Source organism: Hermetia illucens, chromosome 1, assembly GCF_905115235.1.
Source record: "Hermetia illucens chromosome 1, iHerIll2.2.curated.20191125, whole genome shotgun sequence".
NCBI lineage: Eukaryota > Metazoa > Arthropoda > Insecta > Diptera > Stratiomyidae > Hermetia > Hermetia illucens.
In genome coordinates, this window is record NC_051849.1 from 6395574 (window position 1) to 6539752 (window position 144179).

At 46.4% G+C, this 144179-nt stretch overlaps 3 protein-coding genes across 3 annotated transcripts; 2 read left to right on the forward strand and 1 right to left on the reverse strand.

The window, feature by feature from the left end:
* Positions 1-14486: 14486 nt before the first annotated feature.
* Positions 14487-17621, reverse strand: LOC119646294 (uncharacterized protein K02A2.6-like). Its single transcript, XM_038046709.1, has one exon. The coding sequence runs from the start codon at positions 17619-17621 to the stop codon at positions 14487-14489; it is 3135 nt and encodes a 1044-aa protein (XP_037902637.1).
* A 1342-nt stretch (positions 17622-18963) lies between these two features.
* LOC119661485 (exocyst complex component 3) lies at positions 18964-28430 on the forward strand. Its single transcript, XM_038070849.1, has 3 exons — positions 18964-20018; positions 20115-20882; positions 27912-28430. The coding sequence occupies exons 1-3, from the start codon at positions 19047-19049 to the stop codon at positions 28389-28391; spliced, it is 2220 nt and encodes a 739-aa protein (XP_037926777.1). The 5' UTR covers positions 18964-19046; the 3' UTR covers positions 28392-28430.
* Positions 28431-41679: 13249 nt separating this feature from the next.
* On the forward strand, positions 41680-91467 carry LOC119661456 (CCR4-NOT transcription complex subunit 1). Its single transcript, XM_038070812.1, has 8 exons — positions 41680-42519; positions 63624-63812; positions 63899-68145; positions 68238-68424; positions 68486-69214; positions 89289-90457; positions 90527-90886; positions 90953-91467. Exons 1-8 carry the CDS (start codon positions 42418-42420, stop codon positions 91041-91043), a joined length of 7074 nt encoding a protein of 2357 aa, XP_037926740.1. The 5' UTR covers positions 41680-42417; the 3' UTR covers positions 91044-91467.
* Positions 91468-144179: the final 52712 nt, after the last annotated feature.

Consider the following 144179-nt stretch of genomic DNA (forward strand, 5'->3'; position numbering starts at 1 on the left):
GACAACGAGGCCCCAGCGAATAAAAACCGATTCCATCTTCTCTCTGACAACGAGCATCGCCCCGAAGCGACGCACGCACGTCCCGGAACTTCGAAATCCGCTGACTCGGCCATTTCACCGTTAGTTAAGAATAAAATTAGCTTTCTCCCCCCGATTTTCCTGACTGCACTGGGCCTCGTAATCAAAAACATAAACAAAAATGCCACATTTGAAATCACCAACCTACCGGCAGACAGGCTCAAAGTCCGGCTCACTTGTCCTATTATACACAGGAAACTAATACATTTAATTAAGATCATCAAATTGGAAGGACATTCCTTCACGCTGAAAGAGGAGAGGAAGCCAACCCTCATCCTCAGAGGAATCTCCCCCCATGAGTTCACTCCCGAAGACGTGGCTTCGGAAATCAAGGAGCTAACGCAGATCACACCTGTCCGAGTAACTAGGCTTTCCACCCCGTGGTCACGAGTCAATAACACTAATCTGAGCCTCTTCCGTATGACTTTCAACTCTGACGCAGATGCCAATATAGTCACAAAAAAAAAATGCCCTCCTGCATCAACGGATTAGCTGGGAGAAGCCCCGAAAAGTGGAAGTCACCCAATGTTTCAATCGCCAACAATTTGGCCACGTATCCGCAAACTGCGGATACAACCCCAAATGTGTGAAGTGCGCGGGCCCACACGCCTCCAGGGATTGCCCCCGTTCCAATGTAGAAGACAACGCTGAAAAGGAGTCGGCGGCAACACTAAAATGTGCAAATTGTGGCCAACTGGGTCACCCTGCCAACTTCTCTAAGTGCCCCCGCAAACTGGAATCTATCCAGCACAAAGAAAGAACAAAAAGCATCTCGCACTCTCGATCTGCTTCGTTCTTCCCCCACCTTGACAGACACTCGCCTGCTCGTGTCTCGCAGCCTAACACTCTGCCTCATACCAACTGGACCGCCCCTCCCTCACTGACCCCTTCTTTTGCCGCAGTGACCCGAAACCCTTAGCCCTTTATCGCCTGCACATTCTTCCATTCCAAGGGGCTTCTTCATGGAAGCCAGGTCTCTATTCAATATGTCTTTCTCCTCGCTGTGGAGCACAATTTCCGACTTCTGTCACAACTATCTCCGTCTCCCCCCCTGAAGACAAACCCGAAGCGTACCTACAATTCCTCTTCAAATTGCTAGACAACCAAAATGAAGGTGCTCCCACGCAACACTAATTCGCTCATTTCTAACGACAAACGTTTCGCTCTCCACAAGCTCTAAGAGGATTCCAATCCTAATCTCGCTCTCCTAAACGAAACCAGACTGGGGGAAGCCCCCAACGTAAAATTACATCCTCCCGGTTACAGTACTTTCCGCAACGACGCGGGCAGAGGCACAGCCATACTAGTCAAAGCGGGACTAAGGGCAAATAGTATCCCATCGGCTGCACTGGCGTCAAACTGCCTGTTAGCAGTAGTCAGACTTCCTGTCAGAGGTGGTGGCGCCCTCCGAGTCCTAATCGGCCCTCTCTACTTCCCGGGCGGCACAGGTCGTCACCTCACTCCCACTCTGGACGAACTCTGGGAAGTCGCGAACAGTTTCGACGCCTTCATCCTCGGCGGCGACCTCAACGCGAGGCACGTATCTTGGGGCGACTCAGTCAACAACGAAAACGGCAAAGTGCTCTTCGATTGGTTCCAATCGATTGGATCCAGACATCATTAACGCGGGAGTGCCATCCTTTCCTCGTGGATCCTCTTTCCTAGACGGCTTTATAATGCCCTCAGCATTATAAATGCCCTCAGCCTCTCTCTACATCTGCAGCAAATTCTCCCTTCACTCCACCATCCGCACAAATGCAGATCTTTCAATCTGACAAACTGGGACGATTTCCAACGCGACTTAGACAGCGTGCTGGACCCTCCCCTGGACAAATCGCGCATCCACTCTAATGTTGAGTTAGATACATACGTCCGGAAAGTGAACTCTGCCTTCGAAACTACAATCGACAAACACGCCCCAGTTAAAGAACCTGGTTACTACAAATACGGGTGCCTTTCCCCCTCAACCCTCCCCTTAGTCCGCGATAGAAACAGACTACTGCAACGCAGGAACCGTTTATTTCACCGGTCAAGGAACAGATCATCAATGACCTGTCCAACAAAATCAATGGAGCTATTCGATCCGAACTGAATGCTTCTTACAAGAAACTCCTCAAATTCCTCAAACCCGACCCACAAGTTTTCTCAGTAATTAATCAATTGGCCGGAAGAAAAAAATATACTAACTTCCACCAAACCCCGATAAAAATAGGTAATCTTCAGTGTCACTCCCCCGAGGAAAAAAATATCCGCCTGCGTAGACTATTTCAGCCACTTATTCAGAGCAAAACCACCAGTGGACCCCATCTGGAACTCGGTGGTCGCCAATGCTGTCAGCGATAAAAGGTTGAGTTTGGAAGTGTCTTACCTTTGCCCCTTTTCTCCCAGATGCCCGGCTGATGCAATCAGAACAGGCCCGTTCGCCTGCTTCTTTACCTCCCTAGAAGAAGTCGAACTTGCAATCTCCCGGTGCAACAATAAAAAATCTTCGGACCCCGATGGCATCTCGAACTTTGTTCTGTGGAAGTGTGCGCCTACCATCAGTGAACGGCTCGCCATCCTCTTCAACAACTGCCTGAACAACGGCCACTTCCCGGTATCTTGGAAATCCGCCCTCCTCATACCTATCCTTAAAAATGGGTGCTCGGCCGATCTCAAAGATATGAGGCCCATCTCTCTTCTTTCCAATATTGGAAAAATCTTCGAACGTATCCTACTAAGTCACCTTAATAGAAACTACTCCGCCGTCATTCCACTTAACCAATTCGGCTTCGGAAACCTCAGATCCACTGAGCAGGTAATCCTCTATCTGCAAGGCCATATTCTCAATCACCTGCAAAATAGACATTGCACCGTAACTTGCGCCTTAGACCTTGAAAAGGCATTTGATTCAGTGTGGAAAGAGGACTTGCTCTACAAACTAATTCAGACCAATTGCCCCTCACCTTATTTAGAATCCTCCGAGACTTCATCTTCAACAGAACTTTCCACGTGCGCTTCAATGGACTTCGCTCCATCTACTTGCTGGTAAACTCGGGAGTCCCTCAGAGATCTATTCTAGGCCCCAAACTTTTTAACATTTTCTTCCACGATATTCCCCCCCCCCCCCTCCCGTAAACTTATTCTCCACGCGAACGGCAACTCAGACAGCCCCTCACCCGCCCTTTTCTCTCAACGACAATGGTACTTCCGCATCAGGAGGGATCCTTTTCGCTGATGACACCATCCTATATGCGAGCGGTCTCAGGCCCTCACTAGCCTCTCTCTCTCAAACTCCTAATCAATAAGGTTATCGCTTATTTCAATCGGTGGCCCCTCACCGTTAATTCCCTTAAGTTTGAGGTTATTTGCTTCAGAAACCAGAGCAGGAAGTGCCACTGGCGCACAGTGCCAGAAAGTAAAAACCTGCATTTACGCAGGTTTTTGGTTTCAGGCCGAAACCAAACAACAACAAACTTAAATCCAACCCTCACGTCAGATCTGCTATTGTCAATGCCTCTAAGGGCTCAGCTGCCCTAAAAAACCTCCTCTCATCCCGGGCCCTGTTCTCAGTCACCAAAACCCTTTTATACTAAACTTTCATTCGTCCAATCCTGACCTATGGGCTACCATGTCACTCAAAATAGCAGAAGCCCTCGAACGTTTCGAAAGGACAATACTCAGGAAATTCACGGCCAAATACCGAAGGCTAAACCTAAAATTTCACAAAAGCTATCTCCTGTACGACCTCTCCCGGGTTTGCCCCATAATTCCGCATATGATCAAGCTGTCGCGCGTCATACTGAAAAAGTGGTTGTCCTTCCATAACCCGCTGATAAAACATCGCGCTAAGCGCAATGCATTGCTACGCGAGCAGAGGTACTATGTGTTAGGGTTGGCTCTCCTCTTGGACAGTAATTTTCCTCTCAACCATCACGCCTCCCCCCCCCCCCCTCCTTCATCCCCTCCTTTTATCAAAGTTCCTCCCCGGACTTTCACAGAGGCTAACCGCCTAGGGTCAATGTTCCGGGAGTTAATCCCCGCGTAGGTTTAGGCCACTTTTCATTATTTTTCTTTACCCAGTCTAGATTAAGACAATCAACATTAATTAGCCTGTACAATATGTGGGTCTCTCTTTCTAACAATTAGGCTCCACAATACGTGCCCCGCAATTCCACAGTCCTCTTCATCCCTTCCGCTTTGGGCCATTGTCCTTGCACAGGTTCAAACCGCGTAAAAGGTAGCCATTTTTCAGTTCACCATCACCATTGAGAAAGGACTGCGCTTTACTCCAAATCTGTCGATCAATCCTGTCCACCGGTGCCTGAAACTCCCATTTTCTTGTTTTCCAATATGGAGTACTATTTTGCGTCTCCCCCTTGGACACCACGTTGTCGTGGTGGGGGAGCCTGTAGTAGTTTACTACTACACTAAGGGTGTCCAAAATATGAATACGGAAACGAAGGATATAAACCCTCCAAGTGGTAAGAAGTCACAGACTTCGAATCCACCCGCGACCATGAGCAATCATGTCGCGGCCGATGCGCCGATTTTGGAGGCCTCACCACATTCATACTCGGCTATAGATAAATCTGTAGAAGGCATGCTTTCCGACTCAGTGGATAGCTTGCATTTAGTGCCTACGGCGAAGTTAGCCAAAAAGGAAAGTACGGAAACTCTCAAACTGGGAGAAACTGGAAATCCGACTATGGCCGGCCCGTCCGCGGTACTACAGCCCAAATCTACCCGCAAACGGAAGAGGAAGGCTCGGCAGAAGGGAACTTCGGCCATTAAGGAGGGGGGACTACAGGCTGAATCCTGCCTGTCAGAACCTTCTCCTTCATCCTTACCGGGAAGAGCGGAAGAACGGGAAGCTGGTGACGTAAACGCTACTGATTTAACGCCGGTGTGTGAAAATGGATCCAAGCAGCCCGGACACCGTGAACCTGGAAAGGCCCCACGCCGACGGCAGAAGAGAGCACTGCGAAGGAAGATGAAGCACCTTGGGAATGAGGACATGGACATGGCTGTACCGCTAGGCGCGTTAACGTCCAGAGAAATCGGACACAAGGAAGCGGAATCTCCGGCGGAAGGTGGGGATAAACGGGAAACCCCGGTAAGATCCACACTGGACGCACCAGAGTCTTCTGTCAACGGTAATGAGCGCAAGAAGCGTAAGACCAACACATCTGCTGTGGCCAATGCTTTATTGTGCTCCGCACCAGGGTTTATATTCACGCGTCTCGCGGGGATTAGGACCGGTGTGCCGGGAGGTGATCAAATCAGCGAGAGAGATCTCAATGAAGCAGGTCCCTCCCACAGGAATACGAACACGAAGGCGGGAAAGAAGAGGACGTATGCGCAAGCTGCAGCCTCTGTTCTGACTGCTGCCGTGGGAGTTTCCTCCAAGGATGGCAAAATGTCAGAGGGACAATTTACCATCCTCCGGGAATGCCTGTGGAAAAAAATGCTGGAGCCTGGAACGAAGCCACGATTTAACAAACAAGGTTTTCGTGATGGGCTTCTCCATTTGGAATGCATTGACGAGGCTGCCTTAAAGTGGCTCCAGCAGGTAATCCCAACTTTGAGTTCCGGCGCTCGGCCCAAGTTCACTATTGTGAACACTGAGCTACGCAGGACAGAACATGTCGGATGTTGGCTACTGGGCCCTCGAAGGAAGGCAGAGGACATCGTCCGCATGCTAGGTGAACAGAACCCGGACATGGACTTTGGACACTGGAGGGTAAAGTTCATGAATGCCAGGAAGGACAAATCTACAAACGTGGAGGGTTTCAACTTGGTATTTGAACTGGACGGAAAGAGTCTGAATGTGCTCAGGGGAAGTCACCATATGGTGTTCCACTTTTTCCTATATAGACTGAAATTCAATCATATCAGGAAACTGTAGGGCATCATCTCCATTTTGAGAGCGAAGAACAATGATGATCTTCGACTCACACAACATAGAGCAAATTGCAGCACCTTCGGTGCGCTCTCCCACAATGGAGCTGCGCGCGGAGGATAGTGCATACAGGGGCGGAACCCCCGTATGGTGGCTCACACTGGGGAAGGTACTACAGAGTGAATCCTACCTGCTTGTAACTTCTCCTACATCTTCCAAGGAACAGGCGGAAGGACGGGGAGCCAGAGACGCGAACGGAGCTGACTTGATGCCAGTTCGAGTGATCGAATTTATGCAACTCGGACACCGCAAACCAATTAAGGTGCTAAGTGGGAAACAGACGAATGCTCTGCGGGGTGAGATGAGATCTTCCATGGATGAGAACATGGGAACTGCGGTACTTCCAAGTACTCTGAACTGCACACTTTGAGAGTGCTATGAAGAGGCTTGTCCTATTTCCCGAGGCCAAAGCGGTAAAACGGTTCCTTGGTGGAACCGCGAACTGCAAAAACTCAGGAAATCAACCAGGCGACTTCTAAACCGTGCTTGCAAAAGTAACAAGAACAAAGACTGGTTAAATTTCAGGAACTCACAGCGTGAATATAAGAGGCTCGTGAGGTGCTTGAAACGAGACTCCTTTAGAGCGTACTGTGAGGAACTGAAAGGCGAAAGGGAGACTTGAAGGCTGTGCAGAGTCCTCAAAAGGGATGAGTCGGCCAAGTTGGATTCGCTTAGAAAACCCGACGGTACTTTCACGAGCTCCAGACTGGACTCAGTACAGACCCTCCTGGAAGTACACCACCCGGGAGAACGGGTGAGAGAAGTGGTAGGAGGAGAGTTGACGGTTCTTGCAACCCCTTCAACACGCAAGTGTTGCAAGAGGAACTGGAACACTGCGAAAGCGGTTGTTACCCATGAAAAGATGAGACCTGCCATAATGTCCTTTGAACATTTCATCTATCCGGCAATGCTAAAGGAGGGTATGGAGCATTTAGAGCGACCTCTAAGAAATATTTTTCGAGGATGTCTTCCTCTGGGCTACGTGCCTTCTTCTTGGCAACAGGTTAAGGTAGTTTTCATACCGAAACCTGGGAAAGATGACTATTCTAATCCAAAGAACTTCAGACAGATCAGCTTGACGTCATTCTTGCTGAAAGGTTTGGAGAGACTTGTGGAGCGTCACATTCGTGGAAACGCACTTAGGTCACACCCACTTAGTGAAAACCAACATGCTTACCAACGTGGAAAGTCCTGTGAGTCTGCTCTTCATTCTTTGGTCACAAAGATAGAGGATGCAACTTTGAATGGTGAGTACGCGATGGGGGTGTTCATGGACATTGAAGGGGCTTTTGACTGTGCGCCTTTTCAAAAACTTTGTGATGCCACCAGAGCGCATGGTGTTGATGATGCTTTAATTAAGTGGATCCATGCTATGCTAACGCAAAGATTATTGTGCGCTGAGGTAGGGGTCGATCGCTACCTGACTACGGAAGCAACAAAGGGCTGCCCCCGAGGAGGTGTGCTTTCGCTGCTTCTGTGGAGTATGCTGATCGACTCACTGCTATGCGAACTGCAAAATTTGCCAATACACGCTCAAGCTTATGCTGATGACGTGGCTGTACTTGCTGTTGATTGGGATCTTGGAACGGTGTGTAGGAATATACAGCGTGCCGTTAATTTGATAGACAGCTGGTGCCTTAAACATGATCTGTCAGTTAATCCAAATAATACCACAATCGTTTTATTCACAAATAGAACGCCGAATTTACTTTGGCCAGGACCTTTGAGATGTGGGGAACGTTGGAGAGCCTTGAATTTATTACGACACCGAGGTATGTCACGTTATTGGTGCTTGGGATTGTGGAGCCGTTAACCCGGAGAGATAGGTTTTTAAGCCTTAAGTAATTCTTCACATATATGTATTTTTGAAATTCTAAGTTTAATTCTTATAAATATTTAAGATATTTTTAAATTAACAATTCATATGTTATTTTCATTAATATACAATTAACATTACTTTTTAATTCAACGAACTCAAAAGACTTCTGTGTTCAATTCCCAACTTGATATCTTTTATTTGTGACAGGTCTCCTAAAACAAAATTATTCATCGCACACTTTTTTGAGATCTTCCACTCCCTTGGCGTGCCACGCAAAGTGGATAGATCCGCGCCATCTATTTGCTCGCACTCGCAACATTCGAAATAAATTTCGAATGCTGCGAATCCTGCCGCGCCACATCACTCCGCCCCCAGATGAAACCTAGGGGTTTCAGCGACTGATCCCCGAACTTCGTTCGCCGTTAATCCACAAAGCGGACACGACGTTGCTTCGGGGCGCACGCGGGTTTCAGTCTGGACAAAGAGACCGCCTTTTTGTGACCACCGATCTCGAGCTGGAAGAAATGTTCTCCCCGCTCGAGAACGCGGTACGGGCCCTCATATGGAGGCTGCAGCGGCTTCCGGACGGCATCCGTCCTGATCAGCACGTGCGTGCAAGTGTCCAGCTCCTTGGGCGAACAGGCAGGTATGGACGAGTGTCGAGTGGGTGGCGGCGCTTTGATGCGTCGGAGATTGTCTCTCAGCAGACGCACCAACCCCGACTCCGTGAGACCCGATCTCTTGTCGAAGACCGGATCGCTTGGGAGTCTCGGGTTCTCCCCGTAAACCAGCTCCGCGGGGCTGGCAGCAAACTCCTCTCGGCGGGTTGTTCGAAGGCCGAGTAGGACGAGAGGCAAGACTTGCGTCCAGGACGGGTCGTCGCGTGCCATAATGGCGGCTTTCAGCGTCCGGTGCCAACGTTCCAACATCCCATTGGATTGTGGGTGGTATGCCGTAGTCCGCTGGCGTTTAAAACCAAGGAGTTTGCCTAACTCGGAGAAAAGGGTGGACTCAAATTGCATTCCCTGGTCAGTGATGACCACTGCAGGGACGCCAAAGCGAGGTATCCACTCTCGACAGAGGGCTTCAGCACATGATTGCGCCGTGATGTCTTTCAGAGGTATTGCCTCAGGCCACCGCGTGAACCTGTCGATGATTGTGAGGCAATACTTATAACCGTGCGAGTCTCGCAAAGGCCCTATTATGTCGAGGTGTATGGTGTGGAAACGCTTGGTAGTGCGGGGGAATGAGCCCACTTCTTTCCTAACATGCCTGGAGACCTTACATTTTTGGCATGCGATGCACTCTCTGGCCCAGGAATTAATATCCTTATTCATGGAGGGCCAGAAGTATTTTCCGGTGACTAACCGGTTTGTTGTCCTGATGCCGGGGTGCGCCAAGTCGTGAACTGCGTGGAACACTTCCTTGCGAAATGTGGCCGGAATGTATGGCCGAGGTCCCTTTTCCGAGTCTTCGCAGCAGAGCGAGAGGTTTGAGCCGAAGATGGGCAACTCCCGAAATTTGTATTTGGGGTTGGACTTGAGGCTCTGAAGTGCTGCGTCATCCACTTGCGCCTTGGCAATAGCCGAGAAATCGAGTGAGGCGGGGATGTTAACTTCGGAGACACGAGACAAAGCGTCAGCAACAATGTTGTCCTTCCCGGACACGTGCTGGATGTCCGACGTAAACTGGCTTATGAAGCTCAGGTGTCGAAGCTGACGAGGGGACGCTTTGTCGGGCTTCTGTTTCAAAGCGAACGTGAGAGGCTTATGATCCGTGAACACTGTGAACGGCCGGCCCTCTAAGGAGAAACGGAAGTATTTGATGGACAGGTATGCGGCGAGCAGTTCGCGATCGTAGGTGCTGTAGTTCCGTTGAGCGGGATTCAACTGCTTCGAGAAGAAGCTCAACGGCTGCCAAACTTGGTCCACCTTTTGGTGAAGGGCAGCACCTACTGCGTTGTCAGAGGCATCAACAAAAACGGCTAGGGGTGCATCTTGCAGAGGGAATGCCAAGAGCGTAGCGTCAGCCAGTTGTTGACGAGATTTGTCAAACGCGCAGATAGCCTCTTCAGACCACACGATCTCTCGTGTGTCCTTAGTTTTGGGGCCAGACAAGTACGCGTTCAAAATGGACTGGAGATGGGCGGCCTTGGGCAGGAAACGACGGTAGAAGTTCAGCATGCCCAAGAACCTCCTCAACTCCCTCACTGTCTTTGGACGCGGGAAGCTTGTTATCGCTTGCACCTTGTCTGGGTCGGGCTGTATTCCTTCAGGGGAAATGAAATGGCCGAGGAATCTCACCTGTTGTTGAAGGAATTTGCATTTCTCAACGTTTAGGACTAAACCGGCCTCAAGGAGACGTTGAAAAATGCACTCGAGATGGGCTAAGTGCTCAGACTCAGTGGTAGAAGCGACCAAAACATCATCCAAATATACGAAACAGAATTCGAGGTTTCGCAGGACTGAGTGAATGAACCTTTGAAAGGTTTGCGCCGCATTGCACAATCCGAAAGTCATTCGGGTGAACTCGAAGAGTCCAAAGGGTGTGCATATTGCCGTCTTTGGAATGTCTTCAGGAGCTACTGGAATTTGGTGATAAGCCTTGGTTAAGTCCAAGGTCGAAAAGATGCGGCAATTCGCGAGGTGATGCGCAAAGTCATGGATGAGTGGAATTGGATATCGGTCAGGAACAGTCTGTGCATTTAGTCTTCTGTAATCCCCACATGGGCGCCATTCGCCGTTTGGCTTAGGGACCATATGCAGTGGGGAAGACCAACAGCTGTTTGAGGGCCTGCAGATACCCTGTTGAACGAGTTGTTCAAACTCTTTCCGTGCAATTGCCAGTTTCTGAGATGGTAGAGGACGCACCTTCGAGAAGATCGGGGAACCAGTAGTGATAATGTGGTGCTGCACATTGTGCTTCACTGGTTTGGAGAGACTACAGTTGGTAGTAATCTGGCTGAACTTTTGGAGAAGTGCCCGAACACGAGAGTCGGTAATGTCTTCTAAAAGAACGGAAAGATTATTGCCTGGGTGAGATACCATATGTCCCGACGAATTAAGTTTGGTCGTGGAATCTATAAGAGACTTGTTTTGCAAGTCCACCAGCAATCCATAGTGACACAGGAAGTCCGCGCCTAGTATGGGGAAGCTGACATCCGCCAGGATGAAACGCCACGAAAACGTCCTACGCAAGCCAAGACTCACGTCCACTTGCCTATACCCGTACGTGTTTATGCGGGAGGAATTTGCTGCCGCAAGTTTGAGCGGTTGAGGGAAAAGTTGATGATGCTGGGGTACGGGAAGAACCGAAACCTCCGCACCCGTGTCGACGAGGTAGTTGCGCCTGCTGAGGGGGTCAAAAATAGTTAGGCGACGTGGTGCTGCGTTCTGGGTGGCCGCCGCCAAAACCCCCCGCGGACCTAGTTTTTTGCGGTAGAAGAGAATCTACACGGTAGCGTACATCTTGTCGCTTTATCCCCGAATCTGCGGTGGTACCAGCAAATCCCTGGGTCCGTGGACTGTCTTGACGACCTGCTACCTGATCGCCCTTTTCGGATGGCAGACCGCGAGCGTGCTCGCGATCTGGCGCCCGAACGCTGAGCGTCCAACGTCGCCCGCATCTCGGCCATACTGGCTGTTAATGCAGCAATCTCGCGCCTCAATTCACCCACCTCATCCGACGGTGGTTGAACGGCCGCCAAGGTTGGGCGTACGTACACCTCCTGAACCTGGTCGGCCGTCGCTGCCAGTTCCTCCAAGGAACCGGAGCCGCAAGCGAGGATCGCCTGGGTGCCCTCCGGGAGCCGACGCAGCCAGAGCGACTTGATCAGGTCTTCGCCGATTTTACTCCCACCCAATTGCCTCATTTCACGAAGCAATTGGCTGGGAGTTCGATCACCTAAGGTTAAACCTGCCAGCAAGTGGTCTAATTTTGCCGACTCGCTTGCCGACAGGCGCCTGATCAACTCGCTCTTGAGCTGCACATACGATGTCGACTTCACCACGTCGGACACCAGAAGTATGGACTCTTCGTCCAGGCCGATCACCGCGTAGTTGAAACGGGTCGCGTCCGATGTGATGCCGGACATTTGGAACTGTGCTTCCAGATGCACGAACCACAGTTCGGGGTTCCGCCGCCAAAACGGAGGAACGCGTACGGCGAGGGCGGTCACTTGCGGGTTCGATGGGCCTGCTGCGTCTTTATTGTCAAAAGACATCTTGTTTCACGAAAAGTACGAGATTGAAATGCAAACGCGGTGAGTTTATTCTGAAACGCGGTGGACTTTACACCGACACGGCAGGCCGCACCCACAAATGCACGCACGAAACGAGAAAAAACGAAGCGGACGCTATCCAGCGCAGACCAAAAACACCGCCAATGAGAATGGAGGACTCGCGATGTTAAACACCTGCACGCCGTCTCTTGCAGCGATTTCAATTTTTTTATTATTATTTATACAAAAAGTTGGGACAAACTCATTACGCTTAAAGAAGAGTGAAAAATACATGCGTGCCACGCGAGCATTTTAAAGTAAAACTAAAGAGAATTTCCTCAGGTCGTTAAGTTGCAGCGGTTACATTTGGTATGTATTTCGTCGTGGGGTCTTCTTATTCCGATAGCCGAGTAATCTGATGGTGATGAGTCTAGATCTTGCGACGGGCGCTCCCCGCAAGCGGTGGGGCTGCCGTTTTAATGGTAGCGAAAGTAGAAAAGGGTGTTGTGCAGGAGGACGTGCGTACGGGAAGTCGCGTGAAAATCCACTTCTGGTGATGGTCCGACGTGTGTCGCGCAGTACACTGTGTAGAGAAGGTTTGTTGATGGGGATGATGATGTGCTTGAGTTTTTCAATTATATGACACCTCGTGCACAGCATTGAGGAATTGAGACTTCTGCATTTGGAGCATATCGATCTTCTCGATTTGTTCTTGGACGTAATCCACTTTCCGTTTGAAGTAGTCTTTGGAGTCTTCGAGGTTCTTTTCTACGTAGTTGATGTTTTGGTGCGAGTTCCGGGGTCACCAATAAATAATAAGGTCGTCTGCGTATTGTAGGATCCGGGTAGGTTGTGGGTGTGCTGGTGGTTTTGGGAAGTTCGCAGTGAAGAGTGAGAAAAGGGTGGCTGATAGGACCGACCCTTGTGGGATGCCTGCTGGGCATGAGAATGCCGAAGATGTAGCTTCAGGTATTGCTACTTTTGCCGAGCGATTTTCTAAGAAGCTCAGTATGAGCCTGCATAGATGAGGATGGAAAGACAGAGAGTGGTAAAGCTTATGGACTAGTCCGTGCTGCCAGACAAAGTCGAAAGCCTTCTTTAGATTGAGAAGGCAAGCGATTGTGGGAGTCTTGTTATTGAGTCCCGTAAGGATATCCGTTATCCGGGGGGAATATTTTGGGGGAGAATTGGGGCTGGGGCGGAAGATTTTCCGAACCCAGGGCAGGATTTCCTTAATTCGTGGAAAGTTTCCGAATTTAGGATAGTGTTTGCAAGGCGAGAATTGGTGTTTTCGAGGTACAGAGAGCGAATTCTGTTTCGAATTAATAGGTCGAGGTTGTATTACTCGGCCTTCATGGTGGCGAAGTTTGGCGAGAATCTGTTTCTGAAGAATCTGCGCTCCTATCCACCAGTATATCATTGGGAAGAGAAATAAGGTTTTTATACCTTAGGGTGCGCTGTGGGATAAGCTCATCGTATGAATTCTGCATAAGTTGGGTAAGTCGGTCGACAGCTTGGTCGATTGCGGAGTTAGAAATTTGGTGGGAGGTTGGGAGCTCAATGTTGCTGAGTTCTCTTCAAATGTGCTGATTTATATGGCTCCAGTTCGCTCTACTGAATTCAGGTACTGAGCGAGGAGGGGGGTTTTTTACCCTTCCTGGCAGTTTGCAGTCGAGGATGATTGCGTCATGGTCACTGAGTCCAGATGTGGTCTCTAAGAAAGGAAAGGTGTTTGGATTTGGGACGATGGTGATGTTGGATGTAGTAAGGAAATGGTCAAGGTAGGAGTGGTAATTGGAACGAAAGAAGGTTGGTAGTGCGGGACTAAGGTGGGATATATTACGTGAAGATGATGGCCCATCTTTTTGTATTTATACCTGTGTTCGAATTTATAAGGCTCAGGTAAAAAACTAACAGGTAAAAAAAGATTCGATGCTCTTTCTCATCGAGTACTCTAGCCGCGGCTTCAAACTCCTTACCTGTAATTTCTGAAAGACTCGGAATATCGGAAAATCCCTTTGCTCACATATTCTCCACTATATATAGATACAATTCATGTAAAAAAAATTAGTCACGCTTGAGCTTTAAGTTATCATTCGTTTTGTACCGCGCATGTATTTCTTTTCTTTGCTCAATAAATAAATCTGAATCTTTTACCTAGGACCAATTTGAAAACTTTAACCTTTAATATTTCGAAAATGAAACGAGATTTCTAATTTTTTTACACTTTTTGTTTTAGTCTCATTTTGGGCCATTGTAACAGAATCGATCATTAAATCGCGCGGCCACAGAAACCATAATCCCCTTGAATCTGTGTTGTGGAATCATATTTATTTGAAAAAATATTTGACAGTTGAATGTTAATTCACACTATGTATTACATTTAATGGTTAGTTCACACTGTTACATTTCTCCTTCCTTCAGTAATTTTACATCTCTTCGACTAGTCTCTTGGGTCGATTTCTTAGCCGTTGGCTTCGCCGTACTGGCTGTTCAATTTGTTGTGCTTCGGTGTGTTGTCCTTGTTCACTCATGTTTCCGTTTTCATGCGACGGTATAGCGGGCTGCATAGACTGCTGATGTTCCTGTTCATCATTTGCTGTCGGGCTTGCAGATTGGTAATGGAAACTGTTTCGCTTAAAATCTGAAACATCCCGGAAGTCGATTAATGGTGGTATTACCCTCCGTTCTCGGATATGATCTGCATGTCGTCTTCTTTCTACACCGTCCTTTGTTCGAACACGGTAGGAATATCGATTTGTTCTTTCGACTATGTTGGCTGGTTCCCACATTTTCTCGATGTCTGTCTTTACGAATACTGGTTGTGCTGGTTGGAACTCTCTGTTAGACTGCTCTGCTTGAAGATTTTGTTTTACATGTTTAAAATGCATCTCTCGCCGTACATTAGGCTTCAGATTGTCAAATAAAGTTCGCAGGCGTCGACCTAGCAAAAATTCAGATGGTGCCTTCCCTGTAAAGGAGCGTGGTGTGTTTCGATATGTAAATAGAAATGTGCGCAAGCGCTGACGTTGTGATAAACCATCATATTCACTGGCTTTCATGCGCTCCTTGAATGTTCGTACGAATCGTTCGGCTAGTCCGTTGGTTTTCGGATGGTACGGTGAAGACGTTACATGTTTTATTCCATGACTTTGACAATAATTTCGAAACTCTTCTGACGTAAATTGACTACCATTATCCGACACGATAATTTCCGGATAACCAAATGTTATAAACTTCTCCTCTAGGAATTCGCACAAAGTTCTTGTGGTGGCAGCATAAAGTACATCTGCTTCTACCCACTTTGATAAAGCATCAACAAGCACAATCCACATTTTTCCTTCGAAGGGACCTGCAAAGTCCACATGCAGTCGTTGCCAACAATGCTCTGGCAGGGACCAAAAGTAGATTGGCAGTTCAGATTGTTTTGGGCGTTGCCGTTGACATGCCATGCATGATTTCACTGTATGTTCCACGTCCTTGTCGATGTTCGGCCACCATACATAGTACCTCGCTAACGCACGCATAGAGCCAATGCCTGGATGCCCTCTATGAAGATGCCTCAATGTTACTTCTTGAAGATTATCGGGCACGATAATTCGTCCTTGCCACATCAAAATACCGTTTTCGTATGATAGTTCCTCCCGTTTGTCGTAGTATGATTTCAGCTCGTTGTTGATACACTTCGTGTCTGGCCAGTGACGCTCAATTAACTCAATTACTCGTCGTAATATTAGGTTATGTTTCGTCTGCTTCCTAAGTTCCTGTTCTGTTAGTACAATATCATCAAGCTTCCGTGTTTGAATTACCGCATAAATTTTATGAATCTTCTGCGCTTCCTCCGAAATTGCTTCATGTGCGTTTGGTAAGCGTGATAAGCAATCAGCTAGAATATTGTATTTGCCTAGACGATACTGTATATCGTAATTGTATGCACCTAACATTAGTGCCCATCTCGTCAGACGGTTGTTTACGATTTTTTGCAAATTTCGTTTGTCTCCCAACAGGTGTTGAAGCGGCTTGTGATCCGTAATTAATGTAAACTTTGTCCCACGTAAATATGGATCAAATTTCTTCACGGCAAAAAATATTGCTAATGCCTCCTTGTCAATGGTAGCGTATTTTTGTTCCGCTTCGTTCAATTTTCGTGACGCGTAGGCGATAGGTAACTCGTTGTTAGCCTCGTCCTGATGATATAAAACAGCACCAAGGCCTACATCGGATGCGTCTGTTGCCAAATAAAGCGGTTTTGTGTGATCGTAAGGAGTTAGATGACGGGCGCTAGCTATCATATGTCTAACATTATCAAATTGTTTCTGTTCGTTTATTGACCATCGCCATTGCGACTTTGTACCAGTTAATGAGTGCAGTTCGGAACATGCTCCATGTAAATTGGGTATGAATTTCTCGTAAAAATTGACCAATCCCAGAAAAGATCGTAACTCCTTCTTGTTAGTGGGTATTGCAGCATTTTTGATTGCTATCAGCTTGTCTTCCACTGGATAGATCCCTTTTCGGTTGAATTGATGGCCCAAATAGTCGATATTGTCTTGAAAAAAGCTACATTTGTTCTTTTCGATACGAAAACCAGCTTCACGCAGACGTTTAAAAACTTCTCTCAATGATCTTAGATGGCTATCTTCATCTGGACCTGTAATGCCTATGTCGTCGAAATAGATTGCAACGTTGGGTATGCCAGCAAGTAGGTTTTCCATATAATTTTGAAATGTTCCGGGTGCACTCGATATACCAGGAGTCATACGGTTATACTGAAAATAACCTTTGTGTGTGGATATGATTAGGTATTTTCTTGACTCTGGACTAATCTCGAATTGTAGATAGGCATCGCGTAGATCTAATTTCGTGTACTTTTCACCCTTGGCAAGCTGCTGACAGATGTTTTCGAATGTTGGTACTGGATGTCGTATTGTTATTAGGGCTGGATTCAGTGTAACACGAAAATCACCACAAATACGTATATTTCCGTTCCGTTTAACCACGTTGACAGTGGGTGTTGCCCATTCGATGGGTGTTTCGTTGGGGTCAACAGGTGAGATAATTTCAAGCTGCTGTAACCTTTCAAGTTCGAATTCCACGCTTTTTTGAATTCCGAATCGGACTGGCCTGGCTGGAATATGTATTGGTGTTGCTGTTTCCTTTACGTGAATTTTAACTTGGTAGTTATTTATTTTTCCCAGTCCTTCTTCGAATAGCTGCTTGTTCTCTTCCAATATGTCATTTAACTTCTGATGCAGTGGTTTCGTTGTCGGCTGCACGTGGTTGTTGACACGATCTACGTTGTACACTGGTTCGGGCAGTGGCAAATTGAAGGCTTCATTCCACTCTAAGCCAAATAACATTGGATTCGCGTTGTCCACCACGACTACTTTCAAAGATCGCGTTCGCTTGTTCAGCGTCACTGTCACTGTAGCTTCCCCTTGGCAAGGTAAATCGAAATTGCCATAAGCCCGTAGTTTTGGCTTCCCTTTAAGCGTTGGTGATCCGATCTGTTTCCAAAAATCTGTACTTATAATGGAAACTGACGCGCCCGGATCCCAGTCCATCGTACACGTGACACCGTTTATCTTAACGTCAATGTTTCTTTACTTGGCAATGGCACTCATTACTTTAAAAACTTGCTCACAACTCGAAATAGATGTATCACTATTTTTTACGTTGTAAATACGCTGTTGTTTCTTTTTGTCTCTCGCGATCAATTTAGCTCTGCCTTTTCTTATACAGCACGACCCGTAATGTCCACGTTTGCCACACGCTTCACAATTGTGATTCGCCGCCTTGCAGTTGTCTTTTGAATGTCTTTCACGCGCACCACATCTTAAACATTGTTCTTCCGACAAAATTCGGATTCGCTTACCGATTTTCGAACGACGTTTTACTATCTTTTTCACTTCCGCGCATTCACTTTCTACAATGTCTTTTTCCGCCAACTCTCTTGATAGCGCTATTTTGAAAACTTCCGCGAACGACACTTCGTTTTCTATGCCTTCAATATCATCGAATGTTTTTAGCTCTGGCCACCTTTGTTTCAATTTCACTTCAAGTCGGGGATGGTTGAGACCCGTTGCAAACCGATCACGTAACTGACGTTCTAGCATGTCGCCGTCGTAGCCACAATCGCGACTTATGTCTTTTAGCTTGTTCGCGTAAGATTCGAATGACTCATCTTTTTTCCTCACACAATTCCAAAAGTTCGTTAGAGCTTTGAAGCGCGTGGTTTTTCGTTCAAAAAGCTTCATGAATTTTTCCGCAATTTCCGTGTAAGTCAGGTTTTCAAATTTTTTCTTTGCGTCCGCAAATGCAATTTTTAGTTCACGATAGGTTTCCGGCTTTAGACATGATACGAATAATTCTCTTTTCGAACTTATATCATCCGCGATTCCCCACATGTGACACTGGGCTTCAAAATAATCTACGAAAACACTAGCCGTTGTAACGCCATCATATTTCTCACATTTAAAGTTTTTTAGGATGTTTTGTTTTTTTACCTCTGTAGAGATGTTTTCTCTACCAACCGTCACGGTAGCGAAATTTTCAAGAGTTTTTAGAATGGCGGTTTGTTGCTCCGCCTGCACACGTAAAAATTCGGCAAACTGTGTGGCGTCCATATTTAACTCGCGCTCGGAGAAACGAAAAACACGCCCGTCCTCGTCGCCAGTATGTTGTGGAATCATATTTATTTGAAAAAATATTTGACAGTTGAATGTTAATTCACACTATGTATTACATTAAATGGTTAGTTCACACTGTTACAATCTGTCATCAAATCACGGAAATTTTCAAATGCGCCATCTTTTTTACGCGTGATGTGGGGCTTCAAATCCACCACGAATTGCCGTGCAGTCCTGTCCGATTGACAGTTGGTAATTCACCACTTGCATTCACTTGCCCATTGTTGACATCACTGTCAGCTGGCGGAGTATACTCATCGGGGAATTTAAGGGCGCAGTTGTCTCTAAAGAAATAAAATAATGGAGCTGCAGCAAATGGAAGCAGAGGCCCGGGCTGCAGCCCTAAAAGACGTGAAGAACATGCTTCAGCGCCCTGGCCAACTGGAGAAAGTGGAACAGTACAAACATCGAATCGCCCGGAAAAAGGCTTCTGCGGAGGCCCTACTCAAGACAGGTCTTCAGAACCAATTAGACGGCGTCCGGGTTGGCTTAAAGCAGCTTGAGACGTGCTTGGAGGATGTGAAAGATGTGAATATCCGTGTGAAGGACGTCGAAACTTTACTCGCCAACGTCCCTGAGATTTACGACGCCCTCGAGCCTGTGCGGGAGGAGAACACTCGCCATTCCCAGTATGCCACGGCCATGGAAAATCTGAAGCATATTTTCAACGTTCAGTCCAGCGTAAGCAAAACAATGCAATGGATCGAAGAAGATAAGTTACTTCATGCGCATCAAAGCCTTTGTGATCTGGAGAACTCTCGTGACGATTTGCTCTACGAACTGCACAAGCAACCCAAGCAGTACGCCCACGATAAAATTACGTTGAAGCGGCATTTCGAGAAGGTGGAGACCGTGTCTCAGGCCTTGGAACGGAAAATTCGCCTGATATTGAACAGGACATTGAACACAGTGCGCAAGAAGCCAACAGTGATTGTGACCGCGCTGAGAATCATAGAACGTGAGGAAAAGGCTGATCAGTTTGCCCTGCAGCAGCAGAAAAGCACTGGCTTCCTGCCACCCGGACGACCGAAAGAGTGGCGTAAAATGGCTATGGCTGTTCTGAACGAGGCTGTGATTCAAAGAATTGAAGGTTCGAAGCTTGAGGAGCGGGCGGACAGCAAAATGTGGCTGGTCCGTGACTTGGAAATCACAAGACAGTTCATCCTTGAGGATTTACGTGTAGTTAAATCGCTTTGTGTTCCGTGCTTTCCACCGCAATATGATATCTTTAACGAGTACGTCCGCATGTATCACCGAGCACTGTCGACTTATGTGAGTAGCGAGCTCCTCACTTTACACTTTTACATCCTTGATTTCACTCAATTATACGAAACAAAGATTATATTTGGGGGAAAATTCTCTTTTCAGCTTGAAGATCTTGCGCGTTCTGGTCTCGAAGGTAACGAGTACGTCTCACTTCTTTCCTGGGTCAACAACACCTACCCAGGACTCGAATTGATGGCCCATCCCGACCTCAATGTCGATATAATGGCGGTAGCGGGACCGTTGATCAAGCACGAACTGCTGAAATCTCTGGAATCACAATACCTCCGGGACATGGCTAACAATTATCAAGAGTGGATGACAAAGACTGTGGAGACGGAGAAACAAGATTGGCTGAGCGAGACACCGCCCGAACAAGACGATCAGTACTACCACACTTCAGCGCCAGTGATCATCTTCCAGATGATCGATCAGCACTTGCAAGTGACCAACACCATCCACGCAGAGTTAACGTTCAACGCGTTGGTGCTGAGCATACAACAAGTTGAGCGGTTCGGGCAAAATTACAGAGCAGCCGTTGCAGATATCAAGGAACGCCACTTCAAAAACCGCGATCAAGTCAAATTCTTTACGCAACACATCATTACGATTGTGAATAATTGCCAACAAATGATTGAGCTGGCCCAGCAGATGAAACAGCTCTACTGGCCCAAATCAAAGACGGAGCATTACGAGGACTTCGAGCGATTGATTAGTACATTCCACACGATCCGATCTGATTCCATCACGTACTTGCTGGAAGAGGCGTTCCTTGATCTTGACGGTCAATTCAACGATTTGTTTACGGTCAAGTGGCTGACAAGCAGCATGTCAGTGGACACGATTTGCGTCACACTTGAAGACTATTTTCAGGTAAGACACAAGCGATACTTTTCTTTCAGTTGTTTCGGACAGACTTCTCTGGTACGAGACGGACGACAGGCCGAAGAAGTACATTGTGACAGCAAGTGTGCCCCAAGGTTCAGTATTGGGACCACTGCTGTGGAACATAATGTACGACGGAGTGCTTGGCCTACGCGGAGGCAACGCTGATTGGTTTCGCGGACGACCTGGCGGTAGTTGCAATTGCAAAGCATCCCGAGGATGTGGAGCTTTATGCAAATGAAGCCATTCCTACCATAAAGTCATGGTTACGAATGGTCAAGCTAGACCTGCCGGACGAAAAGATGAAGGCGGTCCTCATTACCAACCGCAGGAAGAACAACACGGTTAATATCCCGGTTGGTAATCGTGAGGTCGTCTCAAAATCAATTGTCAAATTCCTGTGGGGGTGATGATCGATGCCAAGCTGAGTTTCAAGGGACACTTGGATTATCCGCGGGAGAAGGCAGCAAATGCTGCTAGCTAGCCTTGCAAGGATGATGCCTAACGTGGAAGGGCCGAAGTATAGTCGCAGGCTACTCATCGCGGAAGTGATGAAAGTCAATCCTGCTATACGCGGCCCCTGTCTGGACGGGAGCGCTGAACTACGCTGTAAACCGGAGGAAGATAAGTTCGGCATACCGGCCAATTGTGCTAAGGGTGTGCAGCGCATTTAGGACGGCGTCGACAGGAGGAGGCAGTGTGTTTCATCGCGGGAATGATCCCTATAGATCTTCTAGCGAGCGAGGCACACTGGCTCTATGAAAAACGGAAGGCAAATCTAGCCGAGGTGAATGCGGATTTCCGAAAAGTCATCAGGAGAGAATTGTGTGGCAAGGGGGTGGGATAACTCCAACAAGGGCCGGTGGACCCATACAGTCTGTTACATAAGAGCGTGGTCACTGTTAAATAATAACAACAATTGATTTTTCGAAAATTCGCAAACTTATTGATAATTTGGTCGTCAATACTCAATGCAAATACCTCAGTAGCAAGTCCAATCTCCTGCATTGTCAATTATGGCCTGGCACCATCGGGGCATACTTTCCACTAGTTTTTCTGCATATTCTACCGGAAAAGACCTCCAAATTTCCCGAATTTGTCGAGAAAGTTGATCAAAATTACATGGCTTGCGTCTGCGAAGCTGCATTTTCATCAGAGCCCACACATTTTCTATGGGATTTGCATCCTGTGACTAAGATGGCCAATCTAAAGTGACAACTTCGTTTTGCGCCTTCCACTCGCTACACGCTCGACTCCGATGTTTCAGATCGTTGTCCTCTTGAAGGATCCAGCTTTCATTTTTCTTGATATATCATTGCTTAGCAGATGGTAACAAAGCCTTTTGATATATTTTATTAATTTTTGCGGCATTTGAATTCTCGGTAAATAAGAACAAAGTACCGAAACCTTTGTTTGAGAAGCACCCCCAAACATGGACCTTGACGGGGTGTTTAACAGTCCGTTGAAGCATCCTACTGGTGGAGGTTGTCCAGGCGTGTTTGATGCTCGGAAATGCCCAGAAGGGGGATTCATCAGAAAAAATTACGTTGCTCCAATCGCGGTCCAAGTTTTCCTTCGCTCATTCCACTCGTTTTTCAACGTGTTTTGCACTCAACATTGGTTTTTCCAAACTACTGCGATATTTCAGTTTATTGGCAAGCAAGTGCCTGCGAATCGTTCCGTAAGATATGTCAACACCTTTTGCTTTCAATTTCACAGCAGCTCCACGTAAAGTCAAAGTTGGATCGTTCGAGAACAATGCGAGAATTTTTTTTTCGCCTTTTTTTGAGACTTTGCTTGCACTTCCGCGATCAGGAAAATCATCAACGTTACTGACCTTTTTATAGCGATTTATCCACTTGCTAACGAACTGCTTCGACTTTCCCATATATTTCGCAGCAGCAGTTTGCGTTAATTTGGGTCCTTTTTCATGCAAATATGGAAAAATTGCCTCAAAGCGAGAGGCGTAAACAGCACTCATTTCGAAAAACCACTCAATTGAAGACTAAATTTGACAGAGAGCTGACTTTTTACAAAAAGCATGAAGGACTGAGGTGCCCTCTATGTCATAAAAAAAGAAACAGGACGCTCTGATTTTGTATCTACGTGTAACAGTGACCACGCTCTTATGTAACAGACTGTACATTGGTTCCGTGTATCGAGAAATGGGTCGACCGAAAGCACGGAGAATTGAATTACCACCTGACATAGTTCCTTACGGGACACGGTGGCTATAGGAAGTACTTGCATCGGTTCGAATTGGACGAGTCTCCCAACTGTCCTGAGTGCGGTGCTACACCCGAGGACCCGGAGTACGTTATGTTCCATTGTCCCAGATTTCTGCAGCAGAAAAGGAGGTTGAACAGCATCTTAGGGGCGGACATCGAGCCTTCCAACCTGGTGGAAGAGATGCTGAAGTCGGAGGAAAGCTGGATGGCGGTAAATGAGGCAGTAGCCGTGGTGCAGACAAAAACTCCTGGAGTTGGATCGAGCTCGGAAGGCGGCGCGACGGAGACGCGACATGGGAGTAGCAAACTAGAGCCTCCTCTGCGAAGAAATACTTCACGGTGGTCCCGCGGGGAGGGGTGGAAGAGTGGGGGTGGTTTTAGCGGGTGCGAATCCCACACACTGACGCAGCTGCGTTTTTCTAAGATTTCCACCTCCATCCATAAAAAAAAAGATCATCAGTATCTATCAGTAGCTCTTATACTACCCTAAAGTTGTCTTGAATATGTCCCAAAAGAAGAAACGCACGCAAAGAGATGGATCAGTATTCCCGACTGCAATGCGCGCCTCCAAGATGTCGAAGTCCATAGCCTCTGCTATAAAGGTTCCCTAAAACGGTAGGGGCGGTCAAAGGGTAGTATAGGTCCCAGGGCGAAATGTGAATTGTTACCTATGATCGAGCATAAAACCTGGGAAACGCCTGCTGAACCAAAAGCAAGAGCTCTACTACCAAAGCCTATCTCCACCTCCATGTGATGATCGCTGCTAGTTCTTTCTTAATGGAAAACTGCAGACGGAGAAGGGTGAAGGCGAGTCTTCTGCGTCTAAAAATGGGACAAATTATATCAACTGGTTCTCCAGGTTGGGGATTGAGTAGGGCTGCCAACTCTACACGGAAAACAAACCGTTGCGAAGCCACAAAAGGAGCCTCGGACTGGATTGGCTATACAGCGACGAACCCGGCAACGACAACGGAATAACGATTTATGCATTTTCTCGTAGAACGTGCGCTCTCTGTAGAGATATGAAGCTGCCAAGCAACTCCGTAAATGTTCAACTCTCTGATACTCTCCCGCGAACCCCGCGAAAATCTTATCGAAAAAGGCGTTCTCCACTAGAATGGTCTGGGATGCCAAGGCAGAGAGGGAGCATCGAAGGCCGAGCCTGACTATATATCTGAGGCTGGGGAAATATCGATAAAGGATGTAACCCCCCCCCCCCCCACCGCAGTGGAGCCGATATTTTTTTTATTTTCATTTCAGTATCAGCTCGCGTGTTGGTCATCCGGTAGGCTGGCGCGTATCCTCTGATTGTTTAATTTTTCAGGATTCAGTGTAGACCCGGGCATCGGAAAGGGCACGTGAATTTTGAAACAATGACACGTGAGAGATCGAAATGCTCAAAGGACCGCCTCCCATATTCCCATGTCGACGGAGTTTCGATATTTGCGGGCGGACTTTCATGATCAATTTGGCCATCTTTTTAGGTTTATGGGCTAGCTTTCCCCTCTTGGTCGTTTTCGGGAACTTAGGATGGTCTTCGGACCACCGCCAATTTTATTTTTGCCATTATGGTTTTCTACTATACAATGCCGGCCTTACATGTGTCAGCCTACTTGTTTTTTAATCGAATACCTTTCTCTTTATTTTCGCGTCGAACAATTTCTGTGTTAGGCCGGACTGCTGGACCTTCTAAAGTTTATTTATATTGAAAAAACTGGCTTCAACGAAAATATTGTAAACCCTCTAGATTTGCCATTTATCTCCAGTTCGCCGTTCAACGCCTGTTTTTCTGCCTCTTTGTCTTATGGCCAACGGTGTTAATCTGAGAAAGACGCTGCTGGACCCGGTGCATTCGATGTGATACAGATTCAGACTACCCTTGCTCTCTCCCACCTATTTTCGCACGCAATAGGCTCGAAACATATCCGCTCTATCGACAAGGTATTAATTGCCGCCTTTTCGTTGGTATAATCTAGATGTCATAGTCAGGTATTTGATAATCGATTTCAGAGTAAAGGTTTAGCTTGAAGAAGAGCCACTACATACATTATAGCGGTCATCCAGTAAACCATGTACTCGAAGTAGGTTTCTTTGTCAGCCAAAAAATGAAACCTGCTATTATCGGCTTTGAAAATATAAGCGAAAGGCTATGCACTCTGTGCTTGCGAGGCAAATTTCGAAATATAAGCCTCAGAGACTGCAGAGTCGGAGAATGATACCTTCTTCAATGCAGTTGAGCGGACCCTGGAAGCCTGTCCCAAGTATGATATCAAAATCATACTTGAAGATTTCAAAAGTCAAGTAGGGATGGAACCCGTATTCAGGCGATACGTTGGCTCCCATAGCTTACATAGGTATACCAATGATAACAGAGTGCGGAATATTCAGTTAGCAGTACCGCACGAAATGGTTATTGGAAGTACCTAGTTTGCGCGGAAAATGGTCCAAAATTTGGTTCAAAGTGTTCCCGTCTGGAGAGACCCACCTATGCTCTCCAGACGGGACCACTTTGAACCAAATTGACCACGTACTGATCCAACACCGCCATCTCTCACCCTTGATGAATGTAAGAACTTATAGGGAACCCAATATATCATAGACTCAGCTCTGGAACCCAATATACCATAGACTCGGATCACTATCTCGTTGGCATGGTGCTCCGAGCTCGAATAAGAACACCACCCCGAATCTCCTCTGACAATCAAGTGAGAGTGAACACTGAAGCCATTCACAACACAGCCCTCCGTAACACTTATAAGGGCGAAATGGATGCCGAAATAATCGCAGATAACAGATGTCCTGGAGAGGAAGCATCAACAAATGGTCTTCACAATGACCCGAAGAACGGTATCATTGACACGGCTAGAACCATACTTGGCCCCAGTCGCAAGAACGGAACGGCTGGTTCGACGATGAATGTAAAGTAGCAACGGAACGGAAGAATGCCGCATACCGGGTAATGTTGAATTCTCAAAGGACGCGGGCACGCGCAGAGACTTATCACAAACTCCGTCGAGCGGAGAAGCGACTTCATCGACGGAAAAAGGAAGCCTGGGAGAACCAACAAGTCTGTGAACTCGAAAAGTACAGGCGCGGACGTTTTACCAACAAGTTAGCAGGATGAAACCTTATACACCTCGATGCTCATCCTGCCGAGACAAAGAGGCAAATCTGATTTCCGACAGAATGGGCATATTGGAGCGATGGGTTGAGTACTTTAATGAGCTACTGAACAACCAGAACATCGGCAAGTTGGAGGTCCCGTCAACTGAAGACGACGGACAAATACTGCCACCACCAAGCTTAGGAGAAACAGTCCGTGCAATTCCTCGGCTTAAAAATCAAAGTCGCCAGGAATCGATGGAATTGCAGCCAAATTGGTTAAATATGGAGTCGACTAAGCGCTTCATCAACTGATGTTCAAAGTATGAGATAGCGAATCAATGCGTGACAACTGACAATGAGGCATTATCATTTCCATACATAAAAAGGGGAGTGATCAGAGAGAGATCAGATTTTTTTCTATGCGGCAAGCGATGGAAAAACTGTTGGAATATAGCCATAAGTTGCACCATTTTTTCATCGACTTTAGAGCTGCCTATGACAGCATAGCCAAGGTAAAACTGTACACGGCCATGAGAGAATTCGGTATCCCAACGAAATTGATAAGATTGACTAGGCTGATCCTGACCAATGTGCGAGGCTAGATAAAACCAGCAGGATCACTCTCGAGACTATTCAACATCAACAACGGTCTTAGACAAGGGGATGCCCTAGTAATTTGCGATGCAGGTGTAAATGCGAGAGACACTATTCTCTTCAATTCCACCCAACTACTGGCCTAAGCCGACGATATCGACATCATGGGAAGAACAACCCGAGATGTACAGTCTGCCTTCATCCAGATCGAGCAGGCGGTGCGATATCTCGCGCTGCACATTAATGAATGCAAGACGAAGTACATGCTGGCAACGTCAATGCCAAAAACCAAAGACCGAACAACATCGAATTGCACTGGTCAAACGGGAAGAATAAAGATAGGAGACTACAACTTTGAGATCGTTGAAAATTTCTCGTATCTAGGGTTGAAAATCACAACCGATAACAACTATGACGATGAAATCCACGCATGGTTGTTGGCTCCCAACGGCTCGAAACGTCTCACCATAGGGTCAAAGCTCTTACTGTACAAGAACCTAGGTTCTTAGCAAAAAGAAATTGCGAACTCTTGGTTGCTTTGGAGAGAAGAATCCTCCGAAGAATTTTTGGCCCTCTACATGAGGATGAACGATTCCATAGCCTACATAACGACGAAATCTATGAGTTATACCACGACCGTCTGGTTGTGAATAAAATCCGGCTCAATAGGTTACGGTGGGCGGGTCACTTAATCCGTATGGATGAGGATGATCCCACCCGGAAAGTCTATAAGGGCAATATCTATAAAAGAAGACGAGGCAAACCCTGCCTGAGATGGAGGGATGGCGTAGGTCAGGACGCCAGGCAGCTTTTAGGGATATCGAATTGGTGGAACTCGGATCTAGACATTTTTTTTGGGAAATGAGGCCCTCCATTTGGTCCGGTCCGGCATCAAGCGCTCCCTCTGCTGCGTGATAATAGCTCTTCTGAGAATTTCATCAACTCAAATCATTGGTCACTACCCTGTAAAGTACCATAAAGGCTACACGACTGCACAAGTTAAGGAATAGTGTTATTGGCTACTTTTTTTTTCATTGATATGTACTGAAAGCTTCACTTATTAACCTCATTTAATTCCCCTTCCTTTCAGGACTACAATCATCTACGACCCAACAATTTTGAATTAGTCATTAACGAAGCGCAACGAATGGTAGCAAAACGTTACATTCGTGCCATGCTCTCAAAACGAATTTCAAAATTGCCCAATGAATGTGAACTGATCGCTCGTAAATCGAAAAAAGAGGCAAAACAAATCAACTGGTTTTTCGAGAAGATCGCACCGAACATATCGAAAAGTGATTCGCCCATCGAACTTATTTCCATCCTGGCAGATTTATTGGTGAGCGACATCGAAATGCTTGTTCTCGACTTGCATACATTACTGGGAAATTACCCGTCTTTGAGTGAGGATCAAATTGTTAGATTATTCTATATTCGGAACGATGTGAAGGCGAGCGAAATACGAGAAAAAGTTCAAGATGCGATGCGATCGAAAAAGCCGATGGTTAGTATTGCAAAACAGGATGAGATATTTAAGGATATTGTATTTAGTGATAAGTTATGGTCATAGATATGTTATATGTTGCATAAAGAAATAGCACGCAGAAAACATTGTATTATTTAAATGCAATTTGATTGATTCATCAAATTTCGACAGCATAACGCAGTTCTCCATTGGCTGATAGCATTGACCCGAGATATTTAAATCGCTCAGTTCGGGGCAGGTTACTGCCATTGCCAAAAATGAGCGATTTAAATATCTCGAGGGGCAGGTTACTGCCATTGCCAGAACTCAGCGATTTAAATATCTTGAGTCAATGCTATCAGCCAATGGAGTGCTGCATAGTGAAATTATTTCACGCATTAGCGCAACCTGGCTGAAGTGGCATTCCACAACTGGTGTTCTTTGTGATCGCCGTATCAGCGCACATCTCAAATCTAAAATTTACTGCAATGTCGTCCATTTGCCGCTCTCTATAGTTCTGAGTGTTGGCCGACTATAAAAGACAATGAACGGCGTCTTGCGGTAATGGAGACGAAGATGTTGCATTGCACTGCTGGCGTGGCACGTTTTGATCACGTCTGAAATGAGAATATCCGCGATCAATATGGGTTTGCACCGATCGTGGAAAAACTGCGAGTGAGGACTTTTCAATGGTGTGGTCACGTAATTCACGCTAACGAGAATTCACTTACCAATATTGGTCTGAACATCGAAGTCAATGGTAAGCAACCAAAAAGTCGGCCGAAACAACGGTGGCTTGATACACTGGATGGGGATTTAAAGGCCTCGCGATTACATCCTGATCAGGCATTTGATAAAATAAAATGAAACCGATCACGACGAGCCCACCCCGCTTGTGAACGGGACAAAGGCTGAAGAAAAAGAAAAAAATGTGAAGAGCGACGAGTGCACGACATCCAGTCCATTGCCCTCTATTTTTTAGAAAGCGATTTAAATAAATCATTTAATAATGATGGGAATTTAGTTGATTTCCTACCGTCTTGTCATTGTGGCATATTGCACGAGTACAGAGCCAACCATAAGGTCAGTTGGGTTTCAACTGACCGACACTGTAAAACCAATCAAATCGACAACTTCGCGATCAGCAGTAGATTTAGGAATTGTCTTCTATATGTACGTGAGAAGACAGGCGCTGGCAATGACCAGGAAAGAAATCACTATTTGATGGTCGTTTACCTTCGTTTGTGTGTTGCGTTCGCCACTTTGCTTAGGTTTTGAGAACTACAACCCACCAAGTTCAGCATCGACCGTTTATATGATTTAGCGATCCCACTCGACATGGGAGAGCAGACGGCGGATAACCTGAATAACCCGCCAGATAATATAAGCCCGTCTGTTGCAGCCAGAAGGGTCGTCGTAAAATTTGGCTGACTGTTGAACTTAGGCAGGCTCTTCCGGTCGTTGCGAGCGATGGATAGCGTGATGCGCTCGAGCTTCGATACCGTTCGAAGTTCCGGCAAGTTCTACGTAGTGCGCCTGGCAAGAAAAGATAACTTGCTTTTGCGCTGGTCAGGGAAGTGAAAGATGCTGCAGAACAGAATGATTTCTGAAGTGTAGACCGAATTATCAAAGAACTTGTATGTGATCGCAAATCTTTCGATGGTCGTTTGAGGTTCTGAAGATGTGGATGGAACACCTCAACAGTGTTTTTTTGCCGTAAGATATCTGGTGAGATTCCTCCTCCTGTGGATAAAACGGCTGTGTGTGTGTGTTTGAGGGGGGGTGGGGCAAGACCTCTGAGCACTCAGACTTCAGTGGTCCATTTTACTCCATTCCCCCATCTAACGGAATATCCCGGATTCGTTTATGTATCGCGAGACTTCCGTTTGTGAATGTGATGCTGCCCCCTGTAGTTGGAGCACATAAGCATAAAAAATCTGATGTCTGATGCGTCCATAGGCAGGGTACTCACATAGAAAATGTTTCGCGGATTCCGCTTCCGCATTACAGGATGGACACGTACATTTTGGATAATTCCTACTCTGAAATTGGCATCTTGGCATAGTAAATTTAGGCCAGCCAGAATGCCCACAATACTTCTGCAAGTCTTCCTGTTTTTCGACAGGATAAACGTTGCAGTATATTTATTTGGTTCTGAAAGGAATCAGCCAATGCTACTGACACTCCAATTGCTGGTTCCGATCCGGGCGTGAGGGAAGCCGAAACTTCTTTTGCTAAGGCATCCGAGATTTCATTTCCCTCTACATCACAATGACAAGATACCCAGAGTAATTCCACCGTATTGAATCTAGAAAAAGAGTTCAATCGATTTCTACATTCCTGAACGATTTTCGAAATGATCAAAATACTTCTCAACGCCCTCAATGCAGCTTGACTATCGCTACAGATTACAATGCGTATGTCCTTCAATCGCTCGTCAATCATCCAGGTTGCCGTCCTTAGGATCGCATACACTTCAGCCTGAAAGGCCTTTCTGTATTGTCTCAAGGGGAAAGCCCACTACTTGTATTTATTCGAGAGGTAGAATCCTACTCCAGAAATATGTCCTGATTTTGAGCCATCGGTGTAGAAGACGTCAGTATATACTGACACGCATTCTTCTGGTTCGTCCCAGTTTTCTCTTCATTTCAAGATGGCATCACATCTTCTACCAAACAGATGTATGGAGATCCGAGAATCAGAAGGTATTGTGAAGACTACATTCAGTTCTCTCAATAACTCTTTCAATGCTCTGTGCCCCCCACGTCCATTGTTTTCCCATAGATCTAATCGAATTTGTCTATAAGCCGCTCTCATTGCAGTGCTCTAAATAAACAAATTCAAGGGCTGAGTAATGCATTCAGAGCTGTGCCGGATGTCATGCCCAGACCCACAGTTCACAGTCGATACCCAGACACACAGTTCTTTGCAGTGTGGCTAGTTTACAGTAAAGACTCTTTTGTTTCACCTTAACCCACTAAGGATCCATAAGTGAACATCCGCCTAATAATAATAACAATCGTTGGCGCAAGAATCCTATTGGATCAGAGCCTTGAAGTGTGTTAGAACACTTCATTCAAGACTGTAGCGGTACGCTACCGAATCCGGTAGGGTATTGTAATCACAATACCCTATAGGAGGCAATGTGGTCAGCACTGCTCTCGCCCCAGATTATTACCCTGATTTGACTCAAGTATTCATTCACAGCTGAGTCGATTGATATCCGACGTCAAAGCACGCTACAAATTCCACTGCCACCAGTGAGATTTGAACCGCGATCTTCCATACGACAGCGTAGTGCTCCAATCACTGAACTATCCGGATACGTTGGATGGTGATCTGAAAACCTCGCGACTGCATCTATATCAAGCCTGTGACAGAACAAAATGGTGCAACCGATCACGACGACTCCATTTCTGAACGGAAAAAAGCCTGAAGAAGAAGATTTGTCCTGAACAGATTCAAGTCCACTCCGCCGTAGCCTGTCCCAAGCCATGATTGAAGAAGGACGAAGGAGCGATAGCTGTAACCTGAATGACTGAAAGAGGCTGTAGCTGCAGTTTTGGCGTTAAGTACACTGATGGCAAATATTGGGGGTCCTACGTCTAGCGGGCGACATCTCATGATGAGTTTGTGGCGCGGCAGGATTCGCAGCATTCGAAATTTATTTCGAATGTTGCGAGCGAATAGATGGCGCGGATCTATCCACTTTGCGTGGCACACCAAGGGAGTGGAAGATCGCAGTAATTATGTTTTTCAGACCTGTCACTGAATTTAATTATTAAGTTGAAAATTGCTAAAGAATATGGAAGTCCTTTTTGAAAATAGAATTTGAGTTGAGTTTACTGTATAGAATTCGCGTTGAGTTTGCTGTATAAAATTCGCATTGAGTTCGCTTAAATATTTCAATAAAAATAATAAGTAATCATAATTACTTAATTGGATTACTTAATTGGTGACCCCGGAACTCGCACCAACAGCATCAACAACTAGGATCCCGAATTCCCAGAACCTGCAAAATTGAAAAACTCAAGCACATCATCATCCCCATCAACAAATCGCAGTCTGCGCAAGCACAATCGCCCAGCAGGCAGCCGCAACAACCGATTGGAGATAAATAAGAGTTCCGCAGCCGCAGCCGCCATCGCTGCCGCAGCCACTTTCGCCGCCGCACTCAACTCCACCATCGCCGACATTGGTGAAGTTTTATTAACGACAAAAATTCGTCCGAACAACACGGCAGAAATAGAACTTCCAAGGACTGAGAAATCCTTCCAAAACATCAGTAGACCGTACGGCAAGCGATTTTCACGCGTTCGCATCTACAGTTGAGTGTGGAGTGCCGTGGTAAACATCACGAAAACGTGTCACATCTCCACATCCCGAGTCGGAGCAGAGGCAAGAAAGAAAAACGCGAGAAAACCTTCTCTACACAGTGTACTGCGCGACACACGTCGGACCCTCACCAGAAGTGGATTTTCACGCGACTTCCCGTACGCACGCCCTCCTGCACAACACCTTTCACGCACCGAACTAGTCATCATTGCCACAACGATCAACAACGGCAACAAACGGACGTCCCCAGCACCGCCAACGCCGCAGCTACAGCCGACAAACAACGAGGAGTTATTCTTAAGAGAAGTTATTATTCATTTATATATAATATATTATTTATTCGGTTAAAAAAAAAAATAGTAATAAAAAAATTGAAATCGCTGCAAGAGACGGCGTGCAGGTGTTTAGCATCGCGAGTCCTCCATTCTCATTGGTGGTGTTTTTGGTCTGCGCTGGATAGCGTCCGCTTCGTTTTTTCTCGTTTCGTGCGTGCATTTGTGGGTGCGGCCTGCCGTGTCGGTGTAAAGTTCACCGCGTTTCAGAATAAACTTACCGCGTTTGCATTTCAATCTCGTACTTTTCGTGAAACAAGATGTCTTTTGACAATAAAGACGCAGCAGGCCCATCGAACCCGCAAGTGACCGCCCTCGCCGTACGCGTTCCTCCGTTTTGGCGGCGGAACCCCGAACTGTGGTTCGTGCATCTGGAAGCACAGTTCCAAATGTCCGGCATCACATCGGACGCGACCCGTTTCAACTACGCGGTGATCGGCCTGGACGAAGAGTCCATACTTCTGGTGTCCGACGTGGTGAAGTCGACATCGTATGTGCAGCTCAAGAGCGAGTTGATCAGGCGCCTGTCGGCAAGCGAGTCGGCAAAATTAGACCACTTGCTGGCAGGTTTAACCTTAGGTGATCGAACTCCCAGCCAATTGCTTCGTGAAATGAGGCAATTGGGTGGGAGTAAGATCGGCGAAGACCTGATCAAGTCGCTCTGGCTGCGTCGGCTCCCGGAGGGCACCCAGGCGATCCTCGCTTGCGTCTCCGGTTCCTTGGAGGAACTGGCAGCGACGGCCGACCAGGTTCAGGAGGTGTACGTACGCCCAACCTTGGCGGCCGTTCAACCACCGTCGGATGAGGTGGGTGAATTGAGGCGCGAGATTGCTGCATTAACAGCCAGTATGGCCGAGATGCGGGCGACGTTGGACGCTCAGCGTTCGGGCGCCAGATCGCGAGCACGCTCGCGGTCTGCCATCCGAAAAGGGCGATCAGGTAGCAGGTCGTCAAGACAGTCCACGGACCCAGGGATTTGCTGGTACCACCGCAGATTCGGGGATAAAGCGACAAGATGTACGCTACCGTGTAGATTCTCTTCTACCGCAAAAAACTAGGTCCGCGGGGGGTTTTGGCGGCGGCCACCCAGAACGCAGCACCACGTCGCCTAACTATTTTTGACCCCCTCAGCAGGCGCAACTACCTCGTCGACACGGGTGCGGAGGTTTCGGTTCTTCCCGTACCCCAGCATCATCAACTTTTCCCTCAACCGCTCAAACTTGCGGCAGCAAATTCCTCCCGCATAAACACGTACGGGTATAGGCAAGTGGACGTGAGTCTTGGCTTGCGTAGGACGTTTTCGTGGCGTTTCATCCTGGCGGATGTCAGCTTCCCCATACTAGGCGCAGACTTCCTGTGTCACTATGGATTGCTGGTGGACTTGCAAAACAAGTCTCTTATAGATTCCACGACCAACCTTAATACGTCGGGACATATGGTATCTCACCCAGGCAATAATCTTTCCGTTCTTTTAGAAGACATTACCGACTCTCGTGTTCGGGCACTTCTCCAAAAGTTCAGCCAGATTACTACCAACTGTAGTCTCTCCAAACCAGTGAAGCACAATGTGCAGCACCACATTATCACTACTGGTTCCCCGATCTTCTCGAAGGTGCGTCCTCTACCATCTCAGAAACTGGCAATTGCACGGAAAGAGTTTGAACAACTCGTTCAACAGGGTATCTGCAGGCCCTCAAACAGCTGTTGGTCTTCCCCACTGCATATGGTCCCTAAGCCAAACGGCGAATGGCGCCCATGTGGGGATTACAGAAGGCTAAATGCACAGACTGTTCCTGACCGATATCCAATTCCACTCATCCACGACTTTGCGCATCACCTCGCGAATTGCCGCATCTTTTCGACCTTGGACTTAACCAAGGCTTATCACCAAATTCCAGTAGCTCCTGAAGACATTCCAAAGACGGCAATATGCACACCCTTTGGACTCTTCGAGTTCACCCGGATGACTTTCGGATTGTGCAACGCGGCGCAAACCTTTCAAAGGTTCATTCACTCAGTCCTGCGAAACCTCGAATTCTGTTTCGTATATTTGGATGATGTTTTGGTCGCTTCTTCCACTGAGTCTGAGCACTTAGCCCATCTCGAGTGCATTTTTCAACGTCTCCTTGAGGCCGGTTTAGTCCTAAACGTTGAGAAATGCAAATTCCATCAACAACAGGTGAGATTCCTCGGCCATTTCATTTCCCCTGAAGGAATACAGCCCGACCCAGACAAGGTGCAAGCAATCACAAGCTTCCCGCGTCCAAAGACAGTGAGGGAGTTGAGGAGGTTCTTGGGCATGCTAAACTTCTACCGTCGTTTCCTGCCCAAGGCCGCCCATCTCCAGTCCATTTTGAACGCGTACTTGTCTGGCCCCAAAACTAAGGACACACGAGAGATCGTGTGGTCTGAAGAGGCTATCTGCGCGTTTGACAAATCTCGTCAACAACTGGCTGACGCTACACTCTTGGCATTCCCTCTGCAAGATGCACCCCTAGCCGTTTTTGTTGATGCCTCTGACATCGCAGTAGGTGCTGCCCTTCACCAAAAGGTGGACCAAGTTTGGCAGCCGTTGAGCTTCTTCTCGAAGCAGTTGAATCCCGCTCAACGGAACTACAGCACCTACGATCGCGAACTGCTCGCCGCATACCTGTCCATCAAATACTTCCGTTTCTCCCTAGAAGGCAGGCCGTTCACAGTGTTCACGGACCATAAGCCTCTCACGTTCGCTTTGAAACAGAAGCCCGACAAAGCGTCCCCTCGTCAGCTTCGACACCTGAGCTTCATAAGCCAGTTTACGTCAGACATCCAGCACGTGTTCGGGAAGGACAACATTGTTGCTGACGCTTTGTCTCGTGTCTCCGAAGTTAACATCCCCGCCTCACTCGATTTCTCGGCTATTGCCAAGGCGCAAGTGGATGACGCAGCACTTCAGAGCCTCAAGTCCAACCCCAAATACAAATTTCGGGAGTTGCCCATCTTCGGCTCAAACCTCTCGCTCTGCTGCGAAGACTCGGAAAAGGGACCTCGGCCATACATTCCGGCCACATTTCGCAAGGAAGTGTTCCACGCAGTTCACGACTTGGCGCACCCCGGCATCAGGACAACAAACCGGTTAGTCACCGGAAAATACTTCTGGCCCTCCATGAACAAGGATATTAATTCCTGGGCCAGAGAGTGCATCGCATGCCAAAAATGTAAGGTCTCCAGGCATGTTAGGAAAGAAGTGGGCTCATTCCCCCGCACTACCAAGCGTTTCCACACCATACACCTCGACATTATAGGGCCTTTGCGAGACTCGCATGGTTATAAGTATTGCCTCACAATCATCGACAGGTTCACGCGGTGGCCTGAGGCAATACCTCTGAAAGACATCACGGCGCAATCATGTGCTGAAGCCCTCTGTCGAGAGTGGATACCTCGCTTTGGCGTCCCTGCAGTGGTCATCACTGACCAGGGAATGCAATTTGAGTCCACCCTTTTCTCCGAGTTAGGCAAACTCCTTGGTTTTAAACGCCAGCGGACTACGGCATACCACCCACAATCCAATGGGATGTTGGAACGTTGGCACCGGACGCTGAAAGCCGCCATTATGGCACGCGACGACCCGTCCTGGACGCAAGTCTTGCCTCTCGTCCTACTCGGCCTTCGTACAACCCGCCGAGAGGAATTTGCTGCCAGCCCCGCGGAGCTGGTTTACGGGGAGAACCCAAGACTCCCAAGCGATCCGGTCTTCGACAAGAGATCGGGTCTCACGGAGTCGGGGTTGGTGCGTCTGCTGAGGGACAATCTCCGGCGCATCAAGGCGACACCACCCACTCGACACTCGTCCATACCTGCTTGTTCGCCCAAGGAACTGGACACATGCACGCATGTGCTGATCAGGACGGATGCCGTCCGGAAGCCGCTGCAGCCTCCATATGAGGGCCCGTACCGCGTTCTCGAGCGGGGAGAACATTTCTTCCAGCTCGAGATCGGTGGTCACAAAAAGGCGGTCTCTTTGTCCAGGCTGAAACCCGCGTGCGCCCCGAAGCAACGTCGTGTCCGCTTTGTGGATTAACGGCGAACGAAGTTCGGGGATCAGTCGCTGAAACCCCCTAGGTTTCATCTGGGGGCGGAGTGATGTGGCGCGGCAGGATTCGCAGCATTCGAAATTTATTTCGAATGTTGCGAGCGAATAGATGGCGCGGATCTATCCACTTTGCGTGGCACACCAAGGGAGTGGAAGATCGCAGTAATTATGTTTTTCAGACCTGTCACTGAATTTAATTATTAAGTTGAAAATTGCTAAAGAATATGGAAGTCCTTTTTGAAAATAGAATTTGAGTTGAGTTTACTGTATAGAATTCGCGTTGAGTTTGCTGTATAAAATTCGCATTGAGTTCGCTTAAATATTTCAATAAAAATAATAAGTAATCATAATTACTTAATTGGATTACTTAAAGTTCAATGCAGTCTGTCGACGATGTAACGTTGCGGAAATCCAACGCATTGTGCGTAAATGCATTCACCTATCCACCCCCCAAAAAAAGTCAACACAATTGTTTGCGTACGAAGAAGACATTAGCATCATATCTCGAAAACTGATCGACGCAGAGGGACTTCTGGATACTCTTGACACTACTGCAAAAGATCCTGGATTGCACATTAATATGGACAAAACCAAAATAATAAGGCCTAGACCGGATACCGGTTGTTACGCCGTTGATGATGAAAACCAAAATAATGATACAATCAAGAATAAGGATGCCAGCTCATTGGAGCATCAACGAAGGGGACGTCAACATCGAATTCGTAGACAGCCTTATATACCTGGATAGCAGCCTGTCAAAGCACGCCAATGAGACGGACGACGTCAAGCGATGAAAACAGTTAGAGAATAAGACTCTCTCGGTCTCGGTCTTTCTCATAATGAAATCAAAGCATGTACACAGAAATATGAAGCCCCGCATATATAAAGCCATCATACGACCAGTACTATTCTATAGGTGCGTTTGTAAGATTGGAGGACGCGGTCGCGTGACCGAGATGATTAGAGGACAGCGATTTAGCGGCTAGCGCCCGACGTCGGACTGTAGTATCACGATGATGATGATGAGATTTCAAGTTGATACTCTATAATCTGATGGCGAAGTCGTTGCACGTCTGGACAAGGTTCTTTTTTCACGAACAGGTTATTAATCTGTTGTACAGTGAACTTCAGGATTAGCTAACATCAGCTCAGTGAATTTTGCTGGCGTCGTTAGGATATCAAAGTCTTCACATTCTCAATCATCTCAGAGTAAAATTAATAATAAAAGGAGTAAAAATAATAATAATAATAATTCCGCCGAAGCCGGTCCCAAGCCCGGTTGTGAAAGGAGGAGGGATAGATAGCTTCAGTCTGAATGGCTGTACGCCACCGTAGCGTCTCAGGGGGTAGGTGAGGAAAGTGCAGGTACTTTGCAGTCTTGCAGATTACTCACTAAGGAAGCTATCTCAACACTTGGCAGCTAGGGATAAAATGCACCACCAAAAATGAGAAGAAAGAGAAATTTGAGGTCCGGTACGGATAGCGGGCGGGAGTCGTCTGACTTGGTGACTGGGTCGGGCTCTCGTAATGGACAGCACGGCGTCGAAACCGCTAGTCGTGGGGCGGTTCGACGTCTAGACGCCACGACGACCAGGAGCGCAGTTCCGCCTGCTGCAGCTGTTTCGCCACAATCTGTGGCGACCACTTCAGCCGGTTCGCGTAGGAAGCGGATGAAATGGACTAAATATTATAAATGAACCTCTTCATCGTCTGCTCCTACTACGAAATAACGGCGGGGCGGGTACAACATCTTACCGCCCCTTGTTGCACCAGAGATTCGTCGAGCGTTTCCCGCAATTCGCGCACGTGACGGTGCAGCGAGTCGCAGACCAGTACCGCTTTATTACTCGCAGCGACAGAATCCCGGCCACCATCAGGGAACGTGTTCGACTTGAAGTCATCGGGGAAACTGGTGACCGAGAGTCGATGGGGGCAGAGGCGGCGGCATCAACAACACCACGCCGCACTGCAGGTAACAGTTTCAGTACTCGCCGAAGCACTCTTCTCCACCGTCCAGTTGAGGTTTCCGCTGAGGTTCGAAATGAATTCCAAAGAGCGTGTATAGAATTCTCGGATATGGATCCTTTGCATAGACCAGGTATTCCCAGGCTCTATGCATCTTCAGCAACTCCGGGAATTCTATCTCAAATCAATGATGAGATTGCATCTCGACTGTGTGCTGATATGTCGCTGCTGCAACTACAATCACTTGTGTATTGTGGTGCAGTTGCGGCTATCAGATTGCACCGTCAGAAGATTCGCTTTCGTGTTATTGGTTTGAGTGACAGAAGAGATCCACCATGGAAAATTCGTCTGGAACGTCGGCGGGACTCACTAGGGCAGGACATTACTAGACTGATTCAGATCAGCACTGGTAGTGCCAGCCGACGGGTGAGAAATAAAGTGCAGAGAGTTTACCGGAACTATGCCATCCCCTGTGAGACACCCGTTGTTGAAATTCTGGACACACTAAAACAGAAACTTTTTGTCATATGCAGTCGGTTACGACGGTATGGCGAAAGTTATTCCAGACGTGTCCAGAATGCAACATACGCGAGGAACCAGCGGAGCTTTTTCAGATCTCTCAACGAATCCCAACAGAGCGCCCAGACAATACAGTTCTTAGTGACGAAAGCGAAAGAGTATTGGGGTGGACTTTGGGGGTTACCTGCCCAGCATGCTGAGCATGCTGAGTGGATCACCGCCGAAGGCACCCGCCATGTCAATACACCTGGCATGAATTTTGCGGATGTTACCGAAGAGGAAGTTCGATGAGCCATAAGCAAAACAACTATGTCCAAATTCCGAATGCATCACTCAAAGTCTGCCGTGGAGCGGGTGATCCTGCCTCGTGACATCGGAGGTAGGGGAGTGGTTGACGTGGCGGCACAACATCATCGCCAAGTCGACTCGCTGCGCGCTTATTTTTACAGCAAAGGCGAGTCCCTTGCATGCGGCTGTCTGTAAGGCAGACTGTGGACTGACTCCACTTAACTTGAAGGATCGATCTTTCAATCCTCTGAGTGGGGTGAAGTCGGACCAAGAGCGGATCGAGGAATGGAAGTCGAAGGCAATGCACGGTAAACACGTGAATTGTCTTTGGCAGGCATTTGTCGAACAGATGGCTGTGTGCTGGGGAGCTCTTTGCTGAGACGGACGGGGTTCATGTGTGCCATTCAGGACGACGTGGTCGCCACCCGAGCTTATTAAAAGCTCATCATGAAAGGACGGGTGGAGAACGATCAGTGCAGAATTTGTCGTTCGGCGTTAGAGACGTTGGACCATCTCATTTCTGGCTGTACTGTTATGGCACCGGTGCAATACCAGGCATAATGTTGTATGTAAGATTATACATCAAAACCTTGCATACAAGCATGGGCTGATCACGGGAACATGCCCGGTTTACCGATATGAGCTGCAAGCAGTACTTGATAGTTCTGCTTACAGCATGTATTGGGACCGGCAAGTTCTGACTGATCGCCACACCGCACACAACAAGCCTGACGTACTGTTAGTTGACAAGACGGGTCGCTCCGCGTATATTATTGATGTTGCTATCCCCCATAATAGCAACATTGAACGGAAATACGTGGAGAATAAGGTGAACTATAAGCCATTGGCTTGTGAAATCAAAGAAATTTGGCGTCTCGAGCGGGTGGTTGTAGTTCCCATAATATTGTCAGCTACAGGTATTGTACCTAAATCTCTCACGGCTTCCCTTGATGTCCTGGGACTTTCGCATAGTCTGGTTCAAACCATGCAGAAGTACACCATTCTGCATACGTGCTCGATGTTGCGGGGAGTACTCGACGGATTCTCCCACTGACCTACCACCGGCCACCACCACCAGTGCCCCTTTAGTTTTTAAGTAGGTAGGATCGTCCGAGCCTAAATGCTTGGCTTGGTGCTAGTATTAGGTAAAATCCGGCATCTGCCGAGATTGTGATAGCTCGGAACATAATAATAATAATCGTTGGCGCAACAATCCATATTGGATCAGGGCCTTGAAGTATGTTAGAGCACTTCATTCCGAAGGCAGAAACGGTTCACTACAGTATACTGTAGGAGGCAATATGGTCAACATTGTGCTCGCCCGGGATTATTACTCTGATTTGACTCAGGTACTCATTCACAGCTGAGTCGACTGGTATCCGACGTCAAATCACGATACAAATCCCACTGCCACCAGTGAGATTTGAACCGCGACCTTCCGTACGATAATTAATGCTTTAACAAATTGTTTTCACTTTTGAATTTTGATGAGATGATGAGAGTCTGGTGATAATTGAACTAAGGAAAAAGTGGCTGTTCGCTGTTCGGGTGAATCGTTTAGTTACTGATCTCTAAAATAGAATCGAAGTGAAGATAAATACCAAAAAGTCAAGGCGTTCAGTTCAACGGGTGACAGTATCCTTCCTATCTACTTCTATGAACAGAATTTTGAATCGATTGGGTTGCAAAGTTCGAGCTTACAGCAGTATTCAAATTGAACCCATTCAGTGTCCTTTCTACATTTGTCACGTTTTTGGGTTCAATACGGTTAGTAATATTCTTGAAACCGAAAATTCACCATATTTGTCCCACTGTATCCATACAACTACTTAGTTCGTTGAGGGAACTATTGCAGCGAACGTCAGACGAGTGAATGTCGTACCGTGTCGTCATTGTGCGATATGATCGTGTTTGCGTGCGACGTACGGATGTGTTGGGTATTTTTTGACGACAGAGCAAAGTGAAAAATTCCTGTTGACTTTTGTTACGCAAATTTCGCAGCGCTTTCGCGCAAAAACCGCCTAAAGACATTTTCTCGGGCGCCGTAACAGCGGAGCCTTTTGATTTCAAAGGCGGAACGTGCAGAATTGTAGGGCGACGCGAAAGTCGACGAGAAGTCCGTGGCAGCGAGCAACGGGATCTCATCCACGACGTCAACGACAGACGACAAAGCATTTGCAGTGCAAGCAGCGGTTCTGATCCCGTGAGGCGAGATTGAGTCGATAATTAGTGTTTTGGGTCGCGTAGGAAGGCAAGGCTAGAGGCGTAGAAACCACGCGGGTTGAACGTTTTCGTGGCAACCGCCAGACTCGCTGTTGCCATCCCCAATGTGGGGCTCCTGCGATTCGCGATCAAAGTCTGTTGGGAATCCAAGACCACTTCTGTCAAGTTGCCCTCACCTTTCGCCAGAAAAGGCCAGGGCTGCTGTCGAGCTGAAGTCGCGGTTCGCGGCCGTGGAGGTTGCCTTCACCGAGCCGCAGTCAACGTCATTGTATTACTCGTCGGTTAGTCACTTGCTCTTGTCGAGTTTTGTTGGTTTATCGGGCGCCGCCAGTGGTAGCTTCAGCGCGTTGCTGCTTGAAGCCGCCCACGTGGGACGCAACCATTTGATGGAACAATTATGAACCAAGAGCCTCAAAATGCAGCTTTAACGCAGATCAGTTATTTGGTGAACAATCTGACGAAGAAAAACTTTGTTTCGAATAGCCGACAGTTATCCCAGGTGAGTTTGGTGTATGGAAGTTGCATATAGTGTGTGTTGTCTGAAAGGTGCTTGTGGAGCAGTAGGAGCGGGACGGGCATAGGACGGTTGACGGAGAGCCGTTGACAGCAGCTGGCGGAGCGTACTAGAGCCAGACAGTGAGTAATGTGAGGACGGGAACATCTTGTGAGTGCTGAATTTGAATGTCATTGCCTGGATGGTAAGGGAAATGAGAAAGTTATTCGCAAGTATCTCCGTCCAACGTAGGTTTCCTTGGATATTTTATCCATTAAACGGGGATGCAATGGGTTCATGTTCCATTCACATGTGGTCTTTCATCTTCTCGACTGTTGTTTACAATCTCAGTATGTGCCCCGTGTCTTGAAAGTTTAAAATCGAGGTCACCCGAGTGAAAATCCCTGAGTTGGCGCAATATGCTTGGGATTTACTTTTATTCTAAATCAACACTTGTTGCGCTTCAGCTAGTAAACATGGACAAATTATGGAGTCTTTGTTTATGGGGAACTGTCATGGACATTACAGCTTTCCCTTTTTATATTTCTGACATGAATTAGTTTGTTCTATGCTCTCTGAAGTGAATTCACGGAATCATAGTCCAACGCCAGTTATTAGCCTTAACTATGTTGGACTTCTCCCACTGTATGCGAATTCACCGAGTGAACTATGTTGAACTTTCTTCGACTTTCGTTCAATATTTAACGCTCGGCCCCGCATAAAAGAATCTTAATGAAAGTGCGATTGTGTTGATTTGACGTTTTGAATTGCGCTGTCATGTCATGTTTTCCGCTATATCATCGCCTATGGATTGTGTTTCCCTTCAATCTAACCTGAATACTCTGGTTTCGTTGGTGCTCGACTAATGGCTTAGCGCTAAACATCAGAAAGTGTCACTCTATGTGCTACTCCCTAAAATCCTCACCCACTTCTTTCTCCTATTCTCTTAACGGACATTCCTTATCCTGCTTAAATTCCACTCAAAACCTCGGAGTCACTTTCGACAATAAGCTCCGCTGTGACATCCATTGCCTCGATGTCATCTATCGAGCAGCAAAATTGTCAGGCTTTATACTTCGCTCCTCCTCTGATTTTGACTCCATCCAACCCTCCTTAGCTCTCTTCAATTCCTTCGTGAGGAATACCCTCGAATATTGCTCCGTGATCTGGTCACCCTCCCGTAACTGTGATTGTCTTGCCCTTGAAAATGTGCAACGTAAATTCACCCGTCTCCTCTTCTTTAAGAAAAGCTTCCCTCGTGTGGATTACCCCTCCCGCCTCCGCTTTCTGAACCTTCCCTTCCTACAACAGCGTAGATCCTCTCTGGATCTATGCACATTCTTTAAACTTTTTTCGGGTCTGATGGACTGCTCCGCCGCTGACGAGATCACCTGCCGTCCTGTCTTATAATACACGTAACGCAGACATTTTCAACGTGCTCTTCGCAGAGCTCGAAGTCGATTGCTAGGCTTTGCCGAAATTATAATGCAGAACAGCTTGGTCCTTTTAACTTCCCTATTTTAAGTAGTTTTAAACGTAGGATAAGTTTTTTGCTTTCTCCTCCTTCTGAGGACAATAATTAATTGGAATTTACTCTGTTTGTTGTCCGTTAAATGAATAAATAAATAAATGTTGGTGGAAGGAGTGTCTTAAGTTTGTATAGTTGACTCTGGTGCCGGTTAAGTTTTGACAGCAAATTTCACGATCTTGAGCCAGATGAGTGACAACTTTGCAAGTGTATTAGGTCCAACAGGAGCCCTAACGATGTTGGACTTAAGATACCTTCTTTTTCTTCAGCCTTTGTCCCGTTCACAAACGGGGTCGGCTCGTCGTGATCGGCTTCGCCATTTGGCTCTATCGAATGCCTGATCTGGGTGCAATCTCGAGGCTTTCAAATCATCATCCAGCGTATCAAGCCACCGTTGCTTAGGTCTGCCTTTTAGTCGTTTACCATCGACTTCGATGTTCAGACCAATCTTTGCAAGTGAATTCTCCTTTGCACGAATTGCGTGACCATACCATCGAAGACGCCTCTCTCGCAACTTTTCCACGATCGGTGCAACCCCATAACGATCGCGGATATCCTCATTTCGGATGTGATCTAAACGTGTGACGCCACTAGTCCAACGTAGCAACTTCGTCTCCATTACCGCAAGACGCCGTTCATTGTCTTTTATGGTCGGCCAAGACTCAGAACCATAGAGAGCGACTGGACGGACGACATTACGGTAAATTTTAGATTTGAGACGTTCGTTGATACGTCGATCACAAAGGACACCAGTTGTTGAACGCCACTTCATCCAGGTTGCGTTAATGCGTGAAGCAATTTCATAACGCAGCTCTCCATTGGCTGATAGCGTTGACCCGAGGTATTTAAATCGCTCAGTTCTGGACAGATCACTGCCGCTGACAGTGATTGTGCCTGTTTCATGGGGATTGGTCGTCAAAAATTCAGTTTTGTTTAAATTCAATCTGAGACCGTGTTGCATGAGGCGATCATTCCATTTTTGAACAAGTTGCTCGAGATCATTTTTGCTATCAGATGCCAGGAAAACATCATCTGCATAAAGCAGTGTGTAGGGCGCTGGACGTTGGATATCCCGTGTGACGGTGTCCATAACAAGGACAAAGAGGAGTGGTGAGAGGGCACTTCCTTGATGAACTACAACAGAGACACGAAGCGGTTTTGATACACCCGCCATACTTCGAACTTTACTTTTCGGATCGTGGTAGAGCAATTGAACCCAGCGCACGAGTTCTTCTGGCACGAAGTGTTGTCGTAAATCATACCAGATGAGTTCGTGTGGTACACGGTCAAACGCTTTCTCTAGATCCAGGAAGGCAATGTAAAGAGGGCGATGCTTCTTACGGTGTTTCTCCATGAGTAACCGCGCAGCGTGTATTGCGTCAGTAGTTCCGCAGTTCTTGACAAATCCGGCTTGATTCACGGTTATTTCAACGATTTCGCGAATACGGTTGTCAAGAATGCGTTCAAAAATCTTCATGGTATGGGAAAGTAACCGGATCGGAAGGTAATTTGAACATTCTGCTGGGCTACCTTTCTTTTTCCATATTGGAACAGTGGTACTTTCTTGCCAGTCAGATGGTGTTCTTCCTTCCTGAATAACCCGGTTAAAGAATTCACTGAGCCACAATGTTGGGTCCCAGCTCTTCGTTATCCAGAGCTCAGATGCGATGTCGTCAGGTCCTGTTGCTTTCCCCGATTTCATTTGTTTTATTGCCTCCTCGACTTCAATTGCGCTGACTGGTGGAACTGCTCCAAATGTCGGCAATGATTGTGGAAGTGGAGGATGAGCAAATTCTTCAGTTGAAATCTGCTCGAAGTATTCTCGCCATCTATCCGTTGCGGCTCGACGGTTGGTAAGCAAAATACCGTTCTTGTCATTAACACAACAGAAGTGTTCGACATCCTGTGTGCGTTCATTACGGCTTTTAGCAAGTCGATACAGATCTCTCTCGCCATCCCGAGTGTCCAGTTTATCGTATAGATTTTTGAAATGGTTCGCTCGGGTGACAGCGACCGCTTTCTTTGCTTCCCGGTTGGCATTCTTATAAATTTGCCAATTAGCAGGCGTTTTATCATCGAGAAATTTGTGGTAGAGGCGTTTCTTTTCACGGACCTTCATTTCAACATCATCATTCCAAAGCCAAGTATCTCGGTTGATATATCGCTTACCCGGCTTGGTGACCCCGAGGATTGCAGAGGCCGCTTTGTGGATCGTGTCTTTAATTTGGTTCCATGATTCTTTCACATTCGTAATGGTTGGCAATCGTATGAGTGAGACCGTTTCTTCTTTCTTCTCACCAAATCGCCACCATTTAATGCGCGGCGGGCCAGTGCGTTCCTCACGCTGTTTTATCGGTGGCTTAATTCGCAGGACGGCAATCAACGGCCGATGTTGAGGTGCGATGGTCTCATAGGGAACGGCTTTGCAATTAGTGACGATGGTAAAATGTCGATGTCTTATGAGAATATAGTCGATTTTCGTTTTACGGTGCCCACTATATGTTAAAATGTAGGAAGATGAGATAATCATTTGATGAACCATGTATTCATAAGTACAAGGTCACGGGTGTCCGCAAAGTCGAATATTGTCGATTATTATCGAAGTTTCCAGAAGGCATCTTTCTCGGCATCAAGTCGACCTGTCTGTGAGGCGTACGTGGTGAAGAAGTGAGTAGTGTGATCATTCGTTTTGAGAATGAAGGGGGTCCTAAGTCCGCATCAACTTGATGCAGGACCGGACCAATTGGGGAGCAACTTACTCCCTCTTTTCTGGTCCACGGACCCCTCGCTTAGGGCTTGCACCCAAACTTTTTTAAAAAAAAAAGTCACGCGACGACGGCTTTACGGTTTCTTACTAGGGCAGAGGCAAATCGTCAGACGCTGCCTCACCTCTGCCCTGGGAGCAGCGTGACCGTAGCGGCTCGCAGATGTTGAATGCTCCTTTATATAATTCGTAGAACACGGCATGCCTACGAATTATATTGAGCGCAAATCCGCCTTATTGACCAGAGTTTGGCCGGAGCTGAAATATTCGTTTTGAGAATGAAGGGGGTCCTAAGTCCGCATCAACTTGATGCAGGACCGGACCAATTGGGGAGCAACTTACTCCCTCTTTTCTGGTCCACGGACCCCTCGCTTAGGGCTTGCACCCAAACTTTTTTAAAAAAAAAAAGTCAAGCGACGACGGCTTTACGGTTTCTTACCAGGGCAGAGGCAAATCGTCAGACGCTGCCTCACCTCTGCCCTGGGAGCAGCGTGACCGTAGCGGCTCGCAGATGTTGAATGCTCCTTTATATAATTCGTAGAACAGTGTGATCAGCTGATATAATGGTGAACTGCATCAGCCGATCATCAAATCGTTCGACTTCTTTAATGGCATCACAGAAACCCTCTGAGATGGCAATGCCAACACCGTATTAAGTGTGTGGGCTACCAAAATAGAGACGTTTATATCCATTTTTACCGTGCTCGCTTTCAATGTCGCAGCTTTTGGCACCAGACCATCGGGTTTCTTGCAGAGCGCAGATATCAATGCGGCTTTTCTGAAGAGCCCTTGCGAGTTCCTCGGTCTTTCCAATTAGGGTGCCAACATTTAGCGTGCAGACATGTATTTGTTTTGTTCGAACTAAATTGCTTCCGTCCTGACGCCTTCCATGTGTCAAGAACCCTTGCCCATTTCTCGACAGGACCGGGGCCCGTCCTGCCGCGTCGACTGAGGTGGACGCCCTAGCATTTCTCCGAGGCTTGTGACTCAATCCGATCATTTGGTTACTAACGACATTGTATGCATTTTCTTGGTCGGCCCGTCGCGGGACCTGTCACCAAGGGAGATCAGGTAGGATTTAGCATAGTGGAATAACTCGCAACTATACTCTATTTATCGCTTTCCCTGATCTCAACATTTTATTTTTATTTTACTGAGGGTAGTACAAAGTACGCTGCCTCAAACCGTTCTCCTTTACCTGGGCTTGGGACCAGCATACTATGTTAATAGCATGGCGGAGTTAAGCAAAGTTATACACCTAATAATACAACTTTTAGAAATTGACTGTAAAATCTCCTAAGTTCATCTTGGGAATACCAAATTTGCACATAGAGGACAATATATCGCATACGCATGCCAAATTTCATGGAAATCTGGCGATTAGCACTAAAGTTATAGCAATTCAAACTTATCAATTTCGCGCGAATTTACTGCATCTGAAGCTATGCAAATAGGATGCTGACGTCATATTTAACGAGAATACACAAAACCTTTTATACCTGAAGCGTTCAGTTTCCGGTTTCCCGACTTAAATTTGGCCAAGCTCTATTTTTTCCGATTTACGAGCTAATACCTTTTATGTAAATATGAATTAACGATGAATACTTCTGTCCATAGCAAAGCAGCGTTGATTTGTGTTTTTTAAACATGGCGCATAAATATTCAGTTGTAAATTTAAAATATGAACATTGATTACTGTCAGAAATTTATTAGTTTTGAAAAAAATAAGGTGTACGAACACTTTTGTTCTTAACTGTTTTTTAATGAATAGGTCGTGAATCGTAAATTTTAATCTTCCAGATCTTGAGAACTAAGCAAAATATGGAAATATTTAATTTTTTGTTTCCGCCTTATTGCGGCTCATTTTCACGGCACCATACAACTGGGAATCTCCCCTATTCCGGTTTCCAGGGAAATGAAATCTATTCTCCAATCAGCTGATTGGCATCCCCTTTGGAGTCATGGTGAACTTTCTTACATGTAAGATGAAGAACGCTCCGTAACGTATTCCGACGCTGAATGACGCGCGTGTCGTGACTGGTACGCTTGGCTGTCAGTTGCGCGCAATGCGACACTATGCGACGTTTGTCGGCGACGCCATAGCTGCGGCTGCGATCGTCGTTGCCTGGAGAAGCGTTTTTCGCTCTCTCTTTGTCGCGGTGCCAGTTCACATTTCCTTCATTCAAGTTTTACGCAATTTCGTGAATTTAACAGCGATTATGCATGGAAATAAAGTGTGGAACACTTAGTCCGGGGATTACGGAGCTGTTTATATGTAAAGTGCAAGTGGGAAGTTGCGTGAAAATGGCGAAAAGTGGGTTTAAATTGTTTGACGTTTGCACGGTCTCGGTGCCCAGTTGAAGTGTCACACGTCGTTGCTTGGCCGCGGTCGACGCCGGGAAATCGAGCGAAAGGGCTGTGTGGATTTTTCGGAGTCGTGCAAGGAGTGTGTGAGCCCCAAAAAGGGGCTGAAAGTTTTTTCTTTTCTCTTTTTTATTGTAAGTTATTGGTGGAGTTTTGCGGGTATCGGATTGCATCCAGCGGAAGAAGGTACGCAACTTGGAATGGACAATATCGATTGTGAACTTTCACCCGCATGCTTTGTCTTTACGTTTTAGGAGCGTCCCGCAGCCAGATGCTTGCCCTGAATCTGCTCTTCTGCGAGTCTGTAATTTGTAAACTCCCATCTGGAAAAGATGTGACTCGCAGGTTGGCCTCGGAGCCCTTTTAATTAAAAAATATGTCGCCTGACCTTTTGGAGATAGGAGTAGCTGATGGGCTTGCGTGCTAGCAATCGTATGTGCCTCTTGTCTGGTTCCTTCCTGTTGAACTAGATTTTCATGAACTCCATCCATTCTCGATATTAAGCGACTTCGCACCGCATGAATTGCTGCTTTTACTTTTTTTTGGATTACCACTAACGAAAAATTTAGACTAGCAACGTTCTCACTACCTTAACAATGTGGAATGCAATGTAAAAATACATCTCCAGGAATTCCAGATCTATTTATAGATTTTCCTAGCCGACGATAACTCATAATCCTATATCAACTTTGAGGCACTGGAGGTGGTCCAAAGGTTTCCAAAGAGTAAAAAATGGGGCTGGTACCAGCCGCCCTGCAAGTTAATGGGGGGTATTTTGCTCCTACAAAAAACTATCTCAATTCGCGTATGATTTTTCAGGCAATACGGATTCCAAACAGAATGTCTGAATACCGAATGCCATCCCAAACTAAAGCTGGAGCATGATTTGGGTTTTAATTTTTTTTATTATTATTTTGTTAAGGGAAAGTCGCACCGCGTCCTTGAAGAACTGTGCCCCTTTTACTGGTTCTAGTGTACCTATTGATCGTAGTATCTCAAGCAGGAACTTTAGTATGTTCCCTACTTCCAGATCTTTCAGCCTTGCATCTGGTAGTAAGTGTTCTCCCAGATGCCCCGACCTACTTTGCACAAGTGCCGGACACTGTCTCAGGACGTGTATTGAGGTTCCGTTCTCCTCCTCACAAAACCTGCAGGCAGTGTCCGTAGATATCCCTAGCTTCCCTAGGTGATAGTTCAGCCGGATGATTCGGAGGTTTAAGCAATCCTTTGTGCGTATGGGTTCGTATCCCCTAATAAGCACCCTGGACTGCTCCAGTTCCCTTAACCGTTCCTCTTCATTTCTTAGATTCAAAGCCACGAAACCGTTTCCGATTCCACAGAAGGGTTCTGGCCCGTGTAAAGGCGTCCCTGCTTCCTTCTTGGCTAGTTCGTCCGCTGCCTCGTTGCCTTCCAACCCAGCATGGCCTGGAACCCAAAGTATCCAGACCTTGTTGGACGAGCCGAGTGTATTCAGTCTCTCAAGGCATTCCCATACCAGTTTAGAGTTCACCTGGTTGGACCTAAATGCCTTGATCGCTGCTTGGCTATCGGTGAGAATAGCAATGTTCTGCCCCCTATAGTTCCTTTGCAGATTAAAGGAGGCACATTTGTCTATGGCGTATATTTCCGCCTGAAATATGCTAGTGTACCTACCCATTGGCAGTACATTTTCCTTGGACCAATGACACCGGCACCCGCTCCCTCTGCTGTGAGGGATCCGTCAGTGTACCAAGTAATCAGTTGCTGGTTTAAGCCGTATGTCGCAGCCACGCTCTCCCAGTTTGCCTTGTTACTCCAACGTGTTTCAAACTTCTTATCGAAGTGAAACCTCATTGTCATGTTATCCCTTGGTATCAGTAATTCGGGATACCGCCTAGAAAGAATATCAATCTTCCTTCGATTTAGGCAGCTCCCCGCCTCACTCATACTACCGGCCATCCTGAATATTGCCCTCCTTGCCTGCATCTGTATGTGCAGATGGAGAGGGGTTAATCCCAGAAGGACCTCCAGGGATGCCGTTGGGCATGTCCTAATTGCCCCACTAATACACACGCAAGCCAGCCTTTGGAACTTATGTATAAGGCCTATAAATAAGTTCTGTCGGTTTTTTTGTTTTTTAATTTGAAGCTTTATTGTGAAAAATTGGTTATACATTCATTGTTCAAAGTATTGCCCATCGCTAGCCACCACTTTCTTCCATCTTTCAGACAATTCATAGATACCATCGCGCCAAAAATTGGCCTGCTTGGCCGCTATCCACTCGTCGAGCCATTTTCTGAGTTCGTCGTAATTGGAGAAGTGCTGGTCAGCCAGGCCATGCTGCATCGACCGGAACAAATAGTAATCAGAAGGAGCAATGTCTGGAGAGTACGGCGGGTGGGGTAGGACTTCCCATTTCAACGTTTCTAGATATGTTTTAACGGGCTGTGCAACATGTGGACGAGCATTGTCATGTTGCAAAATAACTTTATCATGCCTTTGCTGGTATTGCGGCCGTTTTTTCTTGAGTTCGCGGCTCAAACGCATCATTTGACGTCGGTAGAGGTTGCCCGTGACCGTTTCGTTTGGTTTTAGCAGCCATAGTATACCACCATATACACATCATGATCTTCTCACCATGAATATTCGCTTTGGCCGTCGATGATGAGGCATAGCCGGGGTATTCCCACGTTGCCCGACGCTTGGGATTATCGTAATGGATCCACTTTTCATCGCCAGTAACTATTCGATACAGAAAACCCTTCCTTTCTTGTCGTTGGAGCAGTTGTTCGCACGTGAAAAAACGGCGTTCGACGTCTCTTGGCTTCAGTTCATACGGAACCTAATTTCCGACCTTTCGGATCATTCCCATTGCTTTTAAACGGTGGGAAATGGCTTGCTGAGTGACTCCAAGTGTTTTTCCAAGTCTTTCTTGCGTTTGCGATGGATCTTGGTCGAGCAATGCCTCTAATTCTTCATCTTCAAAAATTGTTGTCGTCCGTCCGGCGCGCTCTTCGTCTTCCAAGTCCACTTTTAAAACGTCCAAACCACCTGTGACACGTTCGCTCAGATAGAGCATGGTCACCATAAACTTCCACCAAAATGCGATGACTTTCGGTTGCTTTTTTCTTCATATTGAAATAATGAAGTAGAACTCCCCGCAAAAACACATTATTTGGTACAAAATTGGCCGTTGATGAAAAAAGTATTGTTGTTTACACTTCGATTAAATAATTTATACTGACGTTTGTGCCTATTGACAGTAGCTTTCTGATGCATGTTTGGAAATATGGATCAATGGAATAAAAAACAAGCTACGCCATCTATTGTGAAAACCGACAGAACTTATTTGTAGGCCTTATATTATAGTTCCCTGGCTTGTGTGCTGAGTTCGGTTCTTTCTGCTCAGATTACCGCTCCATAGGTAATCATTGGCCTTACTATTGCAGTATATATCCAAAGTAGTATCTTCGGGTTGCAACCCCATTTTTTTTCTGCTATGGATCTGCAAGTCATCAGAGCCCTCGTGACTTTCCGACAAGTGTTTCCGACATGTGTCTTCCAGAGTAATTTTTGGTCTAGCGTAATTCCCAAGTGTTTGACCTCTGTTTCTCGTTTCACCTCCATGTCATGTAATGTTATGGCATGCAGGTGATCCAGCTTACGCCTCCTAGTGAATGGTACTATGGTGGTTTTGGTTGGGTTGATCCGTAGTCCCACCTTCCTGCACCAGGCACTAGTAACCCTTAGTCCAGTTTGGATTCTATCACATAGGGTATCCTCGTATTTGCCCCTACAGATTAAAACAATGTCGTCCGCGTAACCCTGGACTTGTATTCCAGTATTTGTTAACACGTCCAGTAGTTCTTCCACTACCAGCGGCGATAGTACTCCACCCTGTGGACAACCTTGAGTGGTGTTCATGATAATAGAATTTGTACCTGTCGGTACCTCTATTTGACTGCTTTCTAGCATTTTGCCCATCCAGGGTGCCAGGGTGTTTCCCACTCCTTTGCGGCTCAGGGCATCCTGTATCTCTGTGTGCGATGTGTTGTCGAATGCTCCTTCGATATCCAAAAACGCGCACAGTGCAATTTCTTTTGTTTCTATGGCGTCCCGTAGTACCTCTATCAGCTGATACAGAGCAGTTTCAGTTGACCGTCCTGCCCGGTAAGCGTGTTGACAGTGATGTAAGGGATTACGCGTTAGAACGTTAGTTCTAATATAGTTGTCTATGACATTCTCCACCGTTTTGAGTACGAACGATGTTAGGCAGATTGGTCTGAAAGATTTAGGGTGAAAAGGATCCTTTTTACCCGCTTTCGGAATAAAGACCATTTTTGCCCGTCTCCATGCCCTTGGTATGTAACCCAGTGCTATGCTCCCCCTTATCACCCTCAGAAGAGACTCTAAGATAATTCCTAGGCCTCTCTGGATAAGTGCTGGGAAAATGCCATCTACGCCCTGGGAGTTAATGGAGGGTACAAAAAAAGCTATCTCAGTTCACATATGATTTTTCTGGCAATACGGATTCCAAACAATGTTTGCATACTTTTCTCTCAAACTGAAACTGGAGCATGATCTGATCTTTTAAATCTTAGGTGGAGTCTTATATTTTAATCTCGCTTAAATGTCATCTTCATTTATTTTTGGCTGTATCCTTCAATCCTTCACACTTATTCTGAATTCTCCAAACAATTGCCAACGCTAATCATAAGATCTAACCATGGTGAAGTGCTCCTTTGAATTTTGACTGTCGATGAACATTATTTCGTTGTCATCCTCAAAAAAAAAAAAACTAAACCATTTCCGGTTGCACTTTCCATATACAAATCTATAATGTTTCTTTTTGTCCTTTGATCTCGAAACCGAAGAACACGTGTAAGCATCAGAAAGATACTTCTCTCGACAATTAAAAGTTAAAAGAAAAACGATTGCATCAATTTTTTCTTTAGAATAAGACGGAAATCGGAAGGTGCGAGACTTGCTAAATCTAACTTCGTCATCATCGTGGCACTGCAGCCCGACGTCGGACCCTGGCCGCTTGGATTGTTGTCCTCCAATTATCTCGGCCACATGATCGCATCCTCCAATCATGGAAGCCTAGCAGTTGCTCGGTTACTGTATATATTGCACTCCCACCATGCTCTCGGTCTTCCTCGTAGTCTCGCTCCGCCGACAAGTCGTCCGTTCATAGTTGTAGTATCCCAAAGTTGTCTCCTTTATTGTTTTCGTTAAGTTAGTGTGATTCGATATTGTTCGTTCTCTGCTTTTTGGTGCTGACGTTGCCACCATGTACCTCGTCTTGCTTTCATTTATGTGCAGCCCGAGATCTCGCGCCGCCTGCTCGATCTGGATGAAGGTAGACGGTACATCTCGGGTTGTCCTTCCCATAATGTCAATATCGTCTGCGTAGGCTAGTAGTTGGGTGGGCTTGAAGAGGATGGTGCTTCTCGCATTTATGGTATGTCTGCATCGCGAATCACTTTCTCCAGGGCCAGCTTGAAGGGGACGCATGATAGGGCATTCCCTTGTCTTAGACCGTTGTTGATATTGACTGGTCTCGAGAGTGATCTTGTTACTTTTATCTGACTTCGCACATTGGTCAGCCTCAGCTTTTGTCGGCGTATCGAATTCTCTCATGGCCGTGTAAAATTTTACCCTGGCTATGCTATCATAGGTGGCTTTAAAATCGATGAAAAGATGGTGGAATTGATGTCCATATTCCGACAGTTTTTCCATCGTTTGTCGCAGAGAGAAAATCTGATCTGTTGCTGATTTGCCTGGAGTGAAGCCTCTTTGGTATGGGCCAATGATGTTCTGGGCGTATGGGGCTATCCGGCCTAGCAAGGTAGAGGAGAATATCTTATAGATGGTACTCAGCCCCCTTTTTATGTATGAGACAGATGCCTCGTTGCCAGTTGTCCACACTTTGAGCATCAGTTGATGAACCACTGGCGACTTTTGTTTTTTAAACCGATGAATTGCACGGACTGTTTCTTCTATGCTTGGTGGTGGCAGCATTTGTTCGTTTGGTGAAGGAGAAGGGTTTGATTCAACGTACTCTGTACTATCCTCAGCTAAACAAAAATAAAATGCTGAGATCAGGGAAAGAGATAAATAGAGTATAGTTGGAGTTATTCCACTATGCTATATCTTACCTGATCTCTCTTGGTGACAGATCCTGCGACAGACCGACCAAGAAATGCATACAATGTCGTTACAAACATGAAGATCGGATTGATTCACAACCCTCGGAGAAATGCTAGGGCATCCACCTCGGTCGACGCGGTAGGACGGAAGCAATTTAATCCGAACAAAACAAATACGTGTCTGCACGCTAAATATTGGCACCCCAATTGGAAAGACCGAGGAACTCGCAAGAGCTCTTCAGAAAAGTCGCATTGATATCTGTGCTCTGCAAGAAACCCGATGGTCTGGTGCCAAAGGCTGCGACATTAAACGCGAACGCGGTAAAAATGGATATAAACTTCTCTATTTTGGTAACCCACACAAAATACGGAGTTGGCATTGTCATCTAAGAGGGTTTCCGTGATACCATTAAAGAAGTCGAACGATCGCACTATTCACTTCTTCACCGCGTATGCACCACAGACAGGTCGACCTGATGCCGAGAAAGATGCCTTCTGGCAACTTCTCGATGAAAAGACTTGTCACGTGCCTGCTGACGACTATATTATTATTGCCGGCGACCTTAATAGTCATGTGGGTGAAAAGGCAGACGGCAACAGGTGCCATGGGCCATGGGGAAATAGGGTTCAGCGCGCAATGAGGGTGGCGAGCATATAATCGATTTTGCCGACACCCATGACCTTGTACTTATGAATACATGGTTCATCAACATGGTACATTTTGTAGTGGGAGTAGTAAAACGCAAATCGACTATATTCTCATAACACGCCAACATTTTACCACTGTCACTGATTGCAAAGTCGTTCCCTATGAGACCATCGCACCTCAACATCGGCTGTTGATTGCAGTCCTGCGAATTAAGCCACCGATAAAACAGCGTGAGGAACGCACTGGTTCGCGGCGGATCAAATGGTGGCGATTTGGTGAGAAGAAAGAAGAAACGATCTCACTCATACGATTGCCGACCATTACGATGGGGAAGAATCATGGAATCAAATCAAAGACGCAATCCACAAAGCGGTCTCTGCAACCCTCAGGGCCACCAAGCCGGGTAAGCGGTACATCAACCGAGATACTTGGCTTTGGAATGATGATGTTGAAATGAAGGTACGTGAAAAGAAACACCTCTACTTCAAATTTCTCGACGATAAAACGCCTACAAACTGGCAGATTTATCAGAATGCCAACCGGGAAGCAAAGAAAGCAGTCGCTGTCACCCGAGCGAACCATTACAAAAATCTTTAGGATAAACTGGACACTCGGGATGGCGAGAGAGATATGTATCGACTTGCTAAAAGCCGTAACAAGCGTACACAGGATATCGAACACTTCTGTTGCGTTAATGACAAGACCAACAAGACCAACCGAGAATACTTCGAACAGATTTCAGCTGAAGAATTTGCTCATCCTCCACTTCCACAATCATTGCCGACAGTCGAGGAGGCAATAAAACGAATGAAATCGGGGAAAGCTACAGGATCTGACGACATCGCATCTGAGCTCTGGAAAGCGAAGAGCTGGGACCCAACACTGGCTCTGTGAATTCTTTAATCGGGTCATTCAGGAAGGAAGAACGATATCTGACTGGCAAGAAATATGGAAAAAGAAAGGTAGTCCAGCAGAATGGTCAAATTATCGTCCGATCCGATTACTTTTTCATACCATGAATATTTTTGAACGCATTCTTGACAACCGTATTCGCGAAATCGTTGAAATAACCGTGAATCAAGCCGGATTTGTCAAAAACTGCGGAACTACTGACGCAATACACGCTGCGTGGTTACTCATAGAGAAACATCGCCCTCTTCACATTGCATTTCTGGATCTAAAGAAGGCGTATGACCGTGTGCCACACGAATTCATCTGGTATGCTTTGCGACAACACTTAGTGCCAGAAGAACTCGTGCGCTGGGTTCAATTGCTCTAGCACGATCCGAAAAGTAAAGTTCGAAGTATGGCGGGTGTATCAAAACCGCTTCGTGTCTCTGTTGGAGTTTATCAAGGAAGTGCCCTCTCACCACTCCTCTTTGTCCTTGTTATGGACACCGTCACACGGGATATCCAACGTCCAGCGCCCTACACACTGCTTTATGCAGATTATGTTTTCCTAGCAAAATGATCTCGAGCAACTTGTTCAAAAATGGAATGATCGCTTCATGCAACACGGTCTCAGATTGAATTTAAACAAAACTAAATTTTTGATGACCGATCCCTATGAAACAGGCACAATCACTGTCAGCGGCAGTGATCTGCCCAGAACTGAGCGATTTAAATACCTCGGGTCACCGCCATCAGCCAATGGAGAACTGCGTTATGAAATTGCTTCACGCATTAACGCAACCTGGATGAAGTGGCGTTCCACAACTGGTGTCCTTTGTGATCGACGTATCAACGAACGTCTCAAATCTAAAATTTACCGCAATGTCGTCCGTCCAGTCGCTCTCTATGGTTCTGAGTGTTGGCCGACCATAAAAGACAATGAACGGCGTCTTGCGGTAATGGAGACGAAGATGCTACGTTGGACTAGTGGGGTCACACGTTTAGATCACATCCGAAATGAGGATATCCGCGATCGTTATGGGGTTGCATCGATCGTGGAAAAGTTGCGAGAGAGGCGTCTTCGATGGTATGATCACGCAATTCGTGCAAACGAGAATTCACTTGCCAAGATTGGTCTGAGCGTCGAAGTCGATGGTAAACGACCAAAAGGCAGACCTAAACAACGGTGGCTTGATACGCTAGATGGGGATTTGAAAGCCTCGAGATTGCACCCAGATCAGGCATTCGATAGAGCCAAATGGCGAAATCGATCACGACGAGCCGACACCGCTTGTAACAGCAGAAGTTACATAATTTCCTGGTTTGATTTTCAGGGTTCGCTGCTACATCAGGCAAAGTATCGCCTAAAATGGCATCGATGTTCCTTTTTGGGCAGCGACTCAAACTTAGTGTTCCGATGCGACACCTTACCCAAGGCTCTTTTATCTTATCTGACACTTCTTTGATAAATGCTCGTCTTGTCATTTGAACACTTTTTAGTGGAATTTGTTCGCGTATTCTGCACACGATCCAATCAGATCTTTTCAGTGGAGGAGCGTCGTTGGGGATGTTTGCGTTGCTCCATCTGCCGTCGTCTCCTTTGGCAGTGTTGGGCAACCATTGCCGAGTTCCTCACGGACTTTGTTATAAGACGCTCTTATGGTCCGCATCTGATTTTTAATGGCGTGGTGTACATTGTAGGGAACCTAGCCTGGTGAACTCATTCATTTTGATTGAATTCCCGCAGGTGTCGCATGTTAGCCGGGTTATCTCTTTTTTCGTGGTGTCGGTGCTCCTATCGGTTCTTCTGTCACATTAGCTACGCTGGAAGTAGAGCTCTTGCTTTAGTTTAATTCTCTTTCGGTTCTTCGCCATTGGCGAATTTCTAGTGAAGGCCCATCGGAGGTCATATTCACTTCCGATGTTGGAATAGCGATCTCTACCCCGAGTTGGGTTTTGCGTTCTGCCATGCTTATCCTCTTGTTCCGAGATGTTTTTTCGAACGCTTTACTTGAATTGCTCTACATGAAATACATTTCAAAAAGTTAAATAAATTTTTTCTCCTCACTAGGCCTTGAACCCGGTTGTGATCGTTCGCAAGTAGACGCGAGAGCAATGAGCTGTAATCAGGGTTAGACACGGGTACTTCCATATGGCGCTACTGTAACTTGTAGTTGCTAATATCGTATGCCTAGTTCCTCTTTCCAAGGTGTTACCTTTGAATAAGGACCATATTGAGGATAAAACGCATAAAAAATTTGACACGGGAAAAATTTCGTTTACTTACAATACGATCTCTATGACACGGAGCCGAATCGTCCTGAAACATTACTTCATCAAAGTGCTCATGCAGTGCTTCTGCCGTCTGAACAACGCAGTCATCGATAATTTTTTTGCATTTTCCTGACAGCATCGCTTAGAATCGAAAAACTATCAATTCCTTTGGATGTTATGCATCCCCACATCACTGGGGGTCAAATCTCTCTCCTTTTCTTCTTCGCAGCGGAGACGGACTGGCAGATTCCAGCAAATTGAATTTCGACTCATCAAAGAACACAACTTACCACCAATAGTCCACAGTCCAGTCATGTCGTTCCAATGCCCAATTCAGCCTTTTTTCGAGCATAGCCTTCGTTAAAATCGGCTATTTTGTTGATCTTCGAACTCTGAGTCCTAATTCATTCAATCGTCGCATCGATTTTCCCTTTCAGTACGTAATTGAGGAGCAGTTGCCTTGCTTTAAATAAAAATCCTGCTTCGGTTAAGGCGCCCCTAGACCTAGCCAAATACAAAGGGGAAAGTTTTGAAGTATCGACAACTCGAAGGAATGCCTGGGAATGCGTATGCCCATTTATTCTAGCCGCTCGTATGCACATATTTATTATAGCGAGTTTTATGCAAGTTTCATCTATTATTTTCCATATACTAAAATACTATAGATAGCGTCCATCTTACAGGCTTTTTGCTTTGAATTTATAAATAAAAATTAAAATTAATCTTTTAGACCCTAATTTGGACAAGGCTTGGCTTTGATCCGGCGGAGCTTATTTATTCGTTCTCCCCTGGCGACCAATTATATTCCATCCTTACAATTTTCGACATCCCTACCTCAAGAAAACGTGCACGACACACTCCGCACTTGTCATCTTTTTCTCTTCTTCTTTTTCCCGAAAAAAAAAAAACCAATTCCCCAGCCATGTAGCGCGGCAAACCAGAGCAGGGTGCCACATGGACAAATTTCCCTTCCGTGGCAGAAGTGCGAAGGTTCAAATTTGAAGTTTAGAATTTTAATTTCAAATTGGAATACTAGAACCTCAAAGGCGGCCAGGAAAATTATATTGGCGTAATGGCAAGCTTTTTAAAAGTTGTGGCCTCGAACAGAAGAACGTATTAGTCATTTTCCCAATTGGTAGTCGGGTTAGCTCATTCGGGTCCTCCCCTTTTCAGCCGCAAACTTGGTCCAGGTGGCGTCGATGAGGGTATTTCGAATTATGAATTGCCGGATTTGATTAAACAAGTCGAAAAGGCACTGAAGGAGTGCAAATCGGTTATACCAAACATGGCACAGCTTAGAATACCTAACTAGGCTCTTCCGAGAAGCAGGTATCAACCAAAAATTCACAAAGAAGGGGAAGGAATGAGGGAGATAATAACAGTTACGAACTCTCCAGCGTACAACATAGCTAAATGGGTGATATGTGAAATGCAGAAAATTGGTAATATTTACAGCACCACAACAGTAAGAAATACAGCAGAAGTCTGACTAACCAAATCAACAAGTGGCACCTTAATATAAAATTCACGATGAATGAGGAATCAGGAGGTGGTATCCCCTTCCTCGACATCAAAATACTAAAAATTCCTTTTTAGTATTTTGATGTTGAGGAAGGCGAACGGCTTCGAATTCGACATATATAGGAAGCTATCGAATACACAATGTACCATCGTCAGGACGTCTAACCACTCACACCAGCATAAAGTCGCCTAAAGAAAGTTTGGTAAAGAAAAGTCATGTAGCCGCAAAAAATGGATTTCCGCCAACTCTATTCATCATCATCACCATCATCAATGGCGCAACAACCGGTATCCGGTCTAGGCTTGCTTTAAAAAGGAACTTCAGACACCCCGGTTTTGCGTCGAGGTCCACCAATTCGATATCCCTAAAAGCTGTCTGGTGTTCTGACCTACGGCCATCGCTCCATCTCAGGCAGGGTCTGCTTCGTCCTCTTTTTCTACCATAGATATTGCCTTTATGGACTTCCCGGGCTGGATCATCCTTATCCATACGGATTAGGTGACCCGTTCACCGAAACCTATTCAACTGGATTTTTCCCACAACCAGGCGGTCATGGTATCGCTGATAGATTGTGTCGTTATATAAGCTACATACCTTATATACCTGAAGGATTGGGATTGAAAGTGTTACCCCCATTGGTGAGAGGGTAACAGGAGGATAAGGGAATCGACAAAATCATAAAGCTCTGCAAAGGTGTCAAGGGACCCCGAATAAAGAGAGAGAGTAAAGAGAAAATCCAAGCCCGGGATGAAAATAATTCGAAAATACGGGGCCCGGGTGAAAATTATATGGGTCTGAGAAGTGTCTTTTATTATAATATTATAACATTTCTATTCCGGATCTCCGAGAAACTCTTGGATTTGTTTCTAACCAAACTGTGCCTCCTGGACTCCTGGACAATTGTCATTTGTGATTTTGCCAACCTTGCGAAGGAAAGGTTTACTGTAGACATGGTTTGAGTAAAGTCTATTGAAGGTTTTTACAATTGCTACATTATTTGTTGAGATGAAAGCTATTATTTTAATGCGCAGTTCCGGAAAGATTGCCGTGAAATCTTTGCCTTTTAATCTCGACGTTGCCGGGTACCTTGCCAGTCCCTGCTTGATTTTCTTCTGCACCACCAATAGTACATCCTTAGCTGCAAAGTATGAAACCATGGTAGGGTAGGTAGGTAGGTATCAGTGGCCGCTCCGAGGAGCCCAATTAGCGCTTTGGTGCGCCGTTTTGATGCCACAAACTCCTAAGACCGTGACTGTTGTTATGGGAGCAGAGAAGCAGAGTACAGCCGGCTCGGATCTTCAGAGTCAGCCCGTAGCATTCACGAAGGAAAGCAGCTCTCCCACCCTCCAGCTAGAAATCTCTCTGAGGTCCCCAAAGAATGGTTTACCCAGTGTCCGCAGCCTGACTCTAGCCAGAGCTGGGCAATCGCAGAGAAAGTGCATGAGGGTTTCCCTTCCATCTCCGCAGCTTCGGCAATGCGAGTTGTAGGGTATTCCGAGCCTAGCGGCATGGCCCCCTATCGGTCAGTGCCCCCTGCAGACCGCCGTAATCTTCAATGCATTTGCACGCGTCTGGCACAGGAGTGCTCGTGATCGGGCTATGTTGTAAGCGGGCCAAATTCTCCTTGACTTGGTACAGCTTGTAAGCCTTCGCCATCTCAGGCCCCTGGCTGCTAGGCGGTGCGAGTAGACTCGGCCCCCGACAGCGGCCAGTGGAACACCGACTGTATTCGCCGAGGGATTGCCAAGAGCAGAGCCTTGCCTGGCCAATTCATCAGCCCACTCATTCCCCTCTATGTTCCTATGCGCGGGAATCCAGAGGAGAGTGACCTTGAGCGTGCGCCCAGATGGTTGAGCGCTTCTCTGCACTGCCCCTCTAGCCGAGAAGATGTCGTAGTTGAGTAAAAGGCCTTGATGGCCGCTTAGCTGTCAGTCAGAATGGCTATGTTACGCTTGGGGCTCGAATCACGCTCCAGCCATCGACAGACTACCAATATCGCCCGTACTTCCGCCTGGAATACACTTGCGAAATCTGGGAGATCATACGACTTGGATACGCCGTGTGTATTAGAGAAAACTCCCGCGCCGACTCCATAGGCCATCTTTGCGTGTGACATAGTCCGTGGGGGATGCCCAGATTTCTCGAGGTATTTCATCTAGGATGTTGATGTGGCCGTAGGACTTCGCTGTCCAGCATCCGGACTCACGTAGTCTGACGGCACTGCACGCTGCAACATATTTGAGGTCTAGGGGGAGGAGATGCAGGAGTACATTGAGAGCATCTGCCGGGCAGGACTGCAGAGCCCCCGTAGCATCTGCACACGCGGTTCTTTGAATCCTATTAAGCTTCGTTCTATTGTATTTCTTCTTCAAAGCCTGCCACCATACAATAGAGCCGTACGTCAGGATCGGACGCACTACAGCGGTGTACATCCAGAGAACCATCCTCGGCCGGAGACCCCATTTCTTTGCAAAGGTTCGCTTACAGGCATAGAAGGCTATACAGGCGTTCTTAACCCTCAGTTCTATGTTCAACCTCCAATTTAGCTTAGGATCCAGGATTACACCCAGATACACTTTACATTAGAGGAAAGAACCAATCTTGGTTCATTCAGTCGTGGTAGATGGAATTCAGGTATCCTTGTCTTGGTGGTGAATAGCATCAGTTTCGTTTTGGTTGGGTTTATGCTGAGTCCGCATCTTGCGCCCCACAGGCACACCTTTCGCAACACCTTATATACCTGAAGGATTGCGATTGAAAGTGCTACCCCCATTGGTGAGAGGGCAACAGGAGGATAAGGATGCTCGCTTTAATGACCGCCTGGTCCGGGGAGTAATCACCCGCTTCCTCCCGCTCCTTTGTTTTCGTCCCAGACTGCCATCTCCGGCATACTGTTTAAAAAAGATTTTTTGTCTGGCACTGTATATAGTTTTCATAGCACTTTGTTCAGAAAAGGTTTCATTAATTGATTTATTTTATATTTTCAGATTGTCCAAGAGTTCGGCTTAGAAGCGGACCGCCATCATCTGCGTTGTCTATTTGCGGCCATTGACTTTACCGAACCAACATCAACTCCGCAACATTGTAAATTACTTGGTATCGAATTGAACGAACAATTGAATAAACTATCGTTAATATCAACACTTTGTTTCGCAATCGAGCATAACGTGCAAAAGGTAGGGCTTTAATTTCTCTTCTAGACTAGATGGTTCTTATCGATAAAAGTTGATATCAATTATCTGCATTTGCTTCTCCCTTATAGTCTTTGAAACCATCGGCTATCCTCATCTCACAAATATCTAAGGCCTGCGGTAATTCAAAGCTACTCGAAGTTCTCATTGCGCTAGCGCTTACCCATTCGAATCACATCGAATTATCGAAATTCGCTGGCGATCATCTGAGACGTTCGTTACCAGCACTAATCGAATCTTATACGGAAAACGAAACAAACTCAGAACGAAGTCTTAACGACATATCACCGGATCTACTACAACTAATACTATCGTTAATTTGTCACGGCGAACAATATATCAATTACGGTCTAAGTCGGGAAACGTTTGAGAAATTCATTAAAAAATTACGCGAAGATTTTCCACGAGAACGGGTCCCGTTGATTATTGCACCGTTCCTCTACGCTGAGTCAGAGGACGAAATCGAAGGTGGAGTTCTCTTGGACAATTTCACCGAGTCCTTCTCAGCGAATTCGCGCATAATGGACACATCTTGGTCAAATTTAGTAATGGAAATCGGCTATGCATTCACAGCTACTGTAGAAGACTGTAAAAATCACTTGGTGAAAGTATGCGGCCGTGACGTGCAAAGCCAGGATGTCGCGAAAATCATTGGTCTGATGTGTCGAACACATACAAATTTGTCAGAATGTAATGTTAACTTGCCGACTCCAGCCAATTTTTGGCCTGGACAGACTGGAAGCGAAGCGAGCGGTATAGATAAGAAGGACCTCACGAAAGCAACAAATGATGGTACGCAAACGTGGAAGCCGGACGTTTTCGTCCAGGCTTTAAAAGAAGTAGCACCGAATATCAATTGGAAAGATGTTTGTGTAGGATTGGACCACCCCGAGTTTGTAATTAAGGATAGGATCGGGTTGAATTTGCTCGTGACGATTCTACGGCTTACTGGGAATCACACTGTGGTTATCTTCATGGAGTGCGTTTACCGCCATTGGCAGCATCTGGAGGGCCAATTGTCGATCGTGGGCATGATCCTGAAATATCCAGACATTATTTCGTTTGCAGATTACATAGTTGCAGCAGTGCCTATGGAGTTGCTCAAAACTCCGCCGGAAACTGATAACAAAGAAATTGGGGCTTGGAAATCTCTACATCTGGTGGAAGTTTTACTGTACATAGCTGAGAAAGGATACAACAATCAGGTGCACGAGCTTTTCAAATTCCCAGTTCAACAATGCCCGGATGTCCTTTTCATGGCTCTGCTGCAAATCAGTCCGCCTATGTCAGGCTTGCGGCAGGAGTTGTTTTCCACCTTGATTCCTACTTTCTTGAGCAATCATCCGAACTCGGGAGTGATCCTACACCACGCCTGGAATTCGTCGAATTTCAGCCACGCCTTACGAGTTATCATAATGCATTCAATGTCAGAATGGTACCTTTGCGGGGAATGTGATCAATCGAAGTTGTCGCGAATTCTGGATGTAGCACAAGACTTGAAGGCTTTGTCTAGCTTGCTGAATGCCCGCTCTTTTTTGTTTGTTATTGACTTGGCGTGCTTAGCTTCTCGTCGGGAATATCTCAAACTAGAAAAGTGGTTAAGTGATAAAATCAGAGAACATGGTGAACCGTTTGTTCAAGCAATCGTGAAATTTCTACAACGGCGATGCCCACAAATAACCGGTGCGAAAATACCAGAAGACCAGATTCCGAAAGCTGCACAACTGCCGCACGAAACTCTAACAACAATGCTATCATGCCTGCAGGCTTGTGCTGGGAATGTGCAGCCTGAATTGTACGATATGATCGTGCAAATGACGGCAAACTGCAACATGATGATCCATAAGAGGCAGCCGCCGCCACCTGGAGTGTTGCGGCATCGTGGTCTGGACGCGACACCATTCAATGCTAATCTGAATGCACAGCAAATGTTCGGAGCAGCCGTCGACTCCATGTCTTTGAATACCAGCATGGCTGGTTTGAATGTAGGGGGACCAAACAGTGGATTCAACTTTGGGAATGTTTTCGGCAATCTCGTGTCGAATCCTGCCTCACCATCGCGGCTTCTGAATCCAGCATCAAATAGCCCGTTTCCGATTATGTCACTGCCCGTGGCGCCTACGAATGTAAATAATATGGGTCGAATTCAACCAACCCCACCGACGGGCGCTGCTTCACCAGCCGGCATTACTGACATTATGCAGACAATTTCGAAAGAAGTGGATGACGAGGCCAACAGCTATTTCCAGCGTATATACAACCATCCACCGCATCCTACACTCTCGATTGATGAAGTGCTCGATATGCTGCAGCGTTTCAAGGACTCAAGCGTTCGTCGCGAGCAGGAGGTGTATCAATGCATGTTGCGGAACTTATTCGAAGAGTATCGCTTCTTCCCACAATATCCAGAGAAGGAACTTCAAATCACTGCACAACTCTTCGGAGGAATAATTGAGAGAAATTTAGGTCCAACTTGTTTTGCCTTGGGTTTGGCGCTGCGTTTCGTGTTGGAAGCGCTTCGGAAGCCAGTCGGATCGAAAATGTATTACTTTGGAATTACGGCTCTGGATCGATTCAAGTCGCGTCTGAATCTTTACAATAAATATTGTGAATATGTCCGATCGATTCCTCATTTCAACGAGTTCCCACCACATCTCATACAATATGTGGAATTCGGCCTTCAAAGTTTAGAGCCGCCTACAAAACCACAGGGACCGGTTTTACCACCATCAATGACAGGTATGCTGCCACATCAAGGCCAACAGCCACCGCAGAATGAGCAATTGTATCGCAGTAATTCAGTGACAGGCAACATTGCCACCACCCCCACTCAGACGAAACCAACATCCTTGACTTGTCAACCAATCCATCCTTCTCGAGTGAAATCGATTGCCACTGCCACCAACATTGATACTTTGTTGGTAGCAAACGCAGATCGTGAAGAAAAAATCACAATTCCTCCCGATAGTATTCAGGATAAGACAGCGTTCATATTCAACAATCTGAGCCAACTGAATTTGCAGCAAAAGTGCGAGGAAATCAAGGAAATCATGACGAAGGAATATTGGCAATGGCTGTCCCAATATCTGGTGCTGAAACGAGCATCGATAGAGTTCAATTTTCATACGCTTTATTCAAACTTTTTGGATGCTTTGAAAAACAATGAATTAATCAGACTTGTTACGCGCGAGACCTTCCGCAATATTCGTGTCCTTCTCCGCTCCGATAAGGGAATTGCAAATTTCTCGGATCGCAGTTTACTTAAGAATCTAGGTCACTGGCTCGGTATGATGACATTGGCGAGAAATCGACCAATTCTTCAGATAGACATCGACTTGAAATCTTTAGTTGTCGAGGCTTATCACAAAGGCCAACAGGAGTTGTTGTATGTTGTGCCGTTTGTGGCGAAAGTGTTGGAGTCATGTGCGAAAAGTAAAGTGTTCAAACCCCCAAATCCTTGGACAATGGCGATAATGAACGTTTTGGCGGAGCTTCACGAAGAGCAGGATCTGAAATTGAACTTGAAGTTTGAAATTGAGGTGCTCTGCAAAACGCTGAACATTGATATCAACGAGCTAAAGCCACCAGTATATTTGAAAGATAACGACAGAGCCGGAAACATTGAGTGCCAACTCTCTTCAAAACCGAAACAGGATGTCATTGCGATGGTTGAAGATCAATCGCTTGCTCAACTGAATCCAGCATCGGTACCAGCCTCATCGCCCAGTGCAAGCAGTGAAAGCGCCGGACAACCGGTCATAAATCCTCCTGAGCCACGCTTCAGTTACGTCGACATCTGCGTTAACAACTATTCGACAGTTGCTCAAAATCTTGTTCTTTCGCCGAACATCGCAATACTACACGCCAATCCGAATTTCAAACACATCGTGCTCGGAGCCGTTGAACGAACCATCACTGAATGGCTTCAACCGATTGTCGATCGTAGCGTTCGTATTGGTGTGAAAACATGCGAGCAAATAATCCGAAAAGATTTTGCACTAGATCCAGATGAAAATCGCATGCGAACTGCAGCCCATTATTTGGTGCGTAACTTGACAGCTGGTATGGCAATGATAACATGCAAGGATCAACTTACCCAGGCGTTATCTGGTAATATAAAAAAAACATTTTTGACTGCATTGAACCCACCACCGCAAATACAAGATGCCGAAGCGGCAGCTATTCAATTGGCCAGTGACAATGCAGAGCTTTGTTGCGCCTTCATTCAGAAGACGGCCACCGAGAAGGCTATTCCGGAAATTGATAAACGATTAGCAGCTGACTTCGAAGCTCGAAAGCTTGCCAGAGATGAAGGACGGTAAGTTGTGTTTTTAGATTATTTCTATGTTTCGGATGAGGGTGAAATCCCTGCTTTTGTGTGTATGTGTTTAAATAAAAATATCATTGCAGCCGTTATTGTGACCCTGAAGTGTTGACTTACCAAGCCGAGCGCATGCCTGAACAGATTCGACTGAAAGTAGGCATTGTCCCATCGACTCAGTTCGCTGTCTACGATGAGTTTGCTCGGAAAATTCCAGGTTTCCAGCCATTAACTGAGCGGGACGCTGCGATTTTTCTGCCTAAAACATCAATTCCAGTAAGCATTTTCACGGCATACTATTTTGAATTGTGTAGATAAATTTCCTTTCCCCCCATAGGAACTGCTTCAGACAAATACAAGCGATGAGCTTGGAATATTGTATGCCGAGCTTGCAACCAAAATGGAATCGTTTTTGCACAACACCGTCAACATTTCCGCTCTACAGTTGCAAACAACCAAAGTGCATAACGTTCTGAATGCACTGATTGCAGCCCGACGACACCGAGAGAGCGAAACTGCTGTTACTATGCTCACTCGTGTAGTTGAGGGATTAACAGAGGGTCTTGTAAATGTCCCTGATCAAATAGAGCCCATGAAAATCTATCGCGACATTCATTTGCGAATTTTGAACTTATTGCGTAGTATTTTCGGTGCCGCAGCTACAGAACGAGCCGTGACGAAATGCATTTTCGAGATTGGAGAAGAATATCGTTACAACTTGGAATCCATGAAACTCCTAGTGAATTCACGATTCATTAATATTCCGCAATTAGATCAACTTTTGAGCCAAGCTATGGACAATGGAAGTAACTACTTAGCCACTACGTTTGCTATGCAATTTGTACAACATTTCTTGATTGACGAACGAATTAATACTCCGTTCACGGAACAAGAAATGTATTGTACAATTGATTTGTTAGCGAAGCTGGCAGCACATCATTCGGGACCAGAAGGATTGGCGCATTTAATGGATTTGTTACGTATCAACCACGATCCGAATTCATTTATAACAGAGCGACCAGCCGGACCGTCGCAATATATCCATTCGGGAATATTACATGTTCGGGTGAGTAATCATTTGCTTTTCGTAATTTCCACATAATTAATTGACAGGTGTCGAATGCCAATTGCCTTTTTTTGGTCAGGCATTAATATCTCTTCTGTCGTGCTTTTCTCTAAATTTCGAACGCCTTTCAACATTCTTCGTATTCCTCCATCATGGATACGTATCTGCATTCGAGGACGCACATACCGGCCTTTTACCGACTAAAACCTTCCACATTTTCCCCGTGGGACCACTGTTCTGATATTGCTTTGCGGCGCTGTCCAGTTTATTAACTGTTCATGGACTAGCTGTTGGTGCATCAGTTTCATCGCTTCAATTACTGCATTCCACGCAGTATCTGATTTCACAATATAGCTAACCAGATTTCCTACCGTTAACGGAAACCCTAGCGCAATCTTGAGATTTCTCCTTGGGCGTTCGAATCTTGGGCAGACGAAAAAACGTTCTTTGCATCTTCTGCTGTACCTTCACATGTAATCGCCAGATTGCTTCATCCAAATCAAATCTATAGAGGTACGAGGGTAGTTCAATAAGTCTTTAGAATAAAGTGTAAAAACAATTTTTCTGAGTAAAGTTTTTTTTTATTTTTCAACATAATCTCCTTGGAGCTCTATATACTTGGTCAATCGTTTTTCAAGTTTTTTTAATCCTTCAGAAAAGTGTGTTTTCGGAAGTTCCTCAAAATAAGCACTTGCAGAGGCAATGACGTCTTCATTGTCCGTAAATCTCTGTCCACCGAGCCATTTTTTCAAGTTTGGAAATAAGAAAAAGTCACTGGGGGCTAAATCTGGTGAATACGGTGGGTTTTCGACCAATTCAAATTTAAATTTTTCAATTTTAGCCATTGAAACGAAGCACGTGTGAACTCGGGTGTTCTCGTGATGAAAAAGAATTTTTTTTTTCGCCAAATGTGGTCGTTTTTTAAGGTTTTGTGTAAATACAAAACCTTATTAAAATCGGTTTACTGTCTGTCTGTCCGTCCGTCACACGCATTTTTCTCGGAGACGGTTGTAGCGGTTGGCACCAAATTTGGTAGAAAGGTGGGAACTGTGAACGCTCACGCATATGGTGAGTTACATCCTTTTACGTTGAATTTAAGGGGGTCCCCATACATGCGAAAGGGGGATGTACATTTTTTTTTCATCAAATATAGTCGTGTGGGGTATCAAATGAAAGGTCTCGGTTAGTACTTTTCGAAGCCGGTCTTAGTTTTGACATTTACTGAAAAGGTGGGGAGTGCGAGGGGTTGAAAGTGATCATTTTTTTAACCAACCCATTCTCAGAAACTACCCAACCGAAAAATCTGAAAAAAATCAAGGGGCTGCCAATATATGGTGCCTAGACTCTGAAATACCCTCCATACCGATACCTGTTCAAATAAAGTTAATAATAGTACATTACCATAACTTTCAGTAATTGACAGGAAAACCCCCCTTAAGTCCATCCTAGAATCACAAAACTTTGCACCAATGTATGCTAGAGCATGATACTGCCAAATTTGGTGAAAATCACACTATTACTAACGAAGTTATACTAGGTCAAAACTGTCGCTTCTGTGCAAATTTAAGACTATGAATGTCAATATCACTTGAAAGTGGAAATTTTTCACATAATATATGCATATTTTACGTGTTACATGCTAATGGAACAAATGCACACTCAAATCTCTTAATAAAAGAAACACACAAAACCTTTCATACCTGAAGCGTCTAGCTTCCAGTTTCCCGACTTATTTAATTTCTTTTTTCAGCTGCCCTAATAATGATGCATAATACTTACCGGTAATTGTTTTACCCTTTTCCAAGTAGTCAATAAGGATAATTCCACGGGCATCCCAAAAAACTGTAGCCATAACCTTACCAGTTGACTTTACGGTCTCCGCCTTCTTTGGAGCTGGTTCACCCGTACCGATCCATTGTTTTGACTGTTCCTTCGTCTCAGGAGTGTAGTGGTGTATCCATGTTTCATCCGCAGTCACAAACCAACAAAAAAATCCCTCAGGATTTCGACTTATGCGCGCCAAACAAGCCTCAGAGGTGACCACTCTATTTCGTTTATTCTCAGTTGAGAGCAAACGCGGCACCCATCTTGCTGACAGCTTTCTTATGCCTAATTTTTCATGTATAATTGAAAAAACTGTACCTATTGATATCCCTGTGGCCACAGCTAATTCGCGCACTTTTAATCTTCTATCCTTCAACACCATATCGTGGATTTCATTGATGATTTCGGGAGTAGTCACTTCTACGGGCCTTCCTGAACGTGGTTCGTCACTTGTTGATTTACGACCACGCTTAAATTCATTTACCCAATTATAAACCATTGCTAAGACGGGGGCATATGTGTCATGAACCGAGTCTAATTCATTTTTTATCTCATATGGAGTTAAGCCCTTTAAATGAAAATGTTTTATTACCACTCTGAACTCTTTTTTTTTTTTATATTTTTTTTAACAAGCAATTTTTTTTTTCAATTAATTATAAAAACACGTAAACTCAGAAGATGTGGACTGTGACTGCATTATATATCTAGTCGGGAGTGGCGCTGACTAAAAACAGATGATTTAGGGCGATTCGCGCGCCATCCGTTGGTCATTCTAAGGACTTATTGAACTACCCTCGTACTTTCTGCACCCTCCATGTCCACTTAAGAATTGAGTCCAGTTGTATCTCTCTCGTCTCGCCATGGTTTCGTGTGGTCCATATCCTTATGTTCGGAATTAGCCGCGACGAAATGTGGACAAGTTGAAAAATTATAGTTTTTTGACCGAAATTTTCAGTCACATTTAAGAAGCAAGGAGCGGAAACGCGAATTATTGCGCTTAAAATTTTTTACCTGCAAATTTGCAGACACTTTTCAATATGTTGGTGGTACGAAAGCATCCCCAAATCACTCTGCTCACTGGATGCCATGATATTCATAGAATACACTCGTCGCTATATCGCTCTCCGGTTCTTCTGCGTACATACTGCATTCCATCATTACGAGAAATGTTGAACTTCGTTTCATCTAAGAAGATCACATTCTTCCAATCATCAACAGTCCAGCTTTTGTGGTCCTTAACCCATTGAAGGCGTTTCCGTTTCATTTGAGCCGTCAAGCGCGGTTTCTTAGCGAACCGGTGTGCACATGTCCCAGCCTGTTGGAGCCTTCGTCGTACAGTCCTTGTTAAAACTGGTGTTCCTCCAAGTCCAACACAATGCCTTCTAACCTTCCTCAGCCTTGATGCGGTCTCTAAGACTAAATCTCTTCAAAATTCGATCTTCATTTGCAGAAGTTTTTCTGTGGGCTCCTGATCCTATTTTTCGCTCATTAGACCCAGACATTGATATTTATTCGGCTATTTATCACAGATCAAAGGGCCTTACTCTTTTTTGAATCATTTTGGTCGGTAGACGAGACTTGAGAGTTTTCATCCACTTTCCGTCAGTCCGTCAGCTGTTTCTGCGGCCATTGAATGCAGTGTCAGAGGTGAATTCATAATGGTACCTAGGTTCGCACCTCCGATGTGCCGCCACACCTCTATATCCACTGACCATTCTTCGCCTGGTTCCATGCTGTTTGCCACGCAGCCAATAATCTCATTCGTTCAGTTTGCTTGTTAAGGCTCGCTTCTTGCTTCTCGTACAAGCGGCTTGCTTCATCGGGTAAAACATCCACTGGAATCATCCCCGAAATTACGCATGGTGCCTCATAAAATGTTGCCCAGTAGGCGGAATAAGTCCAGAGAGCACTTACTCAATATGCAGCTTGATACTGTCTGCGATTTTTTACAATTTTTACCGCAGCTGTCTACACTGGTGCCGCGTATGAAAGAACAGAGCTGACGACTCGCGATAAAAGTAATCATCGGCTGTGTTTCGGGCCGCCTATATTTGGAAGAATCCTTGCTAATAGTCGCTGCTTTTTACCGAGTAAGCTCTAAATGGGGTTTACTCTCAGGTACTTTAGCGATGGCTGGGTGCCAACGGTATGTTTTTTTTTGGGGGTAGGGTAGGTGAATGCATTTACGCACACAGTGTTGGACTCCCGATTCGGTACGCCGTCGGACTACCAACTAAACACCTCCCCATCGTCAGAGAGCTAGCCTGGAACCGTTTGTCACATTACTTCAGGCCAGCCTCCGAACTCTCCCGCCTTGCGGAGCCTTCAAATCAGGGAATTCCTTTCACCAACGGGAGGGGAGAGGAGGAAGGGAACTGTCAGTTCAAGGAACCCCCTGCCATCCGGCTCCTCCACCGGTCGAGTTCTATCTTCTTAGCAACGAGAAGGGCCCGAACGTAATGGGCAACACGGTTCCAGCTGTCAGCAGTCCTCAGCATCTCTTCCACAATGTTGTCTGGGAAGAGATCCCCTGTGTTTAAATAGAGCTGCTGACGAACCCCATCCCACCTCCCACAAGAAAAAAAAGTGTGGTGGGCATCGTTCACAACTCCATTGCAAAATATACAATCCGAAGAACGCACCTTTCCAATCTTGTGCAGGTAAGACTGAAAATTTCCATGCCCACTTAAAAATTGGGTAAGGAAATAGTCGTCTCACCATGCTTCCGATTCAGCCACGCACCTAAGTTGCCGATGAGCCGCGCAGTCCATCTGCCTCTAGTTTCATTTTGCCAAGAGAGCTGCCACTGGTCTAGAGTGTGTTGCCGTTCTTCGCGAGCAACCACCTCCCTTGGCTCATCTCCCTTGGGCTTGTATATGGGCTGACGCTCCCCAGCAAGAAGGGCAACGGGGATAACTCCCGCGATCACCATCACGGCCGGTTCAGAGACTGTGCGGTACGCAGACGCCACCCGTAAAGCTCCCCGTCTCTGTACTTGCGCGAGGCGTCTACGATATACCTCCTTGTTAAGAGCGCCAGCCCATACCTCTGCGCCGTAGAGCAGGACAGATTGCGTTGAGCTCATCAGGAGACGTCGCCTACTAGACGTAGGACCCCCAATGTTTGTCATTAGCCTACTTAACGCCGAAACTCCAGCCGCAGCCCTGTTCGCTGCTGCTTGGATTTGCTCAGAAAAGCTCATCTTTGAGTGAAGAGTCAACCCGAGGTACTTTACCGCTGATTTTGACTCGATTATCGACTCGCCGAACGATATGGGATGCAAGGTCGGAATTCTCTTTTTAGTCAGGATGACTACTTCGGTTTTTTCTAGTGCAAGGTTGAAACCATGAGTAGTCATCCATCCGCTTACCCGTCGTATCAATATGCCGAGTCTGCTTTGCGCCTGTTCAACAGTGCGCAACAAGCGCTGCGACATCATCTGCATAGCCGACCAGGCGCGACTCTTCTGTCATGTTGAGTTTAAGTAGACCGTCATAGGTAGCGTTCCAGAGATCCGGCCCTAGGATGGATCCCTGTGCTACCCCCGACGTGACCTCCATCCACCTTTGACCCTCTAGTGTTTCATAGAGCAGGGAGCGGTTCCTCAGATAGTCCCTCAAAATCCGTAAGAGGTGCCAACGGTATGTGGCCGATGCAAATCTGAACAATTTTTCATTTTTATCGCTTCGTAAAAAGTACCAGCTCCGTTTTCGTTTCGGCAAGCTTCAGTCCGGAGTCTCCAAGCCAAGACTGGTTCGTACAGATAGCCTCACTCGCATAAATTTCTACTTCGTCAGGGTGATTGGATGTTATGGTCATCTCAACATTGTCTGCGAATCCCACGATAACAGCCTGCTTAGGTGCTGGGAGCTGTAGAACGTCAACATACATTATGTTTCATAGCAGAGGGCCTTGAACAAACTTCTGCGGAACTCCTGCCGTTATATCGTATGTCTGCAACGCTTCATCTGGATCGTATAGTAACTTTCGCTGCAGAAAGTATTCGAAGATTATATTTAATATATAATTTAGCGTTTGTGCCGCGATGAGCGCTTCGATGATACAGTTCCATCTGGCAGAATTAAACTGGTTTTTGATGTATAGAGTCACCAGTATTTTCCTTCGTCAAAGGCTTTCCTGGCTTGTCCAAAAATTACTCCGCTGATCGAGCCTTCAGAAGCCAAACTGCCAATCAGATCAGCCACCAGCCACTATTAATTATTTGATATAGTCGGTTATATAGTATCCGCTGGAGAACCCTGCCTATTGTATTCAAATGACAGATAGGTCTGTAGGATGTTAGCCCGCCTAACGGCCTACCTGGCTTCAGGATCAATACAAGTTTTTGTAATTTCCACTCCACGGAAAAACATGTCTGTGGATATTTGTGCGAAAATTGTTGGTGTCATTCTCATTGCCAGTTTCAGTACCTTGTTGGGATTCGATCAATACCGGGGGCTGCGTTATCCTGGACTCGTTTTACTGCGTTCAGAACATCGTCTGCGGTTACTGGAGGGATATCTTCGGCGCATAGTGAGATTTGTACTGTATAAGGGGGTAAGTCGCTCCCGAAATATATATTTACGTTTAAAACCAAAATTTGTAGTTTGGAGAAAGCTATCCATTGTCTATTAATTTCAAAAAGAGACAGTTTTTAAAAGACCGGATGGTACCAGCTTTCAGTCTCCAGCCGACAAGGCCCATATTTCAGTCTTAAAGGACGCTCCCTTGCGGGACACAAAGCCGCAAACCTTACCCACAAATGAAGGTAAGAGCAAGGCACTCTACAGGGCATAGACGCATCTCCACCGACACCGAAGAGGCTTCCATTGTGAGGTCTACAACTTTTCTTTACACAAAATAAAACGCAAAAATTGCGGTACTTTCGCGATATATTATATGGAAAGGAGAGGAAACTAAAATGAGACATAGGAACACTTGCTTCTGGGAGAAAAGGCGTGAAACTTAAAACTTGAAAAATGAAGTCACATGGAGCCTAGTCGGGAACAATGTTCAGAAGCTACTGAATCTCTACTCGACATATCAAAACGAAGTTGTGACCCGGAAATGGCCATTTTCCACTGATCCAATTAATTAGAATCTAAGAAACGTTCGGGCTTCACATTGAGTGCTATTTGTAATGACTAATTGGGGAAGCGTGATGGTCTTTGATGTTCTCTCTCTGCCTTGGCATTCTCCAGTATAATAGCCTGAGAATACCAAGGCAGAGGCGAACCTCAAAGGCCACGCCTAATCATACATCTGAGTTTCACGCGAACCCCCCTGTTTGTGAATTTTCAGGATGCGGACCCATGCATCGGTAAAGGACAGTGGATTTTTGTACAATGATACGTAAGGGATCGAAGTGCCCAGGAGACCCCCCTCCCTTTTTCCTGAGCCTGGCTAGCGCAGACTGTCTACAGAACACTTCAAACGAGCTTCAATATTTCTGGGTAAACCTTCAATTTCGCCATCTTTTTACGCTTTTGGGTTAGCTCTCCTTTCTTGGTCGTCGCCGGCCACTGCGGATGGTCTTCTGACTATCGCCAATCCCGTTTAGTCGTTACAACCAGCAAGCCAGGGATAGACATATAGAATACCAGCAAAAAATCAGACCTTCTAGCGTAAGTTGTTAATCAGGCGGGAAACTTTTCATAAAACTCGTAATCTCACGCAGAAACAAAGGTCATCCTAAAAGACTCCGATCGAATACGCTAGCGATTCTCCTGTCTGGGTCTGAGTCTAGTGCCATGGAAAGGGTCTATGTGGAACGATCCCAGTCTGTCAGAAGTTATAAAAGTAAAGCCAGCGGAAGACCACCTGACCAGATGCTAAGTAACCATGAAAGTGCACCACCACCCAAAACGGTTTCAATCTGGTAACAGGCAGCTCGGCAAAATTACGACAATTTCCGTGAAGTGTGAAATCCGTGAATACTAATACCGTTGTGAAGAAAGTTGGCCTTCTGCGTAAAATAAATGCGGACTTTCAATCTAGGGATGGGCAAAGAGAATAAATTCAATGTATCTATCTCAAAGTCACAATAAAGGAAAGCGTACAGTGACTCACGGTTTCGCTGTAAATGGAATCTGTTCAAAAACATTTTGATATTTTATTAAAATATTTATTTTATTCAAACTATAAAATAGAAAGGAACAAAAGCAGGAAAACAAATTTAAATAAATTTTTTGAGTACGAGGAAGAAAAGCAGATACTTCGTAATACTTCAGCGTGATCAATTTTGTGACGTCCTGGATTCTCATAGTCGTACTAGAAACTAAGTTTTCACTGATTTCCTATAGTATTGCACTCCAGGATGCATGCACATTTGGCCAAGATTCGGTTAGTGTCCCCGACTATCCTGTGGCCGACCGTTATAAAACACTCCAGAGATGTTCAGTGGGATTAGGTCTGGATGTTGGTAGAGGACAGTTTAATGTTTTTGTTTCGCACTGCTGGAGCTATGCAGATCATTGTCCTGTTGAAAGACAATTACTTCAAGCATTCGCCTGTTCATCGAATTGTTTATTGAATATTTTCAATATGTTGAAGTCTGTGACATATTTCTACAATAATGCGATATTTATCGCTTCCTATACTGCCTACAAGCTGCTATCTCAATATATGGCTAGGACTCCGCTTGCGGTTCGCCTTATTTTTACAAGCAATTCGGATTTTTTTTAGCGGATTTTGCTTTTTACGTTAACAGATTCTAACTGGCATTGAAATTTGTCAATGCTCTTCCCCAATGTTGTTGGTTAAGGTCTTGTTCTCTTATCCCGTGCTTATCGTTGATAACAAGCCCCTATTGTACGTCTTACCTTTATATTTATGTAATATTTTTTAATTTGACATCGTTTTACAAAGTGAACACAGCCACGCGAGAATCTCACAAAATTGATCACAAGGTGATTTGTCATACAATCCAAAATTAATATACTCTTAGTTCTGACTAAACTCGGTAATACTCGTATGTTGATAATGGAAGTTAAAACACTAAGAAACAAAAATTTGAAATGCTGTTCTCAGATTTGTACATATTGAAACTACAACCTTAAATAACAAGCCAGAAACCCGGAAGCTTGACGCTTCAAGTATAAAATGTTTTGTGTTTCCCTATGTGAGGAGCATAACGTAGTTCTCCATTTAAATCGCTTAGTTCTGGGCAGGTGACTGCCATTGCCAGAACTGAGCGATTTAAGTATTTCGAGGGGCAGGTTACTGCCATTGCCAGACTTCAGTGATTCAAATATCTCGAGTCAATGCTATCAGCCAATGGAGAACTGCGTGATGAAATTGCTTCACGGATTAACGCAACCTGGATGAGGTGGCATTCCACAACTGGTGTTCTTTGTGATCGACGTATCAGCGCAGGTCTGAAATCTACAATTTACTGCAATGTCGTCCGTCTGCCGCTCTCTATAGTTCTGAGTTTTGGCCAACTATAAAAGACAATGAACGGCGTCTTGCGGTAATGGGGACGAAGATGTTGCATTGCACGGGGGGGGAGATGTTGAAATGAGAATATCGACGATCGATATGGGGTTGCACCAATCGTGGAAAAACTGCGTGTGAGGCGTTTTCGATGGTGTGGTCACGTAATTCACGCTAACAAGAATTCACTTACCAATATTGGTCTGAACATCGAAGTCAATGGTAAGCAACCAAAAAGCCAGCCTGAACAACGGTGGCTTGATACACTGGATGGGGATTTAAAGGCCCCGCGATTGCAACTAGATCAAGCATTTGGTAAAATAAAATGACGTAGCCGATCACGACGAGCCAACCCCGCTTGTGAACGGGACAAAGGCTGAGAAAAAGGAAAAGATGTGAGGAGCGACGAGTGCACGACAGCTTCCTGTCACATAGCTAAAAATTCCATTTCCCTCTATTTTTTAGAAACCCCTGTATTGATAATAGTCAACCTCATATATTTCACACTCTGAGTTTAATATTATTAGTAAATGCCAAGAATGTAGCTTACATCAAATATAAACAAGTCGGGAAACCGGAAGCTAGACGCTTCAGATATGAAAGGTTTTGTGTATTTCTTAGCATGTAACACGTAAAATATGCATATATTATGTGAAAATAGCCACTTTCAAGTGATATTGACATTCATAGTCTCGAATTTGCAGAGAAGCGACAGCTTTGACTTAGTATTACTTTGTTAGTAATAGTGCGATTTTCACCAAATTTGGCAGGATCATGCTCTATGCAGTAGCCTATATTGCTGCAAAATTTTGTGATTCTAGGGTGAACTTAAGGGGGGTTTTCCTGTCAATTACAAAAAATTATAGTAATGTACTATTATTAACTTTATTTGAACAGGTATCGGTATGGAGGGTATTTCGGAGCCTAGGCACCATATAGTGACAGCCTCCTGATTTTTTTCAGATTTTTCGATTGGGGAGTTTCTAAGAATGGGTGACCACTTTCAACTCCCCACACCCCCCACCTTTTCAACAAATGTCAAAACTAAGACTGGCTTCGAAAAGTACTAATCGAGACCTTTAATTTGATACACCACATGACTATATTTGATGAAAAAAAAATTTACACCCTCCTTTTGCATGTATGGGGACCCCCCCCTTAAATTCGACGTAAAAGGATGTAACTCACTATATACGTGAGCGTTCACAGTTCCCACCTTTCTACCAAATTTGGTGCCAATCGCTACAAGCGTCTCCGAGAAAAATGCGTGTGACGGACAGACAGGCAGTAAACCGATTTTAATAAGGTTTTGTTTTACAAACAAAACCTTAAGAAAGGTTGGGGAGAATTAGATTCTTCTTAAATGGAATTTTAATATTTCATTCGAATGTCAATTATTCTCGTCAATTATGACGTCAGCATCTTATTTGTATGGCTTTGGAATCAGTTAATTCGCGCGAAATTGCTAAATTTTAACTGCTATAACTTTGACGTTAATGGCCAGATTTCCATGAAATTTAGCACGTATATACGTATCTAAGCGCACCATCCTGATTTTTTTCGGATTAAGTTGGATAGTTTTCGAAAATTAGTTCTGTTTCATTTCAAGTGTGTATATTTTGACTTGTTTCTGGCGCACTTTGTAATTTACGTCAGATTCTGAAAGTGCCAATTGAGACCTTTCATTCGATGAAAACTATTTTTACATCCCCCCTTTACATGTATGGGGAGCCCCCCTTTAAACTGCACACAAATTTGTCACTCACTGTATGCTTGGAATTTCATATTTCCCATGTATCCACCAAATTTCGTTCGGATCGACTTAGCCGTTTTGAAGAAAAGTGCGTGTGACAGACGGACAGGCAATGAATCGATTTTAATAAGGTTTTGTGTGAAACAAACAAAAAAACAGTGGAAATCGAAATATTTTTTTTTAACACCTGTAAAAATTTTGATTTTGATTATTTTCAGCTACATTGAGGTTCATATTCTTAGAGAATAAGTTAGTGATGTCAAATTAAAATTTTTGGTTTCAGATAAAAATTAGAGTCGCTACAATAAATTCCGCTAAAAAAAAAAAACGCCTTCTAATGAATGGAACGAACTTAGTAGCACCAGGAGCGTTTTGCATTGACCGGAAGAAATGGTAATCACTTGGTGTCAGGTCCGGACTATACGGTGGGTGCGATAGGACATTTCATCCGAGCTCCTGTAGCTTCTGGCGGGTCATCAAAGATGTGTGAGGCCGAGCATTGTCCTGGTGGAACAGAACAACATTCCTATTGCCAATCCTGGCCGCTTCTGGTCAATCGTCTGCTTCAAACGGTCGAGTTGCTCAAATTAGAGGACTGAATTGAGGGTCTGACCATAGTTGAGCAGCTCATAGTGGATGACTCCCTTCCAATCTCACTAAACACACAGCAAAACATTCCTGGCCGCAAATCCGGGGTTGGCGATGGTTTGGGCCGACTCGCCACGATCTTTTTCGCTTGAGGTTGTCGTACGTGATCCAATTTTCATCACCAGCCACCATCCGATTGAAAAATGGGTCGAATTCGTTCTGTTTCAGCAGTGCATCGCAGGCATTGATTCGGTCCAAGAGATTTTTTTGCGTCAACTCGTGTGGCACCCAAACATCCAGCTTTTTTTGGAATCCAGTCTTCTGCAAATGGTTTCAAATGGTTTTATGGTCCTTACCCAGTTCCTGGCCAATCGAGCGAATGCTCACATGCCGGCCTACTTGGATGATTTCGACGATTTTATCGGTTTCCCCGACGATTGGCATGCCAGTACGGGGTGTATCTTCGACATCCACTACACCAGAACGAAATCGATCGAACCAACGCTGTGCTGTGCGAATCGTTTCAGTATCGGACCCATAAACTTCACAAATTTTTTTGGCCGCCTTCGTTGCATTTTTACCTTTCAGGTAGTAAAAATGTAAAATATGACGAATTTCTTCCTTGGTGGACTCCATTTTTGACCCGCTATAACTTGAGACTGGAACGTACGATCATAAAACTGTCAAAGAGACACCTGTAGCCCAGATTGTCGTCTTCAAATCGCCGTATAGTATGACCCGATGCGATAAGTACAACACAAGATTGTAGAAACATGAAAAAGTATGTTTTTAAGGTTCTACCCATTTATTCAAATTCGAGAAAAAACAATTAAGTTACAAACACCGAGAAGGTCGAGAGAAAGAGTGCGTAAAAGAGTCGGATGGCGTCGAATTTATATATTTGCCGATCCATATATATAGTGTTAATTTGTTGAGCATATCAGCTGTTGAAAGGCGTTGCCATGTTGGTGCTGTCATGTCATTACCATGTCGCTACACTGCTCCCTCCTGAGTAGTTTTGACGGTTAACGGCTGGAAAACTACGTATCGAATATTACTCGCCTCCCACTCGCTGGTTTCGCTCTTGGTCCTACAAACGTTTTGGGAGCCAAACTTATTGGTCGTTGGGCTGCTTCCGTTGGATCAGATGTTGTTGCTTTGCCCTGAATTTCCATTTTAAAAACGTTGTCGGAAAGTCTCTGCTTTTAACACCTTATATGGTCCTTCGTACGGATGCTCTAGCGGCTTCTTCACTCGATCAATCCGCACGAACACGTGTGAGCATATATAAAGATCCTTGTGGACGAACACCTTCCTTCTATCATGTCGAGAGATTGGCGTTGAACGAACTTGCGTCATATAATAATAATAATCGTTGGCACAACAATCCATATTGGATCAGGGCCTTGAAGTGTGTTAGAGCACTTCATTCAAGACCGTAACGGTACACTACAGTAGACTGTAGGAGACAATGTGGTCAGCATTGCGCTCGCCCGAGATTATTACCCTGATTTGACTCAGGTACTCATTCACAGCTGAGTCGACTGGTATCCGACGTAAAATCACGATACAAATCCCTCTGCCACCAGCGAGATTTGAACCGCGACGTTCCGTACGACAGCCTTGTGCTCTAACCACTCAGCTATCCGGACACATGCGTCATATGGTGACGAAATTTCTCAACGAAAAATTTCGGATCGGGAGGCATTTCCTCGTCAAGAAAGAACTCTCCAGGAATGCGAATCGTTGTCCCATAGACTAGTTCAGCAGCTGTTGCGCCAATATCCTCCTTAACGCTTGTACGAAGACCGAGCAAAACCGTTGGCAAAACTTCGACCCATTCACGGTTGTTGTGGCACATAATAGCTGCTTTCATCGATCGGTGCCATCGCTCAATCAATCCGTTAGAAGCAGGATGGTATGCAGTGGTTCGAATCTTTTTGCAACCCACTAAGTGCGTCAGCGACTGGAAGATCAAGGATTCGAACTGGGATCCTTGGTCCGATGTTAATATAGTAGGTGCTCCAAATCGTGAAATCCAGTTGGTGTAGAATGCGTCTGCGATAACATCTGCCGTAATTGATCGTATCGGAACCGCTTCAGGCCACCTCGTAAATCTATCGATCATAGTCAATACATACGAGTGACCTTGTGATTGCGTTAGCGGTCCGACAATATCGATATGTACGTGACTGAATCTCGTGTCCGGCATATCGATTTTGCCATGCGATGGTTTTGCATGTCGTCCAATCTTACTTCGCTGACACGCTAGACATGTTCGTGCCCACTCGAGAATGTCCTTGGACATACTAGGCCAGACATATTTTCGGCAAATCAGCTTCTTCGTGACGCGTCCGCTTGGATGAGATAGTCGGTGAGTAATCTCAAATATTCTCCTCCTGAGAAGTATTGGGATATACGGCCGTATTTGGGAAGTTGACACGTCGCAGTACAACATTGTATCCTTGTCGTCAACTCGCAACTTTTTCAAATCCAAGGTCGTTTCAGAACGCAGTAGATGTTGGAGTTCCTCATCGTTTCGTTGCGCTGTAGCTAATTCTTCGGGCGTTATGGCAACCGGTAATGTAGCAGCACTAATACGGGACAAGGCGTCTGCTGTAACGTTTTCCTCGCCAGTGACGTATATGATATTGGTCGAGAATTGGCCGATATAGTCCAGTTGCCTTAATTGCCGTGGACTAGCTTTATCGGCTTTCTGTTGGAAGGCAAACGTTATCGGCTTATGATCGGTTTTGATTAATAACGGACGACCTTCGACCATGTAGCGAAAAAACTTGACTGCACTGTAGATTGCTTGGAGTTCTCGGTCGTAAGTGCTGTACCTACGTTGTGTATCGGAGAACTTCTTCGAAAAGAAACCGAGCGGTTCCCAAACATCGTTGTTCCTTGTTCGAGAACTGCTCACATAGCCGTGTCCGATGCGTCTGATTTGATGGCCAATGGTGCATTCTCAATGGGATGTCGTAGTAACGCAGCGTTGGCAATTTGCTGTTTGCACTTTTCAAATGAGACATCTGCTCGTGGATTCCATTCGATTTTGCGTTTATCCCGTTTCCTTGCACCAATGAGATACTCGTGGAGAGGTGCTTGAATTTCGGCTGCATTCTGCAACGATTTTCTATAGAAATTAACAGCTCCTAGAAATCGTCGCAAATCGGCAATTGTTGACGGTTTTCCGAAATTCAAAATGATTTCCACTCGTCCTGGAAGGGGCTTGATGCCATTTTTGCTCACCAAATATCCTAAATATTCGGCAGAAGATGTTCCGAAGCTGCATTTATCGACATTGATGGATAATCCGTATTCACGGAGTCGATTAAATATCGTCAATAAGTGCTTCCGATGCTCCTCGTTCGATTTAGAAGCGATAAGAATGTCATCGATGTATGCATAGCAAAAGTCCAATCCGTGGAGTGCATGATCAATGTACCGCTGGAAAGTTTGTGCAGCATTACGTAGACCGAACGTCATTACTCGGAACTCAAAAAGCCCAAAAGGAGTAATGACAGCTGTTTTGGGAATGTTCTCGGGTGCTACAGGAATCTGGTGGTATGCTCACGTCAGATCAATCGTGGAAAATATCTTGCATCCACTCAGTTTGTGCGCAAAGTCACTAATGTGAGCGATGGGGTACTTATCTGGGACGGTGATAGCGTTCAAACGCCGGTAATCTCCACATGGTCTCCATTGTCCGTTTTTCTTCCGTACCAAGTGTAACGGGCTCGCCCATGGGCTACTCGATGGTTGGCAAACTCCCTGTTGTAGCATGTAGTCAAATTCGGCCTTTGCTTCGCGCAGTTTTTCGGGCGTTAATCGTCTGGGTCGGTCAAAAACAGGCGGTCCTTTAGTCAGGATATGGTGGTAGATATCATGAGCCATCACTTTCGCTCCGTCAGATGGAATTGTGATGTCGACAAAATCTCTCAGAATGTCATGATAACTTTCGCTAGACTTCAGTGTTGTCATACCACAAGTTATGGTGCCGGTGAGCTTTGCGATGCAGAATAAGTTGGTCTTTTCGTCGATTATCTTCCTCCTGCGTAGGTCCACTAATAAGCCATAATGGTGCAGCAAATCGACACCGATTATTGGTTGTCGAACATCCGCTAAAACGAACCTCCAGGTAAACGGTCGTCGTAAGCCGAGGTCGAGCGTTATGATGCGATGTCCATATGTTTTGATCGGCGTATTGTTGGCGGCATAAAGCTGAAATTGCATTGGCGTGTGCTGATTTTTGTCTTTAGGCAAAACTGAAATATCAGCACCGGTATCCACCAGTAAACGCATGCCGCTTTTCCGATCGAGTACTAATAATCGGCTGGGTTTACTGTGAGAGGGGTCGTCCTCGACCGCCGAAATTCGGGACGACGAATTTAGTTTTCCGAAGTCGCGGAGCGATGTTGGATGATAGCTGGTTCGATGAAGTCGTCGTCCTCTCGGATTGTGTACGCTGGTTTGAGGCGTTCGGTGGATACGGCAACAGTTTTGTCGTTGCATCGTATCGTAAACACTCGATCGCTATTTCTCTTTACAACCTCGTAAGGTCCCATGTAAGGACACTGTAGCGGCCTCCGTGAGGTATCGTCCCGAAGGAAGACATGCGTACAGGAGTACAGATCTTTGAAGACGAACATGCTGTCTTTTCTATGATGTTCGACCGGCGTGGCGCGAAGTTGCTGCATATCTCGCCTGAATTTTTCGACGAATATCTGCGGATCGTTTTGCATTTCGGTGTCGAGAAATAGTTCGCCAGGCAAGCGAAGTGTTGTGCCGTATACGAGTTCGGCTGGTGAGCACTTCAAGTCGGATTTTACTGATGTCCGTAAGCCGAGTAGTACTGTTGGTAGAGTCTCAACCCATCGGTGATTCTCATGGCACCTAAGCGCGGTTTTTAAAGTTCGATGCCAGCGTTCTACCATGCCGTTGGCCGCTGGGTGATACGGAGAACTACGTGTTCGCTTGTATCCAGTCAACTGAGTGAGAGCTCGAAAGAGGGAAGATTCGAACTGCGAACCCTGGTCTGTAGTGACGGTGCGTGGGGATCCGAATCTTGCTATCCAATGCGCATAGAATGTTGTTGCGACAGTGTCTGCAGTTATATCGGATATTGGGACAGCCTCTGGCCATCTGCTGAATCGGTCGACCATTGTCAGTAGGTAGCGATGTCCTTGGCATGGTGGCAACGGCCCAACTATGTCCAAGTGGACGTGCTCGAATCGGCTGCTCGATTGTGCGTACTGCAGCGGTATATTTCGGACATGGCGATGTATTTTTGCCCTTTGGCATTGAATACAGTTTTTGGCCCAGGTGGTGGAATCTTTGGCGATTCCGGGCCAAACATATTTCTTCCGCATTGCTTTGCTGGTTGCTCGGCCACTGGGATGTGATGGGCCATGAAAGACGTTGAATACTCTCCGCCTGAGAGAGCGCGGTACGTATGGTCGTATGACTTGCGCGGATGTGTCACAGTAGACTGGCTTGTCGCTGTTGCTGAAGGTGAATTGCTGCAGGACAAGCGAGGATGTGGATTTTAGCAATTCTCGAAGTTCTTGGTCGTCTGCCTGTGCGTCGGCGATTTCGGTGATCGTGACCGCGGCCGGCATTGCGATGGCTTCGATTTCGATTCTAGACAGTGCATCCGCGACACAATTCTCCTGACCGGAGACATGGACGATGTCGGTGGTGAACTGTGAGATGTACTGAAGCTGTCGGCACTGTCTCGGTGATGCTTTCTCCAATTTTTGTTGAAAAGCATATATCAGCGGTCGATGGTCGGTGCGTATCGTGAACTCACGTCCTTCTAGCATATGTCGAAAGAATTTCACGCCATTGTATATTGCGAGTAATTCCCCGTCGTATGTGCTATATCGGGCTTGGGTTTCGGATAGCTTCTTGGAATAAAACCCAAGTGGTTGGCGAAGTCCATTGTGGAATTGCTCGAGTACGGCTCCAGTTGCGACGTCGGATGCATCGGTGGTAATTGAAAGTTTGGCGCCGGCAACTGGGTGTGCCAACATCGTCGCATTAGCGATTAGTCGTTTTGATTCCTCGAAAGCATGCTCGGATGCGGGATTCCAAACGATCGGACGTTTGTCGTTCTTTCGGCTTTCTCGCAGATAGCTGTTGAGGGGTGCGAGAATTGTAGCTGCTCCCGGCAGAAACCTTCGGTAAAAGTTGATTACACCGAGATATCTTCGCAACTCGATGATGTTCGTCGGTTTCGGATACTGTCTGATCGCTTTGACCTTGGCCGGAGATGGTTCGATTCCGTCGCACGAGATCTGGTGAGACAAGAATTCTATCTTGTTAACACCAAATACGCATTTGACTGGGTTGATCTTTAGTCCGTACATACGAAGTCGTTCGAAAACGATTTTGAGGTGTTCCTCGTGTTGTTCTTCCGAATCGGACGCGATAAAGATGTCGTCGAGGTATGCCCAAATGAAATCGAGACCACGAAGTGCATTATCGATATGTCGTTGAAACGTCTGTGCAGCATTACGGAGTCCGAATGTCATTACCAGGAATTCGAATAACCCGAAAGGGGTTATCACAGCTGTCTTTGGAATGTCGTCGGGCGCGACTGGGATCTGGTGGAAAGCTCGTATAAGGTCAATCACCGAAAAAATCTTTTTGCCAGCGAGATGTTGTGTGATGTCGTGGATGTGCGGTACCGGATAGCTGTCGGGCACGGTGATTTTGTTGAGACCGCGATAATCACCGCACGCACGCCATTCGCCAGATTTTTTTGCTTTTAGCAACAATGGACTTGCCCACGGACTGTTCGATGGCCTGCAGATGCCTTTTTCCATCATATATTCGAATTCGGCCTTAGCTGCTTTATATTTGTCGGGAGGCAGTCGTCGGGGTTTTTCCGAAACCGGTGGTCCGGTTGTAATGATATGATGACATACCTGCGGGCTGATCGTCGTAGGCTGCAAGACGGTCGTTGTTATTTCGGGAAACTGTGCTAGAAGTCGATGGTAAGAGTTGTTCGGATCGATCGTTGATATTGTCGGATCGGCGCCTGTGAATCTGTATGCTGTTGAACTGAGGGATGTGTTAGAGTCTTAACAGTCGTTTGTTCTTGATGTCAACAAGTAATCCGAAATGTCGCAAGAAATCTGCCCCAAGGATCGGTCGGTTGACTCGGGCGATGCAAAATTTCCATTTAAAGGCACGTCGAAGTCCGAAATCGAGATTCAGAAGCTTTTTTCCGAATGTATCGATGGGAGATCCGTTTGCAGCGAACAGTTTCACATCTGACGGGCTAGTGTTTTTCGAAAACATCTTCATCGGAACCACTGAGACGTCGGCTCCACTATCGACAAGAAAACGCAATCCATGACGGTGATCTCTTACGAGTAGGCGGTTTGATGGAGTCTCGTCGTCCTCAACCGCAGAAAGTGACGACGAGGTGATTAGTTTTCCGGCTGGCGAAAGGTGCATGGCGCACGACAATTCCTTGCGCAGTTGCCGAAACGGCGATGATAGTAGCAAATATCGTTGGCGCCGGGTGACGATGGCAATGATGTGCTGGTTGTTCGTCGCCGTCCCGTAGAGCGAGATCGAGATCGTTGTCTCTGTCGGTTGTTTCGTAGTTCAGCCGTTAGTTGCTCGAATTTCTTGTTGATGACCGCAAGCTCTTGTTCGAACCGGTTTTCATTAGACTCGGACGAGCTGATGGCGGCCACGTGTGAATTGTTCACGCGCATGATCTTGTCGGCCATTTCGGTCAGGGCGTCCACGTCGATGTTGGTCGCTACCATTAAGATTTCACGCGCTCTGCTTGGCAGCTTTTTTAGCCAGAACGTTTTTAGCGTATCGTCGCTAAGCTGACCATTGACCATACTCCGCATCTGACGCCACAGGCTAGACGGCTTCAGATCGCCCAGTTCTAACTCCGATAGAGCCCTACTTAGCAGATTTTCTGGTGAATCGCTGAACCTGATGATGAGTTTCCGCTTGATTTCGTCGTATTTTTTCACTTCAGGCGGCTTCTCCACTATGTCGGCTACCTCCTCCATGACGGTGGCATCGAGCGCCGCGACAACCGCGTGGAATTTGTTGTTGTCACTTGTAATGCGGTTCACAACGAACTGCGATTCAATATGGTTGTGGCAATCGAAACTGACTTTTCCCGTTCTCAATTTCACCGCTTGGAGTGCTGCACATCGCAAGTGGACAACCGCCGTTAGCATTTTAAAAAAAGTCGTCCCGTCCGTCCCCACGATTGAAGTTGTTCACGTTGTTCTGTCTGTGCACCTTATCACGTCTTAATAAATTTATGTTTACGCTGTAGTTAGCGAACGGATATGTGTGTTTTATTATCGCGCTACTGCAAGATATATTTAAGTGTCGCCATCTATTGACACAATACGGCATTACTTTTTCCCCAATCTAATATATTGTAAATATACTCAAACATAATCAGGTAATTTTTTCCTTTTACAGTCAAGCGATTGTGATGATCCACCCGGTTTGCAAGAGAAGACCGAATATCTCCTTAAGGACTGGTTCCAAATCTACTTCACACAAATCAATGGACGTGATCCTGTAAAGGCGTTCGGCATGTTCATTAACAAGATGAACATGTACGGCATCCTAAAAACCGACGATATGATAACTCGATTTATTCGCCAAGGAACGCAATTTTGTATTGAACTTTCATACAGAAATCTAAATGATCCGCAAATCTCCCAAGGAGTGGCGAAAACAAAAATTTTCCAGTGTATTGATGCGTATGTACGTTTGATAGCTTTACTAGTTCGGCATTCGGGCGACGTAGGGAATCCAAATATGAAGATAAATTTGTTGAATAAAGTGCTAGGAATAGTTTTGGGAATTTTGCTGCAGGACCAGGAGTTGCGTAGCACGTCTTTCCAGCAGTTGGGTTACCACAGATTCTTTATAATGCTATTTTTGGAGTTGAGCGCACCAGATCCAGTTCTGGAGAATTTAATGTTGAACATTGTGACGGCGTTTTGCCATACGTATCATCTGTTGAATCCTTCAACCGCGCCAGGCTTCTGCTACTCGTGGCTGGAACTGATTTCACATCGTGTTTTCATCGGGCGCATCTTGGCTCAAATCCCACAACAAAAGGGCTGGTCAATGTACTCGCAGCTTCTCATGGACCTCTTCAAATACTTGGCACCGTTCCTACGCAATGCTGAGTTGGCCAAACCAGTGCAGTTACTCTACAAAGGAACGTTACGTGTGCTGTTAGTGTTGCTCCATGACTTCCCTGAGTTTCTATGCGACTATCACTTTGGATTCTGCGACGTGATTCCACCGAATTGCATTCAAATGCGCAACATAATTCTGGCCGCATTCCCAAGGAATATGCGTTTGCCAGATCCCTTCACACCCAACCTGAAGGTCGACATGTTGCCAGAAACTGCAACTGCTCCACGAATCTACACCGATTATGTGAAAAATATTCAACCGTTGATGTTTAAGAAAGACTTGGACTCGTACTTGAAAGCTCGGGCTCCGGTCACTTTCCTGTCGGAATTGCGAGGACATCTGCAAATCTCAAACGAACCAGGATCTCGGTATAATATTCCATTGATGAATGCGCTAGTTCTGTATGTGGGCACCCAAGCAATTATTCATATTAGGTGGGTTTTTTTTTTAAATTTCATGAGCCCGTTCGCTCTAGTCGCTGATGGTTCTTTCGTTTATTTCAGGAGCAAGAATCTTGTCCCCAACATGACAACGATTGTGCACAGCGCCCACATGGATATTTTCCAGAATTTGGCCGTCGATTTGGACAACGAGGGACGCTATCTGTTCTTGAATGCAATAGCGAATCAATTGCGCTATCCCAACAGCCACACGCACTATTTCAGCTGTGCTGTATTGTATCTGTTCGTGGAGGCTAATTCGGAAGCTATACAGGAGCAAATTACGCGTGTTCTGCTTGAACGCTTGATTGTCAATCGGCCGCATCCATGGGGTCTTCTGATCACCTTTATTGAGCTGATTAAAAATCCTGTGTACAAGTTTTGGGAGCACGAGTTTGTTCACTGCGCCCCAGAGATCGAGAAGTAAGTACTCGAATGGCATTCTGTGGGAAAAGTGGTCTAACAAAGGACCTTTTGGTGTATTTTCAGGCTCTTTGAATCAGTTGCCCGATCGTGTATGGTTAAGGCGAATCATCAGCAACAATTGGCCAATGTGGAAGCCGAGCTCGAGTGTAACTAAGATCGGGAATGGCAATGACAACGGAGATTTCCTTTTAGTGCAATTGTGAGATTACTTTAATTGGAACATCTCATTTTTTTCGAACAAGAGCAACAGACCGCAATCACACCTTCAATGCTGCCAGAAAATCAACCATCTGCAAAGACATAATAAAGTTTATGAGAATTAATCTCCAATGACGAGGAGAATTGTATTTTCTACAAAATGAAACAAACAAATCTAGACCAATTGGTGTCATCTTCATTTCAAACCTTGTAAATTACATTAAAAAAAATTAACACGCGACCATTTCTGGGCTAAATTCGCCGTTGGCATAAAAAAAAACAAAACTAAATGAAAACCATAGGAAACTGTATAATAATTATTTTCGGCGTACACGCGATCTTTAACGACGTTCATTTCGTACGATTTAGTAGTTTAGTGGAAAAAAAAATTGTTTTCTTTTAACAAATCAACAACTTTCTGGGTTTAATATGGAAATTTTAGAAACGGAACAGAAATAATGTCAAATACGAAGAGAAGGGACATCCGAACCGACCTGAGAGCGGCTCCGTTTTTTTCCCTTCTCCACTTTCTGTTGTCGAAGAACATTTTCTTTTATAGATAAACTTGTTTTGAGATCGCTTGTACGCTATTTGCTACTTTTTTTTCTTATTTCTTATAGTTTTAAGAGTTATACATAAATATAATTATATATAGAATTATAGAGAATATAAATATAGGGAATAATTATAATCTATAACTAATATGATAAAAACAAGCATTTTGGAAATTGAAACCTTCGCTGTTTGATTTTAAGCTTTCGCTTTTCTACTCCGTTCCAGGAATGCAGGTGGATTTTCGAATTTAATCAGACTTTCCTTTTTTCAGTTAAAAAACCCGAAAACCCCGACCGAATCAGGTTGGAGATCTTGCGTGTTCACTTTCGTTCTTTATTAACATCTCCCCTATAACCCACTATATCGTCTTCAAGTCAAATTGACTCAGACATTTCTTGTGACGTCGAAATAGTAGTTTAACTTTCCCAATTTCCATATCCGTTGGAAAAAAACAACAAACAAGTACACTGCCACCGTGGTGGAATGAAGATCTTTCCAGCCTCAGGAGGATGACCAGAGAAATCTTCAACATCTGCCATAGGCGTAGTTTTTAGTTTTAGTTAACTGGGAGGAGCCGCAGCTCCGAGCACTCAGGCCATTATTAGGCCCATTGTACTATCCCCGTAACGGGTGTATCATGTATTTTGGCACTAACTTCAGGCGTTTATTTGATTGCATAAACAAACATACAAATGTAAACCAATGCACTAGTCACACTTAACAGTACCCCTACTGAACTGTCAAACTCAAATTGTGCAGTTAGATCCATTCAAAATGTCGTACAAGCTCGATTTACGGAAATCTGTCGCCAACATGTTTGGCGGACTAAGTTCTAGTGAAATTCTTAAAATGTTCAAAGACAAGCCAATCTCTCGCAGAACAATTTTCCGTGTTCTGAAGGATTGTCGCGATGGTAAAGAGCCCGAAAACAAAAAGCAATGCGGTGGTCCATCCAAATTAGGTGCCAGAACAGTCATAAGTCTGCTATCAAGTGCGAAAAACAAGGTTGGTCAATCAACACGCAAATTGGGACGAAAATTTGGTGTTTCGAAAGATACAGTCCATCGTATTTTGAAGAAAAACAACGTAATTTATCGTAAACGTCGACGAGCACCAAAATATACACAACAACAACTCGAAAAAATACCAAAATGCTGCCGTGCACTTCGTGACAAACACTTTGCGAATGGAAAATCCATAATTTTGGATGATGAATCGTACTTCACATTCTCGCATCATGAATTAAGTGGCAACGACGGCTTTTATACTGACAACATTGAAGCAACACCAGATGATGTTAAATATGCCGGCAAATCAAAATTTGAACCAAAGGTGTTGGTGTGGGCAGCCATTTCATCGAAGGGTGTTTCAGAGCCTTTGATTCGATCAAACAAATAAGAAGCGATCAATGCTGACATTTATATCGGCCAATGCTTGCGAAATTGAAGCAATTCATCGAAAAACATCATGGTCGTGACGAAATAATGTTTTGGCCGGACCTTGCAAGCTGTCATTATGCAAAAAAAAACATTGAATTGGCTGACTGAGCAAAATATACCATTTGTGCCGAAAAAGGACAATCCCCCTAACGTACCTCAGGCACGTCCAATGGAAAATTTTTGGGCAGTTTTCAAGCGTATGGTCTACGTCGGTGGCTGGGAGGCTCGAAACGAGCAACATTTGATTGGTCGAATCAAGAGAAAGTTGAAGGAAATCGATCCATCGGTCCGCCAAAACCTGATTCGGAACATTCGCTGCACACTACGAAAAATCGAGGACCATGGTCCATTAAGTGTACTGTAAATGTATTTTTCGACGAATCATGAACAGAATAAAGTACGATTAAAAGGATTTTTCAAATCGATTGTTTGTTTTCGAATGACATGCTTTTGAAGTTAGTGCCAAAATACATGATACACCCGTTAGTTGCCTATTCAATGGCTTCCCGCCTACGGTGCTCGCAGGCCTTAGCGAATCTGAGAACATTCTCCAGAGGCAGAGAGTGTGCAGATTCTTCATTGAAGAAAACCTTGCCAAGGTGTCTTCGTCTGAGATCTGAGGATGCCGGGCAGCTGCATAAAAAGTGCAGGGCCGTCTCCTCCTCCTCCTCACATTGGCTGCACACAGCCGAAACCACTACCCCAATCTTTTCCATGTGGTAGTTTAAGGGGCAGTGTCCCGTCAAAAGCCCTACTAGAGTTTTGATGTCCTAGGCTCCTTCACAAGGATTTTCGCTTGCCGCCAAGAGTCCAAATTTCTCCACTCGGTTGCGTGAATCCTTGCAATTTCACCCTTCAGAGTAGACTTGACAGTAGATGGTCGGATTCCAAGAGCTGGTTCTGGCCCCACTATTGTGGATCCAGACCTTCGGCGAGCTAGTCTGTCAGCCTCCTCATTGCCGGCGATGTTAGAGTGCCCCGGCACCCACATCAGGAATGTTTCGTTCAGTCGGCCAAGTTTCAGCAGCACCTGTTGCCATTTAGTTCTGATAATGCCGCCCGACTATCGGAACAGATTCGAATGGTGCGACCCCTCCATTTTTGTCGCAGACATTCTTCTGCTGCCAATGAAATGGCATATATCTCCGCCTGGAATATGGTCGTCACTTTTCCGAGAGGTTGGGCCTGTTCTATAATCGGATTCTCCGAGAACACCCCTGCACCCGATTCATCCTCCATGACTGACCCGTCGGTGAAGATTATTAGGTCTGAAATCTGAAAAGACTCATGGCCACTTGTCGACCATTCTTCTCTTTCGGTGATTACGACAGTGTATGTCTTTTCAAAGACGAATCTGGAAACCATATGATCGGTCGGCATCAGGGCTACCGGATGTTTTTCAAGGAATTTCCAGATAGACGCATGCCCGTTGGATTGGCCGCCTTTCCACGCTCCAATGGTATCGAGCCTATATGCGTCGTTGGCCGCTTTCCGTTTCACCTCCAAGTGAATGGGGGGTAAATTTAGGATAGCTTCAAGTGCCACAGTCGGCGTAGTACTCATTGCTCCAGTAATACTTAGGCAACCAAGTCTCTGAATCTGCGTTAGCAGCTTCCTGCTTTTAGCGAAGTTCATTCTTGGCCACCAGACGATGCATGCATACATCAAAATGGGTTTTATTATGGATGTATACATCCAGTGTATCCGTTTAGGTGAAAGTCCCCAGGTCTTACCTATCGCATTCCTACAGCACCAGAGCAATCTGCAGGATTTCTGGTATTGTTCCTGGATATGATGCTTCCACGTTAACTTGGAGTCGAAATGTACTCCTAAGTGCTTGACGATTTGTGCTAGCTGGATTTCCGCCCCTGCTAAGGTGGGTAGCGTGTAGCTACCCCACCGTTCGTTCCTAGTGAACATAACTAGTCCAGTCTTCCTAGCGTTCACCGTGAGTTCATTGCGGAGGCACCAGCTGTGGATTACATGCAGAATTGCATTCAAGCGGTCACATACGGTGTCCGCAAACTTGCCGGTAATTATTACGGCTAGGTCTTCCGCAAATGCTTGCGCGAAGACTTTTTTGTCCTTCAGGAGCCACAGAAGGGTATCCATCACCAAGAGCCATAACAGTGGAGAGAGAACCCCTCCCTGTGGACAGCCCCTGAGACATCCTGCTTCAATAGACTTCTGGTCGACCAAAATGTGGATTTTTCGCCACTCTAGCATGTGAAGGATCCAACTGATTAGCAGCGGTTCGATTCCATGCTGTCTTGCCGCATCACAAATTGCCGCGAAAAAGTTATAATTGAAGGCACCTTCGATGTCCATAAAAGCGCCTAAGGCGTATTCTTTTTCGGACATCGCCTTTTCAATTTTTGCCGTAAGTTCATGGAGTGCTGTCTCCGTGGATTTGCCTTTCTGGTAGGCGTGTTGCCTATGGTGAAGTGGCCATTTAGGAATGTGTGTATCCCTTATGAACCGATCTACTAATCTTTCTAGTCCTTTTAGCAGAAAGGACGTTAGGCTGATCGGTCGAAAGCTTTTTGCGTCTGTGTAGGTGGTTTTCCTGGTTTGGGAATGAACAACACCTTCACCTCCCGCCATATAATTGGAATATAAGCGTGTGCTAGGCATGCCCGATATATATTCCGAATGTGTCGACCCAGGACATCCATTCCTTCTATTACTAGCGCAGGAATGATGCCATCCGGACCTGCAGACTTATATCTGTGGAATGAGTTAAATGCCCATTTCACTCGCTCCAGTGATACTACTTTGCATGCCAGATTCCAATCTCTCGATTGAGGGCTGTATGCCCCTGTTGGCCCCGAGATTAGATTTTGGATGCTGCCTGGGAAGTGTACTTCAAGCAAATAATTTGCCGTTTCTTCATCGCTTTCTGTGTACTTTCCATTCTGTAAACGTAAGTAACCCCGTTTCTGGCTACGTTCTTTGACCAGAATCCGCTTCAGCTTTGAGGTTGCCTCAAGAGAGTTAGTCTCTTCGCAAAAGCGTCTCCAAGATGATCGTTTGGCCGATCTTATGCTCTTCTTTAGAGCCTTCTGTGCCTCTTTATAGCGATTCCAGCTAGTGCTTGATTCGCCCTTCAGAGCACGATTAAGGAGCATCCTTGTCGTTCTCCTCTGTTTTGCCAAATCCGAGTTCCACCATGGTGTTTTACCTTTCTTTGGCATCTTGAGTGGACAGCTTTCTTCGAAAGCTTCTCTCATGCTAGTTGTGATCATCTGGGTTGTTTTCTCAATTCCAGCAATGGATTTGATGCGCCTCCCAGGGATCGTGACTCGGGCGTTCAATTCTGTTTGATACATTATCCAATCTGTCTTCCTCGGATTCCGAAATGGAGTGGTTGGAAGTAGATCCATGCCCATAACGAAATCAATGCGTCTGTGATCCGAGAGTGTGATATCGTTTGATACTCCCCGATCAGAGCCGCGATGTCAGGAGATGCCACCGTGATGTCGATGACCTCTCGCCTGACCACGTTGAAGAAAGTGGGTTCATTACCCACATTTAGGATCTGCAAATCGGTTCCTACTAGATACTCCAGTAGTCTCGATCCTCTTGCATTGATGTTCGAACTTCCCCAGCATATGTGGTGAGCGTTGACATCATATCCTGCTATTACCCCCATGCCTCTATTTTTGGCATATTGGATAGCTCTGATGAATGTTCCACTGGGAACGTCTTCTGCGTCGTAGGGGAAGTATGCAGAGCACCATAGTATCTCTTTATCTCCCTGTTGACTTTTTATGGTTAGCTTAGCCGATGTGGTGTCGCCATCACATAGATCGTTAACCAGGTTAGCCTGGAAGTCTTTGGAGACTACCATGCAGGTGCGGGGTCGATCGCTTCCATTGGCATACAATAGGTCAGCATGTTGGAAGTTTAGGCCCCTGACTGCCCCACCAACAACCCACGGTTCTTGTATGAGGTATATAAATGTCTTGCAGCTATTGATCCGACGACTGATAAGTGCAGTCGCCGCTTTACAATGCTGAAAATTTACTTGGGAAATGTGGCACCTCATCTACGTTTTAGATGTAGATGCCGGGGGCTGTATGTCCTCTTCAATGGTTTTAGGAGCCGACACTTGTAACGTGACGGTCCCCAGCCCATAGTAGAGCCGGCAACCCGGTTTTTCCCGAACTTTCTTAACATCAGGTTCGGGAACGCCGATAGTGAGAAAAGTTCCCGGCCTATCGGTTCTCTCTCCTGTTTTGCTGCCTAGCAGCAACCAGGTGGAAGTGTTAAGGTTGTTCTGTACACCAAGTTGTTCTAGAACCCCGACACCATTTCGCTCTTCTTCTGGAAGCCAGAGAAAGCACTTTTTGATCGATGGTAGCTCAGAGACCCTTTTCAAGGTTAGTCGCGCACCCTCCCACACATCGTTAAGGGAGGAGCAGTACTGCCTGAGCCACTCGTTCGTGTCTTCGTGTCTTCGTGCTATAGGCGTAAATATTGGTAGCCATACAAAGACTGCCTAAAGAAGTGCAAGTCGGCCATCAGGACCGCCGCGAGGCTCAGTGAGATTCTGTCCAAGGAACATAAGAACCCATCTTTTCTTAAAAAGTCGGAAGGCTCCTGGACGGAATCTTCTAGTGAAACTTTGAAGCTGGTTCAAACGCACTTCCCCGCCAGCGAGGACGACTGTGAGTCAGAACCTTGTTTGGAGGGTTTGCGGCCACCACAGCTGTGCGAGACTATCAAATCGGTAATTACCCCGGATAAGATCGACTGGGCTATAAACAGCTTCTTTTTAAGGTTTTGTGTAAAACAAAATCTTATTAAAATCGATTCAATGTCTGTCTGTCTCTCTGTCTGTCTGTCACACGCATTTTTCTCCAAAACGGCTAAACCAATCCGAACGAAATTTGGTGGATAGATGGGAGCTATGAAATCCCACGCATACAGCGAGTGGCATAAATTTAGGTGGAGTTTAAAGGTGGGCTTTTTTTCACCGGATACAGTTGTGTAGGATATCAAACGAAAGGTCTCGATTTGTACTTTCCGAAACTGACATTAGTTTTGGTGTGAACTGCAAAGTATGTGAGTAATGAGTCAAAATGTACGCACTTGAAGTGAGACAGAACTCATTTTCGGAAACTACCCAACCTAAAAATCTGAAAGAAATCAGGGTGGTGCACCTAGATGAAATCTAGGCCTCAAAATATGTCCCATTCCGATATCTGCTCAAATAAACTTACTAATAGTTTATTACTACTTTTTAGAAATTTACTGGAAAACCCCCCTTAAATTCATCCTAGGACTTCCGAATTTTGTACCAACATTTCATGGAAATCAGGCAATTAACGCCAAAGTTATAACAGTTCAAACTTAACGCGAATTTACTGCTTCCAAAGCCATGCAAATCAGATGCTGACGTCATAATTACTCGGAATAATTGACATTCACGTGAAACATTAAAGTCGCATTTATGAAGAATCTACTTATCTGCAGCCCTTTTTAAGGTTTTTTGTAAAACACTTATGTGAAATCTAATCTTCGAGAGATGTCCCATTCTGGTATCTGCTCAAATAAATTTACTAATAGTATATTATCAACTTTTAGAAATAGACTAAAAAACTCCCCTTAAGTTCATCCTAGGTATACCAAATTTGCACCGACATAGAGGACAGTCTCGTGCATACACGTGAAGCGTATGAGGTTGACCATTATCAACACAGGGCTTTCCATCAAATGATTTATTTAAATCGCTTTCTAGAAAATAGAGGGCAATGGAATTTTTAGCTATATGACACGGAGCTGTCGTGCACTCGTCATTCTTCACATCTTTTTCTTTTTCTGCAGCCTTTGTCCCGTTCACAAGCGGGATCGGCTCGTCGTGATCGGTTTCGTCATTTTATTTTATCAAATGCCTGACCAGGATGTAATCGCGAGATCTTTAAATCACCATCTAGTGTATCAAGCCACCATTGTTTTGGCCGGCTTTTTGCTTGTTTACCATTGATTTCGAGGTTCTGACCAATACTGGTCAGTGAATCCTCATTAGCGTGAATTACGTGACCATACCATCGAAAACGCCTCTCTCGCAGTTTTTCCACGATCTGTGCAAACCCATATCGATCGCGGATATTCTCATTTTAGACGTGATCAAAACCTGTCACGCCACTAGTCCAAAGCAACATCTTCGTCTCCATTACCGCAAGACGCCGTTCATTGTCCTTTATAGTCGGCCAACACTCAGAACTATAGAGAGCGGCAGACGGACGACATTGCAGTAAATTTTAGATTTGGGACGTGCGCTGATACGGCGATCACAAAGAACACCAGTTGGGGAATGCGACTTCATCCAGGTTGCATTAATGCGTGAACCAATTTCATTACGCAGTTCTCCATTGGCTGATAGCATTGACTTGAGATATTTAAATCGCTGAGTTCTGGCAATGACAGTAACCTGCCCTTCGAGATATTTAAACCGCTCAGTTCTGGTAATGGCAGTAACCTGACCAGAACTGAGCGATTTCAATATCTCGGGTCAATGCTATAAGCCAATGGAGAACTACGTTATGCTCCTCACATAGGGAAACACAAAACCTTTTATACCTGAAGCGTCAAGCTTCCGGTTTCCCGACTTGTTTCAGTTAAAAAACCCGAAAACCCCAACCGAACCAGGTTGGAGATTCTGCGTGTTCACTTTCGTTCTTTATTAACATCTCCCCTATAACCCGCTATATCGTCTTCGAGCCAAACTAACTCGATTTCTTGTGACGTCGAAATAGTAGTTTAACTTTCCCAATTTCCATATCCATTGGAAAAAACAACAAACAAGTACACTGCCATCTTGGTGGAATGAAGACCTTTCCAGTCCAGGAGGCTGACCAGAGAAATCTTACACCTGCTACAGGCATAAATATTAGTAGCCATACAAAGATTGCCTGAAGAAGTAGAAGTCGGCCATCAGGACCGCCAAGCGGCAGTCTTGGTTGGACTATTATCAGAACATCGAAAGCACCAGTGAATCTGCGAGGCTCAGTAAGATTCTGTCCAAGGAACATAAGAGCCCATCTTAAACAGTCGGCAGGCTCCTGGACGGAATCTTCTAGTGAAGCTTTGAAGCTGCTGGTTCAAACGCACTTTCCCGCTAGCGAGGAGGACTGTGAGTCAGAACCTTACTTGGAGGGTTTGCGGCCACCACAGCTGTGCGAGACTATCGAATCGGTAATTATCGGTAATTAAGATCGGCTGGGCTATAAACAGCTTAATTTTTCTTCAGCGTTTGTCCCGTTCACAAGCGGGGTCGGCTCGTCGTGATCGGTTTCGCCATTTGGCTCTATCAAATGCCTGATTTGGATGCAATCTAGAGGCTTTTAAATCCCCATCCAACGTTGTTTTGGCTGGCTTTCTGGTCATTTACCATCGACCATACGATCGAACACTCCTCTCTCGCAATTTTTCGACGATCGGTGCAACCCCATTTCGATCGTGGATATCCTTATTTCGGATGTGATCAAAACGTGTCACGGCCTTAGTCCAGCGCAACATCTTCGTCTCCATTATCGCAAGACGTCGTTCATTCTCTTTTATAGTCGGCCACCGCTCAGAACCAGAGAGGGCGACAGGACGGACAACATTGATGTAAATTTTAGATTTGAGACGTTCGTTGATACGTCAATCACAAAGAACACCAGTTGTGGAATGTCACTTCATCCAGGTTGCGTTAATGCGTGAAGTAATTTCATAATACAGCTCTCCATTAGCTGATAGCGTTGACCCGATGTATTTAAATCGCTCAGTTCTGGGCAGATCACTGCCGCTGACAGTGATTGTGCCTATTTCATGGGGACCGGTCGTCAAAAATTCAGTTTTGTTTAAATTCAATCTGAGATCGTGTATGAGGCGATCATTCCATTTTTGGACAAGTTGTTCGAGATCATTTTTGCTATTTGATGATAGGAAAACATCATCTGTATCAAGCATTTTATAGGCCGCTGGACATTGGATGTCCCGTGAGACGGTGTCCATAACAAAAACAAAGAGGGGTGGTGAGAGGGCGATTCCTTGATGAACACCAACAGAGACACGAAGCGGTTTTGATACACCCGCCATACTACGAACTTTACTTTTCGGATCGTGGTAGAGCAATTGAACCCAGCACACCTAGCGCCCAAGTGTTGTAGAACATACCAGACAAGCTCGTGTGGTACACGGTCAGATGCTTTCTCTAGATTCAGAAAGGCAATGTAAAGAGTTCGATGCTGCTCACGGTGTTTCTCCATGAGTAACCACGCAGGGTGTATTGTGTCAGTAGTTCCACAGTTCTTACCAAATCTGGCTTGATTCACGGTTATTTCAAGGATTTCGCGAATACGGTTGTCAAGAATGCGTTCAAAAATCTTCATGGTATGGAAAAGTAACCGGATCGGACGGTAATTTGAAAATTCTGCTGGACTACCTTTCTTTTTCCATATTGGAACAGTGGTACTTTCTTGTCAGTTAGATGGTGTTCTTCCTTCCTGAATAACCCGGTTAAAGAACTCACTGAGCCACAGTATTGGGTCCCAGCTCTTCGCTTTCCAGAGTTCAGATGTAGTGAGGTCCTGTTGCTTTCCCAGATTTCATTTGTTTTATTGCCTCCTCGACTTCAGTTGCGTTGACTGGTGGAACTGCTCCAAATGTCGGTAATGATTGTGTAAGTGGAGGATGAGCAAATTCTTCAGTTGAAATCTGCTCGAAGTATTCTCGCCATCTATCCGTTGCGGCTCGACGGTTGGTAAGCAAAGTACCGTTCTTGTCATTAACACAACAGAAGTGTTCGATATCCTGTGTGCGTTCATCACGGCTTTTAGCAAGTCGATACAGATCTCCCTCGCCATCCCCAGTGTCCAGTTTATCGTAAAGATTTTTGAAATGGTTCGCTCGGGTGACAGCGACCGCTTTCTTTGCTTCCCAGTTGGCATTCTTATAAATTTGCCAATTAGCAGGCGTTTTATCGTCGAGAAATTTGTGGTAGAGGCGTTTCTTTTCACGGACCTTCATTTCAACATCATCATTCCAAAGCCAAGTATCTCGGTTGATGTACCGCTTACCCGGCTTGGTGACCCCGAGGGTTGCAGAGGCCGCTTTGTGGATCGTGTCTTTCATTTGCTTCCATGATTCTTCCACATTCGTAATGGTTGGCAATCGTATGAGTGAGACCGTTTCTTCTTTCTTCTCACCAAATCGCCACCATTTAATGCGCGGCGGGCCAGTGCGTTCCTCACGCTGTTTTATCGGTGGCTTAATTCGCAGGACGGCAATCAACGGCCGATGTTGAGGTGCGATGGTCTCATAGGGAACGACTTTGCAATCAGTGACAGTGGTAAAATGTTGGCGTCTTATGAGAATATAGTCGATTTGCGTTTTATTGTTCCCACTATAGAATGTGGGAAGATGAGACAATCGTTTGATGAACCATGTATTCATAAGTACAAGGTCATGGTGTCCGCAAAATCGATTATACGCTCGCCACCTTCATTGCGCGCTCCGAACCCCTTTCCCCCATGGCACCTGTTACCGTCTGCCTTTTCACCCACATGACCATTAAGGTCGCCGGCAATGATTATGTAATCGTCAGCAGGCACGTGACAAGTCTTTTCATCGAGAAGTTGGCAGAAGGCATCTTTCTCGGCATCAGGTTGACCTGTCTGTGGTGCATACGCGGTGAAGAAGTGAATAGTGCGATCAGCTGATATAATGATGAGCTTCATCAGCCGATCATCAAATCGTTCGACTTCTTTAATGGCATCACGGAAACCCTCTGAGATGGCAATGCCAACACCATATTGAGTGTGTGGGTTACCAAAATAGAGAAGTTTGTAGCCATTTTTACCGCGTTCGCGTTCAATGTCGCAGCTTTTGGAACCAGACCATCGGGTTTCTTGCAGAGCGCAGATGTTAATGCACCTTTTCCGAAGACCTCTTGCGAGTTCCTCGGTCTTTCCAGTTAGGGTACCAACATTTAGCGTGCAGACACGTATTTGTTTTGTTCGTTGTGTGCGGACTAACTTGCTTACGTCCTGACGCCGTCCATGCGTCAAGAACCCTTGCCCATTTCTCGACAGGACCGGGGCCCGTCCTGCCGCGTCGACTGAGGTGGACGCCCTAGCATTTCTCCGAGGCCTGTGACTTAATCCGATCATCATGTTTGTAACGACATTCTATGCATTTTCTTGGTCGACCTGTCGCGGAGCCTGTCACCAAGAGAGATCAGGTAGGATTTAGCATAGTAAAATAACTCCAAGTATACTCTATTTATCTCTTTCCCTGATCTCAGCATTTTATTTTTGTTTTACTGAGGATAGTACAGAGTACGTTGCCTCAAACCCTCCTCCTTTACCTGGGCTTGGGACCAGCATACTATGTTAATAGCATGGCGGAGTTTACAAGATTAATCATTTGTTTCCATTTATTTTTTCCTCTTTTTCCAAATGGCTCCCAGCACAACGAACATCTTTGTTTGCTTACAATCATATTCACATATTTCATGGTATCGACTCATAAGTGTTCTAAGTGCTTCGGTAATAAACATCTAAGAAAATTATCGCCTTTTCATAGTCTGCGCGATTCTAACTAAACAGAACACTCCTAATAAGCATCTTTTCATAAGAACAGAATCTTAATACGCGTATGTAATATTTACACATATGGATGCGCATATGGGGGGGGGGGGGGGAATCTTTACAGGGTTTGAGATGAAAGTGTATCACATGATTATTTTCTTATGTCCACTTTCGGGAAGACGATACGCTAGTACAACTCTTCCATTTGATGGAATTTGCTGATGTAGGCATCAAGCGACTGTTTTAATTGTTGCTTTGTTAAGTCTCTGTTCGCGTATCTGCGTACTTGCTTTGCACCTCATCATTCCCAACACGGGATCACGAGATAAAACACTTGCTTACCCAGCAAATCGAAAAGATTTCAGTATCTCAATTGCATACCCGTCTGTATGCACTTAGATCAATTAGGAATGGATCTACAATCTATCTATCCAAGGGTTCAGATAAACCGGATTAAAGAATGGTTTACTCCTTCCTCCTTCACCATCCAAAGTTCCATCCCCTTCCATTGGATTCCAGCTTATCATGCATCCTGAACAACAATTGCGGTTGCATCCTATTTTATTGCCACATTTATATATTCAAAAGCCCGAGGTGAACAGCATCACCATTTTGTATAACGATTACAAAAATATCCTGCAGGAAAGCGTCATTGTATCTTTCTCCAACGAAGTAGGTCTTGGTTATTGGCCTAGAAAATACGTATCCCATTCTACCCCTATCCGCATATGTCACCGAAGCCCTTTCATATTGCAACTATATTTCCCAGATTGTGAAAGGACTATCGCACATGGGAGCAGAAGAAGCCTATTCAGAAGATGACCTGATTTCACATCCTTTCACTTCTCTGTCATGTGTCGTCATACAATCTATAGATGCACATAACTGCCACTTTCTAATTATAAAATCCATAGTATATTATTTGCATGAATGTTCAGTTGCCGTGAGTTATCTGTTTCAGGTAATGTTTACTCTCGCTTAGTTACAGAATGTGCTGATGGAAATCAAAGGAAACGCCATGGTTTGTTGTCGATAGGTGTTGGTTGGAAAGTTGATCCTTAGCGTCGTATACATATCAGAAGGGAACGAAATGAATTGGGGTTCTTTCAAATATGGTAGGGTAGGTAGGTATCAGTGGCCACTCCGAGGAGCCCAATTAGCACTTTGGTGCGCCGTTTTGATGCCACAAACTCCCAAGGCCGTGGCGGTTGTTATGGAAGCAGGGAGGCAGAATTCAGCCGGCTCGGATCTTCAACATTCACGAAAGAAAGCAGCTCTCCCACCCTGCAGCGAGAAATCTCTCTGAGGTCCCCAAAGAATGGTCCGCAGCCTGACTCTAGCTAGAGCTGGCCACTCGCAGAGAAAGTGCATGAGGCTTTTCCTTCCTTCTTCGCAGCTTCAGCAATGCGAATTGGAGGGTATGCCGAGCCTGGCGGCATGGTCCCCTATGGGCCAGTGCCCCGTGTAGACCGAATGCTGCAGATCCTGCCGCGCCATATCACTCCGCCCCCAGATGAAACCTAGGGGGTTTCGGCGACTGGTCCCGAAACTCCGTTCACCTTCAATCCACAAAGCGGACACGACGCTGCTTCGGGGCGCACACGGGTTTCAGTCTGGACAAAGAGACCGCCTTTTTGTGTCCACCGATCTCGAGCTGGAAGAAATGTTCTCCCCTCTCGAGAACGCGGTACGGGCTTCCGGACGGCATCCGTCCTGATCAGCACGTGCGTGCACGTGTCCAGTTCCTTGGGCGAACAAGCAGGTATGGACGAGTGTCGAATGGGTGGTGGCGCTTTGATGCGTCGGAGATTGTCCCCCAGCAGACGCACCTACCCCGACTCTGTGAGACCTGATCTCTTGTCGAAGACCGGATCGCTTGGGAGTCTTGGGTTCTCCCCGTATACCAGCTCCGCGGGGCTGGAAGCAAATTCCTCTCGGCGGGTTGTACTTAGGCCGAGTAGGACGAGAGGCAAGACTTGAGCCCAGGACGGATTGTCGCGTGCCATAATGGCGGCTTTCAGCGTCCGGTGCCAACGTTCTAGCATGCCATTGGATTGCGGGTGGTATGCAGTAGTCCGCTGGCGTTTAAAACCCAGGAGTTTGCCTAACTAAAGGGTGGATTCAAATTGCATTCGCTGGTCAGTGATGACCACTGCAGGGACGCCAAAGCGAGGTATCCACTCTCGGCAGAGGGCTTCGGCACAAGATTGCGCCGTAATGTCTTTCACAGGTATTGCCTCAGGCCACCGCGTGAACCTGTCGATGATTGTGAGGCAATACTTGTAATCGTGCGAGTCTCGCAAAGGCCCTACTATGTCGAGGTGTATCGTGTGGAAACGCTTGGTAGTGCGGGGGAATGAGCCCACTTCTTTCCTTACATGCCTGGAGACTTTACACTTCTGGCATGCGATGCACTCTCTGGCCCAGGAATTGATATCCTTGATCATGGAGGGCCAGAAGTATTTTCCGGTGACTAACCGATTTGTTGTTCTGATGCTGGGATGCGCCAAGTCGTGAACTGCGTGGAACACTTCCTTGCGAAATGTGGCCGGAATGTATGGCCGAGGTTCCTTTTCCGAGTCTTCACAGCAGAGAGAGAGGTTTGAGCCGAAGATGGGCAACTCCCGAAATTTGTATTTGGGGTTGGATTTGAGGCTCTGAAATGCTGCGTCATCCTCCTGCGCCTTGGCAATAGCCGAGAAATCGACTGAGGCGGGGATGTTTACCTCGGAGACACGAGACAAAGCGTCAGCAACTATGTTGTCCTTGCCGGACACGTGCTGGATGTCTGACGTAAACTGGCTTATAAAGCTCAGTTGTCGAAGCTGACGAGGGGACGCTTTGTCGGGCTTCTGTTTCAAAGCATACGTGAGAGGCTTATGGTCCGTGAACACTGTGAACGGTCTGCCTTCTAGGGAGAAACGGAAGTATTTGATGTTCAAGTACACGGCGAGCAGTTCGCGATCGTAGATACCGTTGAGCGGGATTCAACTGTTTTGAGAAGAAGCTCAACGGCTGCCAAACTTGATCCACCTTTTGGTGAAGGGCAGCACCTACTACGATGTCATAGGCATCAACAAAAACGGCTAGGGGTGCATCTTGCAGATTACTACCGAGTGTAGTCTCTCAAGACCAGTGGAGTATAATGTGCAGCACCACATTAACACTACTGGTTCCCCGATCTTCTCGAAGGTGCGTCCTCTACCACCCCAGAAACTGGCTATTGCGCGGAAAGAATTTGAACAACTTGTTCAACAGGGTATCTGTAGGCCCTGAAACAGCTGTTGGTCTTACCCATTGCATATAGTCCCTAAGCCAAATGGCGAATGGCGCCCCTGTGGGGATTACAGAAGGCTAAATGCACAGACTGTTGTTGCTCCCGTGACGAGTTCTAAAAAACAAGTGGAGAGTTCCGCGCCATCTACTTGTCCGCATTCGCAGCATTCGAAATAAATTTCGAATGCTGCGGACCCTGCCGCGCCACAAGTCGGCCAAATTCTCCTTGACTTGACACAGCTCGTAAGCCTTCGCCATCTTAGGCCCGTGGCTGCTAGGTAGCGCGAGAGACTCGGCCCCCGACAGCCGCCAGCGGAACACCGGCTGCATTCGGCAAAGGACTGCCAAGAGCAGAGCCTTGCTTGGCCAATCTGTCAGCCATCTGTCTACGTTCCTATGCCCGGGAACCCAGAGGAGAGTGACCTTGAGCGTGCCGCCCAGATGGTTGAGCGCGTCTCTGCACTGCCCCACCAGCCCAGAAGATGCCGTTGCTGAATACAAGGCCTTGATGGTCGCTTGGCTGTCGGTCAGAATGGCTATGTTGCGCTTGGGGCTCGAATCTCGCTCCAGCCATCGACAGACTTCCAATATCGCCAGTACTTCCGCCTGGAATACACTGGCGAAACCTGGGAGACCATACGACTTGGATACACCGTGTGTATTCGAGAAAACCCCCGCGCCGACTCCACAGGCCATCTTTGATCCGTCCGTAAAGAATATTGTGTCATAGTCTTGCAACACGTCGCCGGTCTTCCACCTTCGCCTGGTTGAAAGGTCCACAGCAAAGTTTCTCGTGAAGTTCAGCTTGCGTGTGGCATAGTTCGTGGGGGATGCCCAGATTTCCCGAGGTATTTCATCTAGAATGTTGCTGTGGCCGAAGAATTTCGCTGCCCAGCATCCGGACTCACGTAGTCTGACGGCATTGCACGCTGCAACATATTTAATGTGGAGGTTTAGGGGGAGGCGATGCAGGAGTACATTGAGAGCATCTGCCGGGCAGGACTGCAGAGCCCCCGTAGCACCTGTACACGCGGTTCTTTGAATCCTATTAAGCTTCCTTCTATTGTATTTTTTCTGCAAAGCTTGCCACCATACAATAGAGCCGTACGTCAGAATCGGACGCATTACAGCGGTGTACATCCAGAGAACCATCCTCGGCCGGAGACCCCATTTCTTTGCAAAGGTTCTCTTACAGGCATAGAAGGCTATACAGGCCTTCTTAACCCTCAGTTCTATGTTCAATCTCCAATTTAGCTTAGGATCCAGGATTACACCTAGATACTTTTCATTAGAGGAAAGAACCAATCTTTGTTCATTCAGCCGTGGTAAATGGAATTCACGTATCCTTGTTGGGTTTATGCTGAGTCCGCATGTTGCGGCCCACAGGCACACCTTTCGCAACGCTCCTTCCATGATGTCGCTCATAATGGACAGCAACATCCCTGATACTAATATCTGCTGCTGAGCACCGGTGAGATGGCGCCAACCGGGGACGTGCCTCTGTTCACGGCTCTGGTCAAGTGGTTGCTTCCCAGATCGGACTGGATTATCCTGGTACTGAGCATGGATATAATCCAATGCGTGAGATACGCCTCCAATCCAATACCGGTCAAAGCTTCCTTGATGGCGTTGGTACTGACGTTGTTAAAAGCTTTCTCTATATCCAAGAAAGCAGCAAGGGTATACTGCTTGTACTGCAGCACCAAAGAGGTCAGGCTGATTGGTCAAAAGTCCTTCGCAGTCTCATGACCGCGCCTGCCCGCTTTCAGTATGAAAACCACTCGTGTGCGCCTCCAGGACTGTGGTACGTATTCTAAAGAGATGCAGCTCCTGTAAATCTCAACAAGCCACGGCACAACCCTTTCCTGCTGCTTCTGTAGCATGACTGGCATTATGCCATCTGGGCATGGAGATTTGTATGCGGAGAAGCTGTTTATAGCCCAGCCTATCCTATCCTCGGTAATTACCGATTTGATAGTCTCGCACAGCTGGGGTAGCCGTAGACCCTCCAAGCAAGGTTCTGACTCACAGTCCTCCTCGTTGGCGGGAAAGTGCGTTTGAACCAGCAGCTCCAGGGTTTCGCTAGAAGATTCCGTCCAGGAGCCTTCTGACTTTTTGGGGAGCACGAAAGGGGAAATGGAAGGTTGGTGTACTGCTCCTGTTACACACCGGTAGGTTTGAAGTAATAATAAAATCGAAGAATGACTCACCTCTTTCGTTGATTTCGGAGCTGCCCCAAAGCGTATGCCTTGCATTTGCGTCGCAGCCTATCAGCAGGTTGGCTTTCTTTGCTGTTATGGTATTCGTCAGATGTTGTAGTTCTTCTGGCAGAGTTGATCGGTCGTGAGCCATGTAAGCTGAGGAAATATACATGTTCTCTGCCCCCGCCTGCTCCAGCTTGACTACGCCTAGGTCGCTAGAACTCAGGTCCCTCACAGAAAAGCGTGCAGACTCTCCCTCGCGAGGATACATGCTCTAGGTCTATCCTGATCAGCGTCTCCTGTGCTGTGGAATAAATTAAAACGTTTGCTTTGGAGGACGATCCGCGGGCTTTTGCTTCGGTCTATCCCCCCGCCAGATCTACTTGCCCCTAACACATGACCAGCAGACAAGCAGATCCTCGTCAGTTGGATGAGCCTACTCCCAGCCTGGCCCTACACACTCTTGGGCCGTCCGAAGACGGTTTCCAGTGGCCACCATGAGGAGCACGTGCGAGGACTCGCCGAATTATACAACTTTAACCTGAAGCATAATCAGACCAGGCTGCCCAAATATGGTAAAACAATAATATAATTGTTATGAGTCCTTAAATCAAACGTAATTGCCATCCTGCTAATATCCCCTTAGCACCACTTCAAAAATGCACTCTGATAAGTGCTTCCCATCTTAGAACTCTACCTAGCTTATCCTGGCACAAAATGGCTTGTCCTTAATCGAGGCAAAATCTCGTAAGAATTTCAAGCCAGCAAAGGATATAAACCATGCAATGGAATACATTATTCCAGGATGTCCGATGAGGTATTCGAGGAAAAATGAGATCGTCTGTACCCTCCCATCAAAGCAACACGAAGGACTAGTGAACAACTTTGGTAAAAAGTAGGATTTTGTTGAAAAAAGAGCGACCTACGCACTACAAGTAAGGAGTAAGTCGCACCTCAAAATTAGTGTGCCCGGCTATCAAGTGGTTGGGGGGCTCAGCACCCTTTAGTCTTCAAACATAACAGGTTTGCATCTAGGCTTTGGCGGTCTGTTTTGATTATGCTTCAGGTTAAGGTTGCATAATTAGGCAAGCCCTTACATGACCTCCTCGTGGTGGCCGCTTGAAACCATCTTCGGACGGGCTCATTCAATTAATGAGGATCTGTTTGCCTGCTGGTCATGTGTTAGGGGCAAGTGGATCTGGAGAGAGAGAACACACGGGATCCATCACCTGCTTTGATCCTCTCAGGTGGTCCGGGGGTTCCGCGTTATAGCTTGCCAGGACCAATTACCCAGGGACTTTCTCGGTTCGCGCATCGCTAATATCAGTGACGTTTAAAGACGCAAAGCTGAAAATCATTCCCTACGACGAGATCCTCAGGAGACCGTTCGCTCCTATCTGGTTACCGAAGATCCGCATGGATAAGGACATCCTGGTCATCTAGTAAAGAATGACTATGGGGAGAACACCTTTCCCGAAGTGCCAGTATGCCTAATGCAAAGAAAATTAAACAGAAACCGGTCTTGCACGAGGTAATTGACACGGTAGAGGGGTCACTACAGTACAAGGAGTATACTCTAGCTGTCTTCGTGGATATAGAGGGAGTATTCAATAATGTCACCAGTATTGGATTGGAGAGTTATCTTGCGCATTGGATAATATCCATGCTAAAAACTAGTTTGATCTATTAGGTAGCCACTTGACCAGAGCTGCAAGCAGAGGCATGCCCCGTATGGCATCATATCTCCGGTGCTCTGGTTTTAAGTGATGGACGAAATTTTACGGATATTGGACAGGAGTGCGGTGAAGGTGGTGGCGTATACCGACGACTTGGTGATATTGGTGTCTGATAGGTTTCCCTCCGTTATGAGTGACATCATGGAAGGGGAAAAGGAGTGCCTGTAGGCCACAAGATGCAGACTCGGCAAAAATTCAACCAAAGCGGAATTGATGCTATTCACCACCAAGACAAGGGTGCCCGAATTTCACATCTCACAGCTAAATGAACAAAAAATGGTAATTTCCATCTATGAAAAGTATCTGGGTGTAATTCTGGATCCGAAGCTAAATTGGAGATTGAACATAGAACTGAGAGTTAAGAAGGCCTATGTAGTATTTTATGCCTGGAAGAGAATCTTTGCAAGGAGAAGGGGGAGGCAAGGAGATGCCTATCCTTAGACCTTCAGTGCTGTCAGACTACGTCAACCCGGATGCGGGACAACGAAGTCCTCCGCCTATAGTAAAATGCTAGACGGAGTACTTCGGGAATTCTGGACATTCCCCATGTCCTACGCCACAAGTAGCCGAACTTTACAGGAATCTTTGCTGTGGACTTTCCAACCAGGGCGTAAGGAAACTAGACCTATACGAAAGCTCAAGAAAAGATTAAACTCAGCCATGGGCAACAACTTTCTGTTTCGGTTGAACTTTTAGGGAAAAACTAGGCAGGTATCCTATGCCAGATGGTGTCAGTATTCCATTATGTGTTTGACTAGTTCGGACTTTATATCTTTTGATTTGCCCTAAGTAAACCAATCCACAGTCTGGCCAGCAGATCTTGTACAGATCGTCTTGTCTTAGGACGATTGCCATCATATAGTCCACGATTGACAGATTCTCCATAAATATTTTACATTAAAACAGGGAGAGGGATTTGCTTGCCGCTGCTCCGGAAGTTATTTTTCTTGAATTTTTTCGAATAAAGTGAAACTTACCTTTTTTTAATTTTTTCTCATACTAGGTCATCATGTGGCGCGGCAGGATTCGCGGCATTCGAAATTTATTTCGAATGTTGCGAATACCAGCGGACAGATGACGTTACCGGCGCTCTACACTCAGTTCAGACCTCGCTACAGGAGTGAAGAGCGGAGTAGGTGACGGAAAAATGTCATGTTTTTTGAGGGAGAAAAAAATGAATACCGAAAGGGACAAGATGTCATTAAATTAATAAAAATAACGAGCACCAGTTGTTGGAAAAAGTGAAAGGATTCTTATAAAAAGTTTCTATGAAATTCATCCTTTGTTGAAGTTGTCAGTTATGATACATTGTTTTTAATGAAATAAATGAAGTGTTGTAACGAGTGGACATCGTTGTTCTTAACTTTTAGAATCATATGTATCCTTGTTTATAATGACGCCTGTGTTTCTCTTATTTGTCGGTAAGGTATACACTAGTTTCTTTATTGGTTCCATAATGGTCCTTAAATCGATTAACCACCAAATCTTGTCTAAATTAATTCCCTTTTCTTCAGAGTCTTAGTTTGGTGGGAGTTAGTTAGTTTCCTCCCAGTATTCATTGACGTCTTCTTTATGGACCCCTTCTGAGTTGCGGCTGAAGAATACACTGAAAGTATTTCCTGCTTATCATTTCAGACGACTTAGAGGAATAGAAGTTTGCAGGCTAGCAACCTGCATATTCTGAAACTTTATTGCTACTGAAACGTCAACAACGCCTCGGATAGGTACTGACCTCACGACTATGAGAACGGACTAGGATTGGTTTCTGGAATGTGCCCACGCTTCTCGAAAATGATAGCGAGGGTCCTCAGAATGCTCGCTTTCTCCAACTTGAGTGAGAATTCCAGTGATATTAGCTGCAAATTCTGCATCTAAGCGCATCTTACTTCGCTTGGGACTCTGGAGAGGACAACTCTCCCCGTTGTTACACTAATGGCAATGTGCTTTTGTACTCTGGAAAGCCAAGTGGTAGCAGACGCCAATCGAGCTCTCTTGACCTTGGAGCCGGTTTCTGACAGACTTCTAACTGCAAGATCCTCGTTAAGGAGGGTACAATTGTACAAGGCTATGCACCCACGGACACTTCCGATATAGTGGAGGAGGATACTTTTTACGACCAAAATTATACGCAGTTCAGAGGAGATTTCCTAAAGATGACATTGTGGTTTGAATTAGGAGGTTTTAATTAATTAATTAAAAACAAAAATAATTTCGAAGATAATTTCTTTTATTGGCTTATAATTTTGTAAAATAAATACAAATACATTATTTCAGGGACCAACTGTCCCCTTCTCTTGGTTTTATCTTCGCTGACATTGACATCGTGTTGAGTGATCTGAATATCAAGGCGGGCTCTGATAACACCTTGCTTGGAAATGTGATGGGGAAACACGGTCTTGGCAACCATACGATAATAGTGGGATATACGTGGATTTCCGCAACTTCCACCGTCTCGTTATTGGTGACACATTGTTCGAACACAGACTCTGCCATAAGGTCAGTTGGGTTTCAACTGACCGACACCGTACGAACAATCAGATCGACTACTTCGCAATCAGCAGTCGATTTAAGAGTTGTCTTTTGGATGTGCCTAACAAGAGAGGCCCTGACATAAGCTTCGAAGGAGGTCACGCAGATTTGTACCGCTGCGACACCCAAATTTCGACATCGACCAGCATCCAAAATGCTTTTGGCTCGAGTGCTACACAGGATATCGGCTAGGTGCCGAAGGGGCGTTATAAGATTTGGCTGACTGCGGAATCGTGGAAGTGGATCGATAAGCTGAAGAGGTTGGATGCTCGAACTTCGATACCGAACGAAATGGCAAGAAGTTCAGCGTAGTGCACACAGTGATAAAAGAGAATTTACTATTGCCCTGGGCAGCTTGCATCTGGTCGTAAATCTTTCGATGGTCCTGCGAAGGACGTTAACGGTCGACTTCTCATCCATAATGAGGAACAACTGAAGAGGTGGAAAGAACACTTCACTACGGTTTTTAATCGTATCACATGCGATGAGGTTCCTCCTCTTGTGGATGAAATATCTAGCCACCGTAACATGCGGATACGGACTGTTCCTCCAAGCAGAAGACAAATCATTCCGGGCATCAAAACGCTCAAACAGAGTAAAGCCGCTGAGCTTGACAATCTCCCCGCAGATTTGTTTATCACTGCACTTGCAATTACTGCAGATCTGCCACTCCTACTCATACAGACATCCTGGGAATCCGAGACCATTCTTAGAGAGTGGATGAAGGGGATGATCGTTAAGATCCCAAACAAGGGCACCTATTTCGAGTGTGACAATTGGAACTCTTCCATCTGTGTGCTCTGCCGTCGCTAAAGTAATCCTGGAACACATCAAAAAATATTTCTTAGGATTTATCGACGAAAAGGAGGCTGGTTTCCGCTTTGGATCCTCCTGCATTGACTAGATCAACACCCTATGGATCATTCTCACACAGTGTGCGGAGGTTTAAGTCTTCACAGCACCCGCTCTTCATGGATGTCGAGAATGCTTTTGATGTTCTACGCGCGAGGGACATTCCGGGGTAACTGAGAGGTATTATTAGAGCGACATCTGATGGTGCAAATATCACATGCTGGCCGAAGGCAAAATCTAGTAGGATTTTGATATCAAAAGCGGAGTTCGACAGGGTTGCATTCTGCCACCGATATTATCTCTTCTTATCAGTGAAGTTCCTCAGCTACATTGTCGGGAGGATGTGGAGAAATTCAATGGCCATAGTCGTGAAATATCTCAACTACGCTGACGACATCTGCTTGCTCTCTCACCTGGTCATGGACTTTGATCAAATGGTTCTTGATTTGGAAAGAGAGCCAAGTAGAGTTAGACTGAAGATAAATACGAACAAGACCAAGGTTCGCAATCTGACGGGTCATCGCATTTCCCTTTTTGCATTAATGGGCAGAGTATCGAAAGCTTCGATCAATTTGTATATCTAGGATGCGTGTTTTCTGCCGATGGTAACACCGAACTTGATGTCACTCAGCGCATTAACAGCAGATCCGCCATCGCTGACTTGTCTAAAATCTGAAAATTCAGTTATCTCATCACCAAGATCAAGTTGAGACTGTTGAGACTGTGAAAGTGTTCTTTCTGTACTGTTATATGGGAGGAGTACATGGAAAATGAACCCTACTATTACCCGAAAGCTTCAAGCCTTCGAGGACACCTGTCGGGATTGTATCATCGAAGTATGCTGGCTTGATACTATCACAAATGAAAAACTTGTTCGGCGCATAGGCCTGGGACTGGTATGCACTGTGATAGTGAGGCGAAAGTGGCAGTAGATAGGTCACACATTAAGGACGGGCGACAATTGTATTAGGCTAGGTTATCGATTGCCTTCTGGAATCTTTGTATTGTAATGACGGGATTTAGCTTTCTTTGTAAGGTGCTCGTTTTTCTGGCCTTTTCACAGGTGTAGGTAACCTCAGTAGATGCTGTCTCATATATCGCCCATATCGCCGTTTCCCTTGTGAGTGCACTTGCAGAGCTTCAGATGGGTGGAATAAGCATTGAGTGCGTTATATTCTAGGCTAGTGTAAACGGATTTGATGTTTTGTGCTATGGCCATCTTTTCCATCTTTTTTTAGAGTTCACCGTTAAATAGAAATGAAGAAATTTTGACTGTATGCTTTTAGGCGTTATGTTTAGTTTAAATAAATTTAATCCCATCTGAGTTCATGATGGTTTTGTAGTATTTTTGGCACCTTAACATTAAAAAAAGCATTGTCCCTCACTCAGGAACATATGGGAATGGAAGTTCTCCTCCCCTGAAAACCAACTAACCCTGAGCTGACTCATCGTCTTACCAAAGGCAGATTAAAGTATGCGACAGTAACATAACAAGTAAATTCATTAAAAAATAGAAAAAGCAAAACGTTCTAGAATTTTACAGCTGCCTAGTTATGCGATAACAGTTTGCCGAAGATTTTAGAATTGGTAATTTGTGATTGTGCTTGTTTGCTTATTTATTTTATTTCAGCTTTCGCAAGGTTTGATAACGGAGTATATACATATGATTATTTGCCTGATAAGAGCGATAACAACGTTGCTTCCTCTGCCTAGGCAACGCTCATATGACTTCTCATAATTGAGCTAGTGTGAAGTAAGCTATACCAAAATCGACGATTCTTCGTATTGGTGGACCCAAAAATTATTTAATGGATGAAGAAATAATATTAAAACACTTGGGGGGGCTGCGGGGAACGTTAGCTTGTAGAGGATTTTGAACAGCAATAATAACCTGTCCTTTGACACAATGCGACAATTAATTCGGTTGATCTTTAGGTCACTTCCCATCCATTCCGATATTAGGGACAATATTAGTGATTTCCCATCAACACGAATTACATGATCATCCCACTGAAGACACTTTTTTCGCATCTTCTCTCTCAATGTTCTCATTTCCGATGTGATCATGACTTTTTACGACACTCATTCAATGCAACATCTCGGTCTCCATTACCGCGAGGCGGCATTCATTGTCTTAGGTAATCGGTTAGCACTTAGAACCATAGAGAACGACGCTGCGTGGAGAGTATTCCTCTCCCTTTTGCGGCACTGTGGGTGCAAACACGAATCCGGTATCGAGCAGTTGCTGACGAGTATAACAAAGCACACCCTCATGACGTGGATGCAGGTCTATGACAGGATCTTGATTGCAAGATTCTTGTCCCGGTTAAGGAGCTTCACAATTCTACCACGCATGAATGAAGATTTTCAATATAAGAGAGAAGGGTGTTTTCTATTACCGATTATGACCGACATTGTAATCATGATGGGTGATCTGAATACCATGATGGGCACTGACAAAACGTTGCACGCGCGAATGATGGTCAAGTATGGTCTTAGTGGCCGTAATAACAACGGTGAAAGATGTAGCAACTTCATGAGATTCACACCGGATCTGCAACGTTAACCCTTTTTTTTTTTTGGGGTAGGGTAGGTGAATGCATTTACGCACACAGTGTTGGACTCCCGATTCGGTACGTCGTCGGACTACCAACTAAACACCTCCCCATCGTCAGAGAGCTAGCCTGGAACCGTTTGTCACATTACTTCGGGCTAGCCCCCGAACTCTCCCGCCTTGCGGAGCCTTCAAATCAGGGAATTCCTTTCACCAACGGGAGGAGAGAGGAGGAAGGGAACTGTCAGTTCAAGGAACCCCCTGTCATCCGGCTCCTCCACCGGTCGAGTTCTATCTTTTTAGCAATGTAGTGGGCAACACGGTTCCAGCTGTCAGCAGTCCTCAGCATCTCTTCCACAATGTTGTCTGGATAGAGATCCCCTGTGTTTAGAGAGAGAGAGAGAGAGAGAGAGCTGCTGACGAACCCCATCCCACCTTCCACAAGAAAATAAAGTGTGGTGGGCATCATCCACAACTCCATTGCAAAACACACAATCCGGAGAACGCGCCTTTCCAATCTTGTGCAGGTAAGACTGAAAATTTCCATGCCCACTTAAAAATTGGGTAAGGAAATAGTCAGTCTCACCATGCTTCCGATTCAGCCACGCACCTAAGTTGCCGATGAGCCGCGCAGTCCATCTGCCTCTAGTTTCATTTGGCCAAGAGAGCTGCCACTCGTCTTGAGTGTGTTGCCGTTCTTCGCGAGCAACCACCTCCCTTGGCTCATCTCACTTGCGCTTGTATATGGCCTGACGCTCCCTAGCAAGAAGGGCAACGGGGATAACTCCCGCGATCACCATCACGGCCGGTTCAGAGACTGTGCGGTACGCAGACGCCACCCGTAAAGCTTCCCGTTTCTGTACTTGCGCGAGGCGTCTACGATATACCTCCTTGTTAAGAGCGCCAGCCCATACCTCTGCGCCGTAGAGCAGGGCAGACTGCATTGAGCTCATCAGGAGACGTCGCCTACTAGAAGTAGGACCCCCAACGTTTGCCATTAGCCTACTTAACGCCGAAACTCCAGCCGCAGTCTTGTTCGCTGCTGCTTGGATTTGCTCAGAAAAGCTCATCTTTGAGTCAAGAGTCAACCCGAGGTACTTTACCGCTGATTTTGACTCGATTATCGACTCGCCGAACGATATGGGACGCAGGGTCGGAATTCTCTTCTTAGTCAGGATGACTACTTCGGTTTTTTCCAGTGCAAGGTTGAAACCATGAGTAGTCATCCATCCGCTTAGCCGTCGCATCAATATGCCGAGTCTGCTTTGCGCCTGTTCGATAGTGCGTCCAGCAACAAACGCTGCGACATCATCTGCGTATCCGACCAGGTGCGACTCTTCTGGCATGTCGAGTTTAAGCAGATTTTCATTGGTAGCGTTCCAGAGGTCCGGCCCTAGGATGGATCCCTGTGCTACCCCCGACGTGACCTCCATCCACCTTTGACCCTCTAGTGTTTCATAGAGCAGGCAGCGGCTCCTCAGATAGTCCCTCAAAATCCGTAAGAGATAGTTCGGCACGTTGAAGGTATTGTCTGGTGTGCCTAGAATGTCTTTCCATCTTACGGAATTGAAGGCATTTCTGACGTCAAGCGTTACGAGGAGCACCACCCGTCGAGTTCGGCGGCTATGTACCTCTGCTCGTCGGACGGCGTCCACGACCTGCATGACAGCATCAATTGTCGATCTCCCTGCCCTAAAACCAAACTGCCGGGGAGATAAATCTCCGGCAGCGCGTATCGCTTCAGCGAGTCTACTTCTGATGAGCTTTTCGAGCACTTTCCCAGCAGTATCAAGCATACATAGTGGGCGGTATGAAGACGGCAGTTCGGAATCGCCTTTCCCTTTAGGGATCAGCACAAGCCTCGCAACTTTCCAACGAGCAGGGAAAATGCCCTCTTTCAGGCAAGCGTTTAATGCGTAGTAGGTCTGGCCGGTGTTGGAATACCAGTTTGTACACCTCTGCTGGAATACCATCGGGTCCTGGCGCCTTCTTGTTTTTCATAGAGAGGACTGCCTGTTCCAACTCTTTTACAGAGAAAAGTGGACAGTCCTCTGCGCTCTCCGCGCCGACGTCACCATCCCATACGGAGTGTGCAGGGAAGAGTGCCCTCACAATGCGGTCCATCTGCTCGGCCTTAAGTGAACAGGGTTTCCGCAGAGCCCCGATTTTTCGGGTTACAAGTTTGTAACTGAGTCCCCACGGATCCCCATTCACCTCGTCGATCAGATCTTGCCAGCAGCGAGCTTTGCTCTTGTTTATTGCGCTGCGGAGTCTTCTTTTGGCTGATTTGTACTCGATCATTATGGTACATGCCTCCTCCTGGTCGCCTAGACGTTGTGTTAAGCGGCGGAGCCTGTGACATTCCTTCCGGAGCTCTGCGATTTCCACTGTCCACCAATACATGGAAGGTTTACCGCGCCTCGATATCTTCCTGAGCATGGAGGCTCCGCAGACCGTCGTTATCAGGTTCATAACTGAATTTACGACAGTGTCAGCAGCGGCGCCACCGCCCCCAGGAGTACCCTTCAGTGTGGCCCCACCTGTTCCCAGAGTTTCGACAAACTTCCCGGTGTTCACTTTCGCGACGTTCGATACACAGAAAGATCGCTGGGGTGGCGCACACCGAGAGTTTGTGTCCACCACTTCGAAAGCAATATATTGGTGGTCACTTGCCGAAAAGTCTTCCAGAACTCGCCACCCGTCCACCAGCGACACCAGTGATTCCGATGCGAAGGTTACGTCTGGAATGCTTCCTTCGCAGCCCGGGCGCCGGAACATTGGGGTGGATCCGGTGTTTAGAACTACCAGTCCTGTTCTCGCCGCCATTTCCAGAATTCGTTTCCCTCTGGAATCTGTGTGAGGCATGCCCCATTCAAGTGCCCTAGCATTGAAGTCACCCCCGACCAGGATCCGCCCATCCGTGCTTAAGATAGCGTCCTCCAAAGCCTCAAACCTCCGACGAAAGTCCGACATCGTCTCATTCGGCGTAAGATAGACACTAAAAAACGTTATCCCTGAACACCGAATCCAGACAAAGCCGTCCCCTCGGCCTTGGGCAAGAACCCCCAGGAGGGTGCCGTCTCGAATCCAGATGGCAGCGGTACCTGATATGTCTGGGTGCCATGAAACTGGGCCCTTGTTTCGGTACTGCTCACTGATGAGTACTAAATCAGCTTCGGTCTCCGCAGCGAACTGCGCTAGCAACTCATGAGCGGTTGCATTCCGGTGCATATTGATTTGTAGGATACGAATCATGTTGACCGTATCCTAGCTCTTTCCGGTTCTGCTTTGAAAACTGGACACCGCCCCAATCCCGCAGTGTGTGCAATGCTCTCATCAGTCGCGCCACGGTCCCTGCATAGGACGCAGCTTTCCTTTTCATTGCAGCTGTTCGCTTTATGGCCTGCCTGCCCGCATTTACGGCATGTTGCCCTTCTGTCAGGTCCCCGACAGTTTGCAGATGTGTGCCCATAATCCAAACATCTGTAACATTTGGTTGGGGCGGCCCGAATTCGTATCCTACACACTACCCAACCAATTCTTATTTTCCCGCTGTTTAGAAGCTTCCTCGCGTATTGCTCGGCAACTTCCACCACAGCGAGTTTTTGGCCTCGGGAGTTTGCGGGGGTGATACCAATCCGGACATTGGTTCCCTCCGGGCATTCGGGTTTGATGGCCTCTTCTACCTCGTTCTTTTCCGTGAGACAGTCAAGGTCTCGGATTTCTAAAGCACACGTGGGTTCCAGGCTAGAAGCCAAAGCTTTTTCTCCTAGAAGCCCCTTGACTGCTTCACAGAACGTGACTTTATTTATAGTCTTCGGGCCTAGTTCGACTAAGACTCCACCACCCTTCATTTTACGTATGGAAGACACCTCCTCTCCGTTGTCTTCGGGCAAAAGTCTTGCCTTCCGTCGGTTTAATAAGCAAAGCTGGCGGTCTAGTCCTCCTTCGTCTTCCCACCTTTTCTTTTGGCACTCCGTCCTTCGTGTCCGCCTTAATTTTAGGCAGAGGTTTTTCTGATGGCGCGACGTGTTGTTGTCTTTTGATCCCTTTGCCTTCTTCTTTTCAGCCCTGGAGAGTACCTGAGTGAAGTTTCCTTCAGATGTCCCTTCCTCCTTTCGTTTTTTACCAAGTTCGCTCTGCAATGGGCTGTCAGCGATCCGTTTGGTACTCGTGGTGTTCTCCTCGGGAAACGCGGTTGTTTCTGCTTCCTGCGGATTTTGTCTTACTTTCCATGTTCGCCTATAGTATGAAATCCTGTCCAGGAGCTCTTCCAGTTCCATTAGCCCGTTTTTCACCCCCTTACCGACGTTTTTCTGAAGGAACGTCGAAGATCGCATGTGCTTCATAATTGCCGTACATTTTTTAATAAGTCTTTCCTCTTCCGCTTGCGCCAGAGTAATCGACAGTTCTCCCACTCGGCCTATATTCGAAACCATTTTATTAGTTTCGGCAGTTTCCATTGTGCCTCTGTCCCCAATTACAGCACTGTGCTGTATGGTCTGGGTTCTTATCTGTGTTGCAGGTGCCGCATCACTGTCCGAGTCTTTCTCTCCGTCTGCGCGTCCCGATGTCTCGTCGGGTATTTCAGCCCTTGTTGCGACCTTCGCTGGGCGCTGGGGCGAACGGTACATTTTCGTGCTGCGAATAAACGCAGCCATCTCACTCTCCATTTCCACTGTCTCCTCGTTTCGTTCGTTTTTATTCTCCATTTGAGTTGTTTACCAGCGCATCGTGTGCAAGGGAGCGGGCCGCAATAGTCAGGAACGGGTATACCCTCGGGGACACAGCCCCTACCCCAGTTCCCTGAGGCCTGACCTACGCTTAGCTGATCCCGGAATTCACGGACGGATCAGCGCTCGCTCGGGGCAACGCAGTCTACTAACACCGGTTCAATGCACACTACGCGACCAGGGTTCCGAAGGGGCTGGCTCCTGATATACGCCACAACTACCACCTTCGCAGAGCTAGGCTCACATCACCCCATCGACGTCGACAGGGAGTTGTCGACGGCTCCGGGGGCTCCCAGTGTGTCCCGGCGTGTATCGGTCATTAGCAGTTCGCTCTTCACCGAAAAACTTTCTCGAGGCTACTACCTAGGACGCAAGTATTATGCCAGCTAGGGGGTCATAACTACTTGCTCGGGCACCTCGGGGACGCCACTCCTCGTATCGTAAACGACCCATGAAGGATCGTTGACGATCCCTGAGGGATTGACGATCCCTGAGGGAATGTTAACCCTTGGCAGTCGAAATCCGTCGCGGGACTCGAAAAGGAACTTGGATAGTCCCCGGATTGACATGATCACTGCTGTTATAAAAGACAAGCGTAGAAGGCAGTGTTTCACTGAGAGAACGCATAAATGAACTCTTTGAGGAGAGGCGGAATATCCACCAAAATATCAGGGCTCCAATATGGTGCATTAAGCTGTGTTACATTAGGGCGGTGAAGGAGAAAAAGTCACGCGGGAGAGACCGGTAACACCTTCTCAACATAAGATGGGTGAGAATGAGGAGAAACGTAGTGGGACGGAATAAGGGAACCCCTTAGTACCCAGCAAGCGGCCAAGTAGAAAAAAGTTTAGTAGTAGTTGTTCGATTACGATCCCAACTTTGAAAAAAGTGGAGAATTGACAGCTCGTAAACCCCAACAATGGACAAAGATGGCCGACAAAAAACGGCAGTGAAGCCCATGGTGTTTTATGTTTTACGTAGGCACCTGTCGTGAGACTTAATCCTACGGTTCTCTTCAGACACGGATTGATTTTGTGACCACAATCAGAGCCCCGCTGAGACAAGCAATAACGGTACCAGTCTATACCAAGTGCATGGCTTAGCATTCATACTGGTGGATGCAAGAATTACCTAAATCTCTACCGAACTATGGAGTACGGCACCCGTGTTGATACGCAACACCACGTCGAGGCCCGAAGGTCTCTTCTCGCTTGAGCATAACCACAACCACCATGAAACTCCCACTAGGGGGGCCAACCGCAAATAACCGAGCTATCCCCACATACAACAAGAGTTCACCCGAAGTATGTGAGTCCAGGGGCTTTCCCGGTTCCCATGGTACCAGTATACCCCTGGTAAGGTTTCGTGACCAATTTGCCACTTCAGATGAGTCCCCGTGCAGACTCGGGTCTGATCGCCCTGATTAGACCTTTGGAACATTCGCCTACTGAATCACGGCCGGCAAACCAAAGTGATTACAGCGTCTCCCGGTGCCACCACTATGGAGGTTCTCCTCGACCAGAAAAAAAAGAAGATTCGTTCGGAATTAATCATTATTTTTAAGAAAGGAGACATGTGTTGCGCCGATATCCTTCGGAAAGTCAAATCCGATCCCGAATTGAAAGATCTGGGCGACAGTGTAGGCCGTATCGGCATACACAGAAAGTGGGATCTGGAATAGAAGAAAACCCAATAAAGAGGGTGAAGAAAGCTTGTGTTGGTACACAGACTGCACTGGAGATCTATGATGCATGTCGTGCTGGATGACCGGCACCTTGCAGGTGGTGGCCGGTCCTCGGCATACAGCCATTTCTAGGAGCCGGCATTGTATGGATAAAGTCAACGGCATCTACATCTATAGCTGTTACACCCCTCCTAGTGCAACACTAGGACAATATGAGCAGATGCTAGACTTTTTGGTGTTGGACATTAGAGACCACAGCCCCAAATTTATTGTCGGCAATTTCAACGCATGGGCCTTGGACTGGGGAAGTCGAGCGACGAACACCAGGGGCCAACTCCTGCTTGAAACCTTCGCGGAGTTGGACGTTGTACTAGCCAACGTTGGACGCGTGCCTACCTTCCCAGGCAGAGGGTTAGGCTCGATCGTTGATCTAACCTACATTAGCACCTCGGCTGGCGGGTGAGTGAACACTGCTCCACAGTAACCACCTGGACTTCTTACCCGACATCAGAAACGGAGCAGACGACAGTAGAGTGAGCAGCAGAAATGGATAAACCAGGATAGCTGGCTGCGGTTTTAAAAGGAGGTCTCGACCCGAACGAATCGGCGCTAGAAAAAGTGAGCCAGCTAAGTCAGCGGGTAACTGAGGTATGTGATTCAACAATACTGCGGCGGATGTTTCGCCGCCGGTGGGACTAAGAAATTTCGCTGTTGAGAGCATCGTGTCTGCGAGCGAGGAGGCTTTGCCAAAGGACAAGAGGGAAGCTGGGACATGGGCGGTCAGAGAAAGAATACCAGGATCTTCGAAGTAGAGTTAAAAAGACTATGCATACGAGAAATTAAGCAGAATTACTACAAGCAATTGTGGTTTGAGGCAAATACGAACTTGTGGCCGCCGCAGGGTCATCATGTCGAATCCCCCCCCCCCCCTCTCCAAGAAGAAGAAAGGAAGACGAGGCCAATTTTCGCGTAGATGTCCGAATTGGTTCAAAGCTGATCCTTCCCTGTCCATTCCTCGCGCGTTATGTTTTTTTTTTGGGAGTTAGACCTCTCCTTTATTAGGCCGTTTGGCATTTTATTCCCTTTTGGATTGAGATCTTCCGTGTTATCACTCTGTCCCGTGACTTCACGTCTTTAATAGAGTAGTTTATCCCGGGTGGGTTAAGTTCTATTGACTCCTGAGTCAAGGCACGTGATTAAATACCTGCGCCCTGACAGGGAGATAATACGTGAGAACCAAGAACCCCGGCTCAATCCTCGTCGAACTGCTAGCATTCGGGTTAGCTCCAGCACGTGCTGTCTCCACAGTCAGTGTTCACGACTGGCAAACCTCATTGATGTTATTATAAAAGCGGGCGGGCGGGGAAGGAACTAGGATATGGGTTGGGATGGGGGGCATGCGGGAGGGGTTTGGGAAAGGAAGCTAGGAGTGGCGCTAAGGATGGGTAGGTTTTGAAAACTGGAATGAGGAGTAGATACCGTTGTAGAAGATTACTCTACCGCCGGGGTCGAAAAGGAGGTTACGAACCTAGAGAGATAAGAGGATTTGAGGGAACAGATGAGTTCGTAGGAGATTCTCTTCGACGATCTCGATCCGCATGGCCTGGGAGATAAGTGGATTTGGGTGGGATATGGATTTTTCTAGGAATTTGAGGGCGTGACGGGCTAGGACTGCGTCAATGTGGGGCGTTTGGGAGGAGTCGTAGAGGATCTGGTTGGAGATGTATTTGGAGCGGTCTTCGTTTTTGTATATATTGGTGCAATGGCGAAGGATTCTGCGCTCTTTGCAGCGAAGTCGTTCGATTTGGTGGGGGGAAGCGTCGGACCAGAAGATGAAGCCGAAAACGAGGAGGGGACGGATAAGCTGTTTGCAGCAAAACAGCTTGACTTTCTGAAGTGTTGGGCTAGTGTATTTCAGGATTGGGTAGAGGGATTTGAAGGCCCCTGTTGCACGGTTCAGTGCCTTCGTGATGTGTGGGACGTGGGATAGACGGGAATTGATTGTCAGCCCAAGGTAGAAGACTTCTTTGACGGTTGGGATGGTGTCGTTGTGGATCTTCAGGGATAGGGTTGAAATGTCGTTCCTCATTTTCGGCGTCATCTTAGCGGTACCACGGATGGTTTCGCATTTTTGTGGATTTAGGGACAGTTTCCAGCCGGTGAAATACCGATAGAGCTCGTCCAAATAGGAATTCAGGCGGGCTTCACCGGCAGGGATGTTTCTGGTGGAGGTGTAGAGGATGAGATCATTCGCGTATTGAAGGATTCGGATTGGATTTGGGTGTGGACTTGGTTTAGGAAGGTCTGCGGTGAACAGGAAAAAGAGGGTAGCGGAGAGGACTGGCCCCTGAGGGATGCCAGCCGGGCTAGAATATGGGGAGGAGAGGTGTTTACGGAGTTGGACTTGGGATTTCCGTCCATCAAGAAAGCTAAGAATTAGCTTGCAGAGGTGCGGATGGAACTGGAGGACTTCAGAAAGCTTGTATGCGATTCCGTATTGCCATACGGAGTCGAAAGCCTTTTTATGTCGAGGAGACAGGCTATGGTCGGAGCGTTCCGGTTGAGGCCGAGGAGGACGTCCGATTTGAGCACGAGTAGTGCATGCTTGACTGAGTGTTTGGGGCGGTTGGCGAATTGGAATTGTGGGATTGAATGATTTGAGTCACAGTGCTCGTCGATAGTGACTTTGATGATCCGCTCGAAAATTTTGGCGGAGGATGAGAGAATTGAGATAGGCCTGTAGCTATCGGGATTTAGTGGGTTTTGGTTTTTCTTGGGGATAGGAACAATTCGAGCACTCTTCCAATCTGTTGGAAAGTGGGCGTTGATGAGGCAGTGGTTGATGATGGAGGACATAATGGTGGCAACTGTTGGGGCGCATTTCTTAAGGACGATGGAGGGGATTTTGTCAAGCCCAACCGATTTCTTGTTTTTGGAGGCGGCGATGGCCGCCCTGACGGAGTCTGGACTGCCAAAGTAGATGGGGAGGATATTCTCTCGCTGACTTGGGTCGGCGAGGGCATGGGTGAAGGGATTTTGTGTGGGTTGGGGAATGAGGTAGGAAGGGTGGGTTAGGAGTTGAGAGATCTTTCCGTTTACCTCGTTATCGAAACTTGGTTCACGGAAGTGGACGGTGCAGTAGTGGGCTTGCAGGAAGTGGTCAGCGAGGACTGTCACTTTTTCTGTGGGTGGGATGTTTTGAGGAAGGATCGCGTTTTGTTGGACTGATTTGCCCAAACGCGGGCAGGTCTTTCTGAGTTCCTTGTATGTACCAGGGTTCAGCTCAGTGTTGGAGAGGCGGTTGTGGAGATATTGGGTATATAGGGTGAGGATTCGTTCGCGAATGGACTTGTTCAGTTCGCGGATTTCGGTGAGGAGGTGAGAGGATTGCGGAGAGTATCTATTCCTAAATAATCTCCGTCTGAGGGTCTTTTTATATTGGATGTCGGATAGGATATCGTCGGGAAGGGTGAAGGGTGATTAGGTTGCGGTAGTTTACGGGACGGGAAGGGATCAATTCGTCGCATACTTGCCGAACTGTTTCGGTGTATTGACGAACTGTCAGGTCGATGGACTCGTTAGGAACTGTACGGTTGGATGGGAGTAGGAGAGGTTGAAGTTTGGTTTTGAGGGCCAGGTTGATATGTTTCCAGTTTGCACGCTGGAAGTCAGGAACTGAGGGTGGGGTGGACCGAACGACTCTGTCCGGGAGTTTTATGTTGAGGATTACGGCATCGGTATCGCTGATGCCGGGGACCGTTTCGGGGAAGGGGAAGGTGTTAGGGTTGCGAATGACAGACAGGTTGCTGCTAATCAGGAAGTGGTCTAGGTAGGAATGGTAGTGTGGTTTGTTGAAGGTCAGGAGTGCCGGACTGAAATGGGCAAGGTTGATATTGGGATTTGAGGTTGTGAGGAACAGGTGGAGCTGATCCCCGTTCTGGTTCGACCATGCATCGAACCAGGACGGGTGTCTGGCGTTGAGGTCTCCACCTATGATCAGGGAAAATTTTTTTACCGGGAGAGCTGTGTAGGGACGCGCAGAAGGATTTGATGCAGAGAAAGTCGTGGGTGTCGAGGGATTGGTTGGGACAGTATACAGAGGCAACGAAGACCGAGGTTGATTGGTATTCGAAGGAGATCAGTGAGATTTTGATGGATTTGAAGATGTTGGGGGGTGGGTGGATTTGGGTGACTAGGAATTTGTCGGAGATAAGGACGGCCGTTCCGCCACAGGTGTCCCGGCCTTGAGGATTGGACTGGGGTCGGTCAGTCCGGAAGAGGTTGAAGTTGGGAAAGGAAGAATTGGATCTATAGTTCAACCTAGTTTCACATAGGAGAACTATATCGGGTTTGTGCTCGCCAAGGAACAGCTCGAACAGCGGCCGCTGATTTAGTTGATGTTCAACTCAATTATCTTAACGTCCATTAATGGATGCCAAGATACCGACCATTGAGTTAAACATCTGCAAGAATTCTTGCGATTTCCTGGCGAACTCAAGGAAATCTGGATTGGAGATGATGGTGGGTTGGACTACGTTATTGGGTGTCCGGGGAGAGGTTCCACTTCGTGCGGCGTCGGCGAAGGACACGGACGGACGGGTGAAGGCTGGGTTCGTGATAGGACGACCGGCGGGGTGGGAGGTAGTTGAGGGGGGAAGGCGGGAGGGAGGGGCACGTTTTTGTGCGTTTCCCCTTGCCACCACCTGGATGAACTGTGGGCACTTCCGGTAGTTGGCGGGGTGATCATTGCCCCCGCAGTTGACACATTTCAGTGCCTCCTCCACTGTTTTGGCGCATTCGCCAGGGCCATGTAGTTGGTCACATTTGACGCATCTGTAGGTGAGGTGGCAGTTGGTTGCCACGTGCCCGATGCGCTGGCAGTTCTTGCACTGCAGCACTTGCTTGTTATGGATTTGTTCGAAGCGAACATCCATGTGCTGTACGGCTTTCACCTCGCGCAGCTGCTCCTCGTTGAAGGTTGCATCAAAGGTGACCAACCACAAGTCGAGGTTCACGTTGTTATTCTTTGCCCAGGTCGTGGCGAAGGGTTTCGCGCTCAGGGTACTTGAGACTCCCTGAGCTTTCAATTCATCGACGATCTCCTGAGGGGAGAACGTCGAATCGAGGCCTCGTAGGATGAGGCTGGTCGTCTTATCCGAGGGAAGGGTGTACGTGAAGAACTTATTATTGTTCTCCACGAGGACCTTCTTGGCGGTAGCGTAATCCTCTGGTGTTTTGGTGAGGATTTGGTGGGAACTACCTGATTTCTTTATCAGGTAGTTGTTGGGGAGGGCACGGGATATATTCGTTTTAATATCTTTAAACGTAGCCGTGCTTTCGACTACCACTAATGGAGGAATTTTCCGACTTACCTCCTTTTTTCCGGGGGCTGCAGTGGCTGGCTTTGGTTGTTGTTGCTGTTGCGGCTTAGGTGGCGGCTGCCGGAGGGGGGCTGGCTGCTCATCGTAAGAGTAGTCGAGCTTCGCCTTAAACTGAAAAATAATAGACCAGTACATAGGGCATAGGGTGACAGATACATCTTAAAAGAGCAACGTACATATGTGCATTTTGTGCATCTGCATTTAGGCGATAATTGCACTCAATTATCGAAATGCCAGTTAGTTTAGCAAGTGTGTTTCCAGAAGTATCATAGTTTGTGTATTCTGGGGTTCGGGGTAGACTTTTCAAGACTACTGCGCTTCTGGTCGAAAAATAGGTGAATTGAAGCACTTTCTGGCCACTGTGTTTGTGCGTATGTAGAGGAGCTAACTTCTAGTGGGTATTCTACATGTTTTCTTATATGTCAACCATCTTTGCTTGAATTTAAATCCATAACGACTGTTAGCCTGTTAGACTGTTTTCCCTCTCAAAGATAGTGGACAGAATAGTAGCGTGGGCTCATTTCACTTCTACATTAGTCAGACATTTCCGTACAGAATGGGCTAATTATTAGCACAACTTATCAAATTGGAACCGGCCTGCTATTGTGGGAGTACCGACTCCAGATGTTATGTATTGTACGGCCAAGCTGCCTGACACGGTACCATATCGGTCAGTGTGCGCACCAGTGATGCGATGACGATCATACAATAAATTTTCTCATGAATCATTTCGGCAAATAGCATGGTAACACGCTCATAGTAGTGGTTAAAAACGTGATCTTCTATAGAAAGAAGCTTTAATGGATATGGAAGTATGTGCATGTAATCATTAGAGGTAAGGGGAGGAGAGTAGTCTCAAAGACTAGCTGGTCAGCTTTTGTTGCAGGAAATTTGGCACATCTTAGAAAACTCGTCATAACAATAAGTTCAAGGTTTGGTAATCAGATTTGAGGTTTGAGTTCTCCTATTTCTTTCGTAGTCTGCCACTGTCGTTCCTATAACCAGAAGCATATTGTTCGTTATGGAATGAATGCTAGAATGTCTCCTACTCTATTTGGTCAACCTTTCTCGATGTTATATTGTACGAAGACTATAACGTGCTGTTGCTATCATGGGACGGTCCATTCTATCTTTTTATTTCAAGAAGCATTTGAATTTCTTTTCGTCCCCCTCTTCTCGACTTATTAAAACCTCATAAATTAAAAATCCCTTGTCCTCCATGGAACTTTTTTTGAAACAAAATGGCGACCCATATCAGGAACAAGACCTTTCCCTTTCATCGTTATATCATCTCCCGCTCATTTTACGGTCTTTCCTAATATCTTGGTATCTTTTCTAAAAAAAAGATAAATATTCTGAATATTTATTCCTTAGCTCCTTACCAATTGAGGAAATTTTCAGTTACCCTAAGGAGAATCAAAAACAAAATGGCGGAGCAACGTGATCCTTGTAAGAGATCCGATGAACACTTTAAAAAAGGTTCTAGAGTAGAATTAACTTTTTTATTTTTTTCCAGTTCACTCTGAACTAAGCTAAGGTAGTTGAAGCAGTGCAAGCCTGCTGAGAGAAGTATATCAAATCACCTGACTTGAGACTTTTTACCTGCACAATCTTATGAGAAGCCATTTTACATCAGATAAGTTCATAACGAAAAGAAGCTGGGAGCTTTCAGATAAGTAAAAAACAATCTTTTATTCTTGATGTGCTTCGTTGAATCTCAGCTACAGCTTGTATAGTGCCAAATTTCGCAACTAGCTCACAAAATTTCGCGCGCCAAAATGATGGTCAGTGATGTCACAAGTCGCCATTTTGGACGCCTTATCTAAATCAGGTTTTCAGAACCATCTTTTAACACTTTCCAGACGGTTTGTTGTCCGAATCAGAGTTACTAAGTTAGGGAATATAGACTTTGAAGAAGTGTGGGTTTCATACACGAATCGACGTTCCATGTTCTTACATATATATATGTACATCCAGCTTGTATGAGTGTCGATTAGTTGTTTCATTGGCCCTGAATTTTTTTTTCTGCATTGTAGATACTTGTATATAATATACTAGCATGCGGAACTTTGTCGCTTTGGGCTAAACAGAAAAAATTGTTTGTTACTCAGTTGTGGAAAAAGCGTACCTTGTAAAAAAACGTAGGCAGTAGTAGGAAGAAGAGTAAGAACAATAAACAACGCAACACAAAAAAAGTATGACATCAAAATTTATCTATGAGATAAGTTAGGCTGGGTGGAATCGCGGCTGTTTATGAGTTATGTAATGGAATTTTATTGCAAGTTATAGCCTAATGATATCTTATTGGGGCTCATCGAATTGTTGGTCCGTGCCTTTGGCCTTTTTGAATTTAATTTGGATTTCTTTTTGGTGATATTTGCTGCTACTGTTCTTAAATTGCTTAAGCTGCAGTTTATTCCTTATGAGGTTGATACAGATAGGAAAGTTGACAGAAGAGGGGGGAGAGACAGTGGTTCCAAGTATTTAAACCTCATAGATTCGGCCAATTGTTCTATCCCCAAGATTTAGGCAGATTCCTTCCTCCATCATTCGCAGTCTTTTGCGAATTTAAGGACGTTTCCTAACATCAGAGCATGAATATTTGTTGTTTAAGGTGACCCGGAGAACCTCGATGAAAACTTCTGGCGATCACCCCATTAAAAGTTATGACCTCTGAAAATTTTTTTTCCATATTATCATGGTAAAAATTCTGAAAATTCAAATTTGATACTTCGGGTTTGGGTAGGTAGGTAGGTATCAGTGGCCGCTCCGAGGAGCCCAATTAGCGCATTGGTGCGCCGTTTTGATGCCAGAAACTCCTAAGACCGTGACTGTTGTTATAGGAACAGGAAAGCAGAGTCCAGCTGGCTCGGATCTTCAGAGCCAGCCCGTAGCATTCACGAAGGAAAGCAGCTCTCCGACCCTGCAGCTAGAAATCTCACTGAGGTCCTCAAAGAATGGTTTACCCAGTGTCCGCAGCCTGACTCGAGCCAGAGCTGGGCAATCGCAGAGAAAGTGCCTTTTCCCTTCCTTCTCCGCAGCTTCGGCAATGCGAGTTGTAGGGTAAGCCGAGCCTAGCGGCATGGTCCCCTATGGGCCAGTGCCCTGTGCAGACCGCCGTAATCTTGAATGCATTTGCACGCGTCTGGCACAGTAGCTCTCGTGATCGGGCTATGTTATAAGCGGGCCAAATTTTCCTTGATTTGGCACAGCTTGTAAGCCTTCGCCATCTCAGGCCCACGGCTGCTAGGTAGTGCAAGTAGACTCGGCCCCCGACAGTCGCCAGCGGAACACCGACTGTATTCCCCGAGGGACTGCCAAGAGCAGAGCCTTGCCTGGCCAATCCGTCAGCCCGCTCATTCCCCTCTATGTTCCTATGCCCGGGAACCCAGAGGAGAGTGATCTTGAGCGTGCCACCCAGATGGTTGAGCGTGTCTCTGCACTACCCCACCAACCGGGAAGATGTCGTCGTTGAGTACAAGGCCTTGATAGCCGCTTGGCTGTCGGTCAGAGTGGCTATGTTACGCTTCGGGTTTGAGTCTTAAAACTTTGGTCGTGGGAGAGGAATTTTCTTCCTTGTGGCAACCCTACCTCGCTTTGCGGCTCCCTACAGAGCAAGAGGCTATGCTTTTTACGGTTTTGTTTGTAAAACAAAACCTTATTAAAATCGGTTTACTGTCTGTCTGTCTGTTTGTCTGTCTGTCCGTCACACACATTTTTCTCGGAGACGGTTATAGCAATTGACACCAAATTTGGTAGAAAGGTGGGAACTATGAACGCTCACGCATATAGTGAGTTACATCCTCTTACGACGAATTTAAGGAGGAGTCCCCATACATGCAAAAGGGGGGGTGTAATTTTTTTTTTCATCAGATATAGTAATGTGGGGTATCAAATTAAAGGTCTCGGTTAGTACTTTTTGAAGCCGGCATTAGTTTTGACTTTTGCTGAAAAGGTGGGGAGTGCGGGGGGTCGAAAGTGGTCATTTTTTTAACGAACCCATTCTCAGGAACTACCAAACCGAAAAATCTGAAAAAAATCAGGGGGCTGCCACTATATGGTGCCTAGGCTCCGAAATACCCTCCATATCGATACCTGTTCAAATAAAGTTAATAATAGTATATTACTATAATTTTTAGTAATTGACAGGAAAACCCCCCTTAAGTTCACCGTAGAATCACAAAATTTTGCAGCAATGTAGGCTATAGTATAGATCATGATCCTGCCAAATTTGGTGAAAATCGCACTATTACTCATCATCATCAACGGTGCAACAACCGGTATCCGGTCTAGGCCTGCCTTAATAAGGAACTCCAGACAGCGCGGTTTTGCGCCGAGGTCCACCATTTCGATATCCCTAAAAGCTGTCTGGCGTCCTGACCTACGCCATCGCTCCATCTTAGGCAGGGTCTGCCTCGTCTTCTTTTTCTACTATAGATATTGCCCTTATAGACTTTCCGGGTGGGATCATCCTCATCCATACGGATTAAGTGACCCGCGCACTGTAACCTATTGAGCCGGATTTTATCCACAACCGGACGGTCATGGTATCGCTCATAGATTTCGTCATTGTGTAGGCTACAGAATCGTCCATCCTCATGTAGGGGGCCAAACATTCTTCGGAGGATTCTTCTCTCGAACGAGGCCAAGAGTTCGCAATTGTTCTTGCTAAGAACCCAAGTCTCCGAGGAATACATGAGGACTGGCAAGATCATAGTCTTGTACAGTAAAAGTTTTGACCCTATGGTGAGACGTCTCGAGCGAAACAGTTTTTGTAAGCTGAAATAGGCTCTGTTGGCTGCCAACAACCGTGCGCGGATTTCATCATCGTAGCTGTTATCGGTTGTGATTTTCGACCCTAGATAGGAGAAATTGTCAACGGTTTCAAAGTTGTATTTTCCTATCCTTATTCTTCTTCGTGTTTGTGTTTGACCAGTGCGGTTTGATGTTGTTGGTTGATTCGTCTTCGGTGCTGACGTTGCCACCATATATTTTGTCTTCCCTTCATTGATGTGCAGCCCAAGATCTCGCGCCAATCAGCGCCTGCTCGATCTGGATGAAGGCAGTTTGTACGTCTCGGGTGGTTCTTCCCATGATGTCGATATCGTCAGTGTAGGCTAGTAGTTGGGTGGACTTGAAGAGGATCGTACCTCTTGCACTCACCTCAGCATCACGGATCACTTTCTCGAGGGCCAGGTTAAAGAGGACGCATGATAGCGCATCCCCTTGTCGTAGACCGTTGTTGATGTCGAATGGTCTTGAGAGTGATCCTGCTGCTTTTATCTGGCCTCGCACATTGGTCAGGGTCAGCCTAGTCAGTCTTATTAATTTCGTCGGGATACCGAATTCTCTCATGGCCGTGTACGGTTTTACCCTGGCTATGCTATCATAGGCGGCTTTAAAGTCGATGAACAGATGGTGCAACTGTTGTCCATATTCCAACAGTTTTTCCATCGTCTGCCGCAGAGAGAAAATCTGATCTGTTGCTGATTTGCCTGGAGTGAAGCCTCTTTGGTATGGGCCAATGATGTTGTGGGCGTATGGGGCTATCCGACCTAGCAAGATAGTGGAGAATATCTTATAGATGGTACTCAGCAACGTGATACCTCTATAATTGCTGCACTGTGTGATATCTCCCTTTTTATGTATGAGACAGATTATGCCTCGTTGCCAATCGTCAGGCATTGATTCGCTGTCCCATACCTTGAGCACAAGTTGATGAATCACTTGGTGTAACTGGTCCCCTCCATATTTAACCAATTCAGCTGTAATTCCATCGGTTCCTGGCGACTTATGACTTTTAAGCCGATGAATTGCACGGACTGTTTCTACTAAACTTAGTGGTGGCAGAATTTGTCCGTCGTCTTCAGTTGGCGGGACCTCCAACTCGCCGATGTTCTGGTTGTTCAGTAGCTCATCAAAGTACTCAACCCATCGCTCTAATATGCCCATTCTGTCGGAAATCAGATTTCCCTCTTTGTCTCGGCAGGATGAGCATCGAGGTGTATAAGGCTTCATCCTCCTGACTTGTTGGTAAAACTTGCGCGCCTGGTGCGGTTGCTCCCTGTACTTTTCTAGTTCACAGACTTTTTGGTTCTGCCAGGCTTCCTTTTTCCGTCTGTGAAGTCGCTTCTCCGCTCGACGGAGTTTGTGATAAGTCTCTGCGCGTGCCCGCGTTCTTTGAGAATGCAACATTACTCAGTATGCGGCATTCTTCCGTTCCGTTGCTAGCTTACATTCATCGTCAAACCACCCGTTCCGACTCCTTTTGCGGCTGGGGCAAAGTATATTTGTGGCCATATCCATGATAACGTTCATCTCCAGGTCCTCTGTTGACTGCGGTTATTGCGGCATCCATTTCCCTCTTATAGGGCCGTCTCTCCAACAACTCCTTGATGGTAGGGATAAGCCTGTGTGTCAAACCACCGTTTTCCGAGAGTTCCCAACGTTCTTACCATCTATTTAGAGATCTCTTCCTCTCGGAGTTCTTCGCCTGCGATTAGGAAGAGATTGGCTTCCCATAGTATATGCTCGCCATCTTATCTGCCGAGATGTCAATCGGCATTATTCCCGAGATGATTGACGCGGCATCATCTTAGACAGTCCTGAAGGCAGAGCATACTCTCAAGGCTGTCCTCCTGTATACTGCATCCAGTTTGTTAGCGTTAACTGATATCCGCAAAACCTCTCTCCAAACTCAGATCGAATAGAGCATGATTGAGGTCACCATCTTGGCTATAAGAAACCTAGAAATATATCGTGTCTCCCCACGTTCGTCATTATCCTTGCCAGGCCAGACTTGCAGTGGATGATTTATTGCAAACATATTCCACGTGTTGCCCTATAACTGAGCTTCTTGTCTATCACCTTTCCCAAGTATTTGATAGTCGGCTTGGAAATGATGATGTGATTCCCGATTCTAATACAGGGCGTAATTTTTCTTCCGGTGCCTAGTGATGAGGGCCGGGCCTGGATTTTTCGCTGCGAGCAACTGGCTGATCGAAGGCTGGCCAATTCATTATTCCACTAGTTGTTTGGTCTTCTACTGGCGAATGAGCACATCCTGGACATGGACGCGTCACATGCCTTGGCTTTATCAGGTTGGTCTAACCACAGGTCTATGAAGGAAGGAAACTTACCTCAAAGAAGATTGCCTGGTGATCGCTGTGGGTGTGGCGTTCACAGAGGCACCAGGGCATACCACGTGATAGCGCAGGGCTGGGAAAGGCCATTTCTACAATTGAGCCAGACCCCCTTTATGAAAAGCGTCTACATCACCTTCGTTAGCCAAATTATGTTCATCTGTTCAAAAGCTTTTTAGAAACTGCGCCCCCTTGCATTTGATTCTCTGCTACCCCACTCAAGGGTCCAAGCGTTGACATCACCTGTAATCATCTTGGGCTTCGTCCCCTTGCATCGAGAACAAGATTATTAAGCATTTGCTCGAATCCCGACAGTGCCAAACTTGGTGGGGCGTGCCAGCTGTATGCTGGTCTCGGATGCAAGAAATCGAAACCTTAAAATCAAAGCGGGGGTGTTTGAAATACTGGAGATGTATCTACTTTTCATGGGACACGCGCCTAAAAACGGGACAAATTGTACCAACTGGTCCTCCAGGTTGGGGGTTGGGTAGGGCTGACAATCCTACACGGAAAACCGAAGTTACGAACCCACAACAGGAGCCTCGGACTTTGACATACCGCCCTGACTTGCCAATGTATTGGTGAGATCGGCAAGTTTTTGCTTATGGATAAGTGAATACGTGAAACAACTTTTTGCTATATGGGTGAGCACGCCGTAGTACCAGAATAGCAAAACCTCACCGATCCCTCACTTACCAATACGATTTGACGAAGATTATGCCTTTTCCTTGTTTAGCGTCTCTGATATGTACAGATAAGCTTCTGCAAGCACATTCGCAAGTGGGGTCATTTTAGTAAGGGTACTGCCTATAGTAGATCTACTGTGGGGCGGATAACACGACGATGAACCCGGCAACGACAAAGGAATAACGGTTGATTAGGATAGTGAGAGATCCTGAGTCCACATTCACTTGATGTTGGACCGGACCAAATGGAGAGCAACTTACTCTCACGTTTTTTGGTCCACGGATCCCTCGTTTGGGGCATGGCATCCAAGCATTTAAAAATAGGGACGTCCAGGGCAGAGGCAACGCCCAGGACGAAACCGGGAACCAAAAAACGTGAGAGTAAGTTACTCTCCATTTGACCCGGTCCAACATCAAGTGGATGTGGACTTAGGATCTCTCACTATCCTAAACAATAATTTAGCTTTAGCCTAGCTTAGGCTCAAATTATTGCTGGTTTCCCTTGGATATAATTCGCAACCTTGGCGTGATTTTCCGAATATATAAAGGAGCGTTTTCCATCTGTTGCCACTTACGGTCACGCTGCTCGCAGGGCAGAGGTGAGGCAGCGTCTGATGAGTTGCCTCTGCCCTGGACGGAACCATTAGCCCATATTTTTAAAGGAATAATGATTTGCGCATTTTCTCATGGAGCGTGCGCTCCCTCTACCGGGGATGAAGCTGCCAAGCAGCTAGCCGATACCCTGTTCCAATATATGGCTGATGTAACAGCGTTTCAGGAGATGCGTTGGACAGGAACCGGTTTACTGGAGAAGAATCGCAACACCATATATTATAGTGACCATTCAGTAAAGCATGTGCTCGGAGTAGGTTTCGTAGTCAGCCAAAAAATGGAACCTGCTGTTATCGGCTTTGAAAACATAAGCGAACAGCCGTGCACCCTGCGCTTGAGAGGTAAATTTAGGAATATAAGCCTCATTCACCTTCATGCCCCTACAGAGGAGACTGCAGGGTCGGAGACTCCAGACGGGACCACTTTCAACCAAATTGACCACGTGTTGATCGAACGCCGCCACCTCTCAGCCTTGATGAATGTCAGAACATATAGGGGGGCCAATATAGACTCGGATCACTATCTCGTTGGCATGGTGCTCCGAGCGCGAATAACAACACCACCCAGAGAATCCCCTCTGATAATCAGGTGGGAGTTAACACTGAAGCCATCCACAACACAGCCCTCCGCAACACCTGTAAGAGCGAAATGGATGCCGCAATAACCGCAGTCAACAGAGATCCTGTAGATGGATCAACAAATGATCTTTACAATCACCTGAAGAAGTTACCATAAATACGACTACAAAAATACTTGGCCCCAGCCGCAAAAAGAGTCGGAACAGCTGGTTTGACGATGAATGTAAGCTAGCAACGGAACGGAAGAATGCTGCATACCGCGTAATGTTGCATTCTCAAAGGATGCGGGCACGCGCAGAGACTTATCACGAACTCCGTCGAGCGGATAACCGACTTCACAGACGGAAAAAAGGAAGCCTGGGAGAACCAACAGGTCTGTGAACTAGAAAAGTACAGGGAGCAACCGCATCAGGCGCGGGAGTTTAATCAGCATATCAGCAGGGTGAACCCTTACACACCTCGATGCTCATCCTGCCGATATAAAGAGGGAAATCTGATTTCCGACAGAATGGGCATATTGGAGCGATGGGTTGAGTACTTTGAAGAACTACTGAACAACCAGAACACCGGCTAGTTGGAGGTCCGTCAACTGAAGACGACGGACAAATACTGCCACCACCAAGTATAGAAGAAACAATCCGTACAATCCATCGGCTTAAAAATCATAAGTCGCCTGAAGCCGATGGAATTACAGCGGAATTGGTTAAATATGGAGGCGACCAGTTACGCCAAGTGGTTCATCAACTTGTGGTCAAGGTATGGGACTGCGAATAAATGCCTGACGATTGGCAACGAAGCATTATCTGTCTCATACATAAGAAGGGTGATATCACACAGTGCAGCAATTATAGAGGTATCACGTTGCTGCCTACCATCTATAAGATATTCTCCACTATCTTGCTAGGTCGGATAACCCCATACGCCCAGAACATCATTGGCCCATACCAAAGAGGCTTCACTCCAGGCAAATCAGCAACAGATCAGATTTTCTCTGTGCGGCAAGCGATGAAAAAACTGTTGGAATATGGACATCAGTTGCACTATCTTTTCATCGACTTTAAAGCCGCCTATGATAGCATAGCCAGGGTAAAACCGTATACGGCCATAAGAGAATTCGGTATCCCGACGAAATTGATAAGGCTGATCCTGACCAATGTGCAAGGCCAGAAAAAAGCAGAAGGATCACTCTCAAGACCATTCGACATCAACAACGGTCTAAGACAAGGGTATGCCCTATCATGCGTCTTCTTTAACTTGGCCCTGGAGAAAGTGATCCGTGATGCTGAGGTAAATGCAAAGGGTATGATCCTCTTTAAGTCCACCCAACTACTGGCCTACACTGACGATATCGACATCATGAGAAGAACGACTCGAGACATACAAATTGCCTTCATCCAGATCGAGCAGGCGTTCGAGAGAAGAATTCTCCGAAGAATTTTTGGCCCCCTACATGAGGATGGACGATTCCGTAGCCTACATAACGACGAAATCTATGAGCGATACCATGACCGTCCGGTTGTGGATAAAATCTGGCTCAATAGGTTACGGTGGTGGGGTCACTTAATCCGTATGGATGAGGATGACCCAGCCCAGAAAGTCTATAAGGCAATATCTATGGTAGGAAAAGAAGACGAAACAGACCCTGCCTAAGATAGAACGATGGTGTAGGTCAGGACGCCAGACAGCTTTTAGGGATATCTAATTGGTGGACCTCGGCGCAAAACCGGGATGTCTGGAGTTCCTTATTAAGGCAGGCCTAGACCGGATACCGGTTGTTGCGCCGTTGATGATGATGATGATGATGTAGGGAAACCACTACCCGTATCAGAATGTATTAATGCCGCATGCAATGCTCAAAAGATGAGCGCGGTTTTTAGAAAGACCGCCTGAAGAGGGTGCTGTGATTATAGAACCATCCCGGATGAAGCGGCCTCTGCAGTAGCCCGCTGATGATGAATGATGACGAACGACATTTTGGCGGGTGAGAAGGCAGGTATCTATGGTTGACCCGATTCTTCCTCTGATCGGCACGAGAAAAACGCCGAAAGGGAGGAATCGTTAAGCAGATGGCAGCAATGGTGGGAACAGACGAGAAAGGGGCGATGGACCCACAGATTTATTTCCAGCATCGAGGTGTGGACGCAGGGAACGCATGGTGAGATAAACTATGATCTCATGCAGTTTCTCACGGGACATGGCGGTTACCGTAAATATCTCTATAGGTTTAAACTGGACAGCTCATCCAAATCTCCCAGCTGTGACGGTGTTCCGGCGGACCCGAAGCAGAAAATATGCTCGGGGTCCTTCTCCATTGTCCTAGATTCACAGAGGTAATGGAGAGTCTAGAGGAGACATTGGGAGAAACAGTAGTACCAGAAAATATATTTGGGAAAATGCTTGCATGCCAGGAGACCTGGAATGCAGTAAACGACATGGTAGGGCGGATTGAGTGCAGGTTGAGAGAGGCAAAGGAGGCGAGAAAGGCGTGGTTGCGAATGCAATCGATGGGCGAAGGGAGAGGCTAGAGCCATGTCCACCCGGTGACGAAATACTTTGTGGTTGTTCCGCAGAGAAGAGGGCAGGAACCAGGGGCTGGTTTTAGTGAGTAAAAATCCCACATGCTGGAGCAGGTGTGCCAGTGGCTTTGGAAGATTTCCACGTTCGAACAGACAGTAAAACCTTTAAAAGGAATGAATGGGGGGGGGGGGGGCGGGGTGGTCTTCCTAAAATTATGTAATTCACTGCGCGCATTCATGGTCCTCATATCCAAATACCAGCTTGTCTAATATTTTCAGTATTCATGGTAGAGTATTGTGGTTGGCATGAACTGTTTAATAAAATGATAACAATCGACTTCCTTAATATCAGATATAGACCAGAGTGCCATAAAAAGGATGAAGAAGGCATATGGTGGCACACAGACCGTTATTATTAGTTTGCCGGCGGAATCAGCTATTAAGTTAATTACCGCGGGCAAGGTAAGAGTAGGTTGGTCGTGTGCAGGCTCAGGGAGCAAATATCTCTAAAGAGATGCTTCAGATGCCTCGATTTCGGCCATTTTGCGGAAGACATGGCCCCCTCCAGCAGCAGCTCCTCCGAGTGCAATCTTAGCACAATATGAGGAGATGTTAGACAGTCTGGTGTTGGACGCTAGAGACCGCAGCCCTAAAATCATTGCGGGCGATTTCAACGCGTGGGCCCTGGAGTGGGGAAGCCGATCGACGAACACCAGAGGTCAAATTCTGTTGGAGTCATTTGCGGAGCTGGACATCGTGCTGGCCAACGTTTTATGCGTGCCCACCTTTCGAGGAAGAGGGTCGGGTTCGATCGTTGACCTGACATTTGTTAGCACTTCACTGGTGAGGGAGATGGCTTGGCAAGTGAGTGAGCACTACACCCACAGTGACCACCAGGCCATCTTCCTCCGCATTGGGAACCGGGGAAGCAGTCAACGACGCTCTGGAGGTGGAAAGGCTAAGGCGGTTGGCTGGTCTATCGGAGCTTTCGACGAGGAAACATTCCTGGCCGCATTGGAGTGAGCCCATGATCCGGAGGGAACAGCGGTGGAAAGGGTCACACAGCTGTCTCAGTGTGTAACCGAAGCATGCGACGCTACGATGCCACGACAACGTTTGCACCACGGCAAGAGGTCAAACTACTGGTGGAACACGGAGATCGCTGCCTTGAGATCCTCTTGTCTCCGAGCGAGGCGACTTTCCCACAGGACAAGGGGAAGGCCGGAGCACCAGGAGCGTGAGGAGGAATATAGGGATCTGAGAAGCAACCTTAAGAAGGCCATTCGGAGAAGCAAGCGGGAATGCTACCAGAAGCTCTACATGGAGGCTAATACGAATCCGTGGGGTACAGCCTACCAAGTTGTAATGAAGAAGATCCGCGGGCAAAAATCACCTCAGGTGACATGCCCACGGCTCTTGTTGCAAATAATTACAAGTCTTTTCGCGCAGCAGGAGCAGGACGGAAGAGAACCCCAACTGGCAGCTCAGCAGGACGTCTTCTCGATCCCTGATGTTACCTAAGAGGAACTTTGGGAAATCTGCAGACGTATTGGGGACAGCAAGGCTCCGGGATTGGAAGGAATTCCGAACAGGGCTCTGAAGGTGGCGGTCAAGGCCAGACCAAGGTGGTTCGCAAGCACATTTGAATCGTGCATGGCGGAAGGAGTGTTTCCCGCCCAGTGGAAGAGGCAGAAGCTGGTCTTGCTACCGAAGCCCCGAAAACCACCCGGCGTGCCCTCTTCATATCGCCCTATTTGTCTCTTAGACACCATGAGGAAGATGTTGGAGAGGGTGATATACAACAGGCTGCTCCCGTTCATCGAGCTCGCGGGTGGTCTTTCAGAGCGGCAATATGGGTTTCGGCGAGCCCGTTCTACGGTCGATGCAGTAGCAAAGGTCATGGAATTGGCTCGAAATGCAATGGCCATGGGCAAATGCTGTACTCTGGTGATGCTGGACGTCAAAAATGCTTTTAACTCAGCCAACTGGGGCTGGATTAAGGGCGCTTTGGCCAAACTGGGTGTTCCTAGCTACTTGGCTCGGCTCATCGAGAGTTACTTTTCGGACAGACTTCTCTGGTACGAGACGGACGACGGGCCGAAGGAGTGCATTGTGACAGCAGGTGTGCCTCAAGGTTCTGTATTGGGACCGCTACTGTGGAACATAATGTACGACGGAGTGCTTGGCCTTCGCGTGCCGGAGGAGACAACGCTGATTGGTTTTGCGGACGACTTGGCGGTAGTTGCAATTGCAAAGCATTCCGAGGACGTGGAGCTTTATGCAAATGAAGCCATTCATACCATCAAGTTATGGTTACGAATGGCCAAGCTGGACCTGGCGGACGAAAAGACGGAGGCGGTCCTCATTACCAACCGTAGGAAGAACAACACGGTTACCATCCAGGTTGGTAATCGTGAGGTCGTCTCAAAATCGGTTGTCAAATACCTGGGGGTGATGATCGATGCCAAGCTGAGTTTCAAGGGACACTTGGATTATGCGCGAGAGAAGGCAGCAAATGCCAGCTCATCCCTTGCAAGGATGATGCCTAACGTGGGACGGCCGAAGTATAGTCGCAGGCTACTCATCGCGGGAGTGGTGAGGTCGATCCTGCTATACGCGGCCCCTGTCTGGGCGGGAGCGTTGAACCACGCTGTCAACCGGAGGAAGATATGTTCGGCATACCGGCCAATTGCGCTAAAGGTGTGCAGCGCATTTAGGACGGCGTCGACGGAGGCAGTGTGTGTTATCGCAGGAATGATCCCTATAGATCTTCTAGCGAGCGAGGCACACTGGCTCTACGAAAAACGGAAGGCAAATCCAGCCGAGGTGAATGCGAATTTCCGAAAAGCCATCAGGAGAGAGTTGTGTGGCAACAACGATGGGATAACTCCGGCAAGGGCAGGTGGACCCATACATTGATCCCGTGTATCGAGAAATGGGTCAACCGAAAGCACGGAGAATTGAATTACCACCTGACACAGTTCCTTACGGGACACGGTGGCTATAGGAAGTACTTGCATCGCTTCGAGTTGGACGAGTCTCCCAACTGTCCTGAATGCAGTGCTACACTCGAGGACCCGGAGCACGTTATGTTCCATTGTCCCAGATTTCTGCAACAGAAAAGGAGGCTGAACAGCATCTTAGGGGCGGACATCGAGCCCTCCAACCTGGTGGAAGAGATGTTGAAGTCGGGGGAAAACTGGATGGCGGTAAATGAGGCAGTAGCCGTGATGCAGACAAAACTCCTGGAGTTGGATCGAACTCGGAAGGCGGCGTGACGGAAACGTGACATGGACGAGCTGGTATAGGGAACCAGAGCCTCCCCCGTAATACTTCACGGTGGTCCCGCGGGGAGGGACGAAAGAGTGGGGGTGGTTTTAGTGGGTGTGCATCCCACACACTGCTGCAACCTGGCGCAGCAGCGTCTTTCTAAGATTTCCACATCCATCCATAAAAAAAAGGTATTATGGACTTTGTGAGGGTGGAGTACTGGTCAGCACCATCGACGATGTACTATCAAAAAGCGGACCCTTCTATGATGTAACTCGGATCCCGAAAAATCGGATATCCTTCAATAACCAGGAGGAATGTTGAGGCTCTAACGAAGGAGGTCCATCCTTTCGAATGGCAAAGTAACCAGGATAACAGCTCTACCTTCCGCTTCCTGACGATCGCGAGATTCGGCCACTCGGTCTTCACTCCTCGATCGAACGAAGTGGAAGAGGCCCTTCTGGTCACTAGGTGATCATTAGCGCTGTGATAATAGTAGTATAGTAGAACGAACCTCTCATATGAAAATTCATATGAAATTATCGTTATTCTCTATCACTTAATTAAAACTTTAACAAGCTTCAAATTGTTGCGAACGGAAAATACCTAAACCGTGGCCGTATTCTCAATGAACAATGTGAAATCTATTGTTTCCACGATTAAAACCTTCAACGAACCCACCTAGGTACGTATATGATGCATTTGCATGGAAGCTTTTGTTGAATCTTTTTCGAGAAAAAATCAAATAAATAATGATTTCCTGTGTTT

Excerpts from the sequence above, each read along its gene's own strand:
- LOC119646294 (XM_038046709.1), bottom strand. The coding sequence starts at position 17,621 with ATGGACTGGGATCCGGGCGCGTCAGTTTCCATTATAAGTACAGATTTT.
- LOC119661485 (XM_038070849.1), top strand. The coding sequence starts at position 19,047 with ATGGAGCTGCAGCAAATGGAAGCAGAGGCCCGGGCTGCAGCCCTAAAA. Across the intron at positions 20,019-20,114 it reads ACCGAGCACTGTCGACTTAT|CTTGAAGATCTTGCGCGTTC; the intron begins GTGAGTAGCGAG and ends TTCTCTTTTCAG. Across the intron at positions 20,883-27,911 it reads CACTTGAAGACTATTTTCAG|GACTACAATCATCTACGACC; the intron begins GTAAGACACAAG and ends CCTTCCTTTCAG.
- LOC119661456 (XM_038070812.1), top strand. The coding sequence starts at position 42,418 with ATGAACCAAGAGCCTCAAAATGCAGCTTTAACGCAGATCAGTTATTTG. Across the intron at positions 42,520-63,623 it reads ATAGCCGACAGTTATCCCAG|ATTGTCCAAGAGTTCGGCTT; the intron begins GTGAGTTTGGTG and ends TTATATTTTCAG. Across the intron at positions 68,425-68,485 it reads TGCCTAAAACATCAATTCCA|GAACTGCTTCAGACAAATAC; the intron begins GTAAGCATTTTC and ends TTCCCCCCATAG.